The sequence below is a fragment of the Lutra lutra genome, chromosome 12 (assembly GCF_902655055.1).
Source record: "Lutra lutra chromosome 12, mLutLut1.2, whole genome shotgun sequence".
Taxonomy (NCBI): domain Eukaryota; kingdom Metazoa; phylum Chordata; class Mammalia; order Carnivora; family Mustelidae; genus Lutra; species Lutra lutra.
In genome coordinates this window covers 73,187,443-73,319,752 of record NC_062289.1, presented here as the reverse complement: position 1 = coordinate 73,319,752, position 132,310 = coordinate 73,187,443, and the positions used below count along the sequence as shown (strand labels likewise).

Sequence of the window (132,310 nt, the reverse complement as noted above, 5' to 3'; positions counted from 1 at the left end):
GAGTGACCTTGTCTCCCGGCTTGGAAGTCACATGATGGTCTCCTCTCCCCACTGGGCTGTGTGTGCCTGAAACTGCAGACAGTCTCTGGGACTCAGAACTGGGAAGCTTTTGTTCCTCCATGGCAGGGTCGGGTCCCCACGGGGGATTGTTTGTGCTTGGCTGAAAGGGACACTTTGGGGATAGAATATTTCAACCTCAAGAAGCAGCAACATTTGCTTGTAGCTGGAAGTCTTCATTTCTGGTCTCCAGCTGTCGTCTGGAGCTACCAGGCCCCAGCAGAATGGAACTCTGCCTGGCAACTAGGGGCAGGCGGCACCGGGCTGCGCTGGCCGAGGACCAGCCCGTGTCCAGGACAGCCGGTGTCCAGGACAGCCCGGCGGGCAGCAAGGACGCCGGCTGTCCTCCTCCCAGAGGCAGTCCCTGGGCTCCGGAATCAACCTGCTAGCGGCAGACTCCTGCGCCAGGGAAGGGCTTCACAGAGAAGCATTTTAGGGCGAAAACAGATCCAAGCTTCGTGTCCAGAGTAACTCCTCAGGGGAAGATCAGAAAGGACTGAAACAGCCAGGGCTTTCGCAACTGAGAAACTTCAGATTTCATGAATTTCACTCTCAGGAATGTTTACCATTGTCCCCATTCAAAGGAGGCCACCGAACTTTTGAAAAACTTAATAAGGGGCCTGCTATCTTGCACGCTGGTGGTGTGAATATGTCTAACGAACATGCCTTAGTTGCCAGCACCAAACATAAAGTCGGATCAAGAGCACTCAAGGGGCTTTCCAACCTCCTATTTGGCCCAATATGGGACAACTCTTTGATAGGCCTGGGGTGAGATGAGGAAAGAGCTTTTCAATATGCAAGGATAAGAATAATGATGACAGCGATGATCACCATAATAATAGCCAGACACTGTGCCTAGCACTCAGCAGACAAGATGGAATTCATCTTTGGGACAACCCCACCTGTGAACCAGAGGGGCTTGGTGCAGTGGACGGCAGAGCCAGGACTCGGCCCGCGTCTGCTGGCTCCAAAGCCAGGCCACCTCATTCCCGGTGGCCCTGCACACCTCTTCCACCCAGGCAGGGGCATGCGCTCTGAGGGAGACCCCACGGCCCCAGAGGATCTCTCCATTGTGAGTGTCTCCTCTGGACAGCCCAGGGATGGTACAGATCAATTTGTCTGGAGCGGGGAAGGCATCAGACCTACACTTCCTTACCTGTTTGAGGACAGACCCCCTTGAGAATCAGATGAATGTTACCAAACCCCGCTCCCCCCAAAGACTCACACCTACAAAATAATCTGCATAGAAATTCTGGAGATTCCAGGGACCACCACCCCCGACCCCCTACCACCTCCCCACGAAACCCTTCCATGAACTTTAGGTTCAGAATTTCTCCATGAAGCCATAAGCAAAGTTATCCAAAAACTAAACTTAGAGGGGCGCCTGGGTGGCTCAGTGAGTTAGAGCCTCTGCCTTCGGTTCAGGTCTTGATCAGGGTCCTGGGATCGAGCCCCGCATCAGGCTCTCTGCTCAGCAGGGAGCCTGCTTCCACCTCTCTCTCTGCCTGCTGCTCTGCCTACTTGTGATCTCTCTGTCAAATAAATAAATAAAATCTTTTAAAAAAATAAAATAAAATTAGGCCAAAAGAGGACACAACCAGAGTAATAATAACAACCATGGATACGCCTTCCTGATCTCTAAGTGTCCAGCAACTTTTTCTGCTAAGTAATCTACTAGTAGAAGTAGTAATCTACTACCTTAGGCTTTGCAGGCCACAGCGTCTCTGCTCTCTGACACAACTGCTCAACTCTGCATGCACCTGTGGGGAGGCATCTGCTTGCTAGAAGCCCAGCCCGTCTACTGGGATCCTTAAGGATCCCATCACGGTCCAGCCTGGAGCCGTCCACACAATCCCGAGACGGGTGGGGGATGGGTGGAAGAGTGGGAAAAGGTCACCAAGGCCCACCAGGAAGTAGCCTTGAGTTCTGATGAGACCTAATTTATGGACACAAAACTTGAATTGGTGACACTTTCACGTGTCACCAAATACTCTTTTAATTTTCCCCCCAAATTAAAAAACATAAAAGCCAGTCTTAGCTTGGGGTCCCTACAAAACAGATGGCGAGACCACAGGCAGTAGTTTTCTGCCCCCTGTGCTCTGCTGAGCCCTTCCCATGCATCTGATTTCATGCTCGCAACTGCACGGATTAGGCACTGTTATTACCCACCTTTGTCACGTGAGGCCATGGAGGCTCAGAGAGGTCATATAGCTCCTTGAAGAAGCACAGGAGGCGGGCCTTGAACCCATCCCCAAACTACTCGCTTGCCTGAGACGGCTGAGTTTAAATTGTGGAGAAAGGGAAGGGAAAGTGGCTAGTGGAGCACAAAGGGGGACCCTCGTGCATGGCCGCGCTCTGCGCCCTGGCAGTCTAAGGGAGGGCCGGAGAGGGGCTCTTCCGCCCGCCCAGTCTCTGTTTGAATGCTCTGCACCGCAGGGGACAGAGGCTGGTTTCCTGAGCTGCTCCTCCAGCGAAGGAGGCCTCAGACCCAGGGCAGCTGGTGGCTCTCACGTTGTTTTGCGCCTCCCAGGTTCTCTTAATTATAACCAATTTGCCACCCTCAGCAATTCCTTGTTCTCCTTTGCTAATACCCGTGAGTTGGAACCATCAGCCGGACTCACAGCCAAAAGCTTGGCTAAAATCACTTCCCCTTCCCATGCAGGGAGCCCTGGTCTCTTACAGGATTGCCTTTCTTCTCCATCCTGTGAGGCGGGCAAGGCCAGCCCTTCTGCCTGCCACCTTGCTTGGCTGGGATTTAACATCCAAATCTCTTAGCAAAGGGGGAAACAGAATTTGTTTAACTTTCTCTGTCTCCCTGCGTTCCCAGCTGACTGTCGGGCTCAGGGAGACTGACTGCCAAGGGCAGCCTTCTTTCCCTGGTCCTCGTCACTATTTCTCCACTCTAGCCTCAGTTATTTGCAACCTGGGCCCAAGGCTTTGGAACTCTCTGTTCCAGAAACACATGCTGGGGCGTGTGGGGGTGACAGGCACCCGAAGCTGGGGCTGAGGAAGGTGGCAGCAGCAGAGTGGGAAAAGGACATGAGCTTGATGCCACAGCTTGTGTAGGTAACCTTGGCCAAGAGATCTGGCTTCACTTTGGAAACCTTGATTCCTCGCTGGAGGAACACTGAGACCATGAGCTCCAGACCCAGTGGGTTCCATTTGGGCTCTGTGGTCACAAGTTACCACACCTCATGCAAGTTACTTTACTTTTCTAACCTCAGTTTACTCATCTGTAAAATAGGTATGACTGGTTTTTCGTAGGGTTTTATGAAGCGGTCATAAAATAATACAGGTAAAATATTCAGCTCTGCCACCGGCATTCTAATGATTAGGGTGATGGCCCTCCTACCCACAAAGGTCTGGCAAGGAGCTGACAGGTCAAGGGCCTGGCTTGTAGTCCTGACCCTGCAACTGGGAGCTCAATCACGTGGTTCTCACGGCATATCTCAAGGAGACCACCAAGAGCACTTGGGATGCACCCTGCCTTAGGAGTTGAGAACGCCCTTTATCAAACTCCAAACACACAATGCCCCCCAAGTAAGCCAGTTTTCTCTTCAGAAAATAATTCCTGACTTGTTTTAAGGAGCTAGTTTTTCCCCAATCCATTCAATAGGTGGCCCTGTTTTATAAAAGTATCTGACCTTCACCTTCTCAGGGACGTATCAGTGGGGGTGAAAATACTCTTCTCTGCTGGCTTCATGCCTGGAGTGGATTTCCTTATCTGTTGCTTCAGGTCAGGAACAAATACTGAATTTGGATGTACTCCTTTTTCCCTCCTGGCCCCAGGTGGGCAAACAGTCAGACTGAGCCCCCGGGCCCAGATCGCCAGAGGGTGGCCGGAGGCGCCCGCCCGCGCTTTCCCTGCGGGAGCCTGCCCAGCGCAGCCTTGCTCGCCAGCGCCGCCCCGTGGTAAGACCGGAGAGCTGCCGAAGAAGGTCGGCCCTGAACCGCGGCTTCCACGCAACCATCCTGATCATCAGCCCCGACTCTCACTCTTACCGTGACACCTAGAAGATCTGCGATTTGCTGACTGTGCCAGAAGGGGAGTCCTCTGGGCCTTGACCCCACAGAACCCACAACAGGAAGATCTTTATTTAAAAGCATTCCCCCCCCTTATAAAAGGAACCAATTACATCAGGCGGGAGTGAAGCCCAGAGACACCTGCTGGGGCAGGGGGCCTCCCAAAGCCTCCCCCCAACACCCACTCCAGGTCAGCAGGACGCTAGGCCCCCAAGCCAAAAGGTCCTTCTCTTTGTTAAGTACAAAATAAACACCCCCAACCCCCCTGGGCTACTTGCAGTACAAATGTTTGTGCCTTTGGAAAGAGAAAAAAGAAAGACTCTTGCAAGTTCTCCCTGAGCAGATGGGCGCCAAGGCAGTAATTAACCCTCAGCAATTGGGGTGTCTGATCTTCTGCCAATGGGTCTGCAGCAGGTTTGGGGGGTGGCTGATGTGGGCTTCTACTATAACTTTGTGTTTGATGGGCCTTTGAGGCCTTGAAATGCTCTCTGGAAAGGACTGGCTACATCTTTAAAACTGAATTAGGCACTAGGGACCCACCCCCAGAAAGCCCCTAGCTCCAGCTCTAGGTGAAGGGTTGTGAGCAACCACAGCGTTCCACAGGGCAAGACCCCTGGTGGTGAGTGTGCACACAGAGCCTGGAGGAGGGAGGGCCACCACCGGGTTAGCATTTGTTGAATTCACATCAGTGATGAGCGTTTATTAAATTAAGCCTAAGGATCAGGCCCCCTGCTAAACTTTACACACAGCATATTGTTTCATTATTTCATGTGATCTTCCCAACAACCTCGTGGATTGGGTATGGTCATATTCACATTTTACAGATGAGAAAATTAAGTCTCAGAGAAATAAAGTCTGTCACTGACATCATTTAATCCCAGCTGAATAGACTCTCTTCTTCGTAAAATGTGTCCTTTGCCCAAGGTCATCAAGCTTGTGAGTGGAGGCAAAGCTGGGACGGAAACTCCAGGCTTTATAACTTCAAAGTCACATCCACCCATCCTGTCCATTTGTGTCCACAAACACAAATGACAATGATCACTTTTCAGACTTCCAGAAGCAGTGCCCAGCTCAAAGGAGCTAACCTGTGATGGCTCGGTATAAAGATTATGGTCAGGGCTCCCCTCTGGTGTAGACAGAGAGAGTGAGGGGGCAGTTGTCAGACTCCCATGATGAGAGGCTAGGGAAACTGAGAGGATCGGCCCCCTCCACCTTTCCAATGAGGGAACTGTGGCCCACAGGGGAATTCATGCCCAAGATGACACTGTGACTTTGCCTCCACAGTCAGCATCCTTTCCATGACTTCATGGAGCTTCCTGGAAAAAATGGAGCAAGTAGCAAGAACCAGACTGGGAATATGGGTAGAAAGCTGATCTTCCCAGTATGTTTCCTAGGCCCTCAGTCTGAAGGGAGAACAAGGGTACCTTGGTGGCTCAGTTGGTTAAGCTACTGCCTTTGGCTCAGGTCATGATCCTGGAGCCCTAGGATCAAGTCCCACATCAGGCTCCCAGCTCCATGGGGAGTCTGCTTCTCCCTCTGACCTTCTCCCCTCTCATGCTCTCACTCTTTCTCTCAAATAAATAAATAAAATCTTTAAAAAAAAAAAACATGAAGGGAGGACAAGGTATAGTTTGTTTCTTGCTTGTGCAAAGTCATTCATGGACTGCTTCCATCTTTAGTTCCACCATCTTGTGGATTCAAGTCACCCTTGATTCATGAACAGGCAGGGGAGGGAATGGAGTATGGGTAGAGGCTCTCCTGGAAATTTTAGGGGTGAGACCTAGGAACGTACTCCTTTACCGTATTTTACTTCCTCCCACATCCCATTGGCCATATCCAGTCACATGGGCTTGCCCAGATGCAAAGGCCTCTGGGAAATGTAGTCTTCTTGGGTGAAGAGATATGGGAAATGATGTTAGTAGGTAAATCCATGGTATTGTCTCTGACACAGTTTTCAAACGTTCATAACCATCAGGGGCCTGGTTGGCTCAGTCAGTAGAGCAGGCAACTCTTGATCTCAGGGTTGTGAGTTCAAAGCTCACAGTGGGCCTGGAGCCTACTTTAAAAAAAAATGTTTATAGTTATGTCAGGGCCTGAAATACCTCAAGATCAGAGGGAAGTCCAGTGTGTATGCTGCTCAGCACGTGGAAGAAGCCACAGAAGGTGAGGCTGAGATGTTGGCTGGCCCAGTGTGAGAAACACCAGTGAAAGGGTGGAAGGGAAGAGGGTACTGATTTGCAGTCAAGCCCCCTGTGGCTCAAGTCCCTAAAATCAGTCCAGCCATGGCAAGAGAAGGACAAGATGGTGCCAGAACAAGACACAGGATCTTCCAGACCAGTGTGGAGGGAAACCTAATATCCCTGAAAACATTAATGGGAGGCCAAGCCAGGAGTCCTTACCAGCTCTTCAGAAAAGAAGAGGATGTAAACTGGGAAGCGCAAATAAAGAACAGAAGAGAAGCAAACAGGGGCACTGGGACATTCTAAGGCACAGGGACGGGTGCCAGCAGGGCCCCTTCACAGGGGCCCTGTGATCACAGAGAACCCTGCATGCACAAGGGGCCCATGCTTGGCTCTGCTGTCACCATCTTGCAATTCTTTTTTTTTTCTTTCCCAGAACAATCTCAAGTTATTTAACTTTTAATTCCAATACAGTACACATACAGTGCCACATTAGTTTCAGGCCTACAGTGTAGTGATTCTACAATTCTATACGTCACTCCGTGCTTGTCATGGTGAGCGTACTCTTAATCCCCATCACCTAGTCCACCCATCCCCCACCCCTCTCCCCTCTGGTAACCATCAGTTTGTTCTCTGTAGTTAAGAGTCTGGTTTCTGGTTTGTCTCTTTTTTCATTTTGTTTGTTTTGCTTCTTAAATTCCACATGTGAGTAAAATATGGTATTCGTCTTTCTCTGACTGACTTGTTTCACTTAGCATTATCCTCTCTAGACCCAGCCATGTTGTTGCAAATGGCAGACAGCAAGATTTCATTCTTTTTTTATGGATGAATAATATGCCATTATATGTATCACATCTTTATTCGTTTACCTACTGATGGACACTGGGGTTGCTTCTATATCTTGGCTATAGTAAATAATGCTGCGCCAAACATAAGGGTGCGTATATCTTTTCAAATTAGTGTTTTAATATTCTCTGGGTAAATAGTAGTATTGCTGGATCATAAGGTCGTTCTGTTTCTAAGTTTTTGAGGATCATCCCTACTGTTTTCCACGGTGGCTGCACCAGTTTGCATTCCCACCAATAGTGCACCAGGGTTCCTTTTTCTCCACATCCTCGCCAACATTTATTATTTCTTGTGGTGCAGATTTTAGCCATTGGGACAGGTGTGAGGTGATAGCTCATTGTAGTACCATCTTGAAATTCTTTTTTTTTTTTAAGATTTTATTTATTTATTTGACAGAGAGAGAGCACAAGTAAGCAGAGAAGCAGGCAGAGGGAGAGAGAGAAGCAGGCTCTCTGCTGAGCAGGGAGCCCGACGCGGGGCTCGATCCCAGGACCCTGGAATCATGACCTGAGCTGAAGGCAGCCACTTAACCAACTGAGCCACCATCTTGAAATTCTTAATAATTTCCAAGGAAGAAGCCCCACATTTTCATTTTGAACTGGGCACCGTAAGTTGCATAGGCAACCCTGTGTCCAGAGGTAACAGCACTGGTTCTAGGTGACTCTTTCTCCAAGGCATGAGATAACTGCTGACAGGGGCTGATTTCTAGCCTGATGGGACAGCAAGGCAGCAGGAACCGGATCTGAGGTAAGATGGGGGAGGGGGAGGCGCTGCTCCAGAGTGTCTTGCTCCTTAGTGTTCCCTGTTATAAGCATTCAGAAGGGACTAGTTTCAGATTCCACTTGCTCAAGAGCCAGATTGGGAGGAAACCGGTACTTGCTGGTAAGAGATTTGTCAAAACCAGAATGACGTGCTCTAAGGTGTCATGTTGAGAATGACAGATGAGTAGATGAGGTCCAGGAGCCCAAAAGGGAAAAATCAGATCAAAGTGAGAGGGAGGGGAAGACATGAGGTTTCTCCAAATCTTAGGAGTCTTTACTTTCCTATATAGACATTCAAGGAGGCCTATGCATTTTTTTTAAATAGTCCTGATGTTGGAGACATTATCAAAGCAGGAAATAAGATGGAAATGGCTAAGGATGGTGGTGGGGGGGAGCCTCTTCAAGTCAAAGGATTCAGGCAGAGCTGGCAAGCTGATGGGCGCAGCCCTCCATCGCATTAGCTAGAATAGGCCACACCTAAGGGAAGAAAGAAATGGGCAGAGTGAGCTGAACCTTGTTACAAGGAAGAGGAGTGATTGGTAATAACACCTGCTATCATTTGTTCAGCACATGCTGTGTTGGGCGTTGTGCCACACACATATGTGTTATCCCTGTGGCGTAACAAATTGTCCCAAAATTTAACGGCTTAAAACAATGATAATTTATTATCTACCATTTCTCTGGGTCAAGATTCAGGAACAGTTTAGCTAAGTGGTTCTGGCTTAGGGCCTCCCGTGAAGTTATAATCAAGATGTCACGCAGGGAGGCACTCATCCCAAGGCTTGACTGGGGCTAGATGAACAATGTCCAAGTTGGCTCACTCCCGTGGCTGGCAAGTTGATGCTGACTGCTGAGGCATCAGTTCCTCGCCACTTGAACCGCTCTGTGGGGCTCCTCAACACATGGTAGGTGGCTATCCCTGGACCAAGTGATGCAAGAGAGTGGAAGATGGAAGTTTCAATGTCTTTTATGATGGAGCCTCAGAAATCACACTCCATCATTTCCACCATATTCTATTGGCACAGAGGTCAGCTCTATCCGGTGTGGGAGGCAACTACGCGAGGGTATAAAAACCAGGAGGTGGCGATCATGGGTGGCCATGAGAGGAAGATTATGCCAGATGCCACAGCAGGTTACTTGCATGGTCTCATTTAATCATCACAACAGCATTCGTAATAATATTTTCCCTTACTCAGAGGGAAAAAGTATATTTACTATCAAACAACTAATAAATAGGAGAATTGGGATTTGAACCCAGTTGTCCCTGGGATATGTCTGAACTCTGTGGTGAGCAGCAGTGATGCAAGCAAGGATGGACAGAAAGGTTAACAAAACCCGGTTAGACATTGGACCCCAAGTAGGAAGATGTGTTTCTCTCCTCTGGAGAGTCCCAAGGTATCTTCTCCCCAAATGCCTCACAGGTCATGAGGAGCTTTGGTCTTGGGAGGACAAAAAGCAGGAGACAGAGAAAGGTGCTGCCTCACTCCAGTCCTTCTTCATTTCTCTCCATGAGGAAGGACTGCTACTCCAAATGAGTCTGATTCTAGAACAGTGACTGAGTTGAATTTACTAGTGGTCAGGGTCACTCTTAGATGATCTTTCATACACACACACACACACACACACACACACCACATGCATGCATAAACATGTGCACACACATACACTGTCATAAGCACATGCATACCACACACATGCACATACATGCACATGTGCACACACGTGCCACACACTCTCCTCTTAGGCTTTCTCCTCCTGAGTGACCAAATGATCCCTCTTTTTCCCTTAAATATTTAGTGAGCATCTACTGTATGCCTGGCATGGTGCTGGGTGCAAGAGATACAGTGGCATTAAAAATAGACACGATTGGGGCACCTGGGTGGCTCAGCAGGTTAAAATCTCTGCCTTTGGCTCGGGTCATGATCCCGGGGTCCTGGGATCGAGCCCCACATCGGACTCTCTGCTCTGCATGGAGCCTGCTTCCTCCTCTCTCTCTGCCTGCCTCTCTGCCTACTTGTGATCTCTGTCTGTCAAATAAATAAATAAACTCTTTAAAAAAAAATAGACATGATCTCTCCCAGCCAATGCAATAAGACAAGAAAAGGAAGTGTGTGCTTGGGTGGCTCAGTCAGTTAAGCATCTGCCTTTGACTCAGGCTATGATCTCAGGGTCCTAGGATCAAGCCCTGCATCAGGCTCTCTGTTTCTCCCACTGTCCCTCCCCCTCATTTATGCTCTCTCTCAAATTAGTAAATAATATCTCAAAAGAAAAAAAAAAACAAGAAAAGGAAATAAAAAGTATTCAGAGTAGGAGGGAAGAAATAAAACTGTCTTTGTTTACTGATGACATGACTATCTATGAAAAAAAAAAACCTCCCAGAAATAATAAGTGATTGTAAAAATTTGCAGGACAAGATTAATATACTAAAGTTAATCCTTTTCCTATGTACCAACAATAAACAAGTGGAATTTGAAATTTAAAAAATATATACCATTTATATTAACACCTCCTAAAATGAAATACTTAAATATAAATCTAAAAAAATAAATGTACAAGATCTGCATGAAGAAAACTACAAAAGTTGGATGAGTGAAATCAAAGAAAAACTAAATAAATGGAGAGCTATTCCATGTTCATGTACAGGAAGACTCAGTGTTGTCAATATGTTGATTCTTCCCAACTTGATCTATAGATCCAATGCAATCCCAACCAAAATCTTAGCAAGTTATTCTGTGGATATGGACAAACTGAGTCTTAAATTTACACGGAGAGGCAAAGAACCAGAATAGCCAACACAATATTGAAAAAGAAGAATAAAGTGGAGGACTGACACTATCCAATCTCAAGATTTATTATAAAACTATAGTAATCAAGACAGTGTGGTATTGGTAAAAGAATAGACAAATAGATCAATGGAACAGAATAGAAGGCCCAGAAATAGACACCCATAAATATAGCCAACTGATCTTTGACAAGGGAGTGAAGGCCCAATAGAGCAAAGATAGTCTTTTCAACAAATGGTGTTGGAACAACTGGACATCCATATTGTTTAAAAATATAGACCCAGATCTTACACCCTTCACAAAAATTAACTCAAAATGGATCACAGATCTAAATGTAAAATGGAAAACTATACTAAGAAAAACCTATAAAACTCCTAAAAGATAACTTAAGAGAAAACCTACATGGCCTTGTGTATGGAGATGATTGTTTTTGATACACCACCAACAAAGATAGAATGAAAGAAGTCATTGGTCGACCACAGTTCATTAAAATTAAAAACTTCTGCTCTGCAAAGACAATGTCAAGGGAATGAGAAGACAAGCTACAGACTGGGAAAAAAAAATATTTGCCAAAGATACATGTGATAAAGGACTATTATCAAAACTATACAAAGAACTCTTAAAACAACAAGCTTAAAAAGTAGCCCAAAGAGCTTAACATACAACTCACCAAGAAGATATGCAAATTGCAAATAAGCACTTGAGAAAATGCTCCACATCCTACGTCCTCAGAGAAATGCAAATTAAAACAACCTTGAGATACCACTACACACCTATTAGAATGACCCAAACCCAGAACACTGACAACACCAAATGCCAGTGAGGATGTGGAATAGGAACTTTGATTCATTGCTGGTGGGAACGCAAGATGGTACAACCACTTTGGAGATAGTTTGGTGGTTTCTTACAAAATTAAACATACTCTTACTATATAATCCAGCAATCATTCTCCTTGGTACTTACCAAAAGGAGTTGAAAATGTACGACCACATAAACCCCTGAACATGGATTTTTATAGTAGCTTTACTCATAAATTGTCAAATTTTGGACACAACCAAGATATCTTTCAGTAGGTGAATGGATAGATAAACTGTGGTATACCCAGACAGTGGAATATTATTCAGCACTAAAAAAGAAATAAGCTATCAAAGCATGAAAAGTAATTTAAATGCGCATTACTAAGTGAAAGAAGCCAATTTGAAAAGTCTACGTACTGTATGATTCCAAGGATATGACATTCTGAAGAAGGCAAAACTATGGAGATGGCAAAAGTCAGTGGTTGGCAGGAGATTAGGGGAAGGAGGAATGAATAGGCGGAGCAAAGAGGAAAGGAAAAATACTCTGTATGATACTATGATGGTGGATACATGTCATTACATGTTTGCCCAAACCCACAGAATGTACCACACCTAGAGTGAACCTTACTGTGAACCATGGACTTTGGGGAATAATGATGTGCCAATAGAGGTTCACTGATTGTAACAAATGTCTTGCTCTGAAGGATGGTGGTGATGGGGAAGGCTATTCATGTTGATGATGGGGCAGGGGATATATGGGAAATCTCTGTAGCTTCCTTTCAATTTTGCTATGAACTTGAAACCATACTTGAACTTCATCATGTGATCATGCACCCTGAGTAGAGCGGCCTTCTGGGTGTCCCTGCTCTTCTGACCGAATCCGCTGTACTCACTCACCCCTTCCATTCAGCGCCGGGCACAGGCATCGGGGAGGCCCCCTAGACCTAGAGCCTGAGCCTTGGACTCTGCCCAGTTTGCCAGAGGTCCACGTTATGGAATTGATCATTAGCTTAGATAATGATAACATGTATTGTAGATCCTGCCAAAGTTACAGATGCCATCCCTTCTTGACTCTTTGAGTCACAGTGAGATGGAACTTTCCAGAAATCAAGAGACCAAGATCAAGGGTTTTTTACTGTTCTTTCCTTCTCTGCCCAAGGCTGTGTTAAGCAGTTTATAGATATGGCTCGTTTCTGCTTCCTGCCTTCTGCTAGTGGTGGGATTTCTTTGCCCAGGCAATGCAGGACTCTGCAGTGGTGAAACTCAGCATGGCCTAGCTCTGTGGGCACAGTTCGTGGTGACTTCAAAGGACAGAGGGGACGTTTTCATGGTGCCTCCTCAGACAGAAACAGGGGGCTCAGCAGAACCCTCTGACTTGCTTGAGGCAGGTCACAACTCTCTTAGCTCATCTGGGACCCCCAGAGGTGAGTCCCCCTTTGCTCTCTCATCAAAACAGTTCACAGCAAGCCACAAATGCTGGGGCGGAATGGGGGATTTCCCACAGGAATTGAGCCCTGGTTGCAATATGTTTTATCATCTGGAAGGCCACATAAAGCCTTATGTGGCTTCCTCAGGATCAGTCGTCACAGTTCTTTAATCCCAAAGACGGCTTGTCACCCGGTGACGTCAAAGGGTAGTGCAGGCTTTTCTGAGAGTGTCCCAGAACCAAGTTGCATATTGATTTCCTTTTTGTCAGTGTCTGTGCATTTCACTAACTGGGGACCTCCCTGGAAGCAGGATCTGAGCGTTCCTGGGGCTCCCAGCCGGACACCCGGTCTGAGAACTACAATCCCATGATGACTTCAGCCAAACGTCTATGGGCAGCAGGGGCACCCAGCAGAAGGTGAGGGGGGTGGACGATGCCAGGTGGAGTGTGTATTTGGTGGGTGGGCCCATAAGGGCATGTGAGAGAGTCTTGGGGCCCTTAGATAGCACGCTGCTAGCATCCCATCTATAGACCAGGCCTACTAAGTTACCTCTGGTTCCAGATGTAAATATCGGGGCCAAGTAATTTAAAGCCCCAATCCAGAAAGTCTGCCCATCAGAGCTGGACCACAACCCTCTGTCCCAGGGCAGGCACCCCTGTAGCATCCTGGGCAAGTGGCCCTCTACCTTTTCTTGCATGTTCCTAGAGGATAAAACTCATACATCTCCAGGCAGCTGGTCCTGCATTCAACAGGTAGGACTTGTGTCTGTCCGGTCCTTTGACTCCTGTTGGCCCAGAAATATGGGCCTTGTCCTCACCAGTCTCCCAATCCCATCTATTACCCTTTATCCCTCCGCCACCACTGAGGTCAAGATGTAATCATCCCTTGCTACGTGGCCATAAGAGCACCCTCAGTGATTTTCCTCCTCCTACCCATTCTTCTCCCTCCCCCACAGGGGGTCCTTCCTAAACCTAGGGCTGACCAGCCCGCTCCTGCCTAAAGCTTTCCATGGCTCCCCAGGGCTCCCAGGATAAGAGGGCTTCCAGGGCTTTCATGAACTTGCCTCAACTGATCTCTCCAACCTCAGTGATACTACTACTACTAGTAATAATGATAATAATAAGATGATGATGATGATGATGATTGTCAACAGGTACACCGCACCTATCAAGCTCTAGGCACTGTTAAATGCCCTGAAGGCATCAACTCACTTCATCTTCTCAATAGCTAGAAGGATGGGCTCTCCTGCATCCCTAGCTCATGCCCAGCTTCAATCCTGTACAGCCCACACTCTCTCCTCTGTCCCTCAGACACTCTTCTCCCAGCCCCAAACACACCTCCGCCGCCTCTTTGCCAGGCTAAGACCATCCCTTCCTCTGTCCCCCATAAGGCCATCCCTGGGCATCTGTCTATCTCTATTGAAGCCCCAGGACCAGTTACATAATCTGCAAGGCTCAATATGAAATGAAAATAAGGGGTCCTTATTCAAAAATCATGAATAATTTCAAAACAGTGACAGCAGAGCATTAAACCAAGTGCAGGGCCCTTCTGAGCTCAGGGTCTTATGTGACTATGCAGGTCACACACCAATGACATCTGCCCATGGGTCCCTGCCACACTTTGATAATAGCTATGCATTATATCCTGTGCCATTGGCCCTTCTAAGAGCCTGGCCCTGACTGATAGCAGTGTCCTTTCTATGCTACCAAGGTCTCCTGGCTGAGCCACTAGATGGAGAGCGTTGCTGGCTTGACTCTCCAGGAGAGCAGTAGATTCCCATGCCTGTCCCAGGCCTCTACACATTAGAGGCCCCTTGGTACTGGTTGGGGGCATGAAGGAGTCCGCACAGCGACCTCAGGAATCATGAGCAGGTCCACTCTGGGTCCCTGCACTCGGCATGGTGTGCAATGCCTGTGGCAGAGGCCAGCTCTCCTGAGACGCCCCACTACCCTGCACCCTAGGCTCCTCAAGCCAACAGGGGAGACTGCCTGAGCTGGGTGGGGAGACTGGGTTTTCTGGCAAGAGTGGAAGGGAACAGGCCAGAAGAAGAGGCTCTTCCCAGAGGAGCGGTAGTGAGGGGTGAGGGAAAAGGAGTGGGCATAGGGGTGTGCAGAAATCTCAGAGGTCCAGGCAGCGGGAGCTTTAGAAACACACATGTATGTGACAGGCACATCCAATTTTCCAAGGAGGACCTTCTGAGGATACCCAGGACCCCAGGGAGTATTTTGCTAAGTCCGGAAGGAAGGACATAAGATTGACTACAAGAACCCACCCCAACCCTGTGGATGTGTCCCTAGATATGACCTCCTCAGGGTTGTGTCCCCTTGGCTGTATTCCTGTGGCTTTGTCATACAGCTGTGACTCTGTGACAGACAGCCTTCTAGAAACTGAGAAGCCAGGACACAAACATACAGTGCCTGTACCCCTCCTAAGTGGGCACAGAATCCAGTGTGACTCCGTGGCCAGAGGTTCATTAGTGGCCCAGTCACCATCTCAAAGCTCAGGACCCTCAGGAGGGTGGAAACTAACATTTGGGCACCAGCCCGGCCCAGTAGAGAGGACCTGTGATGAGAGCAATCAGGGAGGCAGCCACTGGCACCAAAATGTAGACAGGCCCAGGGCCAAAGTGACATTGAACCTGCACCTCCCTCTTGGACCTCTCCTTGCCATAACGAGGTGTTTGCTTACAGCCCCTGGACAGCCCATCCCTGCACAGCCTGAGCTTTCACCATGGCTGAGAAATGCTCCTGAAATCTCTCTAACAACCCCTGACCTTCTCTTCATTGCTTGGACTGGCTCAGGGTTTCTCCACATTCAACGTAATTTGTATTTATATAGCTCCCTACCCAACAGCAACAAAATGCACATCTTTGCAGGTGCACGTGGAACATTCACCCAGATAAGACTGTATGCTGGACCATAAAACAAATCTCAGTGAATTAAAAAAAAACAAAAACAAAAACCGAAGAGAGCTTCCACCTTAAACTAGAGGAAGAAGGAAGAGTAGGAGATTGGTGGGACCCAAAGTAAGTAGAAAAAAGGCGTGAAAATCAAATAAATGGAAGACAGAAAAACAGTAGAGAAAATCACCAAACCAAATCTGATTCTTGGAGAATAACAATAAATTGATTAACCTCTAGCCAGATTGACCAGTTAAAAAAAAAAGAAAGACACACTACAAAAGTGGTATCACTGTAGATTCTACACATGTTTAAAAGACAAAAAGGGAATATTTTGAACAACTTTATGCCAGTTAAATTGGCAATTTAGGTGAAATGGACAAGTTCCCAGAAAGACACGATTTACCAAAATAGATTCAAGAACCAAGAGAAACCAGAATACCTATCTATTAAAGACTTGGAATTTGTAGCCAAAAATCTTTCTACAAACAAAACTTTAAGTCTAAGTGGCTTCTGGGCCCGGAATTCTACCAAATATTTAAGGAAGAAATACTACCCATTCTATACAAACTTCCAGAAAATTGAATAGGAGGACATGTTTCCCAATTCATTCCATGAGGCCATTATTTCCCTGATACCAAACTGGACAAGAGTATTATAAGAATAGGAAATGTATAGTCCAATATCGCTCACGAACAGCAAAACAAAAACTCTTAACACAGTTTTAGCAAGTTGAATCCACTATATATAGCAAATTCTCTCCATTCTTATTTTTCTGGGACAGTCTTTATTCTACCTTCAGTTTTGAAAGATAGCTTTTGCTGGATATAAGATTCTTGGCTGGGGGGACCTGGGTGGCTCAGTGGTTAAAGCCTCTGCCTTCGGCTCAGGTCATGATCTCAGGGTCCTGGGATGGAGTCACGCATCGGGCTCTCTGCTCAGCAGGGACCCTGCCTCCTCCTGTCTCTCTCTGCCTGCCTCTCTGCCTACTTGTGATCTGTCAAAAAAAAAAAAAAAAGATTCTCGGCTGACTTATTTTTTCCTTGATTGCTTCGTCTTCCAGTGTTGTTTCTTTTTTTTAAAGATTTATTTATTTATTTGAGAGGGAGAGAGAGAGAGAGAGAGGGAGAGGGAGAGAGAGAATCCCAAACGGACTCCCCACCAAGAGCAGAACCTGATGCTGGGCTCAATCCCAGGACCCCAGAATCATGAGCTGAGCTGAAATCAAGAGTCAGACACTTAACTGAGCCACTCAGTCACCCCTCTAACATTGTTTCTGATAAGAAGTCAGTCTTACTGTGGCTGTCTTGTTGATGATGACTCATTTTTCTTTCTGCTGTCAAGAATTTGTCTTTGAACATTTTTACTCTAATGTGTTTGGGTGTGGATCTATTCACATTTTTCCTACTTGGAGTCCATTAAGCTTTTTGGATATGTAAATTAATGTTTTCATCAAATTTGGGGACATTTTCAGCTATTATTTCTCTAAATAGTTTTTCTCTCCTTTCCCCATCTCCTCTCCTCTGGGGCTCTCATTATGCATGTGTTGGTATGTTTAATGGTGTTTCACATTTCTCTAAGGCTCTGTTCATTTTTCTGCATTCTTTTCTCTCGGTGTTAATCAGATTGCATAATCTCCATCCGTCTCTCCAAAAGTTTGCCGATTCTTTCTGAGTTGAGGTGGGTAGGGTGGGAGAATGGGCCAGGGCTCAAATGCTACAGACTCTTGCTCTTCTGAGATTTAGTAGGTTTTCTTGAATAAACCTTTCTTTGTTTACTATATGCCCTTATGGGCATTTTTCAGAGATTTTAAATGGTTGGTTTTTTCAAATAGATTTTACCAATTATCGTTGTTTCTCTGGGGAGAGGGCCAACAGAGTTCCTCTCACTACTATTCCAGAAGCCATCTCTGAACATATAATCAATGTGTATAATGAATAAAAAGAATAATACATCAGGACGCCTGGGTGGCTCAGTCAGTTAAACGTCCACCTTTGGCTCAGGTCACGATCCCAGGGTCCTGGGATGGAGTCCTGCATTGGGCTCCTTGCTCAGCAAAAAGTCTGCTTCTCCTTCTTCCTGCTGCTCCCCCTGCTTGTGCTCTCTCTGTCTCTGGCAAATCAATCAATAAAATCTTCAAAAAATACTTTTGTTTTTTATTTATTTTTTTAAAGATTTTATTTATTTGTTTGACAGAGACACAGCGAGAGAGAGAACACAAGCGGGGGGGGGGGTTGGGAGAGGAAGAAGCAGGCTTCTGGTGGAGCAGGAAGCCCGGGGCAGGGCTTGATCCCAGGACCCCAGGATCATGACCTGAGCCAAATGCAAACGCTTAACGACTGAACCACCCAAGCACCCCTAAAAAATATTTTTAAATACTATTTACAATAGCATAAAATATGAAATATTTAGGGATAAAAACAATACAAAATGTTAAACATTGTACAGAACATTCTTGTAGGAAATTTTAAGAGTCTAAATAAGTGGAGAGGTATACCATGTCCATGGGTTGAAAGACTCACTATTCTCAAGATGTCAACTCCCCCTAAATTGTTCTATAGATTTCAACATAAACTTAGTCAAAATCCCAGCAGGCTTTTTGTGGAAATCAATGAGCTGATTCTAGAATTTATATGGAAATGCAAAGGACTTAGAATAGTCAAAATAACCTTTTTTTTTTTTTTTTTTAAGAACAGGGATGCCTGGGTGATTGAATCAGTTGGGCATCTGCCTTCAGCTCGGGTTATAATCCTGGGGTCCTGGGATTGAATCCTGCATTGGACTCCCTGCTCAGCAGGGAACCTGCTTCTCCCTCTGCCTGCCACTCCCCCTGCTTGTGCTCTCTCTGACAAATAGATAAAATCTCTTTTTAAAAAATTAAAATTAAAAATTAAAAAATAAAAAAGAACAAGGTTGGAGGACTTAAATTCCTGGTCTCAAGACTTAATTTAAAGCTATAGCAATTAAGACAGTGTAGTGTTGGTATAAAAATAGACAAGTAGCCTACTGGAACAGAACAAAGGGTACAGAAAAAGACCCATATATGCCTATGGTCCACTGATTTTTTTAAAAGGTACAGAGGCATTTTTGTAGAGAAAGGGTAGTATTTTCAACAAATAGGTGCTGAAACAATTACAGTGTGCTGAATGGTACTCCTTTTCAGAAGATATGTCCACATCTTAATTTCTGGAACCTGTGGATATTAACTTACCTGGGGAAAAAAACAAATAAGCTAATATGCAGATGTAATTAAGTTAAGGGTCTTGAAATGAGAAGATTTTTCTGGATTGTATATGTGGGCCCTACATCTGACAACAAGTGTTTTTATAAGAGGCACACTAAGGGAAGATGGTGTGAACTCGGAGGCACAGTTGGGAACAATGTGGCCACAAGCCAATGAATGGTGAGCAGCCACCAGTAGCTAGAAGACATGACCAACGGATCTTCCTATGAGTTCCCAGAAGGAGCATGACTCTGACAACACCTTGATTGCAGACTTCCCGCCTCCAGAATTGTTACACCGTAAGTTTCTACTGCTTTAAGCCACAAAGTATGTGGTCATTTGTCTTGGCATCCTGAAGAGATGAATACAAACATCCATATGCAATTTTTTATTTTATTTATTTTTAAGGGTTTTATTTATTTGACAGAGAGACATACAGCAAGAGAGGGAACAGAAGCAGGGGGAGTGGGAGAGGGAGAAGCAGGCTTCCCGCCTAGCAGGAAGCCCAATGTAGGGCTTGATCCCAGGACCCGGAGATGGTGACCTGAGCTGAAAGCAGATGCTTAATGATTGACCCACCCACGCCCCTCTTCATATGCAATTTTTTATTTTTATTTTTTTTTAAAGATTTTATTTATTTATTTGTCAGAGAGAGCAAGCGAGCACAGGCAGACAGAGTGCAGGCAGAGGCAGAGGGAGAAGCAGGCTCCCTGCTGAGCAAGGAGCCCAATGTGGGACTCGATTCCAGGACACTGGGATCATGACCTGAGCCGAAGGCAGCCGCTTAGCCAACTGAGCCACCCAGGTGTCCCTTCATATGCAATTTTTTAAAAAAGAGTTTTGGGGGGCGCCTGGGTGGCTCCGTGGGTTAAGTCTCTGCCTTCAGCTCCGGTCATGATCCCAGGGTCCTGGGATGGAGCCCTGCATCGGGCTCTCTGCTCAGCAGGGAGCCTGCTTCCCTCTCTCTCTCTCTGCCTGCCTCTCTGCCTACTTGTGATCTTTCTCTCTCTCTGTGTGTCAAATAAATAAATAAAATCTTTTAAAAAATAAATAAAAATAAAAAAGAGTTTTGATCCACACCATGCACTATCTATGAAAATTAACTCAACATAGATCATAAACCTAGATGTAAAACCTAAAACTATAAAACTTCTAAAGAAAACATCAGGGGGAAAATGTTTGCAACCTTGGGTTAGGGAAAGGTTTTTAAGATATGACACCAAAAACAAATCCACAAATCAAGTATCAATAAACTAAACTTCACCAAAATCTAGAACATCTGCTTCTTGAAAGGCAATGTCAAGAGAATGAAAAGACAAGTCACAGAATAAAAGAAAATATTTGAAAATCACAGATCTTATAAAAAACTTGTATCCAGAATATATAAAAACTCTCAAAATATGACAATATGAAAATAAACAACTCAGTTTAAAAACATGGGGGGAGAAGGCAAACAATGTGAACAAACATTTTACCAAAAAAAATCCATTTATGAATGGCAAATATGAAAAGGACCTCAATATTATCAGTCATTAGGAAAATGTAAATTAAAACCACATGAGGCCACTACACACATATTAGAATAGGCTAAAAATTTTTTTTAACTTTTATTTAAAGATTTTTATTTTTTTAAAAGATTTTATTTATTTATTAGAGTGAGAGAGAGCACAAATGGGGGGGGCGCAAGAGAAGGGCAGAGGGAGAAACAGGCTCCCCGCTGAGCAGGGAACCTGATGCAGGGCTCGATCCCAAGACCCTGAAATCATGACCTGAGCAGAAGACAGATGCTCAACCAACTGAGCTACCCAGATGCCCCTAAAGATTTTTTATTTTTGTATTTAGAAAATCTCTACACCCAACATGGGGCTCGAACCCACAACCTCGAGATCAAGGGTCATGTGCTCCACCAACTGAGGCAGCCAGGCGCCTCTAGAAGGGCTGAAATTAACGAATGGCTATACCAGCAGTTGGTGAGAATGAGGGGCAACTGTCGTTCTTGTACAGACTGTTTTATAACAGCTCTGGAAACCAGTTTGGCAGTTTCTTTACAAGTTCACATACTTCTTCTCTATGACCCAGCAATTCCCCTCCCAGGTCTCTCTGCCCAAGAGAAATGAAAATTCATGTCCACATAGACACTTGTATGCAAATGCTCCGAGCAGCTTTATTCATGAGAGCCCCAGTCTGGAAACCCCCATCTGGATCATCAACAGGTGAATAGATAAAAAAGCTGTGAAACAGTTTTATCAGTGGGAGGGAATGAACTATTGATCTACATTTCTTTTTTTTTTCTATAGTAGATATTTAATAATAGATTTTTTAAAAATTAACATATAATGGGGGCGCCTGGGTGGCTCAGTGGGTTAAGCCACTGCCTTCGGCTCGGGTCATGATCTCAGGGTCCTGGGATCGAGTCCCGCATCAGGCTCCCTGCTGAGCAGAGAGCCTGCTTCCCTCTCTCTCTCTGCCTGCAAAAGATTACTCTCTTTAAAAAAAAAAATAAATAAATAAATAAAAATAAAAAATAAAAATTAACATATAATGTATTATTTGCCTCAGGGGTACAGGTCTGTGAATCATCGGGCTTACACATTTCACAGCACTCACCATGGCACATACCCTCCCCCATGTCCATTACCATTGATGTACATTTCAGTGGAGGAACTTTATAATAATGATGTGGAGTGAAAGACTCTGGAAAAAAAAAAAGTAGATAATGCCAAATAATCTATAGTGACAGAAAGCAGATCAGTGGTTGCCTGGGGATCAGGGAAGGGTGGGGGAAGAAAGGGAATACAGAGAGCACTAGGTAGCTTTGGGGTTTCCTGGGAGACAAGTGGGCGGATGGTTAGGTTCATTATCTTGATTGTGAGGAAGGTTTTCCAGATTTAGACATATGTCACATCTGATCAAATTGTACACTTTAAGTGTGTACAGTTTATTGTAGTCAATTTTACCCTCATTAACACCGCTTAAAATAATGTCATATGATATATGACATAATATAATATAATTTTTTAAATAAAGAGGCTTCTGTGCTGAGGGTTGGAGGCCTCCTCTTCTCTCTTCAAAGGGGCATCAGGAGGCAAAGTCAGGTCATCTGACCCAGAGATTGTGCCCTTAACTGTCTCCTGCCTCTGGCTATTCACCAAGGATGGTCCTTTTGGGGGCCAAGAAGCCAGATTCCCCAGAATAGCACAGCATCCAGAGCACATAAGCCCACATGAAGCTTTTATAAGTCACTTTCATCTGTGATAATAATGATGGTGACAATCATGACTTTGCTTTTCTTGTCCCATGTTCCTCAGTCCCCATAAGCCCCTTGAAAATAGCTCCTAGTTCCTGGAACAGTATATTTCTACCTCAGGGCCTTTGCACAGGGTGTCTCCTCACCCAGTGGAACCAGTCTCTTTCCTCTCCACCAGTTAATTCTCCTCATCCTTCAGCTGTCAACTTACAAAGATTTTCTCTGACCTGCACCTGCACCCCCAAGCCCTGCCATCTAAACTAGGTCCTCGTTACTCGCTACACATACCTTGCCTTACTCCCTGCCATTCTTTCCTTATTGCCACGTAGAATTAGGCTTATCTGACTGGGGGTTTGCCTCTTGTCTGCTTTCTGGGCCTGTTGTGCCTGTTTCTGCATGTTTCTTTACAAGCTGAGCTTGGGCTCCGAGTGGGCGCTCAGCAAACGTGTGTGGGGCGAGTGAGGACATTCCCCACACAATGCCCGGTAGGCCCGGGCCACAGAGCCCGCATTGACTCTCCCGGGGATTCAGTCTGCCACGTTCCACCCAGCAGGCAGATTTCAGAGCTGACATTAATTCAGACCCCACATACATGATTCTTACTGAGTAAGACATCAAGACAATCTCGCCCTTTGTCAGAACTGTGGGAGTTGCTCGTACGCGCAGAGAGAAGCCAGTCTAAAATCAGTCACTTTTTGAAACCATCAGCTCAAGAAATTAAGGATTCTGTCAGCGTGCCCTGAATTTCTGGGCGCAGCAATTAATTCCTCTGAGATTAAAGGATTGTTGTGTTGCTGATACATTATTATGCGGAGTGGGCTTGCTGTGAATTTTAAAACTTTAACCACAATCCTCATTAACTGGGACCTTTTATCTGTGTGCAACTTCTAGAAGAGGCCAGTGGCCAGAAAGTGAACTGACACAACCAAAAAAAAAAAAGCAAAACCCACCATTCCAGGGGGGGTGTCCCCATGCACATTCAGTGTGGGCAGCTGTCGTCCCTCCTCCCGATGGTAACATTTATTCATAACACTCCAGGCCCGGGCTGTACACCATCCCACTGAATCCTCGGCCACCCTATAGGGAGGCCAGGTTATTACAATCTCCAGTTTACAGATGAGGAGGCTACAGCTGATGAAGGCGGTGGGATGCCCCGCTCAGGCCTGTGAGGGGCCCAGGCCTGTTTGACCTCCAGGCCCCATGCTCGGCCCCATCTTCCACTGCATCCCCTTCTCCCTGGACGCTGAGATCACGATACAGAAGGATGACTCCAAGACCTTTTGAGTATACTTTCCTTCCAAGAAGCACCCCATCTCACTTGTGTGCTGGGAAGAAGGCTCTGCTGAGCATTGGGACCTGGAAGGCTGGAGGGAGCAGTGGAAGCCTGGCCACGTGTGAGGCTGAGGGTGACCCAGGGGCCAGGAGCTCTATCCTATGTCTGGAAATTTGGGGCTTCTCTTCTCGGGCAGGGTCCAGCCTGCCTGCACTGATGGCAGAACTTGAACTCAGAGACATCCCTGGAGGGGAGATTTCTGGGACCTCAGTCAGATGCTGGCTGAGACACCCCAAATTAGACTGGGTCCCCCAGCATTCTAGCCACTCCCTCTTTTTAGTTCACACAAATTTATACACATAGCCTTCAAGCGCACACAGCCACGTCCTCACCACCCCCCATGCCAAGGCAGACTAGGAACCAGGGCCCCACCCCGACTCCCGCCCCGTGTGGCTTCCCAGAGCCCTAGGACCTCCCTTTAGAAACTCTAGAAACTCAAAAGGAAACAGGTAAGGAGCTCTGGCATCCCCAAGAATATGCCCCCTTCCAGCTCCCCAAACGAGACTTAGGGAGACTAGCGGCCCCAAGAGCAGACACCGTCCCAGGAAGCAAGCTTCTTCCAGAACAAGAGCACCCTCTTGTCCCTCAGCCACGTAAGCAGAGGCACTGCCCAGCGTCCCCACACAGCACAAAGCACTGATATTTTTCTCATTAAAAAAGAAAAAAAGAAAAAGGAAATTCTGACACACACTACAACATGGGTGAACCTTGAGGACATTCTAAGTGAAGTTAGTCACAAAAGGATTGTATGTTTACTGTAGGCTCTATGATCCCACTGATGCCTAGAATGGTCAAATCCACAGACAGGAGAATGACAGGTGCCAGGGGCTGGGGGGCGAGAGGGAATGGGGCGTTACCCTTTAATGGCGACACAGTTTCAATCTTGCAAAACGAAAAGCATTCTAGAGGCAGACGGCAGTGGCTGCACAATGGTAGAAGATTAGTAAATGCCACCAAACCACTCACAAATGGTTAAAATGGTAAATTTTATATTATGTATATTTACCCCATGTTGTTTTTAAAGAATAAAAAAAAAAATCTCAAATTTCCCCTCCTCAAGCATCTTACTGTTGGTATTACCCATTGAATCCTGGCAGCAACATCTGGAGATAAGTTCTACTATTGTCCTTATTCTACAGGCGAGAAAACCAAGACTGGGGAGGTGCCGTGAATGACCTGAGGTCACCCAGCAAGTAAGTGGCAGCCCGGGTTAATGCCCAGAATCTGATTGCAAGGCCTGTTGTCTCCCCACCCGGGGCCCTGGCCACAAAGGGAGCCACCCTCTCCCTGAACACGTTCCACAGTTCTGCTCAGATTCCCCTGCCAGGGGACAGCAAACAGGATCCAGATGGCAGATCCCCCGCTGACCGGGATGGGGCCGAACTTGAAACCCCTCTGCCAGGGTTTCCAAATGCATCCCAGACTTCTGTCCTGGAAACGTTTGGTGCCCTCCTGCTGGGGTGGCGGGGAGCAGAGGCAGCCAAGCCTGGCCACAGGCCTTGTCAGTGACTGTTGGGAGACAAGGGGCTGGCACTGGTATTTCCACAGGCCCTGGAATGCCCAGTTCTCCCCTGACAGTGAGACTCATCTTAGTCTCACCAGCATTTGTACCCTGGGGCGGCCATGACAAAGTACCACAGATTGGGTGCTTAAACAACATAATTCATGGTCTCACGAGTCTGGGACAGGAAGACTGAAACTGAGGTGTCAGCAGAGTTGGTTTCTTCTGAGGGCTGTGAGGGAGAATCGGCTCCAGGCCCTCTCCTGGCTTCGGGTGGCCTCAGGCTTTCCCCAGCCCCAAGGTGGCCTCCCTGTGTCTTCACATTATCTTCCCACCATGCACGCCTGTCTGTTTCCGAATTCCCCCTTTAATAAGGACGTGGTCATTATCATGGTGGTTAGGGCCACTCTAGTGACCTCATCTTTCGTCTTCTGCAAAGACTATTTCGACATCAGGTCCCATCCATAGGTTCCACGGAATTGGACTACAATGTCTTTTAATGGAGACACAATTCAACGCATAACTCCCTCCCCTGATGCCATTACTCCACTCGGTGCCCAGGAGGCCAGAAGGGAAGGTTCTGAGGCTCGGGGAAAACTGGCAAAGCCAAATACCATTTCACATACTCTCTAAGGTTTCAGAACTTTAGGCGGACGCTAGGCCTACGCACTCCTGGGTCCCCAGCAGCCAGGCGGCCGTTCCCAGCTATCTCATTTTGCAGGCGAGTGACGCAGCTCTCAGTTGGAGGAACGAGGCTCAAATCATGGCCTCCCTGGAGTCAAAGGCCATCCCGGGAGGTTCAGGAGAGGAGGTATGTGAAAGGCGGTCATTTCAACCTCCTAAAAATATCTCTAAATTCTGGTGACTTCTCTCTACCCCCCATTGTGACCTCCTGTATCAGGGTCCAGAGGCTGCTGAAACAAATTACCTCAAAGTGGGTGACTTGAGACATCAGAAATGTACCCCCTCACAGTTCTGGAGGCCAGAAGTCTGAAGTCAAGTGGTCGGCAGCGCCTCCCTCCCTCCCTAGGCTCTGGGTGGGATTGGGGCTGGGCCGTTGGGGACGGGGTGTCTCCTTGCCTCTTGCAGCTTCTGGTGGCTCAAGGCATTCATTACCCTCTGTCTTCTCAAGGTCTCCTCATCTCTGTCTCCCCTCTGGGTGTCTCTAATTAGGACATTTTTCATTGGATTTAGGATGAGCTGATCTCATAATCCTTAATTTAATTATATCTGCAAAAACACTCTGTCCCCAAAAGATCACATTCAGAGATTCTAGGATCTGGACATATCTTTTTTTTGGGGGGGGTCACCCTTCAACCCCCGTGTGTAGCTCCGGACACCATCATCCAAGCCAGGCCCGTCTCCTGGCCTCCAGCCCTTGCAGCCAGAGGGGTCTTACAACCAAGGGTCTTACAAAAGCAGAGGCCAGGCCCATATCCCTCCCAGCTTAAGTCTCACAGCAGCTCCCAGGGCGAGCAGCCCGGACCCAGGGCTTGGCCCCGCTGACCTCTCAGGCCTCCTTCCTTCTGCTCCCCTCCCCCAACCCCATTCCCACCATACTGCCCTGCTCGTGGTCCCCATGGGACATCTGAGCCATCTCTTGCCTTCAGGCCCCCTCCATGCTTCCACCACTGCTCCCACAACCTGGGACTCTTCCCTGGGTTCCACCTGGTTGACTCCCTCATCACTTGGCTCATTCAGCCAAGTCCCAGTTCCGATGCCCCTCCCTTGGCAACCTGGGCTGAGTCAGGGGCCTCCTCTGAGCTCCCACAGCCCCTGGGCTACAGCCGTCGTGAGCTACGGTGATGGTTTAGAGCATGGGCTCAGCCCTGCTCAGGGAGCTCGGCTGGAGAAGGCCCGCATCGCCCACACCCATCTTGCTCACTGCAGATGGTCGCTGTCCACCATCCAGCTGGTGTCCTGCCGTGTCCCAGGGGGGCATGAATGTCACCCTCGGCTGAACTTCTCCCTCCACCTCCCACCCCTGCTGGTCTTCCTTCCTCAGAGTCTTGAAGAAACACTTCTTTCTTGCCTTTAAAACATTAAGTTCCGTTTGAATGTGTGTATTTTATATAGAACAGCTTTATTGCAATATAATTTACATACACAATTCGGCTATTTAAAGTATACAAGTCCATGGTCTTTGGTATATTCAGAGTTGGGCCACCATCCCTGCAATCAAATTCAGAATATTTTCATTGTCCCCAAAAGAAATCTTATACATATTAACAGTCACTCCTCATTTCCTTCCAACTGATCCCCCTCCCCAGCCCTTGGCAACCACTCACCTGCTTTCTGTCTCTATAGATTTCCCTATTCTGGACATTCCATGGCAATGGAATCCTACAAACTGTGGCCTTTTGTGACTGGTTTCTTTCACTTGGTGTCCTGTCTTTGTAGCATGTGTCGGGACCTCATTCTTTTTGATCGTCTGACTAATATTCCATTGCAGGGATAAACCACTGTTAACCCAGACACCAGTGATGGGCACTGGGTTGTTTCCACTTTTTGATTATGAAAAAGGCTGCATCCAAGCTTTTGTGTGGTTGCTGTGTTTTCACTTCTCCTGAGTATATACCTAGGAGTGGTGAATGTGGTTTTTTTTTTCGTTTTTTCTTTTTCAAGTAGGCTACACAACCAACGTAGGGCTTGAACTCACAACCTTGAGACCAAGAGTTAGTTGCTTTACCAACTGAGCCAGGCAGATGCCCCTGGTTGTGTTTTTTTTTTAAAATTAAAAATAATTTTGTAAAGATTTTATTTATTTATTTGACAGAGAAACAGAGAGAGAGAGCACAAGCAGGAGGAGAGACAGGCAGAGGGGAGAGGGAGAAGCAGGCTCCTTGCCAAGCAGGGAGCCCAACATGGGGCTCGACCCCAGGACCCCGAGATCATGACCTGAGCCGAAGGCAGCCGCTTAACCCACTGAGCCACCCAGGCATCCTTAAAAATAATCTCTATTTTAAATTGCAAACACAGGGGCGCCTGGGTGGCTCAGTGGGTTAAGCCTCTGCCTTTGGCTCAGGTCATGATCTCAGGGTCCTGGGATCGAGCCCCGAATCGGGCTCTCTGCTCAGCGGGGAGCCTGCTTCCTCCTCTCTCTCTGCCTGTCTCTCTGCCTACTTGTGATCTCGTCAAGTAAATAAATAAAATCTTTAAAAAAATATATAAAATAAATTGCAAACACAATACATTAGGGATCACCCAAATGACCAATTAGAAATGAGAAAATATAGACACAGCCTATAATTCCCAAAAACAAAGATATTTGGTGTCCGGCCCTGCAGACACCGTCTTTGCTCCCATTCACTCACATAGTGCCTGAACAGGCCACCGTGTGTGTGGAAACCAACGACTCTGGCCCGTGCAGAAGACAGCCTCTGTCTGTCTCTGCCTGATCCTTCCTGTGACTCTCCGTAAAGAGCCATTCAGTACGATGAGAAATGAAACCAGATTTGACTTCAAAGGACAAACAGCTAGGAGAATGGAGGATTTTCAGCTGTCTAAAGACAGCTTTTCAGGGGGCTAAAACCTCTCTTTGGGGAAAAAGAAAAAAGGCCCTAAAAACAAAGGAGGCCAAATCCCAACAAAAACCTGGAGAATCATTTTATCAAGGTGGATGGATTACAAGCGATTTATTTTCTTTTAAGAAATGTTAATGATACGAGATTGCCATTATAATGTTTTACCACTAAAAAAGATTCTAAGAGCCTTTGAGGGTTTACTGATGAAAAAGAATGATTTTATAAAACTCAGCAATTCTTAAGAAGGGTGCAGCCAAAAAGACTTTCTTGATCCTTTATAATTTCTTCCAAGAACTGGCTCACAGAGACAGGAGCCGAGCTAGCAGACAGCCACAGACCTGTGGGAAGCTGTAAAGATCTCAGCTCCAAAACAGAGCTCCTTATGAGCATGGAGGAAAAAGCAAGTAAGAAGAGGCATTAAGGGGCGCCTGGGTGGCTCAGTGGGTTAAGCGGCTGCCTTCGGCTCAGGTCGTGATCTCGGGGTCCTGGGATCGAGTCCCGCATCGGGCTCTCTGCTCTGCGGGAAGCCTGCTTCCCTCTCTCTCTCTCTGCCTGCCTCTCTGTCTACTTGTGATCTCTCTCTGTCAAATAAATAAATAAAATCTTAAAAAAAAAAAAAAGAAGAGGCATTAAAACTTTCTCCCTTTAAAACTACCGTGGGGAAAAATTTGGAAATTCTTAGCCGTTCATGACGAGTAAGAAGGGCTGTACCTACATATTTGGGGTTTTTTTTAGAATACCTTGCTGTGTAAGTGTCCATTCCCAAACTGTATGTTCTTCACTATAAAAATGTTTATGAACATCCCTTCTTAAACCCTGATGAGCAATTGTAATATTTACACCCAAGTGTTTGAAAAAGAGTCCCACTTGGGTGCCAGGTGCCTCAGTGGGTTAAGCATCTGATTCTTGATTTCGACTCAGGTCACGATCTCCCGGTTGTGGGATCGAACCCCACGTTGGGTTCATGCACAGGTGTGGAGCCTGCTTAAGATTCTCTCTCTTCCTCTCCCTCTGCCTCTCTAAGTATACAAATTTATATATGTATATCTAAACATGCATGTATATATGTAAATATATATATGAATATAAATATATATATATATAAAATAAAGAGTCCCACTTATTCTAAAAAGCACCATTAAATAGAAAAACATGTTTATTCAATTGCACAATGTAGAGGTGGCAGGATGCCTGGCAGAGAAGCTACTACCTTCCCCACCTTCACCAAGGACACACATTGCTAAGTGATGACAGCACTCTTTCCCACAAATCTGGAGAAAGTCTCCCTAGCCCGGTCCAGTCTTCTCAAAAGGCGGCTTCTAGGAGTGGATGGGTGTGGGTGTAAACTCAGGACGCCACCTACTGGCAACGCTTCTTAATTGCAGGCAGAGTACCCAGCCAGGGCGGGTTCTGAGCCAGCAAAGCCAGGCAAAATGACAGGACATGAATTCTTCCGCCTACTCCTGCATCAATACGATAGCCCTCCTAGAGAAGAGCTTTGAATCTCAACACGAAGTTTCCTTGCTTTAGGAAAGCAAGAGATTGGCCAAGAGAAGCATTTCAAGCAACAATGAGTAGTAACAAAGAGCCTTTAGGAAACCCTAGATTTTTCCCTGAGGTTCTCTTTTCCAAAGGCTGACCCTTCTGTCTGTCCTAGGCATCAGGTCCCCAGGCTGCCCAGATGTTTCATTCTGCAAATTATATGTGTCACATGCTTCAGATTCAACGTGGATACTTCTTCCTGAGCAGGGGTGCCAGCCACCGGGCAAGGAGCCCGCTTAAAGCCTCCTCATAGCAATCCACCCGGAGAGGTTGCTGCTGCTATCCCCATCTTCCAAGCAAGAGCACTGAGGCTCGGGGAGGGGAAGCAACAGTGGCCAAGGTCACACGGTGAGGAAGACAGAGGCAGGACTGAAAATACCCTCCTGGTCAATGGGGGCTACAGACCTCACAACGTTAGCCCCATATTGGGCCCCTTCCTAATAACAGGCTGCCCTTTTTGCCGGAGGACTCGAAGGCAGGTAGCTGTGCCCCTGGGAATGTCCCACTGGGACAGGGCACAAGCAGCCCAGAGGGGCCAGCGGGCCCTTCTCAGGAGGGAGATGGCCACAGTGTAGGGTCCAGAGCTGATTCTGGACCTGGACAGCCCTGACCACGTGCTGTAGGGGTCTATAGCCAGACATTGCATCCCACTCTGCTACTGCTAGCTGTGCAGCTGATAACCCTCCCTGGCCTCATTTGCTTGGGCAGAACACCCCCGCATGGGCAGCTGTGATAATTCGTGCGGGGTGCAGTCACACAGATAATAGCCTGGGGTTGACCCAGGAGGAAGCAGGTCAATGCTGACTCTATTTCCCCACCCCCACGCTCCTCTCCATCACCCTGTCCTCTTTCCGACTCTCTGTTCTTTTCTCTCCCTGTCTCTGCCAGTGTGACTCTATGCTGATCTGCCCCGTCTCCATACCAGGCTCCGGTTCCTCTATGGGGACATGCTGGCTCAGTCTCTCTCCACCTCTGACCCTCCTCTTCTCTGTTTCCCTCTTCTCTCCCCCTCTCTCCTTCTTCCTCCCTCCCTGGGATCAGGGGGACGACACAGCCAATTTCAGGGCCTGCAGACATGGGGGCAGCCCTGGCTGTCCGACAACCCAATTCCAGGGACGGGCTTTTCCCTCTGGCCCTTCCCACTTCTTTGTTACCTCCCTGAACAACCTCCATTCGGGTGTGACCTGAGCAACCGGAAGTCCTGGGCCAGGCCTGCTGAGAACAGGAGCTTGGGGTCCTCCCAGGGAGAGCAGGACGGGGCCACGTCCCCGCTCAGAGGTACAATTCCTGATGCAGCCTTGATGCTAGTAGACCTCTGCCTGCCCAGAGGTACAAATGTGCAGAGAAACCTCACACCAGCACCCAAGGGCCCTCCCAGGCTGCAGGCAATAGCCACCAGGGCTGGAATCTTAAGAGCCGCCGTTTTACATGGCCCGCATGTGCGCACACACACATGTATTTCATTCTTCGGGCAGAGAAGGACTATGGCATGTGTACTTTGGGGTATTAATTTTTTTTTCAAACCATGTAAAGGGATTCACAATGAAAACAAACACCCTCAATCCCACAGTTCACTTCCCAAAGACAGATGGTTACCAGTTTCTCGTGAATCCTTCTTGAGAGGTGAGTGTGAAATCCAAGTGTTTATGGGTATATATTCCTGTAATTTCCCCCCAAATGGCAGCAGCCTTTACACACAACTGTACTTACTTTTTTCACTTCACAACTGGTCTTGGAAAGTGTTCCCTAATCTACCTCATCTCTATATATGTATTTCACATATCACAAAATTCATCTTTTAACGTGTTCAATTCAGTGGTTTCTAGTTTATTCAGAATTGTGGGGCCACTATTTCTATCTAATTCTAGAACATTTTCATCACCTAAAAAACCCCGCTGGCCAGGAGCAGCCCTTCCCCATCCCCTGTCCCTATCCCCTCTGCTTTCTGTCTCTACAGATTTGCCTATTCTGGGCATTACGTATGAATACAGTATGTGGTTTTTGCCTCTGGCTTCTTTAACCCAGCCTAATGTGTTTTGTTTTGGTTTTTTAAGATTTTATTTATTTATTTGACAGACAGAGATCACAAGTAGACAGAGAGGCAAGCAGAAAAGGCGGGGGAGCAGGCTCCCCGCTGAGCAGAGAGCCCCATGCGGGGCCTGATCCCAGGACCCTGGGATCATGACCTGAGCCAAAGGCAGAGGCTTTAACCCACCGAGCCACCCTGTTGCCCCCAGCCTAATGTTTTCAAGGTTTATCCATTATCCCAGCTGTGGCACATGTCAGGACTCTGTTTCTTTAATGCCTGACTAATATTCTACCCTAAGAGTGTACCACAGTTTGTTTCTGTCCTCATTCTGTCTAGTGTCAACGCAGCATTCTCCTGGTAGAGGTACCATAACCAGTCTCCTGCAATGGAGGTTTAGATTGTTTTCAGTCTTTTAGTACTACAAATAGCACTGTGGTCAATTCCTTGGGTTCTTTGTAAATATATGTGTAAGAGGCCTTCTCAGTGTGGAACTGCTAGATCAAAGGAGTATACTTTTTACCTTTTCTTACATATTATCAACTGCTCCAAAGAAGGCGTTGTGAAGTGACATTTTTCCCACACCCTTGCCAACCCATCTTATCAAAAGTGATTTTAAGTCTGCAGCATTAGTTTTGGAGGGTGCTACCTTATTGTAGTTTTCATTTGCACTGCTTTTCTTTTAAGTGAAGGTGAATGCCTTTTCACTCCGAGTTGTCTGTTCATACCTTTTGCTCATTACTGGGTCATTGATGTTATTGATTTGTAAGAGCTCTTTATATGTGGAGGAAATTAACCTTTTTTTTTCTGACTGATATGTTGCAAATTTTCCCACAGTTAATCACATTACTTTTTTCTATGAAGAAATTTTAAAGTACCTGAATGTATCTTTGATGGGGTCTGGGGTATGTATCTTTCCTAGAGCTCTTGGAAAAATTACAAAAAGGGCCCAGCATCTATGCCTATTTATGGATCTATCAAGGGAACCAAACAAATGAACAGATGGCTCCAGCACAGAATGCTGTGAGTGGGGAAGCCCAGTGGACACGTGACGAAGTCTTGACGGGTATAGGACATCTTCCTAGAGGCAAAGGATCTGATAGCTGAGCTGAGACTGAAGGGTGAGTGGACATTGGCAGGTCAAGGGGACAGGATAGGAAAGTTGTGTGGCTGGCTGGAGAACACAGGGTGGTTGGGACACCTGAGACACATTTAGTATCCCAGGGTCTGGGGCAAAGGGAGGATGAGCAGGCCAGACCATGTTCAGTTCTCAACCTGAGGACAGCAGGGAGGCTAAAGGTTTCCCCACATGGTGAACTGGCTTCATTTGCCCTTGGGAAGATCCTGAAGTACTAGAAGGTTCAGAGAGGAGGTAAGGTCACCAAGGAGACTGAGGTCACATCCCACAAAGGGGGAAGGCTGGATGGGACAAAGCCAAGGGGTGAGCAGATGAACAAGGGATCCAGGCTTAGTGCCATAGGGCTGGACCACAGGACAGGGCAGGAGTCCAAGGAACATACACCCCCCATGTGGCCTTCATCCCCCAAAGACTCTGCAGGTCAAGCAGGAGGTTAGGGAATCCATTTATCTTGAGCCCAAGGGCTCTGTTACACAGCTGATACCAGCCCAGGTCAACCAGGGCCAGGCATGGGGTAAGGGAGACTGGCTCCCACCCTTGGGGGCAGAGGGGCAGGGTGCTGAGGGAGGCCAAAGTCTGTGGGGTGCAGAGAAATGGATGAAGCTCCAGAATGGTGCTGGGCTGGCACACTGGTCCTGCCCCCCTCTGCCCAACTCCTGCGAACCTGGGGGCCTCTTCCCAAAGCACCCTTTCCTCTGTGCCTTTCTGTCTCTTTTTCTGCCTCTCTGTCCATCTACTTGCTACATCTCCCTGGCTCACCTGTCTTCTTCTATCACTGGCTGGCTGGCTCCCTCTCCCTCTCTCTGAGTACCTCTCTCTATCCCTCTGTCTCCCTCGGGCTCTTTCTCTCTCCCATCCCTCTCATTTTCCTCTTCCCCCTTTGCAGTACTTCTGCTGATGGAAATCATTCATGTCAGGGGTATCACATGCTCATGGCCCAGCAGGTGCCACCTAGGACTGGCAGGGTCCTGGGGCCTCTGCTCTGAGTGGCTCCTCTTGCCTGCCCTTGACACCTGCCACATGCATCTAACCACAGAGACTTATGGCCACCCCTCCACATGTATCCAGCGGTGGGGGGCTGGGGACCTGTCTTCACTGGGGCTGGCAGATAGATACCTTCCCACTCAGAAGTCCCTCTCACTTGGCAGACCTTGTTCCTAGACCATTGGTCACCAAACATCTCCCTTATTAGTCTAGAAGTTCCACCATCAGTGATTTAGGACTTAAGTGAGGAAGAATCTCTGTTTACTGCCCTCCAACATATAAAAACATTCAACATATTAGTAATTGACACTCTAGTGTGAAGGAGCACACAGCTCCCCCCTCTACCCGCCCCTCCCTCCCCCAGCTAGGTGGATGCTGCCTAAGGAGACTTCATTAACCCATTGTTGTAGGAGGACAGGTGTGAAAAGAGAAACAGAGTAAGGGACTCCATAGGAGGCAGATGGGACAGAGGTGGGAGGCAGAAAGGTGAAAGGAGAGAGGATTTGGGGGGAGGGACCAGAGGATGGGAAATGGGACAAATGTTAAGCAGAAGGCCTCTCATTTGTCCATCCCTTCACCGTCAACAGAGCACAGTCACAGGAGAGTCCCCAAGTCTTATATCACCCCCACTTTCCGGATGGGAGGCCTGAGGCCCAGAGAGAAGGGACCAGTTCTAGATCACACAGAACATCCCGGTCTCCTGACTCCAGATCCAGTACCCAGTTCTGTCATGCCAGCTTGTGCCCCATCCCTCTACTTTGTTATCTTCCTCCCACTCCCAAAGGTGCAGGCCTCTCCTCCCGAGGATTCCTGAGGACAGCAGAAGGCCCTCTTGCGGCCCTAATTTATGATTTTCTGACGGCTTCCTTCCTGCCGTTCCCTTCTAGCCTCAGACCCAGCTCTGTGAGGACGGAGTGAGCTGGGTGGGAACAGCAGCTCCATGGAGCATAAATAACTTGGCCAGGCAGCTGCAGGCTCTTGGGGGGTGGAGGGGGCGAGGGCAGCGCCCCCCACTCTGGCCCCATGGGATGTCCTAGGCTCTGGGACAGAGGGGCAACAGGGCCAGGCCTCCAGATCAAAGGCACAGAAAGCGGGCATTGTTCCCCAACCTGGAAACTCTTGGGGAAGGCCTAGCCCTCTGGGCCCGCCCTTTGTCTGGGCAGAAGCTTTGAAGGCCACTGACAAATTTCCCGGGCCCCTTCCCTTTCATGACACCCCAGGCAGTGCCGGGGCTGGAGGCCGGGGCCTCTCAGGGGCTGCTACACAGCTCTGTGGGCACCCCTTAGCCCCCAGCCCACTGGAGCTCCTTCCTCACCTCCAGAATTTGGACAAGGTGGGTACAGATCAGGTGGGGTTCCCGGTCTCAGCCCAGCTGGTATGCAAACGGAGCTGATAATCATGCCCACCCCCCACCCCGGAGCCAGGGAGGCTATCGTGTGAGACACCAGCAGAGGAAAGGGGCCCTCAGCACAGGCTCCAAGTGGGGGTTCACAGGGAAGGGAGCCTGCGGCCCAGGTTTATTTGCTATGAGAATAGCATTTCCTGTTTGGACCAGGCCGAGTGGACGTGTCGGTGAATCCACACCAGAAGGGCTGCGTTTCCCGGACCCCATGGCCTGCTGCTCCAAGAGGGGGTGTGTGTGTATGTCCCCGCGTCCCTGTGTGGTCCACAAGTGTGTGCCCACGTGTTTTCTCTCACCTCACCAGCTCCCAGACAGGCATCAAATCTGAGCCAAGTCCTGTTTTTCCCTAAAGCCCCGCTGTGGGGCTCGACTGGCATGAGCGCATGACCCGGCACCCCTAGCTCCCTGGCCCTCCTCAGGTGAGCCGCACACCTGGGGATACCAAGGCGGCCTCCCTGGGGACCGAGAGGAGGGCAGGAGACAATGCAGGCAAAATGCTTAGCACAGCACCTGGCACGCAGTCAGCACTCGGTAACGGAAGCCCTGCTCTTACGGGCGGTATGTCGTGACCGGGCCCTGAGGGAGGAGGCCCCGCCCACAGGGACAGCCAGCAGGCCCCTCTCCTCTGCCTCAGCAAACACTGAAACCTCAAATGACCAAACCCCAGGTCCCCGCAGCATTTCCTGCCCTCCCTGCGCAGGGAGGAAAGAGGACCAGAAAACAGGATGACATTTCCCAGGAAAGTGTGTGCTTAAAGCAGGGGCTTTCAGAAGGCCATGCCCCCAGGACCTCACATGGAGACCCAGATCTTTCACACTTGCCCAAGAAGCTAACTCCTGAGCCAGAGGGATCTCAAAAATCTCCAACAGCTTGTTCTTTCAGGCCGGGAAGTGAGATTCAGAGAGGGGAGGTGACTTATCCCAGGTCACACGGCTCCCAGTGGTTGCTCTGGAATTGGGCGGGGGGGGGGGGGGGTTGACACTAGGCAGGAACCCCCAGACAGCACCACCAGGAGCTTATAGGAGACCCCAGAAGATCCCAGCCTCAGCCAGGATAGGACCAAATGTGGATAACACCTTTTCCTGAAAGGATCCCTTGTTCAAAGTTCCCTTTTTAGAGAGGGTTCTCTTGCTGGAGAAGTCCTGTGGTGGCCTGCAGCTCCCATGAGCTTGGTGGCAGTGACCGAGGACTGTGTATGCCAGTAATCACCGGACCAAAACTGTGGCAGTCTCCTCTTCCTGTGGCACCCAGAGGGGGTCCCAGCCATCTCACACGCCCTCCCAGGCAATCTGTCGAACAGAAGCCAGTGCCCATCCCTTCTCCTTCCTTCAGAGCTGCCCTCCAAAGTGCCCTTTGGGGAGATGGTTTTTCATCCTTGGTGGGGCTGGGATCCTCTCAGGAGGTGGCCCCTTGGGAATGACCAGTCATCCGGGGGATGAAGTCACTGATCTCATAGCAAAACCAAGGGCTAACCGGGGAGGCACCAAGCTGTGTTTTGGGAGGTCAGACAGCCAGCATAAAGTAGGTGTCCCAAAATTGCACACGGAAGGGAGGGAGGCAGCTCCCCAAGGGAGCAAAGTTGATGCTGTGATGATGTCTTTGGAGGAAGTGGGGCACACTTGGAGGGCCATGTGAAGCAGGGGACAATGGATGCCCCGGCATGTCCATGACATCGAATGGCCACCACATGAGGAAGGTGCAGCTGTCCTTACAAAGAGAAACTGAGGCTGGAGAGGGGCAGGACTTGCCCAAGCTAACTGGGACAAAGACAGCAGAGCAGGGTTTGAACCTAGTTCTCACTACCTGTGCCCTTGGGTAGGGGGGGCAGCTCCCTCTATATTGTCACCACCCTGCTTAGGCACAGAATCTGGTGCTGCCCAGCCCTGGTGAGTCCCAGGGGGGCCGTCCCAGGGAGGCAGGGGCTAGCACATCCTTCCTGCTGGAGTGTTTGTAGTAGAGATCCTGGGTCTGGGTCTGGACAAGCCACGGCAGGATCCTGAAGGGCAGGCCCCTGGTGTGCTGCCAAGCTGGGCAGGGGGTTCCCCAGCCCGGGACTGCCGGCTGCATGTCAGTCCAGGCAGAAGAGAAGATTAGAGACTGTCCTGAGATTTTGGAGAGGTCACCTCTAATGATAGCTGTGGTTCCTCCCCAGAAGCACACACACCTACCACAGACCTCCATCGCACACGTGCACACAGGCATGACACACATACCAGAAACACCCATCAAACTAGCACATGCACACATCACACATGTACACACTCCTCCATCACACACGCACACATCGTGCACACACACACACTTGTATACACCTTTGAGGGATTCACACCTGTCTCCCCAGAAGCTCATCCATGTACCCCAGATAAAGAAACTCCACTCTAAGCCAGTCCTTATCTTGTTACAGATGGGGAACTGAGGCCCAGACTGACAAGCTACCTGCCCTCTTCCCTAATTGTCGTTAAGAGCTGACCCCGCTTTGGCACATCTGGTTGGTTCAGGTCATGATCTCAGGTTGATAAGATCAAATCCGGCTACGGGATCTGAGCTGGGTGTGGAGCCTGCTTAAGATTCTCTCTCTCTCTCCCTCTGCTCCCCGACCCTATCGCACCCCGGTCCAAAAAAAAGCTGACCTCTCTGAAGTCAGAATGTATGAGTTCAAACCCTGGCTCTTCCAACCACTGGCAGACTGAGCCTCTCTGTGCCTCAGTTTCATAAGAGTGGAGACACAGCAGGGGCTTCTCCTGGCAGGGGCAGCCACGAGCGCCTGGGCCTCAGTTTACTTCTCTGTGTAATGGGAATGATTGTGCCCACCGCGCCTTGAGTGGTTTGAAGATTAAACGGAGACAGGATGTGAAGCAGAGGCGAGGTGCCCTGCACACAGTGGCGCTCACTGCTCAGGAAGCCTTTGTTGCATGCACGGCTAGGGGATGAGGGCCCTGGCATCATTAGTCCAGGCGTGGCGGCTCTGGGTCCGGGCTCAGCTCCTCGGCCTGAAGCACGTGAGAGGGCACCTCGGAACTGGTCCCCTGGCCCCCAAACTGTCATGCGGCGAAGGGCGCCGGGCTCAGGTGGGCACCTGACGGGCCTCCCGGCGGGGGCGCCCGGCCCCTCGGGGCTCCTTCCGGGTTGGCAGCGGCCGTGCAGGGGGCGGGGGGCCGCGCCGCGGGGCCGGGCGAGGCCGGGAACGCGCGCCCCCGCCCCGCGCCCGCCTCCCGCCCGCCCTCCCGTCGCCGCGCTGGGAACCGGGCTCCGCGCTTCGGGGGAGGCTGGCGGCGCGGGCGGGCGGGGACGGCGGGCTGGGGGCGGCGACGGCGAGGGGCCGCGCGGAGAGGGCGCCGGGCGCAGCATGGGCGGCCCGCGGGCCTGGGCGCTGCTCTGCCTCGGGCTCCTGCTCCCGGGAGGCAGCGCCGCGTGGAGCGTCGGGGGAGCCCCGTTCTCCGGACGCAGGTAAGGGTCGCCTCCCACCACCTCTGTGCCCTGCCAGCCCCGGGGCCGGGACTCCACGCACCCCTCCCCACCCCCCGCAAACCTCTCTTCAACCTCCGTGCAAGCCAAGGATTGGGAAGGGGACCTGGTGCCAGCCGGATGGGAGTAGGGACCTGGGCCAGCCCCGCTATCTGGAGGAGGCTCCCGGCAGTGCGGGGGTCCCCGACTCCATGTGTCTGAGCCGGCATTCCCCTCCAGACTCCTCCACCGCCCCCACCACTTCACCTCCAGAGCCCCAGAGGTGGGGGAAGGGGAACAGCGAGGGAGAAGCCCGCCTCCTGGGACTTCCATAGCCCTAGCTCAAGGGCCCCCTTCCCTGCACGCAGGAAAAGCCCAGCACATCCCCCAGCTGACCCTTGGGGACCCCCCTCCCTTTTCCCTTCTCTCGGCTTTTTTTAGTACCCCGGCTATTTATTTCCCTCGGAGGAAGAAGACTGGGGTGGAATTTCACAGATCTGTGGGTCAGTGGCCACCCCAGGGACCTGGCATTTTAATCAGAGACTGGAGAGAGCATTCTGTATTCCTGCTGCTGTTTCTGGAGCTGGGAACATTCTCTCTGTTGGTGTTTGTGGAGCATCTCCCCAGGGAGGAGCCCCTTATTTGCGGAGTGGTCATGAATCCTTCAAGGATTGAGTAAAGTAGGAAGCACTGTCCCCATTTAGCAGATGAGCAAACTGAGACCCCAGAGAATTAGCATAATTGTCTGGGTTCATGGGCCATTAATGGAAGTGTTGGGATTCGAATCTGTGTCTTTCCGGCCATGATAACAGCGTTTGAACCTGTCCCCTGTCCTGGCTGCAGCCCCTACCCCTGCTGGGGTCCCTCTCGAAGGCCAGCCGTTTGTTTGAGGCAGACAATGCGGAGTAGCCAGACCGCTTCAGGCCTTTTCATCCCATTCAAAGGCCTTCCTGGGGCCCCCACCCCCTAGGGCCTCAATTCTTTAATTCTTTTCAGAAATTCCCTTTCCCAGTGGTCAGGGGCCAGCATGCCCTTGCTGGGCTAGCAAGAGCAGGTGACATGGCTAGGGCTGGAGGGCAGAGGTGGCCGAGGCATCAGAGGCCAGAATAGCAGGCATCTCAGACAGGAGCAGGCAGGTGGCCCATATCACAGCCACTCCCACCTACTGCATGCTGACCACAGCTGACCTGGGCTGGGCATAATTACCTGCACCCACCACCTCCAGAATCTTCCCAGCTGCCATGGGAGGCATGCATTTTGATGATCTCCCTTTCATGGAAGAGGAAGCTAAGGCTCAGAAGGAGGATAGGGCCTGCCCAGGGCATGAATGTGAACCCCCAGGATCCTAGGTGCTAAGATAACCAAGACCCTAAATTCGAATTCCCATTGTCGGGCTCAGGATGATGGTGGAGAGGGTTTAAGGTTCAGACTGCCCTCTAGGGGGTATAGCTCAGTGGTAGAGCATTTGACTGCAGACTGCCCTCCAACCAGTCCAGGGCAGGGCTTCCCAGCCTGGGCTTCTCACCCACCAGGGCTTCCTGTGTGGGAGCAAGATGGTGGCCCTGGGCAGGTAGCTGGTGGTCACTGGGAACTGTGACCGAACCCCATCTGTTCACAGAAGGCTCACAGTGGCCTAGCATCACCAAAGCCCTACGGGCAATGCCATTGTCCCCGTTTTACAGATCAGAATGGGACCCAGAGAGGGAAAGCGGAACCTCAGTCCCGGCCAGCCAGTTTCCCAATCCCATGTCCTTGGCACCCTAGGAGAAGGTGTCAGCTGGTGGGTCTGGGAAAGGTTTGCAGCTTGAGGTTAGGAGTCCCGGCTCTGGTCCTCACTCAATGTGTGACCCCAGACAGGTCACTTCATTGCCCCGGTTCTCCGTTTCCTCAGTGTTCCCCTTTCCTCCCCTTCTCCCCGGCCCACTGGCCTGTTCTGAGGGGGGATGGTCCACCACAAGAGGGATGAATAGTGGTTCCTGCTATCACGGACATGAGGTGGAAGAAGGGACCCGTAGCTGGAGGAATCCGTGGTCCTCAGCTGCCGGGACCTCCCCTTGTGGCCATGTCCCAGCATTGTTGGAGATAGCATGGGGACGTCACACGCCATCAGACCTCCCTCCACCCCCAGCCAAGCACCCCAGGAGCCCCTTGGCAGCCAAGGGATCAGGAGCAGAAAAGAGGCTTTGTGCCTGGGGAGGGGGAGGCCTGCGAAGGCATCCAAGGGGCTGCCCCAGCCCCAGGAATGTGGCAAGACTTTGAGACCCCCAGAACCAGGGTGCCTGGGGTCTGTGCAGAGCTGCCTTGGCTCACCCCTGCCCTCTGTATGTCCCCCAGTCCCTGCTGGGGCTGCTTCCTGACACACACCCCCCAGGTCCCTTCCCTCCTGAATCCCTGTTTCCTTTAACAACCCCTATCTCAGCACTGTGGTTCTCTAATAGAAGCCATCACCAGTGTCCCAGGCCACTTCCTCCTGCAGGGTGGGCTTCCTTGGGGCAAGTCCTAGAATCAAGGAGAGGGGAGAATTCTTTTCCCCAGCCCCTCTGCCGGGAGCTCAAATCCCAGCTCTGTGCCCACATGGGTGACCTGGGCATGTGACTTCTCTTGGAGCCTCAGGTGCCCCCCCTATTAAATGCAGAGCCTGGCAATATCTATCCCAAATTCAAGGCAAGGACCTTGGATGGAAGGTGCTGTGCTGAGGTCTCTCGGGGAAGCTGCTGGACCCCAGCTGTGGGCTGTGGGGTCCGAGCCCCAGTCCAAGAACAACAGCTCTTAGCGCCCGGCTATGTGGCTATGTGGTGTGTGTGAAATCTCTTCTGCCAAAGGAGGTCCTGCCGTCCCCATCTGCAGATGGATAAAGTGAGTCACTGAGAGAGACAGGGCCTTGCTGAGAGAGACAGGGCCTTGTCCAAGGTCACCGAGCTAGGAAGTAGCAGGGCCAGGACTAGAACTTTGCCTCCAGAGTGGGGTTCTGGCTCTAATCACCCCGCCCCCACTTCATACATCTCCTTTCTTTCCTCTTCTTTTCATAATGGCCCTTGGCCCCTGGCCCGCTTGGCTGCCTCCTGCAATTAGCCGCTATCACTGTTCCGGATCACAGCCCTGGGCCCCGAAGAGACAAAGTCCCCTGGGCCCCCGTGGCAGGGACTGGAGGGCAGGTGGGAGGGGGGCCCTCGTGGGAGCAGCCGGTGCCAGGCTGAGCTGGTCTGGCCTGTTTTCTCTCCTCCGGCAGCCTCTGGGGGCCTGGGAGGTGCTGAGTGGGCACGAGTGGCAAGCCCAGAAGGGAAGTGCCGCCTTCTCCCAGCCCCTGTCCTAGCTCTATCCCACAGACTCAGCACTGGGGGCTCCTGGGCACCTTCTCACTGACCACATCCCGTCCCAGGAGAGAGGGTCCCCAGGGGCGGCAGGATTGTAGGCCGGCTTCCAAGTACTGCATCCATCTCTGGGAACTTGGGTCATGGCTCCCCTGCCCAGGCCTACTCTCTGCTCTTGATCATTCGGTCATTCAGCAAACGTCCCTAAGCACCCTCAGGCTGAGCCCTGTCGTGGCTTGGCCCCTGCCAGTGCCCTCTGTCAGCATCCACAGGGAAGGGAAGAGCTCAGGGCTGCTGAAAGGGACCCCTGGAGGTGCCCACCCCTCCTTGCAGGAGCAGTCAGTCTGGGCTCACGGGGCAATGAGGAGCCATGGCGGACTGTGGACTCAGAGCAGGCAGTGGCCACATTAAGTCTGTGCTTTAGAAGGACCTCCTTCCTGCTGCCCGGGTGGAAAATTTACAGGGGGTCCGGGCTAGGGCTCTGCAGAACAACTTGGATTTATCCAGAGAACAGTGCAGGCTGGGGTCTTCAAGGTCGGGAAGGGGTGGGCTGTGGTTATTGGTGACTCCCCACACCCCAGGGAAGGGGCCAGGGCCTGACCTTGGACCCCACATATCCTGAGTATCCCCCTCTGGCTAGTCAGCCACCAGCTCCATATCTCCCAAGCAGGAGATTCAAGCAAACTCAAGGTCATGAGAAATAAACCAGGGAGCCAGGCAGTGACCCACCTGGGGGCGATTTTAATTAAGAAAGAAGAAGAAAATTGTTTTCTCTAGCTCCCACCCCCGGGAAAAAGGGGCAGATCAGGCAACTGTGGGCAGTCCCAGGCGCACCTCCCCAAACGCAGTCCGGGGTGTGGGCATGGAGGGAGGGGTGTGTGCTCATGTGTGGGTGAGGGCACATGGCCCTGTGTCTGTAGATACCCCTCAGGAAGCCCCCTTCCAAAACTTGCACTCTGAGTTTTATGCATTTTTCTGGAGAGGAGCTGCAACCGACATCACTTTCTCCAAGGGTCTTATGCCCCCACCCCTCGCCAAGCAAACAAAACTCCGGGTTCAAAAAGCACAGCTCCAGGGACCAGGGGGATCTAAAGGATGGAGGGCCTTTTTGAAATGTATTTTACTTTTAAAATCCCCACCTGCTCATTAGGAGAAAAGTTGCCAGCCAGAGGTTAAGAGGGCGGACTCTAGGATCAGATGGACCTCAGCTCAGCCATGACCATGGCTTAGAGGCCATGGGGCACATCCCAGACCCCAGAGCCTCTGTCTTCCAATCTGTAAAGTGGTGCTCATAATTGGCGTGTGAAAGGCCCTGGCCCCAGCTCCTGGTGTGCAGCAAGCATGATAACCCAAGGCTGCTGTTAGTGCAGGGGTCGGAGCAGATGGAGAGCCCCTCCCTGCCCCCAGAGGGGGCCATTTGCCGCAAGCCTGTGATTTTTCCTACCTTTGAGCACACATATCTATGAATGGGCGTATAGTCTTTGGGCTTCCTCATTTGAATAGAAACGCAATCGTTCTCCTCCTGATGCGTTTCTCACTTAAGCAGACACGGTGGTCTGCATGTGGAGAACTTGGGCTCTAGCTCAGCATCTGGTTTTCCAGGTCTAGGGGTCCCGCAGCTGTTTAGGCGGTTCCTGGTTTTGCATCTTTCCCAACAGCACTGTAACAAGCGCCTGTCACCTCTCACGTGGGGTGGCTGGCCACGGGCTGGATGGAGCTTCTGCCAGGTCACTGGTCTAAACAGAGCCATCCCTTTTCCCCCCTTTACCTTTGGCTGGGCTGTTCCTGCATCCCGGACTGATTCCAGGGTGACCAGACAGGGAGGGGACTTCCCCAGGGTCCCACAGTGGGTTAGATGGCAGGTACCAGCCAAGGACATTGTCCTCTGGGTGGGCCAGGGTGGGGGGTGGGACAGCAGCCAGGAGACTGATTTTGGTGGCAGCAGATGCCTCTGTGATGGCCGGAACATTCCAGGCGCTCAGCAGCCCTCAGCCTGCACAGGGTCATGGGCCCTGCATTTTTTGCTGGGGCTGGGAAAGGAGGCACTGTTTTAGGTGACCCTTTGCGGCCTGAGCCCGCCACTCCACCAGAGTTTTCCTTTGTGACCTCAAGCCTGGGGTCAGCAGGTTCCCAGGTTGGGGCCTTTACAGAACCACAGACCATGGCTTAGGAGATGGGGAGGAAACAGAAGCTGAGGTCTCTGGCATGGAGTTAGGATCCAGGGTGGGCCATCCACATTCCTGGGTGCAAATCTGCCTCTACCATGCGCCAGGTCTGGGACAGGAACAGTTGTCTTCCCCTCCCCTCTGTAAAATGTGGGGAGGTGCCAGCCTGGCTCACCAAGAAGGTGAATGTAAATACCCTTAGCATACAGTAGTGCTCAATATATGCGGTGCACTATGAAGCATACAGTAGTTGCTTGATATATGCAGCACAACTATGATTATTAATTGGCATTTGGAGAAGTCAGTCCTCCATGCTTGGGACATCTGGCTGTTCCACAGAGGGAACCCAAGGATAAGACAGACAGCCTCTCTTCTGTCATGTCAGGGGAGGGAGAGGGCAGACATGAATTGCCAGCTGCATTCAGCCTGATGGGGATACAGAGTGCTGCAGGATCTGAGCAGAGAACCATCATTCTGTTAGGGTAGGTGGAGATGGGAAAGGACAAGGGGAGAAGTGACAGCACAGTAGGGCTTTGAAGCTTGGAGGTAACAAGTGGGGAAGTAGAGGCAGGGTGCTCCAGGCAGTGGGCCCAGTGTGAGCAAAGGCGCAGAGGTGCAGGATCCCAGCAGGTGTGAGCACTGGAGTACTGAGCATGAAGGTGAGTGAGAGAAGGATAAGGCCAGGTTTCCATTTTAGGGCACTCCTTCTTGGGAGCCACTGAGGGGCAGGACGGAGGGGCTGCTGCTGTTATCCGGGTGGGCTGCAAGAGGTATTGGTGACCTGGATGGCCTGCGGGTAGAGAGAAGTGATATTGAGAAAGGAGAAGTTGGGCAAAGATAACTTGCTCCTGTCCTGTGCCCCACAGCTCATTCCCCAAGCCCTTCCAAGCGCCCCAACACAGCTGCCCCCTCCAGGGCTCTGGATTCACCCACAGCCACAGTGCCCCCAAGACTCCCACTGGGGCCCAAAGGACTCTGAGAGCTCAGGGGTCTCTCCACCTAGAGACTCAGGGGCTCCTGGAGAGAACCTGGACCTCCTCACTCACCCCCCACCCTGGGTCCTGGGCAGGGGCTGTGCACAGCGCCCGAGCTTGCTCGCTGTGGGTCTGTTTCAGGAACTGGTGCTCCTACGTGGTGACCCGGACCATCTCGTGCCATGTGCAAAATGGCACCTACCTTCAGCGAGTGTTGCAGAATTGCCCCTGGCCCATGAGCTGCCCGGGGAGCAGGTGAGCAAGACCCCAGTGACTCAGAAGCCAGTGGCATTCCAGGTGGGGGCACAGCGTGAACAGAGGCCTGGTCACAGTCCAGCATCAGAAGTGCAGGGCAAGGCTGGGACCCCAACGGCGGGTGGAGCAAAGGGAACATCAGCCCTATGCCCAATCTCAGCACCTCCCCTTCTGCTCCTGGGGCACCTGGAGGGCTTCCTAGAGGAAGGAGTCCACCAGTTACCCACATGCATTTGCTGGGTGAGACTTCACTTCTGGGGACAGGCCAGCTTGCAGGGACTCCCTGTCCAGTTAGGATCTGGATCCCACCCCCTGCAACCTGGGGAGTTAGGAGGGATTGGAGGGGTTGAATCCCAGAATATAGCCAGAGAGAGGCTCCAGAGGGGCCCAAAGGTGGCAGAGAACCCCGGACATTGTACTCATGGACATCCAGGTGAGCAGGAAAGGCAGCAGAAGACTCTGTCTGAGTTTGGCCCCCTGGGTCCTTCTTTCAGCTATAGAACCGTGGTGAGACCCTCGTACAAGGTGATGTACAAGACGGTGACCGCGCGTGAGTGGAGATGCTGCCCTGGGCACTCGGGGGTAAACTGCGAGGAAGGTAGGACCCCCTGAAGGACAGGCCAGGTGCCTTCCCTTGGGTGCGCAGGCGGGAGCTGTCAACCCTTGCTGAGTTGGGGGACACTGCACACTCAGCAGCATATCCTCTGGGGCCCACTGTTGAGGCACAGCTTGGACACAGCTGGGGCCGGCTGCCCCCCAGGTGTGGACCCGCCTCCCTCCTGGGGGACTCTCAGGAGCTCTGGAGAAATTCCATACATGCCCTGGAGCTCACATCTTGAGTCACTCCATCCCAGGTCTTTCCTCCAAACTCAGGGGAAAACCCATATGGACGTGTCCATTGGATACCCTCCCAGCTCTCGGAAGCGAAGCACTGCTGAGGTCCGGGCTGGCATGGTTGGGATGCTTGTATCCGTCCTACAGGCGAAGAAACCCGAGCTCCGGGAAGTGGTGGGTGTACATTTGTTAAGTGGCCGTCAGGGTCCGAGAGATGGGCATACCACGCACAGTGCATGTCCCAGGCACAGGAGGGGGGCTCTTTTACCCCGGGGCCCTCCTCTGCAGGCCATACGTGTCGCTCAGGGCTAAGCGCCCAGCACCCCAGTACACCCAGAGGACACGGCCCAGGCCTCCCCATGCTCTGGCCACATGCTTACCTGGAGAGCCCTCTCCAGGCCACCTGCCTCTCTGCTAAGCAGACCAGGTGGCTCCTGCCCTCAATGCCTACCTGAACTCAGAGGAAGACTTTGGTCACCAAGGGCTGTGTTCCCACAATGGCCCTCCAGAGGACAGACCAGCCTGGAACCAGCCCAAGAAGCAGTCCCGTAGGTACCTCAGTGAAAAGGGGCCATTTGGGGCCCCCAAAGCAGCCTCAGTCACAAGACCTATTCTGATTCCATGAACGCGTGAGACATGGCCTCTGGCTCAGGAGAACGTGATGCTAACAGAAATCACCAATCTTGAAAGATATACAAGCTCCACCTCCCCGGGACCCTATGAGAGCCCTGGCTGAGTCCTGGCTCACAGACCAGAGGCCCAGAGAGGTGGACTCCCATACCCAGAGTCCCCCAGGGTGTGGGGCAGAGCTCACCACAAAGTGGGGTGGGGAGGGGGCCTGGCAGGTTTCCTTGTGGGGCTGGGGGGTCCCCAGTTCTGGTGGGGTGGCTAGAGGAGCAGGGGAGCTGCCCGATGGCCAGTAGGAGTCCTGGACTGAGAGGAGACCACCAGGCCTGTGTGGGAGGGCAGACATGATGGGGAACCAGGTACGGGACCCTCCCCTCCATGCTTCGAGAAAGCAAGGCGGAAGGGCCCAGGGGGGCAGGAGGAGAGCCAGCCAGGAGGGCCTGCTGCCAAAGAGGCTACAGAGGAGCTTGGCGGGGGGGGCAGGGGGGGGTGAATCCCCAGAGTGTGGGGGCCACCTGGGCCTAGCAGGCCTGCCCAGACAAAGGCCGCTCTGTCCCTGGCTTCCCTCTCAAGGGCAGACCTTCACAGGTCCGCGGGGCCATTGTGGAGCTGGTGAGGGTGGGGGACAGGTGGGGGCAGAGCCCGCGCCCTTTACTCCTACAGTTGGAGGCGGTTCGTCCAGAAGCCACGATCAGGGCTGAAGGCTCTGATAATGGCATGGTGGGTGTGCAAGACAGGCAGGGCTGGGCCACCCCTGACATCTACCATCTCCCTCACAGTGTCTCCAGGTCCCAGCCTGGGGCTGGGAGTATCCAGGGCTTCATGGGCCAGGCCAGATCTGCTACACCCCAGCTGTGTGGCCTTGGGCCGGGGACTCCCCATGCATTGTGCAAGTCATTGTGCAAGGGCTGGGGAATGGGGAGGCTGCAGAGCCAGTGGCCCTGGTGTCATGCCCACTCAGAGGGAGGGGCACCCTCTCTAAAGAGCACCACGCGGCCGTGCGCTCTTGCAGAGCCTAGGACTCCCGCACAATAAGCCTCAGTGTTCTCACCTGTGGAATGGGCATGATACTAGAGTCTGCCTCCCAGGGATGTCTTGAGGATGAAATACAACAGTAAAGATCTTGCTGGTGGCCTGACTGCCGGGGGTAGGCATAATGTGATGATGGATGGGACAGGAGGGGCCTCTCCCAAACCCATACAGTGAGAGCTGAGTAAAGGGATGCTCGGGCCTGGATATTCTGGAAAACTGCTCTGCTAGCAGCCCTGGGAATGGGGGTGGGGAAGTGTGGGGACATTGCAGGCCCATCCCAGGCCCTGCCCTTCCTCTGACAGCTGGGCTGAGCTCCCCACCTGTTTCCTCTGCTGGTGACTGACCTTGTAGTCTGCCCAGCACTGGGACATGGACCTGGGGCCACAGAGCTGTGTCACCAGAGCAGCCTGGGTGGCCTGAAGAAGGAGAGAGAGGACCCCTCATTCCAGAATCCAGACCTAGATCAGCTGTGCTTTGCTGTGTGACCTGGGGCAAGTCACTCCACCTCTCTGAATCTTGTCTCTATCTGGAAGTCACCTGGTATTGAAAAATGCCCACGTTTAATACACGCACCAGAGACTCAGGCCTTGAACCTTTGGCACCTGTGCTGGGGATTCTGTGATGGCTCTCTGGGACTGTCCTGCTTCCGACCTCTGAGACCATGCTTCTCGTCAGCTGCTCAGTGGGCAGGCCTCTGCGTGCTTCCCCACCCCCATTCCCAGGGCCTTAGTCTCCAGAATCTTTGTTCCTTCACAGCTCTTAGCCCTGGCTTTCCCATCTGCGGAATGGGAATGTTCACTCTGATGATGAGCAGGGATGTTCTCTGATGTTCATGACAACCTGGGAGGAAAAGACTGGAATGGGCCCCATTTTGCAGATGGGGAAACCAAGGCTCAGAAAGGTGAAGGGACTGACCTGCAGTCACTCAGCACGGGAAGAGCCAGGATCAGGACCTGCCTAGCCAAGCCTCTATTAGTGTCTCCAGGCCTTGGGAAGTGGGGACTAGATGGCGGGGAGGGAGCCAGGCTGAGGTCTCACCTAGCTGCCCGCTCCCACTAGAGCACAGTTGAGGAAGGGCCAAGGCCAGGATGTATTAAATCTGCTGGTCCTGACCCCCTGGTGGGCTCTGCTGAGGACAGGGCTGCTGTGGCCTCCCTGTGATCCTGCCTCTGGGACGAGTCCCAGCAAACAGATCAGCCCCAATGTCCAGATGATGAAAGTGAGGCTCAGAGAGGGCATAGGTCTCAGCCAAGGTCACACTTGCTAGTAAGCTCCGTAGCTGGGATTCTCAGAGCAGAGCCAGGGCTCTGACTTGAGGTCTGCAGTATACCAACCCCCTACCTGACCCTCCCACTATCAAATTGACGAGGGGAAGGAAAGCGTTCCCTGTCTGCCATGCCCAGCACCGTGACTCATACTCACCGGCGTCATGCTATCGTGTCTCGGTGCAGAAGGTCCAAATGTAGAAATTGAGGCTGGGACACGGAAACGCTGTGCTCAGGGTCACATCCAGATTCAAAGTCCATCCGTACGACCGGAGCCAGGAGTTTTCCTGTGCAGCAGCCCCAGCCAGGGACTCCCAGGGCAGGGCACTCAGGCTGTTGGCGCAACCCTGAGACTGGCGGAAGCCCACCCAGACAGAAAGATAGAGGAGCTCCCTCCCCCTCCTCTCCCATGGGATCCCTTGGAGTTAGACAACCCTCTCTCGGCTCCTCAATGTCCCACTGTCCTTAGCACACATGTCCCTTCCCCATCCAGGGACCCCCGCAACTCTTGTCGTCTGTGGTGGGGAACCAGAGAAGGAAGAAGTTTGCCTGAGGTCACACAGCACAAAACCTTAAGAATAGATGGGAGGTTGTGGCCCATCCCTTTCCTGGGTCCCGGGCCTGTCCGCATCTCCAACCCTAACAAGATGCTGGTTACAAGGTCAGGTTTATGCTTCACTCTGAGGATTCGGGATCCCGGGGGCTCAGTGCTGCATGAACCTGCCCATGTCTGCCACCCCTCTGCTCCATTCACATCTGGAAGACCTGGCGGCCCCCATTCCTGACTCCCTGCCAGCCCATCCTCCACCCCCAGCTGGTGCTACCCTTTCCGTCCTCCTGGGCGCGCCAGTGATGTGCTTCAGCCCTGCCCTCCCTCCATCTCAGCCCCTGCCCACACTGGCCCTCTCTCCCACCCTACAGCCCAGGTAGCAGCTGTCCCCTTTGCCTGTGACCTCCTTGGAGCCACCACCTGGCTACGATGTCCCCCATCCTGCTGCACTGCTCTTGTCTCTCCAGCACCTAATCTGCTAATGGGAACCTCATTTTCACTGAAGAGAGGGCCAGGCCAGAGACAGACTGAGGCTTCCCAGAGACCGTTGGAGGGTACTCGGAGCTCCCGGCCCCTCCATCCCAACCCCAGCCTTGGTTCAGGCCAACAGCAGCAAATATTTATATTTGCAAAGTAAATTCCCAGGAAGACACCTGGCCTGGGGCTGGGGAGGCAGCCTCCCTGTGGCTGTGGTCACTGGACCCAGCAGACCCGTGGGTGGCTTTTGAATGAGGTAGGACCTCTCCCAGCCCCTGCCCTGAGAGAAAAAGTCAGAGATGCTGCCCAGGGACACTCTTCAACTTCTCAAATCTGCATTCTCAGCTTAGCATGGGTTTGAATCCCCACAGCCCCACCTCACTGTGCAGACAGGCAGCCTCTCCACTCAGGGCCTCATGTTCTCATGAGGACCCAATGAGAAAGGGCTTCTTAGCTTAACCCTGGTCGTGGGCAGAGGGAAGGGGAGCTGCTTGTGGGGGCAGAGGGCTCAAAACTATCCCTGATGCCACCCTTGTGCAGATCAAGACGGAGTGATGGAGCGATGAGAGCTTCAAGGGGAAGCTTTGGGAAGCTTCCTGGGGGAAGACTTCCTGGGGGAGGTGACATAGGATTGACTGCTTCAGGGAAGGGGGTAGGGAAGCAGTGTGTGTGTGTGTGTGTGTGTGTGTGTGTGTGCGTGCACACACACACAATACTGATAGAGACCTCCCTGGTGGTGGGAAGTAGCTCACAGTCAGGCTTCTAGAATGGAGCTGGAGTTTGTGATCCTAGACACAACCTGGAGCCCCTGAGAGGGTGACTATAGGGCTGAGGGGCAGCCCTTTAGGACAGACCACCAGGCTGGGGTGAGGGGAGCTTTTAGCCCACTGGGGTCTGCTTTAAGGGCCCTAGCCCAACACCAATGGGAAGTATGTGATATTTTTGGGTAACAGGAGACCTCTCGCCAACCCTCAGCCTTTTCCCTACTGGGATTTGCTGTGCTCAAGGGCCATTTAACAACCTGGTTTTCCCTTAAAGTAGTTCTGTCCATTTATCAGAATTTGGAGGAGTTTGGGGGATCGTTTTTGTGAACCCTGAAACCAAAACCAACATATTCTGTGATATTTTTTTGGACAGTTTTGTTATTTTTTTAGCCTTTCTTCCTTCCTTTTCTCTTTCCTTCCTTCCTTTTAAAATTTTAACTTGCCCTTGACTTTTAGCCAGTTACATCTATGTGATGGTCAAACTGTATTTCATTGGTTTTTCTAGTCTCCTCCGGGCTCCCCAGAGAAATGCCTGAAAGCAAACTGGATGAAAAAGAATTTCCAACCACAAGTGCACAAATTAATGACTCAGGGAAACCCCTCGTGTGGTGTTAGAAGATTTATGCTCATTTTTAAGAGCGTGGTGTCTGCCGTCCACAGTATTTTGCTTTTTATTTTGTTTTGCATTCGTTTTTCAGCCGGCGAGTCATGCCTTCATGAACAGAAGGTTTACTGAGGCCTCTGAGGTCCTACTATGCACCGGGCACTTTTCCAGGCCTTGCACAGGGCCCCCCCCGCCTGGTGGGGCTCATGTTCTGGCAGGGGAGGGGGGCGCATGATGGGCGGCGGACTCAGGAACTGACATAGTTACAGGACGCGTTGGAGAAATGCCATGGAGAAACAGGGGAACAATAGCAGGGTAGCGGGGAGGGCGGGCTGGGCAGATGGTCTGCCCAGTTTCATCCCAGAAAAAGCCCAAACTTCCATGGGCTTGGAGAGACAGCAGCTTCCTTTGGCAGGCGTCTTGCAAAAGGAACTAAAATGGCCTTTTACATCTTCACCTGGGAGCAAAGAGGGTGAGGAGGGCTCAGGGAGCCCATTCCCCTCTGGAGCCTGCATTCCTGCCGGTGCCAGGCCTCCCTGCCTTGGTGCGGCCTGCTGACTCCAGGAGCCAGCTGGCCCAGGGAAAGGAGCTCAGGCCCTGGAGTTAGTCCAGCCGGGGTTCAAGTCCAGGCTCCAGCTTTCTTGCTTTCTCCCAGGAGAGAGATTCCCATTCACTCATCCATTTGTCTGAGCCCAGGGGACAGAGGAGCTCTGTGCCTCAGTTTCCCCATCTGTAAAGTGGAGATGGTACTAGCACCCATTTGGAGGATTGGGGGAGAATAATGAGTTAAGACATGGACGTGTTTACTAGAATGTGCCAGGCCCGGGGTTAAGTGCTAACTGTTAAGTGTCAGCTGTTATTACCTACTCTAGGGTTGGGCTGGGATAGATACAGCACTTAGCACTGGCCATGGCTCACAGTGGCATTCCGCCCCCCTCACCTGTCCCCAGTCCCTAACCCAGTCTTGGGGTGCCAACACACCTCTTCCTCTGTCCTGGGGGAGAGTCACTCCCTGCACTGGGGCAAGTCACAGGTCCCTAGGGAGGGCATGCTGGGGATGCAGGCCCAGTCTGAACGAAGGCCCTGTAGTGCAGCGGGGTCTGGCAGCCTCCCTACTGAGGGCTAGCCAGAGGCACCCGTCTGGTTTGAGTTCCCGGCGCCTCACTCCCTGCACTAACCCACAGCCTGGCTCTAAGCCGCCAGGCCTGTGCCTTATTTGGGTCTTCTCTCCACCTCCCCACCCCTGGACAGACGGCACTTTGTGGCCTTAAAAGGCAGGCCTAGGGGGCGGGGGGGGGCTGTTGCTACTGCTGGTTCCAGAGCCCCTCCAGCTGTGCCCCCCGCCTCTGGCTTGGCCAGCCCATCCCTCTGGCTGTGGAGAAAACCAGGCCCCCGAAGCCAGGCAGGCCAGGGCAGCTGGCTCTCCATAGGGGTGGTGGCAGGGGTGGGCTCCTGGAACACAGCCCCCCTTGCCCTCCCAGGCAGCCAGCCTCCCCTCTGGTTTTCATTTAAACCAGGGCTGGATCCACTTCTGTGACTTTTTACCATTTGGGGCAAGGAGAGGGTGGATGGCGTTGTCCCTGCTGCCCACTGTGTGCCAGGCCCTGCGTGTGCCCAGTGGGCCTCTTGGCACACATCGCCTTCCTCGGGCCTCCCAGCAGCCTGGGAGATGTAGTGACCTGAGGACCCCATTTTATGGTTGGGAAATAGGTGGGTCCAAAGATAACAAGTCTTAAAGGCAGAGAGTAGCAGGGCTGAGACTTGACCTTGCACCTGTTAGCTCTAAGCTCTTAACCCAGGCAGCCGGGGTTGGGGGCGGGGGAGGAAAGTGGGAGTGCCTCACTGTCACCCCCACCCATTGTGAGCCCCTCTCCCCAACACCATCAGGTTGGCTGTCTTGTTCCAGTTCAGCCCAGCTCACGCTGTGTGATCCCGGGAAACTGTCCCACTTCTCTGGGCCTCTGTCTCCCTCTGCACTAGGGGAAGTAGGGATCCCCGCTGGGGCAACAGCAGCAGGCGGGCAGGGTGGGGTCCGAAACAAGGACGGTGCAGGGCGACGGGTCCCTCACCCCCGTTGTCCCTTAGTTGCAGGCTCCTCTGGCTTCGTGGAGCCCAGGTGGTCGGGCAACACCATGCGACGGATGGCGCTTCGGCCCACAGCCTTCTCAGGTAGGTGCCAGGGCAGCTGCTTAGGGTCCCTCTGGCTTAAGGGAGGCCTGGTGGGGGCCCAGGCAATGTGGTGATGGTCCTAAGATCGGCTGGGTCTAGCAGTGGAGGGTTGGGGGGAGTGCCCACCCCTGTCCACCCCAGGGCTCTAGAGGGAGTCTGACCTGGGCCCAGTACCCCAAGACCCATGACCCCCGGACTCTGGCAGACAGAGCCCAAGCCCCCCGCTTCTGCTTTTTATTGAATGATGCTTTTCTTTTTTTTTTTTTTTTTTTTAAGATTTTATTTATTTATTTGACAGAGAGAAATCACAAGTAGGCAGAGAGGCAGGCAGAGAGAGAGGAGGAAGCAGGCTCCCCGCTGAACAGAAAGCCCGATGTGGGGCTCGAACCCAGGACCTGGGATCATGGCCTGAGCCGAAGGCAGCGGCTTAACCCACTGAGCCACCCAGGCGCCCCAAAATGATGCCTTTCTAATAAGCGTCTGCAATGAGTGAGGCACTGTGCCAGGTGCTTTCCATTGTCAGCTCCTTTAAATCTTCCAGCCCCAGGAAGGCATCATTGTCCCCATGTTAAAGAGGAGGAAGCCGAGGGTCAGAGAGGAGACATGCTCTGCCCAGGACCCCACAGCCAGGAAGAGGCAGAGCTGGGACTTGACCCCAGATTTTGTGCTCATTAGGGACTCCCCTATCCTTGCTCTGAGCTCAGTTTCCTCAGATGTGAACTGGGGTAACACTTGTCCCAACACCCAGGATCTTGGAGAGACGAGCCTGTAAACACTAGTCTCTGTATGCAGCCGCTGGGAGGTTGCATAATGGGCCGGAAAGGCTACGGATCACTTAGGGGTATTGCTGGGGAGACCGGAGGACCTGGCCAGAGGTTGTGGAGGGAGGATCAGAGGGGTAGCGCCCCTGAGGCCAGCACCATCCAGGCTGTGATGTATCGGTCCCCAAAGCCAGCAAGCCCCAGGCCAGCCCCACCCAGGGGGAAGCAGCAGGATTTCTGTCCTGGCTTCCAGGGAAGGAGGCATCTTGGAAGCTGAGGCTGCAGGACGTGGGTCTCTGGTTCTGCTCTAGGGGCTCTGGAGCCGGAGGAAAACCCTCAGGGGCATTGCCCCACCCTGACCAGGTTGTAGCTCCTTCCCTGCACTGCACATGGGTTGGGGTCATTAGGAGTCTGTCCCCTTGCCTCTATTCTGCGTCCCCCTGGGGGCTAAGGTGTGCTACGGGGAACCTGGGACACCTGGCCCAGCCTCGTCCCTCCCTGCAGGTTGCCTCAACTGCAGCAAAGTGTCAGAGCTGACCGAGCGGCTGAAGGCGCTGGAGGCCAAGGTGCGTGAGCAGCTGCCCCTCCCCTGGGCCCCCCCAACCTCGTCCCCACCCACCCCCCATGCCCCATCAGCTCATCATTCCCACAGGGCAGCTCTGAGCTGAGCTTCAACACCCTGGAGCAGGTGGCCTTCCCAGCAGGCGCCCGCCACCCTCTGGAAACCAGCTGGCCTCCCTTACGTGCCCGTCCCCAGGAAGCCTGCTCAGAGTCATATGCCTGGCCGGCTCCTTCCCCCACGAAGGTCCCCTGTGCTCCCCCATCCCCAATGCAGACAGAGAATTGTACACATTGCCCAGAGCCCGTGGCTACGTCCCCTCCTTGCCCTGTCACCTTTGCCTTTTACCCCCCCACACCCACACCACCATAAAACACTATCTTCCCAGTTTCTGAAGCAAAACGTCTGTTGAGCATCTCAAATGATTTCAAGATAAAAGGGTTTTAGCAATTAAAAAGTAAGACATTCCAGGGGCATCTCGGTGGCTCAGCGCGGTCAGCGGCCGACTCTTCATTTCGGCTCAGGTCACGATCTGAGGGTTGTGAGATGGGTTGTGAGTTGGTCTCCGCACCCCATAGGGACTCTGCTTGAGATTCTCTCTCTCCCTCTGCCCCTCCCCTGCCTCCTGCGCACGCGTGCTCTCTCTAAAATAAATAAATCTTTAAAAAAAAAAAAAAAGTAAGACATTCTAAATTTAGAAACATGAAAAACTCAGAATGATAAAAAACCTACCAGGAAATCATCTGCAACAGTCACTTGTACCCCCAGAGAGAGCGATGGTCAACATTTAAGCATCTTCTCTTCCAGATTTTTCTAAGCACACGCAGAGACGTACATACTTTGTCCGCGTATCCTTTCTTCTGTCACTCTGGGAATTTATCTTAAGGAGAGTCGATGTGAAGATGTTTACCAAAACGTTAATAATGGATAGAGAAATTTGAAATCCAGACGGCTGAAGGGATGGTTGCGGAGTTAGCATGCGTGGCTCTGCAGAAAACCAGCCATTCACAACATCTCCATTTTGTCCCATGAAAGGATGCCCCCGATGTGTGCCAGAACCCTCGCTATGAAGTTGGGGAGCTCTGGGAAGCCCACACTGCTCCCGGACTTCCTCCTGGGAGAGGCCAGTATGAGGGGCTCAGTCTCAGATCTGGGGCGTGGTTCTCCATTTTGGGTCTGCCCAAGAGTTTCAACTTTTCTCTGGACCCCCACCCCTGGTCAATGGGCATTCTGTCCCCCCTTTTTAAAGGTTTTATTTATTTATTTTTGAGAGAGAGAGTGTGTATGTGTGTGTGTGTGTGTCTGTGTGCACGTGAGCGGGAGGAGGGGCAGAGGGGAAGGAGAGAGAATCCCAACCAGACTCTGGGCTGAGTGCAGAGCCCAAAGTGGGGCTCGATCTCACAACCCTGAGATCACCACCTGCACTGAAATCAAGAATCAGACGTGTAACTGACTGAACCACCTGGGTGCCCCCTCTGGCCCCTTTTTAATCCTCGGTCAGTGGCTCAGGAGGCACCCCTGACCTTTCAGAGGCTCCCCCACACTGGGTCCCAGAGTGGTTTTGTATACACCCCGCGGCCTTTAGTTCATTTCCTACCCTCCCAAACTTCCTTCCAAATTTCGTAAAAATCCTTCAAGCTTGTGGTGCTTTAAGAGACCAAGAGAAGTTTCAAATTATCGATGCAGGTCAGCAGAGGAAAAACTTCACGACCCAGCAAACACACAGCGACCCAGAACTCCCCTGGGGTGGTGGAAACAGTGTGTAATGGCTTTCCTAAGGATGAATTGTGCAGTTTGAAAATGACAGTCACTTCTGGGCCCTGGGTCTCCAATCCAACCTGGGTTCTGCTGGCTGCGCAGGCCTCCTGTGACCAAGCCGGGGGCCCCCTCAGCTAGCCTGTCCCTCTTGAGACCCTGGACCTACCCTGTCTTCCTCTTCCTCCACAGGTGGCCGTGCTCACTGTCACTGAGCGGGCAGTGCTCCCAACCCCAGTTGCTCCTGGGGACCTCGTCCCACTCTGGGGTTCCCCAGCAGCCCAGGGCAGCCCTGGGGATGGAGGCCTCCGAGGTGAGTGTGTCATGGTGGGGGAGGGGTGCTCCCACATGGGAATGAATCAAGGGAGTGATTCCAGTCCCCACCCCAGCTTGACCCTCTTCTGGGCCTTGGTCTTCTCAGTTCTCCAGTGGGCCGGAGGGGATGGGCCTGGCCGCCCCACCGCCCCTTCCCCACACGGTGGAGCTGGGGGCAGGGACCCTGGATGACACTGACCCCTGCCTACCTCCTTGCCCCAGGGCTACCCGGAGCCAGAGAGAACATGAGGGCCCCACTGCTCCCTCAAGATGGTAGGTGCTGGCTAGGGTGCTGGGGCCAGGGTCAGGGCAAGAGGAAAGCCAGAGCTGCCAAGCTGATGAACTTTCTCCCCCAGATCGAGTTGGCGCCCAGGGACTTCCTGGGCCCACCGGTCCCAAGGGAGACACTGGCAGCCGAGGCCCAATGGGGATGAGAGGCCCGCCAGGTGAGTGCCCACAGCACTGACCCCCCCCCCCTCAGCTACCCAGCTTAGCCCTGTCAGTGAACCCTTTGTTGGCCAAAGGTAGCCTGGGCCCCTTCTATCCACTTGTGTCTCAACTCACTCACCTCCACTTGCGCCATGGCTCCCTGAAGCCCTCTCTTGCCTTCACTGGACCCATGCTTCCTAGGCACCTACCCTAGCAGGCTCTGAGCTGGGCACTGGGGTGGGCTCAGACCAGTTCATGCCTCCCGGAGCTCCCAGACCAGGGGGAGGGGGGCACCTAGGCAGAGGAGGAACAGCAATGCCCCCCGCCATGGGACCAGTGTTCTTCTGGGGGACGTTGCAGGTACGGAAGGCCCAAGGAAGTAAGCGGAGACCCAGCCTGGATGGGGTAGGGGTGGGAAGGGCTTCCTGGTAGGATTGACATCTTAGCTGAAGCCTAAAGGATGACTTGAAGGGAACACCAGGCAGAGCAAAGACTGGTAGAGCGAACAACTCATTCAAAAGCCTGGAAGGGAAAGGAGAGAACATCCTGGAAATCAACATTTCCTAAGAATCTACTAAGTACCAAGTGTCCATTGTCCTAAAGCCCCTGAAGAGGGCTGTCCATCCCTCTGATAGATGGCCAAGGAGGTCAGAGCCAGGACAGTCCTGGGCCTGTGGCCTCTGGAGCCCCCTTATACTCTGCTCCCCCAGGCTGCCTTCTCCTGCCTCCTTGCAACCACCCTTGGGCTTCCCTGCCTCCTAGATACCCACCAACTCCCTGGTTCCATTGTAGGTCCTCAGGGCCCCCCAGGAAGCCCTGGCCAGGCCGGAGCTATGGGCACTCCTGGAGAGAGGGGACCTCCAGGCCCACCAGGGCCTCCTGGGCCCCCTGGGCCCCCAGCCCCTGTCGGACCACCCCACACCTGGAACCCCCAGTATGGTAAGTCCTCTGGGGTCACGTCAGATAATGGTGGGGGTGGGGACAAGGCCGGCATAACCATTACCCCAATACCACTGCTATCTACCTTCTGTTTACCAGGCTTGCCTTTGGTCAGCTACGTGTTACCTAGTCTTCTGACAGATGCCATTGTCCTGCTCTGTTCTCAGATGAGGAAAACTGAGGGCAAGGGAGGGGTGATCACATAGCCAGGACATGGGGGAGGGGGGCCAGCTCAACCCAGGCATCCTCTAGAGCCTGTGCTTGGAAACCGCCGGCATCAGGCCCTCCTGCCAAGCCTTGGAGCTGGCCAGGGTCCAGTCCTCAGAGTACCGAAAGCTCCAGGCCTGGCAGCAGGAAATGAGCTCTGCGCTCCCTGGTCCTGTGCTCAGAGCCCCTTCCGCCCAGGAGGGCCCTGATGTGTATCCTTCGCCTCGTCCCCAGCCTGACCTCCATGCGTGCTGCCAGTGGTCAGACCTTGGAGTGCCCCGTTCACCCCCTACCTGTGCCTTTTCTTTGATGTATGGCTGGGCACCATTCATTTATTCCTCCATCCAGCCATTCATTCCATCTCACCACTCCTTCTCCTTCCCCAAGCCTCAGTTTCCTCATCTGTACAATGGAGAGAGCGACTATAGAGTTCTCCCAGAGCTCCATGACCCCCACACACAGAAGCCCAGCGCAAAGTAGGTTGTCAGTAAACAGTAGCTTTTATTAGTGTCCCCATCTGACATGTGCAGTACGGGCTCAGCAAGCTGGATTGTTGCTAGATGTCACGAGTTAGACTGTGGTAGGGTTAGTACCCAGGTCTCCCTGCCTCCTGGTCCCTGTGTGACCAATACTCTCCACCCTCCCCATCCCTAGAGCAGCTGTCCAGGAGCCCCAGCCACACGGCAGGCTATCCCACAGGGCAGTCACAGTCGGCTTGGCAGAGGGGGCAGGTACAGACTGACGGTCATGCTGAAGCTCAGCCTGCTCACTCACCATCTTTCCCTCCCCTCCAGGGGACCCCTTACTGTCCAACACCTTCACTGAGACTAGCAGCCACTGGCCCCAGGGACCATCTGGACTCCCAGGCCCCCCAGGGCCCATGGTAAGTTGAGTCCAGGTCCAGGGTAAAGGGTGGGGCTGGGAAATGGCAGAGGGGCCTTAGGCTGTGGCTCTCAGGAGGGTAGTGAATGGTGGACTCCTGGCATTGTACTCTGTTTCGGTCCTGAGGACATCCGTCTTATTCCAGGTCCCTGGACTTCCTGGTCCATGGGCATCCCTGGGAGTCTGGACACATGGTGAGGTAAATCTCGGTGCTCCCAAATCTGTTCCATCCATTCATCCACACACCCGCTTATCAGTCCACGTATCTGTCCATCCATCCAGGCATCATCCATCATTCATTCATTCAAGCATTTATGGAGCACTTAATACGCAAACTACTTTCCATAAATCTTTTCATTCAGTCCAATAAGGAGAAGCAAGCATTGTCCACACTTGCGGCCCAAGAAAGATAGAGGTCTTGACCTAGGGCTGCTGCCAGCACATGGCAACTTCCAGGTCAGGGACAAACTCTCTGACTCCGGGCCATAATTCTGAACCTGAGCTGTACAAAGTCACTGCTGTGTGCCAGGCCCTGGGAGTGTGGGAAAGAACCAGATGCCAAGCCAAACTGAGGCGCCCTCCTCTACCCCTCTGCCCCTACAAATCCCTGCCTACCCCATCTGCCTCAGCACAAGACTGAGGCCCTGTCTTATTGCTCAGGACCCCCAGGCCCCATTGGACCCAAAGGAATCTCCGGCCACCCAGGAGAGAAGGGAGAGAGAGTGAGTACTGAGGCAGCCCCCTGGTGGAGGATTCTGGGAAGTCCTGGGTCATACCCCCCAATAGCTGACTTCATACCTCTCCTCCCTCCCACACAGGGGACTGCGTGGGGAGCCTGGCCCCCAAGGCTCCACGGGGCAGCGGGTGAGTGATGTTGCCCACCCTACAGCACCCCCCTCCAGGATCCCACAGGTCCAGACCCCTGCTCTGGCTCCACGTGCCACAACCAGAGCTCCCAACCCTCCCTCCGTCCAGGACATGGGGCATCTCTCTCTTTCCTTGTCCCTTGTCTTCTGGGTCCTGTTAGGATCAGGTCACATCCCTCTCCCTCACTTGGCTCTTTGTCTCTGTACTGTTTCTCTCTCTTTCCTCCTTGTCTCTGTCTCTCTGACCCTCTATTTTTCTCTCTTTTCACTCCCGTCTTTCCAACTATGCATGTAGATTTGTCTATTTCTCCCTTAGTTTGGTCAGTTTTTGCTTAGGTGTTTTGAGCTTGTTTTTAGGTGCATAATGTTCAGGATTCTAATGTCAATCTTATGAAATTAATATCTTTCTCTCTAGTGATTACTCCTTGCTCTGCATTCTGCTTTGATACTAAATTAAACATACCAGCTTTCTTATACTCAGCATTTGCATTGGTATATCTTTTTCAGTCCTTTTCCTTTCAACCCTGTCTTTCTATTCAAAGTCTATCTCTGGGGGCGCCTGGGTGGCTCAGTGGGTTAAGCCGCTGCCTTCGGCTCAGGTCATGATCTCAGAGTCCTGGGATCGAGCCCCGCATCGGGCTCTCTGCTCAGCAGGGAGCCTGCTTCCTCCTCTCTCTCTGCCTGCCTCTCTGCCTGCTTGTGATCTCTCTGTCAAATAAATAAATAAAATCTTTAAAAAAAAAAAAAAAAAAAAAAAAAAGTCTATCTCTGGTTAACAGCATATACTTGGGACTTATTTTTTAAACAGTCTTGACTGTTGAGTACATTTACCTTTAATGATATGTAGAGTTATTGATACGGTTCCATTTAAGTCAACCATCCCACCATCTTGCGATTTGGCCTCTCTTGACCCCATCTTTTAATTTTTTTCCCTTTTTCCTGTCTTCTTTTAGACTGAATACTGTCTACAGCCCCATTTTATCTCTATGACTTTGTGTTATTTTTTCACAGTTGCTCTAAGGATAACGATAGGCATCCTTGACTTATCACAATTTGCTTGAATTAATATTATACCACTTCATGTATAAATAGGAATGTTTCAACTGTATAATTTGCCCCCTTCTCACCTTGCTCTATCACTGTCATTCATTTCACTTTTGCATTTGTTATAATCCCCACAATACATTGTTGTTACTGCTTTAAACAATTGACTTTGAAAGAAGTTGGGAAAATAGTCGTTCATATCTACTGATACAGTTATCATTTCTAACGATTTCCTATAGCTCCAGATTCCATCTGGTATCATTTGTCTTCAGCCTAAAGAACGTCCTTTAGCTCTGCCTGTATGGGTCTACTGGCAACGAATCCTCCCACTTTTGTCTAAAACTGTCTTCTGAGGCTCCTGGGTGGCTCAGTGAGTTAAAGCCTCTGCCTTTGGCTCAGGTCGTGATCCCAAGGTCCTGGGATCAAGCCCTGCATCGGGCTCTCTGCTCAACGGGGAGCCTGCCTCCTCCTCTCTCTCTGCCTGCCTCTGTGCCTACTTGTGATCACTGTCTGTCAAATAAATAAATAAAATCTTAAAAAAAAAAGATAATTTCAGTTGAATATATAATGAGAGTTTGGCAGTTTTCCTCCCTTTTAGCACTTTAAAGATATTGTTCCATGGTCTTCTGGCTGATGTAGGAAATGACAACTTCTCATGAGAAATTGGCTGTGGTTCTTGTTCTGCTGTACGTACTACGTCTTTTTTCCTTTGGCTTTTAAGATTTTCTCTTTACTCTTGGTTTTCAACAGGTTGATCATGATGTAGTTGGGTATGATTTTGTGTTTACCCTTCTTTGGGTTTGCTAGGATTCCTAGATCAGCAAGGTTGCTGAGATTTTTGTTTTGGTTGGTTGTTTTTTTATCTAATTGATAAAATTATCTCTACAGCATTTTGGGGGGGTTCACAGAAAAATTGAGCAGAAAGTACAGAGGATTCGCGTATCCTCCCTGTCCTCACATACGCACAGCCTCTCCCACTATCAACATCTCACGTACAATGGCACATTTGGTACAATTGAATCCACAATGACACATTGTCACCCGAAGTCCATAGTTTACACAACAGTTCCCTCTTGGTGTTGAACATTCTGTGGTATTGGTAGATGAATGTATTCACCATTGTCATGTCATACAGAGTGGTTCCGCAGACCTAAAAATCCTTGGTGTTCCGCCCAATCATCCCTCTCCCCTCACTAATATGCATTTAAGTTTCTTCCGTGTCTTTTCATGGTTCGATAACTCATTTCTTTTTGGCTGTAAATAATATTCCATCATATGTCCCACAATTTATCCATTCGCCTACTCAAAGACACCTTGGTTGCTTCCAAGTTTGGGCAGTTCTGAAGAAACATCCACGTGCAGATTTTTGTATGGACATGTTTTCAGTTCATTTGGGTAAATGCCAGTGTGTGCAATTGCTGGATCTTAGAGTATATTTAGTTTCATAAGAATCTTTTCTGTAAGAAACACACTGTGTGTGTGTGTGTGTGTGTGTGTGTTCATATGTGGTAAGAACACTTAAGATTTACCCTCTTAGCAAATTTCATTTACACAATACACTATCATCAACTACAGTCACCATACTCTATCTTAAATCTTCAGAACTTCGTCATGTTATAACTGAAAGTTGGTATTTCTTTATCAACCTTTCCCCATTCCTCATCCCCTGCCCCAGGCCCTGGCAATCTACTGTGTTTCTGTTTCTATCTGTTCAATCTTTCTTTCTTCCTTCCTTCCTTCCTTCCTTTCTTCTTTTTTTTTTAAGATTCCACATAGAAGTAATACCACACAGTATTTGTCTTTCTCTGTCTGGTTTATTTCACTTAGAATAATGCCCTCCAGGGTCATCCATGTTGTTGCAAATGGGAAAATTTCCTTCTTTTTTAAAGGATATATAATGTTCCATTATATATACACACATATATGGGGTGCCTGGGTGGCTCAGTGGGTTAAAGCCTCTGCCTTCAGCTCAGGTCATAATCCCAGGGTCCTGGGATTGAGCCCTACATCAGGCTCTCTGCCCAATGGGGAGCCTGCCTCCCCCTCTCTCTCTGCCTGCCTCTCTGCCTACTTGTGATCCCTGTCTGTCAAATAAATAAATAAAATATTTAAAATACACACACACACATATATATATACATACATACATACTGTAATAAATCCCTCTTCGTCATGGTATATAATTCTTCTTATACATCTTAGATTCCATTTGCTAAATTTTGTTGAAGAATTTTGCATCTATGAGATGATATTGATCTTTCAATATCTCTTTTCCTTTCTTGTACTTTTGTCTAGTCTTGGTATTAGGGTAGCACTAGCCTCATAGAATGAGTTAGGGTGTGTTCTCCCATTTCTATCCTCTGAAAGAAATTGTAAAGAATTGGTATAATTTCTTCATTTTTTTGTTTTACATGTGAGTGTCCAGTTGTTCCAGCATTATTTGTGAAAAAGATTATCTTTGCTTTATTGCATTATCTTGCTTCTTTATCAAAGATCAGTTTAATTTGATTTCTATTTCTGGTCTCTCTGTTCTGTTCTGTTGATCTATTTTTCTCTTTTTTCTCTTTTAATTATCCTGGCTAGGAGATTGTCAGTTTTATTGATTTTTTTCTCAAAGAACTAGCTTTTGGTATTGTTGGTTTTCCTTATTGATTTCCTGTTTTCAATTTCATTGACTTCTCTAATTTCTATTATTTCTTTTCTTTTACTTGCTTTGGATTTAATTTACTCTCCTTTTTTTCTACTTTTCTAAGGTCAAACTTAGATTATTGATTTTAGATCTTTCTTCTTTCCTAACATATGCATTCAGTGCAATAAATTTCCATCGACTCATTGCTTTTGATAATTTCCACAAATTTTGATAAGTTGCCATTTTATTTTTATGTCGTTCAAAATATTTAAAAATGTCTCCTGAGACTTCTTATTTGACCCATGTGTTACTTAGAAGTCTATTGTTTAATTTCCAAGTATTTGGGGGAGTTTCCAGTTACCTTTCTGTTATTAATTTCTAGTTTAATTCCATTATGGTCTAAGAACATGCATGGTATGATTTTTAGTTCTTTGAAATTCATTGAGATATATTTTATGGCCCAGAATGTTCCATGTAAGCTTGAGAAGAATGTGTAATCTGTTGTTGGATGAAATGGTCTATAGACATCAATTGTATCCAGTTGATTGATGGTGTTGCTGATTTCAACTATGTTCTTTCTCATTTTCTGCCTAACTGTATGTGTCCATTTCTGGCAGAGGATGTCAGAGTTTCCAACTGTAACAGCGGATTCCTGTATTTCTCCTTGCAGTTCTATCAGTTTGGGGCTTGTATATTTCGAGGCCCTGTTGTTAGGCATATACACATTAAGGATAGTTGTGCCTTCATGGAGTACTGATCCTTTCATCATTTTGTATTGCCCCCCCCTTTATCCATGATAATTTTACTTTCTCCGAAGTCTGCTCTGTCTGCTCTGGTAGTGCTAGTATGGTATATCTTTTTCCATCCCTTGGCTTTATATGTGTCTTTTTTTTTTTAAGATTTTATTTATTTGACACAGAGAGAGAAAGAGAGATCACAAGCAGGTAGAGAGGCAGGCAGAGAGAGAGGGGGAAGCAGGCTCCCCGCCGAGCAGGGAGTCCAATGCGGGGCTCAACCCCAGGACCCTGAGACCATGACCTGAGCCAAAGCCACCCAGGTGCCCTGTGTCCTTATATTTAAAGTGGGCTTCTTCTAGACAACATACAGTTGGGTCTTGGTTTTTTTACCCACTCTGACAATCCTTGACTTTTAATTGGTGTATTTAAGCCATTGACATTTAGGGGCGCCTGGCTGGCTCATTCGGTGGAGCGTGCAACTCTTGATCTCAGGGTTGTGAGTTCGAGCCCCATGTTGGCTGTAGAGACTACTGAAAAATAAGTTTTTTAAAAAAAAATTTTTAAAAATAAAGAAATTATTGAAATTTAAAGGGATTATTAAATTAATATTTACCCTACTTTTTACTGTCTTCTATTTGTTGCCCTTAATCTTTGTTCCTATTTTTCTTCTACAGTTTTTCAGCCTTTTGCAGTTTTAATTCATTTGATATAATTCCACTTTCTCTCCTTTCTTAGCATTATCAATTGTACTTCCTTTTTCACTTTTTTTTTTTTTTAGATTTTATTTATTTATTAAAAAGAGAGAGTGAGAGCATGAGAGGGGAGGATGTCAGAGGGAGAAGCGGACTCCCCGTGGAGCTGGGGGGGCCAATGCAGGACTTGATCCCGGGACTCTGGGATCATGACCTGAGCCAAAGGCAGTGAGTGGCTTAACCAACTGAGCCACCCTGGTGCCCTCACTTTTTTTTTTTTTTTTTTTAAGATTTTTTTTTTTTTAATTTGAGAGAGAAAGTAGAGAGAGAGCATGAGCAGGGGAAGGGGCAGAGGGAGAAGCAGGCTCCCGGCTGAGCAAGGAGCCCGACATGGGACTTGATCCCAGGACTCTGGGATCATGACCTGAGCCAAAGGCAGACGCTTGACCGACTGACCCACCCAGGCATCTCCCTTTTTCAGTTTTTGTAGTGGTTTCCCCAAAGTCTGCAATATACATTTACAACTAACCCACCTCTACTTGCAAATACCTTATGATAAAATATTCTCCATGTTTCCCTCCTTTTCCTTATATCATTGCTGTCATTCATTTCACTCATATATAGTTACATGTAAGTATATCTATATATACACATACACACATATGCGTAAGCATACATAATTAAATACATAGTTGGTATTATCATTTTGAGCAAAGCATTTTCTGTCAGATCAGTTAAGAATACAAGAAACAAATGTTGCATTTTGCCTTCATTTATTACTTCTCTGATGCTCTTCCTTTCATTATGTAGATCCCGAGTTCTGACTTATGGCTTCCTTCTCTTTGAAGAATTCCTTTTAACATCTTTGCAAGGCAGATCTACTGGCAACAAATTCTGTCAGTTTTTGTTTTTCTGAGTAAGTCTTTCTTTCTCCTTCACTTTTGAAGGATGATTTTACAGGGTACACAATTCTAGGTCAATGGTTTTAGTCTCTCAACACTTTAAATATTTCACTCTGCTCTCTTCTTGTTGGAATGGTTTCTGAGGAGAAGTTGGATGGAAGTCTTATCTTTGCTCTTCTAAAGAAGTTGACTTTTCATCTGGCTTCTTTCAAGACACTTTTTTTTTTTTAAGTAATCTCTACATCCAACATGGGCTCAAACTCACAACCCTGAGATCAAGAGTCATATGCTCTACTGACCGAGCCAACAAGGCGCCCCTTTCAAGACGCTTTTTTATCTTTGATTTTCTGAAGTTTATTTTTTTTTAAGATTTTATTTATTTATTTGACAGACAGAGATCACAAGTAGGCAGAGAGGTAGGCAGAGAGAGATGGGGGTGGGGAGCAGGCTCCCTGCTGAACAGAGAGTCCGATAAGGGGCTCGATCCCAGGACCCTAGGATCATGACCTGAGCCGAAGGCAGAGGCTTTAACCCACTGAGCCACCCAGGTACCCCTGATTTTCTGAAGTTTAAATATGATCTGCCCAGGGTGTAGTATTTTGGGGGACATTTATCCTGCTTGGCGTTCTCTGAACTTCCTGGGTCTGTGGCTTGGTGTCTGACAATTTGGGAAAATCCTGTCATTATTCCTTCGAATATTGCTTCTGGTCCTTTCTTTTTCTTCTCCTTCTGGTCTTCCCATTACATGTGTTGTACTTTTTGTACTTGTCCCATCATTTTTGGATATTCTGTTCTGCTTTTTCAGTCTTTTTTTCTCATTGCTTTCCAGTTTTGAAAGTTTCTAATTATCATATTCTCAAGTTCACAGATTCCTTCCTCTGCCACACCCAGTCAAATGAGCCCTTCAAAGGCATTCCTCATTTCTGTTTCGAATGTTTGATCTCCAGCATTTTTTTCAAATATACACGCGAAGAATTTTTAACCTGAAAAATCTAAATGATATCAAATCATATATTCATGTGCCCAATACCAAGCTTAAGAAATACAACCTTATCAGTGACTTTGAAGTCCCCCATGTGCCCCTCCTGTCTCACTTTCTCCTTGAAAGGTATCTCTAAGGGAATATGAAATCTTGGCAGGAAACTGAAGGACTTGTGACTGCAGGTAACGTTTTCAGTATTTTTTCCTGCTCTAGGTAGAACGTCAGGAAGGGGACAGTCTGGGAGATAAATGGCTGATATTCTGTTGAATTTGTATTTCTAGACCGTGGCTCCCGATACTAGAAAGCAGGGCCTCTGCTAGAACTGAAGTGTTTCTTCAGAAGCCTGGGAAGAATGGGATGACCCTTAGCTAATGGACTCTATGAAGAGCACCTCCAACAAAAATCTAGCAGTTTCTTTTTGATTCTTAGAATTTCCATCTCTCTGCTCAGATTATCCATTTGTCCTTGCATGTTATCAATTTCTTCCATTAAAGCCTTTAGCATATTAATCATAGTTGTATTTTTTTTTAAGGATTTTATTTATTTATTTGACAGAGAGAGATCACAAGTAGATGGAGAGGCAGGCAGAGAGAGAGAGAGGGAAGCAGGATCTCTGCCGAGCAGAGAACCCGATGTGGGACTCGATCCCAGGACGCTGAGATCATGACCTGAGCCGAAGGCAGCGGCTTAACCCACTGAGCCACCCAGGCGCCCCATAGTTGTATTTTTTAAAAGATTATTTATTTAGTTGAGAGAGAGAGAGGAAAGAGCACAAGCAGTGGGGAGGAGCAGAGGGAGAGGAAGAAGCAGACTCCCCACTGAGCAGGGAGCCTGATGTGGGGCTCAATTGTAGGACTGTATCCCAGGACCCCAAGATCATGACCTGAGCCGAAGGCAGACGCTTAACTAACTGAGCCATCCAGGTGCCCCATAGAGTTGTTTTTTTAAATTCCTGGTCTGATCATTCCAACATCTCTGCTATGTCTGACTCTGGTCCTATTATTTGCTCAGTCTCTAAAACTGTGTCTTTTGCCTGCTAGTATGCCTTGTCATTTTTAAAAATTTTTAATTTACTTTCAATTTAATTAACATATAGAGGATTCGTTTCAGAGGTAGAAGACAATGATTCATCAGTTGCATACAACACCCCGCACTCATTCTGTCACGTGCCCTCCTTAATGCCCATCCCCCAGTTATCCCATTTCCCCCCCAACCATCTCCCCTCCAGCAACCCTCACGTGGTTTCCTATAGTTAAGAGTCTCTTGGGCACCTGGGTGGCTCCGTCAGTTAAGCGACTGCCTTCAGCTCAGGTCATGATCCCGGAGTCCTGGCATCGAGTCCTGTATCTGGCTCCCAACTCCTTGGGGAGTCTGCTTCTCCCTCTAACCTTCTTCTCACTCATACTCTCTCTCACTGTCTCTCTCTCAAATAAATTAAAAAAAAAAAAAAAGTCTCTTATGGTTTGGCCTCCTTCTCTGTTTATAGTTTCTATTTCCCTCCCTTCCCCTATGTTCATCTGTTTTGTTTCTTAAATTCCACATACGAGTTCAAAATAGGTAGAAGACCTAAATGTGAGACAGGAATCCATCAAAATCTTAGAGGGGAACACAGGCAGCAACCTCTGTGACCTCAGCTGCAGCGACTTCTTGCCAGACACGTCTTCAAAGGCAAAGAAAACAAAAAAATAAACTATTGGGACTTCATCAAGATAAAAAGATTTTGCACAGGGACGCCTGGGTGGCTCAGTCAGTTAAGCATCTGCCTTCGGCTCAGGTCATGATCTCAGGGTCCTGGGATCGAGCCCTGAGTCAGGCTCCCTGCTCAGTAGAAAGTCTGCTTCTCCCATTGCCCCTCCCTCCTCTCACCCCCCGCACCTCTCACCACCGCCCACTTGAGTTCTCTTGTGCTCGCTCTCTCTCCCAAATAAATAAAAAATCTTGAAATGCCATTTAAAAAAAAAAAAAGTGTTAAAAAAAATTAAAAAAGCTTTTGCACAGCAAAGGAAACTATCAACAAAACCCAAAGGCAGCGTACAGAATACCTTGTTATTTTTTGTCGGAAGGTAAACATGATGTACTTGGTGAAAGGAACGGCAGTAGAGAGACTTTAGTGATGTAGTGGTTAGGTGTGCAGGGGGAGGAAGCATCCTGGAGTCCTGTTGTTAGGTCTCAGTCTTTCCCTAAGCCTGTGCCCCTGGACTGTGAACTTCAGCAGCACTGCTTAGTTTTGTTTTGTTTTTTTTTTGTTTTGTTTTGTTTTGTTTTTTAGTGTTTTTTGTTTTGTTCCCACCCCCCAGCCCCTCACACCCCGTTAGGTGGGACAAGATGCTTAAATGGGAGCTGAGCTGGGCTATTTCTGTTCCCACACATGGAAGGCTAAAGCTAGCTATACTCGGGTATTTCCTTCCCCCAGGTCAATGAGGCTCTGATAAGACCCCAACAGTTGGGGCACCTGGGTGGCTCAGTGGGTTGGGCCTCTGCCTTCGGCTCAGGTTATGGTCCTGGGGTCCTGGGATCAAGCCCCACAACGGGCTCTCTGCTCAGCAGGGAGCCTGCTTCCCCCTCTCTCTCTGCCTGCCTCTCTGCCTACTTATGATCTCTGTCTGTCAAATAAATAAATAAAATCTTTAGAAAAAAAAAAAAAGACCCCAACAGGTTAGGCTCGCATAAAAAAAAGTTTCTCCTGAGAGCAGGCCCTGCTGAGAACAATAGAATGCTCTGGAGTGTTTCAAAATGGTTCCTTTCACCCTCCTCCTGCTGAAAGCGCCAGGAGATTTTTCTACACAGGGCTCCTGTGTAAAACTCACACAGATGTGGGGATTCCCCCCAAAACCAGGTCCCCCTGGAATGTTGAACTCTCAGAGTTGGCCACACCGAGAGTTGGCCTCCAGCAACTTGTCAGTTGTGTTTACGTTTTTCTACCCGGCACTGGTTCCCAGGGAGGCTTCTGCTCAGTAAATCACAATCCGCCCCTTTCTCCAGTTTCAGGGGGGCAGTGGTTTGTCCTGGGACCTCACTGCTTTGATGGCTCTAAGAAGAGTTGTTGATTTTCCATTTGTTCAGCATTTTCCTTGTTATTAGGACAGAATGGCAACTTCTGAGCTCCTCATGCGCCATGCCAGAAATGAAAAGTCTGGTTTGTTTCGTTTTTATATCAGATTTAGAGACGAAATTGGTTAATATTTCCTCAACTTATTTTTTCTGTTCCTATGCTACCTTCTCTCCTTCCGGGACTTCAGTTCTACCTAACACCCTCTCTTGAGTTACCGAGGCTCTGTTAATTTTTTTTAAGTATTTTTTATTCAAATAATCACTCATGACCCCCAAAATCCAAAGTCCTGTGCTCCTCCACCTGAGCCAGCCAGGTGCCCCAGGCTCCCATTATTTTTTCTTTTTTCTTTTTTTAAAAAATATTTTATTTATTTGGCAGAGAGAGAGAAAGAGAGATCACAAATAGGCAGAGAGAGAGGGGGAAGCAGGCTCCCCGCCGAGCAGAGAGCCCGACGCGGGACTCAATCCCAGGACCCTGAGATCATGACCTGAGCCGAAGGCAGAGGCTTAACCCGCTGAGCCACCCAGGCGCCCCCCATAATTTTTTCTTCAAATCTTTTTTCCTCTTCGTGCTTCAGTTCGAGTTGTTGCATTGACCTATCTTCAAGTTAAGCGCTTCTTTATTCTGTCCTGGCCAATTTTCTGCTAATCCCTGCTAACAAAGTCTTTATTTCAAGTATGATCCTTTTCATTTGCAGGATTTCCGTCTGATGCTCTTCTAAAATTTCCGCAGATCTGAAAAGCCCCATCTCATCACCCATTATGTCAATTCCACTACATCCGCTAACACATTTATCACAGATTTTTTTTTTTTAAGATTATTTATTTATTTATTTAACAGACAGAGATCACAAGTAGGCAGAGAGGCAGGCAGAGAGAGAGGGGGAAGCAGGCTCCCTGCTGAGCAGAGAGCCCGATGCGGGGCTCGATCCCAGGACCCCGAGATCATGACCTGAGCCGAAGACAGAGGCTTTAACCCACTGAGCCACCCAGGTGCCCCTGCTCCTTTATTTCTTAAGTTCCATATATGAGTGAAATCACATGGTGTTTTTCTTTCTCTGACTTACTTCACTTAATACTCTCTAGCTCCATCCATGTCATGGCAAATGGCAAGATTTCATTCTTTTTTTTTGGCTGGGTAATATTTCATTTTATATATATATATATATATATATATACACACACACACACACACACACACACACACACACATATATATATATATGCTCTATCTTCTTTTTTTTCAACTTTTTTTCTTTTTAGATATTTTATTTATTCATTTGAGAGAGAGAGCGCACAAGCAGGGGGAGAGGCAGAGGGAGAGGGAGAAGCAGAATCTCCGCCAAGCAGGGATCCCGATGTGGGACTCGATCTCAGGACCCTGGGACCATGACCTGAGTCAAAGGCAGATGCTTAACCGTCTGAGACACCCAGATGTCCCAATACTCTATCTTCTTTATCCATTCATCAGTTGAAAGACATTTGGGCTGTTTCCATAATGTGGCTATTTCGATGGTGCTGCTATAAATATTGGGGTGCATGTATCCCTTTGAATTAGAATTTTGTATCCTTTGGGTAAATAGTCAGTCCAATTGCTGGGTCATAGGGTAGCTCTATTTTTAACTTTTTGAGGAGCCTCCGTACTGTTTTCCGAGTGGCTGTACCAGTTTGCACTCCTACCAACAGTGCACTGAAGGTTCCCATTTCTCTTCATCCTCGCCAACACCTGTTCTTTCTTGTGTTGTTGATTTTAGCCATTCTGACAGGTGTGAGGTGATCTCATTGTGATTTTGATTTGGGGCATTTCCTTGATGACAAATATGACAGATATTTTCAACTTTGAGCCTACTAATTTCAATAACTGGGTTGGCTATGGATCTGCTTCTACGGACTTATTTTTCTCTTCATTGTGGATCACATTTTCCTATTTCTTTACATACCTAGTAACTGTCCATACTGGACAATATAGATAATAAAGAGAATCTGGATTCTATTATCTTCCTCTGAAGAATGTTGATTTTTGGTCTAGAGCAAGGGTTGGACTCAGCTTTGTGACTTTAGGATGGGTAATTCATGGACTGTCCAAGGATTGTGGGGGGGGTATTTATGTAGATTTCACTCCCCTAAGTGGCTCCCTGCTTTCTAGGATTTCCTTTCAATTTCCTCCTCTGGCAGTCTCAACTCCAACCTGTGATTCTTCAGCCCTGTAAGACTAAAGCTTCCTTTTTGAGCTATTTGCCAGGCTGAAGGGCGGGGTGGGCCCTCAGGAGAAAAACCACAAGTATGTAGTGTGTGTGTGTGTGTGTGTGTGTGTGTGTGTGTGTGTGCGTTTACCGAGGGCAGTTCAATTCTTTCAAAGGTCAAAGAGCCTCCAGTTTCTGGCTGTTCTTTTATTATGTTTCATTGCCTTTAAATCATTATGTTAGTCCAATACAAACCACAGTCTCTCCCAGTCTTTTAGTGTCTCCTTCCCTCTTTCTCCCTCTCCTTCCCTCCCCAGCCTCCCTTCCTCCTTCCCTCTCTTATTACCTCTACCTCGGTCTCTCCTTGCAGGGAGAACCTGGCCCCAAAGGAGACCCTGGGGAGAAGAGCCACTGGGTAAGCTCCAGCCAAGCCCAGACCTCCTACTGCCCCTCCCTGCCCTGGGCACTCAGGAGATCAATAGGGATAGGGGCACCTCCTCTAAATCCCCACTGCCACCCGGGCTCCCAGGAGGGAGTCTTGACAGATCTCCACTCTGGCCCGGTCCCCATTGTGTCCCTCTCAGCCAGGCAGGGCCAGCCTTATCAGCAGGCCCCACGCTCTCTGTCTCTGTCTTCGTCCCTGTCTCCGCCTTCTTTCTGTGGCCTTGCCAAGCCAGGGTGACCCTGCCCATTCCTCCTGGGTGGTTTGGGCTGACCCAGTCCAGACTGCACCCTCCGCCTCCATGGCCGCTTCCCAGCAAGGGCTTCGGCTTCGGCTCTGCCTGCAGAAGAAAGGGAAGCATGAATACCATGTCCACATGTAACAATGGGACAGGGGGCCTTGAGAAAGCTGTGAAGCGTCGGGAGGGAGGCATTGACACAGTGAGGTACACTGGGACCCTGTTGGAAAAAGGATAAAGAACCTAGATACCACTGTACACCTAGGAAATCCATGGATCATGGGAAGGGAGGCCCACAAACCATTATGATTACATTGTACATGGTAAATGAGGTCAGGAGACCTAGACTCCACTATTCTCAAAAGAGCTATAATTAATACAAGGTCCCAGACACCATCATATACATAGGAGAGCCATGGGGAGAGGGAGGAGAGGCCTAGAAACTAACATTGCATAGAAGAACCACTGAAAGTGAGATGAGGAGATCTAGAAACCACAATACACAATAGGAAACCCATGAAGGTTGAGAAGGCAGGCCTAGAAACTCACATAGGAGACATAGCATATATGAGAAAGGGGACAGAGAAACCACATGTGGGGTCCTAGAAACCTTTACAATCATTGGAGATAGTTGCAGTGAATGAGTTCCCAGGCCTAGAAATCTGCCCACCCAAGAGATACATGGGGGGAGGTCCGAAAGTCCCACAGTGCAGGACTTGGAAACCATTGTGACCTAGACATTTGGAAAATGGGTGGGGTAGGGCAGCCCCCCGACAGGAGAGAAAGCTGGGAAGCTATTCAGAAGGCTGGTATCAGGCCTTTCCCCTGCCCCCTCCCTGGTGCAGTCTGGCTGGGGTGCCCTACTTACCAGCAAGTACTTGTAACTGAGGACATGGGATGCACCCAGAGCCTGCCTTGCCCTCTCTGCTCCTGATTGTGGGGTCAGTGATGGATACAGCCGTGGGAGCCCCTCACCCTGCATGAGCCCTTCCCTGTGTCTTCCATGACTTCGGGGGCCCTGCTACCTCTCTGGCAAGCCTCTCCCAGCCCCCCACACTCACTCTACTCCCCACACCCCCTTTCAGCCCCTCGTGGTTCCAGAACCTCTTAAGCACACTGCTAGTATGGGCACAAGCTGGGCTGAGGTCAGGCAGACCCATGTGAGCCCAGCCCTGTCCCTCCCCTAGGTCCCTTCACTGGCCATTCCCAGCCTGGGAACTTGTTTCCCTACTCAGCCCAGGAGAGGTAGGAAAGATGACATGAGGTTGAGTTAGACTATGCAGCTCCATTCCTGCATGGGATTCCAAGAGGAGAACAGATGCCTGAACTGTCCCAACCCAGGCCTTGAACTCAGGACCACCTTGTGGGACAGGCTGCCCAAGAGGTAGCAGGGCCCTTGCCCATCCTCCTGCCTCCCCGTTGCCCACCTGTACTTCTGTCCCTGCTTGCCACATGCCTGAGGGGGGCCTGCTGGGCTGGGGTCAGCATGAGGCTTTGGGGACTGGGGGACCAGCTCTGTTGGGGGTAGGTGGGCATGAGGTCCAATGTGGGGAAGGGCCCTAAGGGGGCTTCTCTCCACCTACCAACCCCCAGGAAGACCTGAACCACTGGCCCGACTGTGGCTCAGCAGTGACACCCAGTGGTCATAAGTATGAACTGCAGGTTCTGCCCCCAGAGTGACTGAGATGAACCAGCCAATCTAGACCAAAGTTCGTATCCCTCATTTAGACAGGAAAAACTGAGGCCCAACTCCGCAGAGCAAATTGTTGGCAGAGCTGGAACTGAAGCCCAGGATGTTCAGATCCCAGGACCGGGGAAACCCTCCCCTCCTCGGTGGGTGCCAGGCATATAGACATGATTTGGACACAGTCCCCACTCTTAAGGTGGTCGCAGTGGGAGGGAGAACAGACCAGTAACCAGCAGCAACAGGACTGAGGGAGCTCAGCTGTGATGGGGAAGGATCTGGCATCCTCTTGGAGGAGGAGATGGGGGCTAAGGCCTGAAGGGCGTGTCAACCAAACAAAGGTATTCAGGCTGAGCAGAGAGAACATCATGTTCAAAGGCCTTAGGGCTGGCGTAATCCTGGGGTATTTGAGGAGCTGCTGATACTTGGCATGGTACAGTGTGACAGTCAGGGGTGAAACAGAAGTCAAACAGGCTTTCAGGACTTAGGCGGCCATATTGAGGAATTTGAACTTGGTTCTGTGGACAGTGGGGAGTTATTGAACTATTTAACAGCAGGGAAGGGACACAGTCACATTTTCATTTGCAAACAGTTCATCTGACTGCCTTGTGAAGGATGGATGGGAGAAGGGGGGCAACACGGGAGAAGCAGAAAGAGAGATGCCAGAACGGAGTCTGTTGTGGTCATTCTGGCAAGTGACCGTGGGGGCTGGAACCGGCAAGGGGGATGGTGAGGACGGATGGCTGTCCATGGACTAAGCGATCTGTGGTGCTGGTTTGACTGTGAGGGGGAGCAAGCAGTTCAGGCAACCTTTACAGTAGAGAGCCCAGAGAAGCAGTGCCACTGGGTTCTGTCCAGGGAAAATGGGAGCTATATTAAAGCTGAGTGGAGCTGCCGGGTGGGGGGTTGTGCCCAGCAGGCCCTGGACACTCAGACCAGGCCGGGAGGGGACTGCGACGTTATCAGTGCAAACAATAGGCCACCCATCTTGGAAAGGATCCAAATAACGGAACTTTGACGTTTTCCTTTAATTTTCTTTTTTTTTTAAGATTTTATTTGAGAGAGGGGGAGAGAGTACTAGCAGTAGGGAGGGGTAGGAGGAGAAGCAGACTCCCCGTTGAGCAGAGAGCCCAACACAGGGCTCAATCCCAGAACCCTGGGATAATGACCTGAGCCAAAGGCAGAACCTTAACCGACTGAGCCACCCAGGTGCCCCTTAGCTGTTTGTTTGTTTTTAATTTAATCTAAGATTTAATCAACACTCATGCATTGCACTTGATTGTTACATCTCTAGTGCCTTGTAATGTAGAACAGTTCCTGTCCTTTTCTTCTTCCTCTTGACTTTGTCTTTTTGTGAGTACCCTGCCATCTAGATTTGTCTGGTTGTTTCCTGGTGATGAGAGGCAGTTAAATGCTCTTGGCAGGAGCACTAGCGGACGCACTCTTATTACACTTTCCTGGACGTTCATGGTGTCAGCTTGTCCCCACCATTCATGCCCGGAGTGGCTTAGTGTAATTTTTGAAGGTCATCCATTTTTAGATCCTGCTCCTGTAATACTTGAAGAGGGATTACTTTGGTGTGGCCCGTGGTGACCCTGTGACCCTTAGGCTGCAGTGGCCAGTTAGTGGCCTGAGGGCAGCCCTAAACTGGTGATGTGGACAGGACAGCTGAGTTGTAATGGACAGTCCCAGCAACGCCACAGGAGGCTCATGGACACATTAGGCGGACTCTCGGTTGTTAGATGTTTTGGTGAACCCTAAAGGGTGGGTTTCTGCTATAGCATAGTCTGCCCCAATCCCTTCAATTAGTCTGTACTAAGTAAAGGACGCTGAGAGAGACTCCCAGATATGTCAGGACTGGAATAGTTCTATTTGCTGTCCTGGTGCTCTGTTGGAATTCAGATATCGACATTCCAGAAATAGCTTTAGTCTGGGCTAGGAAAGAGGAAGAGGTGAGGGAGTTTGGAAGTTCAGCCAGACCGTGGACCCCGTTCTGGGGAAGGAAAGGACAGGCCGACAAATTGGAAGTCAAGGTGAAGGCTGGTCGGAGTGCCAGCTGACACTGCTGCGGGAAGTGGGGGTGGGGGGCACTGCCACATCCCTGGGCCTGGGGACTGCAGACCCCAAAATACTGCTTAGAAGGGAGGGTGGGGCTGGGGGCCTGATCCCAAGACATGCCGAATATGGATTTGAAATAGGCAGAGCCCAGGTAGGGAGGAGGCCAAAGTGAGAAGGGCTGGGGAGTGGACACCTGGGCCTGAGCCTCAGCTTTTCCATTTTTGAGCCCAACTTCCCAAAAGTGATGCCACTCAAATGTTTTCTCATTTTACTTGTACGTATTCATTTTGATGTGAATGGAAAGGACATCCATGAGTAGCCTGTTCGCACTGATGGAATTCATTAGAGATTAATGTAGTATTAAGGCAAAAAGGGACTCCATTGAAAGACTGTTAAATGAGAATGCAGGTGGCCCAGGGATGGGGCAGGAACCATGCAGGTGTGAGGCAACAGAGATTCAGGGGTACCCAGTGACAGCCCCCAGGGCAGGCTCTGGGACAGCAGCGCAGCCCCTGTGGATCTGCAACCCCCGGCCGCCAGTGCAGGGGTGTGGGCAGAGAGCAGCCAGCTGGAACCCATCAGAACTTACCAGAGGGGGCTGCTTCCACCTGTCTTGCCCCGCCCCCACGCCCCCCCACCCCGTTCCCTCCTGGTCTTGTCCTGCCTGTCCGTGGGCCCTGGGGCTGTGGCCGGTGGTGTGGGCTGCAGGTGCATGTCCAGGGTGGGGCATGGGCCACCAACAAGCTTTGCAGGGCCCCTCCCTTGCCCCCTTCACGGCTGCATCTGTCTCTTTCCTCCGCAGGGGGAGGGGTTGCACCAACTACGCGAGGCTTTGAAGATTTTAGCTGAGAGGGTTTTAATCTTGGAAACAATGATTGGGCTCTATGGTGAGTAGAGACAGACAGACGGACAGACAGCCCAGCCCCCACCCACTAGCCTTCCCCAGGCCCTCTTGGGGTGGAGCTGCCTGGACCCAGCCGTGAGGCTGGAGAAGGTGCCTGCCCCAGGCTGGGGAGGACCTGAGAGAGCAAGACCACCCTTCCCTTGATGGCTGGTCCCTCCTCCACAGGTGAAAAGGGGGCCCCAGAGACCTGGCCCCCCCACCTCTGTGGCCAGACCTGGGCCTCCGAGCATTGTGGGTAATGTGTTTTCCAGGCCTACAGGGAAAGCAGAGGTGATAGATTTTGAGTTTGGAAGAAATTAGGGGTAATGGAGCCAAACTCCAGACCAGCAGGGGATTGTGGGTAACCGGGCCAGACTGCAGCAGAGCAGGGGGTCATGGGTCACAAAGTAAGGCTTCATTCAGCTCTCCATAAATCGTGGGTAACAGAGCAAGCCAGTCTCCCAAGTCCACAGAACAACAGGTCACGGAGCTAGGCTCCAGAAGCACAGGGAACTGTGGGTGACGAAGCCAGGCTTCCCCACTAGTTCCAACCTCCCCTCCCCCAGAAGCCCCCAGAGGCTCTCACAGGGCAGTCTTCCTGGCCCCAAGTATCTCCCTTACAGCTGCAGGTCGCCTTCTGCTCCTCCTAACCCATCCTGCAGGTCCCTTTAGGGGTCGGAAAGAGCCAGACCCCCACCCCAGGCCCTTACCCACCACTGTCGCCACTCATCTGCTCACTTGAGGAGCCAGTCAGAGGAGGAGCCCTGCCCCCACTCACAAGGGGAGACTGAGGTCTCAGTAGAGACTCACACCCAGGCTCCTGCCTCGAAGCCGGCTGGTGCCTGTCTCCTACACCGCCCCCCTCGGCTCCCCGGCCCAGCCCTCGGAGGCCGGACTCGCACCGTCGCTCTTCTTGATCTCCCATCAGGCTCCTAGCTTACAGAGCTTCCTGCAGCAGCAGGCTCAGCTGGAGCTCCTGGCCAGACGAGTCACCCTGCTGGAAGCCATCATCTGGCCAGGTAACGGCAGGGCGGGCAGGTAGGGGTGGCCCCTTCCAGGAAGGGCCCGGGGACACATAAGTCACCTCCTACTGGTGGCCCCAGACCAGCAGAACTCCTCTAGTCCTTCCAGCCAGCCAGCAGACAATCAGACAGTGCCTGACACCTTGCTGGCACAGGCTCCCAGATCAGACAGACCTGTTCCTATTCTCAGGGAGTGTAGGGTGCAGGGGCACAGGGGTCACCCTGGAACTGTTAAACCCAGAGTGAGGAACATCACGGTGTGGAGCAAGTGCTGAGAGCACAGAAGAACCCCGGCCCCGGGCTGGGGTGTGTGGGGGAGGGCTTCCTGGAGGAGGTATCCTCTAAATGAATCTGAAGAGCAAGGATGATCATTGGTAAACAGGCAGAGGAACAGCGCAAGCCAAAGCCAAGAGGCTAGGCTGTTCTGTGAGGTTGCTAGGGAGTGACAGCTGAGGCTAGAGAATCTGGCAGGCCCCGGTTTGAGAAGGCTTTTGAAGGGAGGTAGAAGGCACAGAAGGAGGGAAGACGCCAAGTACGCAGCACCCCTCCCCGTGCCTGGCTTTCACAGTGGGGCTAAGGTTCTCCCCATTAAACCGGAGCCCGTGGATGGTCGTGGAGAGAGGCAGAGATTGTCCGCCCTCAGGGCTGAGCTCCGGTCCTCACCTACCCGCTAAGAGGCCCCCACGGCCGTACTCCTTCCACCTCCAGCTACCCCATCTCACAGCCCAATCCTAGTACATCAGCGCACAAAGGCCTGGGACATCATGTCCAACTTCGCATCTGTTTTACAGATGAGAAAACTGAGTCCCCAAGCAGAAAGGAGGGCAAGGATGACAGCCAAGCCGACTTCATTCAGCAAAACTGTAGGGCACACCTGCTGAGGAGTGCCAGGTCAGGGGGGACACTCTGGGCCCATCAAGTGAAGGGGAATCCTCAGGGTCTACAGAGATGAGGGCCATGGGCGACAGGAGCACCAGAGGATGTGAGTGAGCGGCCATTGCCTCCAGCTGTGGCAGGGGGAAGTCTTCCCAGCAGACAGGACCCTGGGACTGGGTCACGGAAGATCCTTAAGAGTGTGTGAGCAGAAGATAGAAAGGGCAGCCCCGACAGAGGCCTGTGTGGACAAAGCCCTAGAGGCTAGAAGGAGTATGGGGTCTGCTTCCCAAGTTCCTCCCACCTTGCCACGGGGTGTTCTTTATCTTTTCCAAAACATCAGTGACCACCTCCCAGACCTCCTCCCCCTCTCACAGATCAGGGCCCAAGGACCAAATCCCAGGCTTTTTCAGGTGTCCCTCACCTCCTCTCAGGACTGGGAGAGGAGCCGGAAGGGACTGTAGCCTTGGACCCGTAGCCTGTCTTCTCTTTAGTCGCCTCTATCCAGCAGCCCAGGGAGGGAGTGGTGGTCACCTGAGGTGGTCACGCCCACTCACTGTGGCCACCAGCCTGGGAGAGTGACCCCACAAGCCAGCTTGAGTCTTGACCTGGAAGGGGAGGTGAGGGGAGAAGGGAGCAGAGAAGAAGGAACTTTCCCCATTGTCCATCATACACAGCAGGCACTAACTAAATATCCAGATTGGGCTCATGTTTAGGTTACAATCAATAATGAGGCAGTAGCAGCCGTCACACATCCGGCCCACTGGGCTGGGGGATTTAAATCCAGCCCTTTTAACAAGCTTTCTGGGTGGGTGATACCATTTCACAGATGAAGAAAACAGAAGTGCAGAGAGCTCACGTGATTTCCTCAAGAGTCGTAGCAATAGCAGTAGTGAGGCCATAGATCCACTGTAGATCTGTCCTTTAAAGCACTGGCCCAGGGAAACCTAGGGCCCTGAATAGCATAGGGTCAGAATAGCATCTCATGAATAGCACTCATGACCACAGTGACCAGGCCTGCAGGAGACCTGGGTCAAAAACACACCTAGTGACCATTAATCATCCAGCATTTACTGTGAAAACCACCTTCCACTCCTGGTCACCTTAAACACTTAAAGGGTATGACACGGTATTGTCCCCATGTTCCATACGAGGCTCAAAGATTCTCATGACTTGCCCAAGACCACATCATTGATACATGGTGGGACCAGGGTTTGGCCATAGCTGATTGTTGGAGCCTGAGCTCCGTGCTACTCTCCTCCTATGCTCCCTGATTTAGGGGATGAAATACCTTTGACTATGACCACACACACCTGTTTGTCCCAGGGGGCCCAAATATCAGCCTAGAGGTGTATGGATGGCTGGGGCACCCAGGGTCAGAGTGCTAAACAGCTAGGATTATGAGGGCATGGCCTCTGGCAGTGCCCCAGTGGAAAGCTCGTGCTCACCAGAGTCCAAGTGTCTGTCCCTTTGAACAGGACTTTGGAGGCTCAGCCAAGTCCCCCATCCTGGGGCTCTGCTTGAGGGTTCATCTCCCCCCTGGAAATATGGCCCATCCTGATCTACCTGATCCACTTACTTAATGTAGAGAGGGACCGAAGTGTTAGTAGCAGAAGACTTGCTGGAGGAGGTAGGCCTTGCTTGGGTGTTGAAGGATGAGTAGGAACTTTCCGGGTGGCGAGAATGCCCGTTTCTCAGTTTCACTCTTGCAGGACAGCTCATTTCCAGCTCAGGGCCTATTTCACCACAGCCAAATTAGAACTGATTTCCATAATTATTGGAGTTGGCCAGGACCTCAGAGTACACCTGGAACTATCCCTCCTGGTTTTAGAGATGAGACAACTGAGACCCTGGCAGAGATTAGACTTACCCAAAGCTGTACAGTAGGTCCGTGCCAGAGCCTGGCCTTCCTAAACTCTTCCGCACCACAGGTGGCCTAACCCCCAGAGAGGTGGAAAGCAAGTCTATTTCCTGACCTTAGCTTACGCAGCTATGAAGCGGGGATGATTCAGGGCACACCTCTATCCCAAAGTGTGGGAAGGAACTATACTTTTATGGAGCATTCACTCCGTGCTAAGCATTTCAGAAACACGACAGGTTGATTGATTCTCACTTGACAGAGAAAATCAGAGGCCCAGAGTGTTCTCATTGGGTGGGGAGCGGATAATTCCGGGGGAGGGGGGAGGCACTAACCAGTTTGCAAGCATCCTTCTTTCTCACAGCTCCGCCTCCCAGACGCCAGGGCAGAGCATGCCTGGCCGGAGTACCCAGCGCTCCAGCCCCCAGAGGGCTGAAGGGAGAGGGGCACCTCACACAGACCTCACTAACCCTGTCTCTCTTCTTTCCCTCCGGCAGAACCAGAGGGGTCGGGGGCAGGCCCTGCCAGCACAGACACCCCCAGCCTCCTGCGGGACAAGAGGGGAGGACTCGCAGCCAACTACCGGATCGTGGCCCCCAGGAGCCGCAACGAGAGAGGCTGAGGGCAGGGGCGGCCCTAGGGGCAGACCAGGCCAGGCTTCCCTTCCCAGCCTGGACTTGGCCAACTGCCTCCGGGGACCGCCCAGCCATATTTATTCACGTCCTCAGGGTCCCTTCTGCCACCTAGGCCTTCAGGATGGGCAAGTCTTGGTCCCAACTCCCTGGCTCCCTGTGCAAGCCTAATATGAAGCTGAGAAAGGACAGGGGCCTGAGAGAGGGGGGCAGCCCAGGCAAGAGGGGAGGCCTCACTCAGGGCCCTGGGCCTCTGTCCCCCTCCGGGAAGTAGGACAGGAAGAGGTGGCTGGTTCGAGGCTTCTGTCTTCTCATCAGCTGCCCAGGCATCTGGGGCTGAAGGGAGCTGGGAGCTAGAGTTCTCCTGGGCCCTTGGTACACGCAGGGCTTGTCACCCCCTCCTCCCCAGCCAAACCTCGGAGAGCCCACCGCACCCCTCCTCTCCTTGATTTCTGGTGCTGGGTCCCCACCCTGAGCTCAGCTGGCAGGATGCTGGGGGATTCCTTGTATAGGCCCTGCCCCATGAGCCCCCAGCCCCTCCCATGTCCCAGGTGGGGGTTGAGGCATGGAGAGGGAGGGACCCCCTGGAGGTAGAGGTGTCCAGCCAATAAAGGCCCCCAGTCTGATGTCCCACTGGCCTGGTCTCAGTGTGTGCTTAGACGGGGAGCAGCTGGGCGGGGCAGGGAGCCCCTTCCCTCTTCTCGGCCGCCATTCCTGCCCACACGCAATGTGGGGGGCTGAGCAGGCAGGGGGGCCAGTGCATCTCCACACCTCAAGGAGCTGTTCTCTTGTGATGGGTCCTTCCTTCACTGCTTGTTCATTCATTCATCCCCCCTGCAGCCAATACAGAAGAGTCCGACACAACGGCTGCATCCAGAGGTCCAGCTTGAAAAATGAACTGGTTTTTATTCTAAACAGTACCGGGGTGGGGAGCCGGAGGGGCCTCTTCCGAACCACACTGCAACCCTTGGCAGACAGGGCTGGGCTCAGGCTACCCACCAACGGGCCAAGCCTCTTGTCACCCATGGGCCTGCATGGGCTAGGGAGGCCCAGGACCCTCAGGGTGAGCGGGCCCGCCCCTCCCTTGAGTCACCAGGGCCTCAGTGCCCACCTCCCCCCCAACCAGCAGCGACACGGCACCCTCCACTCGGCCTGTGGCTGCCAGGGCCACCACTGCCTGTTCTGTGGGGAAGCCCATGCGCTCCAGCTGCTGCAGCCTGTGGGATGGGGGTAGGGGTGGGGAGGGGGACAGGGAGGGGACGTCAGAGCCACCTCCTGCCCCTGCACCAGGGGACCCTCCATCCCCCCACCCCCGCCTTACCGCAGAGAGGAGACAGACGACTTGGGCAGCCGGAGTGGGCTCTCGGGACGCGGCCCCTCGAGGAGTGAGGCCTCAATCCCCTCCTGCAGCAGCTGCTCATCCAGGGCTGCCCACAGTGGGGTCCCTGGGGGGAAGCTGGGCCCAGCCCAGGCCAGGCCCACCTCTGAGGAGCCCTCCCAGGCTGGTTGCACAGGCCCCAGGCCTGGCGGGAGCAGGGCTGAGCCTTCACTGAGGGCCCAGAGGCTAGGGGAGGCCATGTAAGGAGGTCCGGGGGTGGGAGGCCTGGAGGGGCAGAAGCAGAAGAGGGCCTGACTGCCAGCCCCTGCCACAGCTGCCACGAGGGGTGTCTTCAGCACTGTGCTCACCTCGCTCCGGCAGGATGGGTGAGTGGCAGCTCTGCTGGGATGCCTGGGGTAGGAAGGAGTCGGAGCGGCCAGCCCCCAGCCAGTGCCCTGCACAAGACGCCCTCCTGCAGTGCTTGCAGCCGCCGCTCTGACAGCTCCAGCCACCGGAAGGCCCCTGCTGCATCTGTCTGCCCAGGGCAGGGCGGCTGGTCAAGGAGAACCCAAGCCAGCTGGGGTAGGGGGTGCGGGGGAGCCCACACTGCATGCCGGGGCCCGGGCTGTGTGTGCCAGCCATTCCCTGGTCTCTCCTCACTGCAGCCTGGCAAGGGATGTCTCCTCAATGTCTCCTCACCCTAATCAGTGCTTGGGGAAAAGCAGAGGCCCTCGGGAAAGGAACCTGCCAGAAGCTACTCAGCCAGTAAGAGGTGGAGCCAGGTGTGTGTCTCCCCCGTCCCCTGCCCCAATGCCTGCTCTGTTCCCAGAGCCCCATGAGACTGCTCAGGGCTGACTCAAGGTCCACCCTGGGGCCCACTGACACTCCCCGGTAGCCCTCAGCCACAGCAGCATACTCCCTATGCCAGGATTCTGCCAGGCCAGGCAGCTGGTGTCCCCAGGCCTAAAAAAACCCCCAGGGGGAGGTCGGCCTGTGCCCACTCTTCAAAGGCACCGTTTCCCCCAAGAGGCATCAAGCATCTTTGGAGCAAAAGTCTATATTTGATGCACCACCAGGCATAGGTGTTCCCCATTTCAGCGCTGACCCCCAGGCTCACTCCCATCCTAGCCTCACACTTCCTGCCCGGCCAACTCTCTTTTTCACTTCTCTTCCCCTGAACCCCTCATCCCACACATCACATCATCACATCGTAGTTCAGATGCCTCCCTCACTGGGTAGAGCCAGGTTGGGTGCCTGCTTGGGTCACCTCGGCCCTCCTTTAAATCGTAGTTGGCAGTTGGCACCTCCCCCTGGCCATTGGCCCTAAGGCCACCCCACACCCCCGCCCCAGAGCCTGGCTAGAGAAGCCGGGGATGCTCCCAGAATGTGTCCACGCACGCTGTCCGGCATCATTGGGTCCGACCCTCTTGCACCATTTCCCTCCCAGGCATCCTTGGGGGTGGGAGGGCCCAGCCACAGAACCCACATGTCCACATGGGCCCTGAGCCCCGGCAAAGGATACAGGCCAGGCCGGCAAGAAGGCCGCAGAAGAGCTGCAGGAAGGGCGGCTCGGAGCTAAGCAGTGGTGTCAAGGCCAGTAGGAGCCAGGGCAGGAGCCATGGTGGCAGGACCCCCTGGGGCTGGCGAGGGTGGTGACCCTGCCCTGCCAGCATGGCCAGGTGGACGGGCATGTATCCGCAGCCGCCAGCTGCACTGGACACCCCAAGGCCCGCCAGCAGCACCCCCGTGAGCCCAGCAGCCAGGGCGAGCAGGGCAGAGGCATGCAGGAACCGCAGAGTTCCCAGGTGGCACTCCTGCCACCAGCCCAGAGTGGGCAGGAGCAGCAGGCTCAGGAGCAGGCCGGGTAGGGCTGTGTGGCCCAAGGCATGGGTCAGCAGCCGGTGTGCTGGGAGAGAGAAGGAGCTTACATGCGGGTCCCAGTGCTGGCCCAGGGTGGTGATCACACCGCTGCAGGACACTGCTAAGCCAGCCTCCTCACCCCGGGAGCCACTGTCTGCCCACTGCCAGCACTTCAATCACCCATGAAGGGGAGCGAGGGCTTCCACATGCTGTGGCTGCTCCCCTGCTGTGTTAACCAGAGCAGGTCGGGCCCACCACTCAGTCTTCTCAAGAGCAACCCAACTATGGGCAACTCACTTAATGTCTTCTAGGAAACAACCACGCAGCTGGGGTCACTCCTTAAACTCCCAGGACCACCTCAACATTCTCATACTAAGCTGAAAGCCTGAGTTCTTATTTTAAGGGAAAGCCACCAAGAAGGGAAGCTGTCTGAAAAGAATTCCTACTTACACGCTCCCACCCCTCACTGGCCCCTCTGCCTGGGTGCTCCGCCCTCCCTCCCGGGCTCCAGATGAGCTGGGCACGCTCCTGTCCAAGGCCAAGCTTCCCCCCAGGCCCTGGATCCTATCCCTGCTTGACCAGTGCAGGACCCATGGTGCTCCTGCGAACTGGTCTCAGGCCCTAGAGCAAGTCTCCTGCCTCCTCAAAGGCCCAAGGGTCCAGCCCTCACCCTGCCAAGGGTCCAGCAGCAGCTCAGGGGCCAGGGTAAGGCTGGGCCCAGCCCCCACCAGCCACAGGCTGCCCAGCAGCAGCATCAGGACGGAGGAGGCAAGAGGCAGCGTCAGGGATGGTAGGCTGAGGGGACCTTGGGCACGCATAACGTGGCTGACGGTGTCAAGGGTGGTCTTGAGTCCGTGTGCTAGGAGTGAAGGAAAATAACACAGTTATTACTGCAATTTTTATCCAACTCCTTTCAACTACCCTCCTGATGGCCCCATTTTACAGTAGAAACAAGCTGGAGAGGCAGGCCCAGCAACTCCACCATAGAGGAGCTCAGATCCTAACCACGTGCTTAGCCATCCTGCCATCTTGCCATCCCGGCTGCCTGTGCATGTGAGGATGGGGAGAGGCCAAGCCAAAAAGGGCTCTGAAGAAAAGCCTGGGGTGGGAGGTGCAAGGCCAACGAAGATGAACTAGGGCTCCGGACTCCCAGAAGGAGGGGTACAACACCCCAGGGCAAACTTAGGGCCATCTCCAGCTTTCCTCTGCCTCTCTCTTCCCTTGGGCTGGAGACCAGGCACCTTCCTCTTTCCTCCCAGCCTTAGAGCTCTAGGTGGGCTCCACTGCCCCTGATAGAGGGGGTGAGGCCAGCCAACAGGCAGGCATATTAGAAAGGGAGTGAGGCAGAAGGGCTGGAAGGGGGCAGGAATCCCACACTCTGAAGGCATACAAAGTGACACTGGACAGAGTCATCCCCTTCCTCTAGCTCTGAACACAACCCCTCTGGCCCTAGCCCCCCCTTTCGCAGGAAGGCTCCACTATCCCCTCCACTTCTTCCTGCTGTGCCTCCCTGGACAAGTTTTCCACCCTCTGAGCCTCTCCTTCCTCATCTATAAAATGGGGATTAAGAAAATCCTCTCCCCATAGGATGAGAAAAAGGAATGGACTAAGGCAGGGCCCAGCCCACAGCTTCTGTTCAATAAACTGTAGCCATCCCACTAACTGTGGGAGGCAGAGGAGCCACCAGATAGCCCTACCAGGGGACGCCTCAACATGGAAGCAGCTGCTCCAGGCTAGCTGGGTCAAGCTCTGGCCCACAGGGCACAGGACTTGCTGAAACCCCCTCAGCTGTGGCCAGGCCTGTGTCAAGACTCCCAGTGACCAGATTTCATGATGCAAGAGGTAGGCTCTCAGAGAGACAAGACTTCTCATCTGCTCCCTTGCCATGGGCAACCTCAGCATCAAAACCCACCTGTCAGTTTCCTGCTGGAAAAATGTAGAAAGCTCCTCCGCCTGCAATGTCCCTCCGTCCATCTCTCCAATAGGCAAGCTCCTACTCACCCCCCCTGAAGCCCAGTTCAAATGCCCCATCTCCTGCTTTGTGGATGTTATCCTATCTAGTAAGCACAGCCTGTCTTTCTTCCCAGGCAGGTAGTCTAGGCAGATGGCAGGTGGGAGCACCCTCCTCTTACTCATCCCCAAATTCTCTGTTATGTGTTCACTGAAAGAGAGACTCTAGCTTGGCTCCAGGTATAAGGAACATTTTTGACTTCATACATTTGTGAAAGATTTGGGTGAGCCCTGCCCTTCCTTGGGCCTGGGCACCTGCCTGGGGAGGCTAGATTGTGTCCGGGAAGGCAGACAGGTGCCAGCCAAGCCCAAAGCCAAGACACCCACTGAAAGCCTCCTCTTACACCCTCAAAACCGCCCGCCCATAGGCACTTTCCAAAGCTGAAGGACTTGCCCATGGACAAACAGAACTGGAACTGGAACCCTCTGGGCCTCAGTCTCTTCAACAATAAAATGGGGCTGTGCACCATCAGGCCCGCCTACCTTACTGGGAAGCTCAGAGGATAGAATGAGAAGACAAGGATGGGGTAGATTCTTCTGAGAGAGAGTGGAGATCCGACGGTACGGGTCGAACTCAGCTTTATGACTTTAGGAAAAGTACCCCAATTCCTTGGGCCTCAGTTTCTCCTTCTGTAAAAACAAGGGTATTGGATGGGGGATTAAGATTAAAGGGCCTTCTCAACCTTGACCGTTAATGGGGGGGGGGGGGGGGGAGGGGCTCTCGGGATCCGGAGCTACGTTAGGGGCCTCCCATCTACCCCACCCGCCTCGGCCCCCTCCCCCTCCGGCCCAGGCCACGTGTCCGGGGTACTCACTGCAGAGCGTGCCCCCCGCCCCCCGAATGCCATGTGGGGCCCCTGGCTGGGAGTCAGGACTCCAGCTTCCCGGCGAGGCCCGAAAGCCCAGACCCCATTCTGCCTGCACTCGGGCGCGTGACCCCGGCGGAGCCGGCGCGCCACCCCACCCATCCCCCCTTCCTCGCCGCCCGCCGCCCGCCGCCCGCCGATTAGTCAGCAGTTGTTCTAGGCCCGGGTCCCTTCCCCCAGCCCTCCCGCCGGCCTCCGTGTCCCTTCAAGGCAGACTCTTCAGAGACGGTCCCTAGAGCCAGCGGACGAAACCATTACGGAGAGCTTAGCTTTGTACGGAGAATCTCCCCGGCTTGAAATCAATACCCGCTCACCCGCCGCTCCGGACCCTTTGGTGCTATTTTGGCCCGCACGTCATGTCCAGCGCTCTTTAGAGAGCATTAGGACAAGAAAGCTGTGGTTCATCCCTCCTTCCCTCACCCCCGTGGCCTGCCCCGGTGGTAGCGCCCGAGGTTGCGGGTTTCGCGCCTGCGCAGTGCGGCGCCTAGAGGGAAAGCGAGAGGGAGACGGACGTTGAGAGAACGAGAAGGAAGGAGAGAAAATGGCGTCCACGGGTGAGTGTGGTGGAATCGCTGTCGCGCCGGCGACAGCCGGGACACCCAAATCAGGGGCCGCTCGTCTCTAGGGGTGGCCGGGACGACTGAATGGAGCTGCCGAGAAGGGTGTGAGGTACCCTCCGCGGCCCGACGAGCTCGAGGGCCCGCTTTCTTTTCCCCTCCCCCCACCGGGAAGGCCGGTTCTGGAACCTTCCGGCGCCCCCGGCGCGCGAGGTGCATGCGGCGGCGGGGGCGCGCGGAGCCTGCAGTGGTCTCCATTGTGTGGCAGCCGTCTGGCCCCGCGCACCCGGGCACCCGCCACGTGGGCGGGGCCTGAGACCTCCCGGGCCCCGCGTGGGGGTTGGGGGAGGGCTCGGCAAGGCCTGGAGCCCGACACCCCTAAACCGGAGGTGGGGGGGGTCGATGGCTGCTGGAGAAGCCGCAGCAACGCCGCTTCAACAACCCCCCCCCCCATTTCCAGGGATGCGGCTCAAGCCGGAGGGCTACTGTTTGGTGGAGAAACTGCGGAGAAAAGCAAATAAAAAAGGCATCGCGGGTTTGTGAGCCGAGGGGTGCCGACCTATGAGCGGGCGCCCCGTAATGGGTCTGGTCGGCTGGGGCGTCCGGTGCAGCCGAGCTGCTCTCTCGGCGGGTTCCAGCCCAAAACCGAACTTCTGCCTGACTGGGTTTTGGGTGGAATGTGCTTCCCCAATCGGCGCCCCCCCCCCGCCGGCTTCTTCGTTATTACTCTTATTAATCCCACCTACTTTCTTCCCCAAAAAGCAATTAAGTGGTTCCCAGGGCCATTTTTCAGCAAACGCCGAGGGAGATCAGTTTTATAATAAGACCAGCCCGGATAGCGAGGCCCAAATACCTACCGCGAGAAAATTCTGGCCTCTTTGACCTAGGAGAAACAAAAGGCCCGAGTCGGCATTTGAATTAACGCTTAAGCAATCGTCTCGCAAGTTTATTGTCCTAGGTTAAGCCGGCAGCCTTGTTTATTTCGTGGATTGATAGGAGACAGAAAGGAGACGCATGCTGTACTTTGAAAGAAGGCCCGGGATGGGAGCTCAAACGTGATAATTTAGGGTGGTCTCGTTTACGCGAGTTGTTTAACCTTGTAGCGTAGACATCACTTGTAGTGTAGACATCACTTGTAGTTCGCAGCTTGTTTGTGCACTAACCTGCGGATATTGGTAGGGTGGGGCTTTTTTTTTTTTTTTTTTTTTCTTCTTCTTTTTTGGCCTCTGGGGGTATTCTTAGGCAACCTACCTGGACTTAGAAGCGTTGGGAGAAGTCGAGGGAAGACAGAAAAGCTCTGGGTCCTTCAGAGATTTGATTTGAAACGGGTCGAGAATCCAGCAACTTAATTAAAGACAATTTAAGGCTCCCTGAGCTGTGTGATCAGTAAAACAGGCAGGTAAATGGCTGGCTGTTAGTGCTAGGGTTCAGAATGCCCCTGGAAGAGAGGACTCTGAAATACCACAATCCAATCCAAGACACATCCTGGTGGGAAGTGTTTTCTACAGAGCCTTTTGCACCTTCCTCTTCCTTGCAGTGTTTGAATTTTTGTAAGGGGGAATGTTACTCTCCTTTCCTGTTGAAGCGTGGGGAGTCAGAATGTGTACAGTGAAATTTTTGCGTGGCTGGACATGCCAGTTTCTTGGTTTACTTCGCTCAAATTGTTTACTGGAAACCTCCATATATTATAGTAGAATTACAGTTGTGTTTTACATAGACACACAGTACTGTGTCGGCTGGAGGCTTATACTTATCTGGACTTTGGTTTCTTTTCCTTCAAAATGAAGGCATGAGGCTAGATCTTTTAAGAGCTTTTTGAGCCCTTAACCTCTTGACCTTACAGCAAAGCTTTTGGTTTCCACAAATTGCCCCATACTGATTTTAACTCCCTAGGTAGCTCGAAGTTCTAAATCTCTACTGTTTTTAAAGCATCTAAAAGCCACTATTTTAGGTCAAGATAGATGGTTTTTCTTCTCATGCATATTATGTATAGGAGAGTAGAATATTTGTCCAGTCTAACAAAGAATTACAATGCAAATTCCCAAGTCACCACCAAGAAGAGAATGTTGCCAGCATTTTAGAGGCCCCCTGGATTACAGCCCTTGCTTCTCCATCTGTCCTGTATTTTTAGTGAAGTCTTCAGCTGCACAGATAGGGGTTAAAAACAAAGCATAACTGCTAAAAAATCTGACCATTGTGTAACGAACATTTGTGACTCCATACATTTCTGAGTGGTAGGTAGATAACGTAAGTTTTCAGGAAACAGGTTTGCTCCCTCCTTTAGCCCACCATGGGACTAAATGGGTTGCTTTCTCACTGATCTGAGATCATTCGTTGTTCCATATCAGCTTTGCCAGTTTTCTGTTTTACATAACTCTTCTCGTGTAAAAGTCCTCTCGCAAAGTCGAACTTCCATGTCAGCAATTTAGAATCACTTCTCACATGAGACACCTCAGCAAAACGTAGGTTGAAATATTTTATTTTTGATGCATCATTTGTTTTGTAAATGCCACATGGAAGAAGTGATTTGCATTTATTTTTTATGTGCTGCATAGAAAGCATGAGTTGTGCTACTGAAAATGCCTTATGGTTTAACCTTAAACTGCCGTAAGATTGTCTTGAATCAATGTGTTCATTACACAAAACCTTTAGGCAGTTGATTTGATGTTGATGAATCAGGGTTCTGAGTTAAGGATGTACAGAGGAAGTAAAGTAGTTAAGGTAAAGAGGTAGAAAGGTGATCCTACTTTGAAAGATGGATTCACCACAATGCTCTCAGGTCAGGTGGACTGTGAGAAAGGCTTTGGATAGTGTGGGGGTAGGAACTTCTCCGTGAAGAGCTGAGGCGTCCATTGTTGCTTTCAAATGAGGGGCTTTCTGATTGGAAAAGAAAGGACCCTTTTCTTCAGTACTAATAGCAGTACTCTTTTCTAGCATAGAATAAGATATGTATTTCTTGTGGAGAGCAAAGCATTGGGCAGAACTTTTAAAAATACTTGTTTAAAGGGGCGCCTGGGTGGCTCAGTGGGTTAAAGCCTCTGCCTTCGGCTCAGGTCATGATCCCAGGGTCCTGGGATCGAGCTCCACATAGGGCTCTCTGCTCAGCGGGAAGCCCGCTTCCTCCTCTCTCTCTGCCTGCCTCTCTGCCTACTTGTGATCTCTGTCTGTCAAATAAATAAATAAAATCTTTTTTAAAAAAATACTGATTTAAAATATGTATTTAGTTTGGAAGTGCTGTGAAAACTTCTTAATCATTTTATTTTCTATTTGTTTTCACTACTTTTATAGACCCCTCAGCGGACCAGTTTTTTGTCCCTTTTTGTGTGTTTGTACATTTCATATGAAAAGAGAAAGGAAAGATTATGTAGAGAGAAGCGAAGTAAAGTTGTGGGATTTTTTTTTTTCTTGAGTTGAAATCATTGTGAGTTTTTAAAAGTTGATGTTACCTAAAACCATATTACTCCCAGAAAGATTACATGCTTTCTTCTCTGCCAGTTATCAGGATTCTGTCTTAACTCTGCTGTGATTTTTATCGTGTCTAGCTCTTGACTTACTGTAGAAATTTAGCCCTGATACAGTCAGGAAAGCCTTTGAAATACTGAATTGAGATGATGTCTTTTGCCCCTCCATGTCACAGCTCTGCTGTGGAATTATGGTTAGTGAGGGAGTGATAGAAAAACTAGGTTTTGGGGAGATGCAGCTGCTATTGTAACCAGTCTGATGTTAAACACTGTAATATTGTGGCATGCCTCGTTTTTATATGAAGGTAAAACTTCTGTTCATGTTGGTTCATCTTGTTTTCTGTTGTTAGTCTCAGGATGATGATCATGTATTTGAAATGACAGCCTGCAGTTAAGGTGGGGGGCGGTTGTGGTCATGGGAACCTTTAAAGTATCTGCCAAATCAGCTGATCTTGACCTCATTAGCTGGCACTGTATTTCAAACTTTCTGAGTTTAACTGGCTTAGATTCATATTTTGGTTTGGTGTTAAGGGAGAAGAGATACTCATTTGGATCTGTGTTGGCCTGTACTTCCTCTCTGTGAACAGTTTAAAGAATGTATCTTCCTCCACCTGAATTCCTCCTCCCCCTATTTTTTCCTTCTCCTTGTCTCTGCTGACTTCACATTATTTTCTCTTCTCATTTTCTCTAGATTACAGTACATACAGCCAAGCTGCAGCCCAGCAGGGGTAAGTCAGTCTTTTGTAACAGTACTTTGGGTATGATTGATTATAATGTTTTTAGAGTACCAAGCCTCTTGGAGTTGTAGAGGACTTTTTAATGGAATCTGAATGCTCTGTATTCAGTTCTTGCATTTAATTTCTTTTACAGCTACAGTGCATACACCGCCCAACCCACTCAAGGATATGCACAGACCACCCAGGTAATCTTTAAGATATTTGGATGTGGTTATATCCCAAAACAAAGTATTTCTGTTATCCATTAAAACAACAGCTAGTACAGCTCTTTTTTAAAAAATCAGGTACTAGGAAAGTATGATGTGCTTATAATCATTAAAGTACTCAGGTGTTTTATACTTTCACAATGGGAATGCTATTATAAATGACACCATACCCAAACTGGGAGTTGCTAGCTCTCCACACCTTTCTAGTATCATTTCTCAAGTTAAGTGCCCTGCTCAGTAGTTAGTTGGTCCTTTACATATTATATTATGTTTAAATTAACTTAATTTAGTTTTATAGTAGTTCTGCAGAAGAAGTTGTTATTAGGACATCTTGCAAACGAAAAAAATCGCAGCACAAAGAGAGGTAATTTGCCAGTGGCCACATAGTAAATGACAGGGTCAGCTCTATATGGCTGCCTAGCTACAGAGCTTCTGAGCCCTTTCCAGTACATGAGTTTGTGTTTAAAAGCCTAGGCCAACAGATTCTAGAAATTAGCATCCTAATGTTCTCAAGACCACTTCGAATTCTGAAATGGTCAGTGACATAAAATGGATACTAATAACTGCCATTGAAATATTCTAGGACAGACAGATGTGTGATGCCTCTGACAAGTCTTACATAACTGGTCATTCAAATCTAGAACGTGATCATGCTAATAGCTGGAAGAATACCTCATTCCTTGCCAGATTACTGATGTCCAAGTTCAAAAGACAGTTTTTGATATGTTAACCTTAAGGAGACTTGCAGTGTTCTGGTTCATTTTCTTCGAAGTGGTGTAAATTTTTAAATATTTAGGTCAAGCTGAAAATCTGGTTTTCAAGCTAATAGATTTTAATCCCATTTTCCTTTTCTTTCTCTTGGTTCATTTTGTCTTCCTAACACTTGTCTCCGGTTGCTAAAAACGGTGCTACGCTAAGTGCTGGCAATTACACACCTGTTCCGTTATTGCCCATCCCTTGAGAGTGTCTTGTTAATCTCCTGTATAGTTAACTGAGAGTTTGCCTCATTATCTCAGGAACTTTTTTGTAGTTTATAAAAATACAAGTGGATTAGGTAAGGGAAAGCAAGCATTCATGATATTGTGATCACTTGCCTGTTTTTTATGATGTTTACTAGAAAGCAGTAGTTCTGGCTTTGATTCTTCCAATTTAGAGACTTAGAAATAAGTTGATCTGTTTTATTTATTTATTTATTTTTACTAAAATACAAGGTTTATATATGAATTTGCATCCATTTTCTTTGAGCAGGCATATGGGCAACAAAGTTATGGAACCTATGGACAGCCCACTGATGTCAGCTATACCCAGGCTCAGACCACTGCTACCTATGGGCAGACCGCCTATGCAACTTCTTATGGACAGCCTCCTGCTGGTAAGGCCTGCCTTGGAGAGACTTTTAGATCATAGCCACTGGGGTGTTTGCTAAGAATCTTGTTATGTATGCCCTCAGGTGTATATTCTTTTCCATACCTTGGCATCTGAGGATCCTTTATTCTTAGATGGAGCTATCCCCACCACCACCACCCCATTCCCTTATAGTCTTCTGGAGGATTTCTGAAAGAATGTGGGTGGGATAATTTCCTTTTAACTATTTCAGTCAGTGTATCGAATAATCTTAAAACAAAATGGAGAATATGTAAAAGATTGTACTAATGGTAATACTGGGTAAGAATGAGCCTTCTTAAAGTGAGCTGCTTAAAATCAAACTGATTTTCACATCTGTTTGCTTCATCTGATAGTGTACCCTCTACTTTTTGTTTTGTGCTTTCCACAGTAGAAGGGACCAGTACAGGTTTGACTATCCTGCTCATTCTTGCATGGGAAATGCTTTCCATCTTGTCTAACCTTGTAATGTTGACCCTTTAGGTGTTTTCATCTGTTTAACCCTCAAACTTTCTAACATCACACACAACAAGGTGCTAATGGGAAATTGCTTCAGGTGCCATTCACAGATCCATGTTCTTTTCTTTTTGTGATTTTGGGAGAGGTTTTGCTTTATTTTACATTATTTTGTGTCAGGCCTTAATAATAGTTGTTCACTTTCCCAAAGGTATTTCAGATGACTATTCCCCAGCTGATTCCCCCCATTCCCTGAAGGATAGATTGCATGAGTAGATTTATTTAGAGGAACAGACCGCCACCCTGCATGTAATGTTTGTCTCTTGGTTGGTTTCCAGTCCAGATACATTTTATTTTTTGTTTTAAATGTTAATGAATTATTTTAATTCATAGTGTGTGTTAAAGAACAGCATTCCGGGGAGCTAAAAAATAAACTATTCTGAGAATTAGAATAAATTGTATCTTAATACTAGGATTGAGTGGAGTATGTGAAAAACTTACAAGAATTTTTATGTTTAGTGCTGCTGTGTAACCTTTTAGAAACCCTACCTTCTTCCTATCCACCCATTCTTGTCTTTATTATTAGAAGGGAATATTGAATACAAAAGTCTTAAAAACATAAAAACTCTTATTTTCAAACTATTTTCAATTTCCTAAGTTACACGTCAATTTATCTCAGAGTCTTTAGTAGGGGAAAAATCTGTATCTGTAATTTATGTCCTTGAGTGACAGTGTCCTGGATTTGATGGGCAGTATTTCTTAATCTGTGTAACTAATGCATATCTCAAATAGGATGGGAACTATTTACACTTCTGCTAGTGTTAGCTGCAACTGAAGGAAAAGCTGGAGCTAGACCTACACAGTTTGGATTTTTAGCACAGAATTTTGAAATTGTGAGACTGAACTTTACATGTTCAAACTATTTTAATTTTTTATAGATTATGATTGATACATAATAGGAGGTTTAGGTATACAACCTAATGATCCCATATTTGTTTATGTTGTGAAATGATTACCACAGAAAATCTAGTTAACATCCATTGGCACACACAGTTAACAAACTTTTTTTCTTGCAGTGAGAACATCCGAGGTCTATTCTCTTATCAACTTTAAAATACACGATACAGTTTATTAACTATAATCACCATGCTGTAGGTTACATACCTGAATATTATTTTGGAACCAGAAGTTTGTAGTTTCCGACCACCTTCCCTCATTTTTTTTTTTAAGGTTTTATTTCTTTATTTTGACAGAGTATGCACAAGCAGGGGGAGTGGCAGGCAGAGGGAGAGGGAGAAGCAGGCTCTCTGCTGAGCAGAGAACTTGATGTGGGGCTGGATCCCAGACCCTGGGATCATGACCTGAGCCAAAGGCAGACACTTAACTGACTGAGCCACCAAGGCACCCCAGCTTTCCCTCATTTTTAAAAATAAGTATCATTTGAAGATAAGTAATACAGCTTAGATTAAGCTTTGGCATTTCTAGATCATTTTATAGAAATATGATAAAGTCATTTATAGGAAACACGGGGTCTTCTAGGTTCTTTAGAGTCCCGTGTTCTCATTGTCATTAATTGAACAAGTCCCACTGTGAGCACACAAACGTAGGACATTCTGATACAGAAACCAGTGGCTTTGATGAGCAAGAGGCTGCACTTAATAAGGACTGTTTTATGGATTTTCTAGTTTATGGAGAACCATACATACCTCCCTTAATGCTCCCATCAACCTTTGGAGTGTAGAGACCGGAATTAAACCGGATGGGCAAATTGAGGCTAAACCAAAGTAAGTTAGGACTCTCACAGTTAGTAAGTGGCTTCAAGCACACATTTTTCCTACTTCATGCAGTCTTTACACATAAAAGTCATTGGATAATTATTGAGCAGAATGTAGAAAAAGACCCTTTTCTCCTAATAGAATTTTTAAAATTAGGCTTTAAAAGAAAGTGGCCATATAAATTCTCATTTCATTAGTTAGAATAGAAACTTTAGTTTTTACTGTTCAAGTTAAACAAAAATTTTGATTTGTGTAATGTTTACTACCTTTTTTCTTAAAGTCGTCAGCACAGAGTAGATGTGTTGTCTTTTGCCATTGGTCTTTTTTATTGTCATTAAGTCATTTTGCTCTGTTAATTTTTGCTCATTTGCCTGGCCGTGTGTGTGGGTACTAGAGATTAATCAAAGATTATTAATTAACCCAGTGTCTATTATCGTAATCTTTAGCACTCCAAGGCTCTAACAGTTACTGTACAGTTTTATAATATTGGTTATTTCCCTGATCAGTCTTTGTTGTTGTTGCTGTTGTTGTTTTTAATTGCCTTTGTGAATCCTATAGATGGTCTTGTCATCATGTAGGGGGAAAAAAATCTGTGTAGGAGTAATGGGGTAGGTGGAATTAGATTCCAGTTAAATTTAAATAAATGAGTGCTTTATATGGTTGACATTAGGACTCTGCAAAGCACTTCTATTTATTTATTTATTTATTTATTTATTTTTTAAGATTTTATTTATTTGACAGAGATCACAAGTAGGCAGAGAGATGTCAGGGGAAGCAGGCTCCCTGTCAAGCAGAGAGCCTGATGCGGGGCTTGATCCTCGGACCCTGAGATCATGACCTGAGCCGAGGGCAGGGCAGGGCAGAGGCTTAACCCATTGAGCCACCCAGGAGCCCCTGCAAAGCACTTTTAAATTAAATAAACAGATGGATGACTTGCCAACTCAAAAAACTTCATTGCTTGAGGTTCTCTGTTTTGTGCGTTACGCTTTCTTACATATTTCAGCCTAGCAATTTGAGAAGGAAATTACTGTCTTTGTGTATAATTAATTTCAGAATTTCCCTAAAATGTTTGGAATGGAGAAAAAAAGTATTACACTCTGTGCTACAGGAGGTGACACTTAATGTAAAAAGAGAACTTGGTGTTTGTTGTTGACTAGTAAGTTGTATGTATAATGAGGACACTTAATTCTAACTAAAGTTTAAGGCCTAAATTTTAACTAAAATGAGCGTTCTTAATTCAAGATTTGCTCTAAGTACTGAAACTCTTATACTTTAGTGAGATGTAGACTACTTTTTGGTGGATGTAAATGCTGAGAACTAGACCCAACTTTTTTATTGCATGGCTAGTTTGTTGTGCTCACTGACCATTAGAAGGAGTCAGAAGAGCCCAGCACCAGAAAGGTTATGACACATCTCACAGGATGAGAACTCAGGTTAGGAGGTGCAGATGGGGGGGGGGGGGGGGCTTTTGTCACAGTGCAAGCCCAAGTTCCAGATGAAAGGGTTTGCATCCCTGCCTGGTCTGGTAGAGGCAGGAAGGAACCTACCTTGGTTTGCCTCATACCTCTGAACGCAGCAGGTCTTTGGGATACCTAGTTAGGGGACCAGCATGGCTAGCTCTAGGGTCTACTTTCAATATTTCCAACAGGAAAAAGACTTTTTTGCTTGCGATGGGTAAATAAGAAAGGAATGGAGGGTGGGTAATTTGATGACAAGCCTAGAATCTTAATGGTTTCATCATGTGAAAAACATTTACATTTTAAAGGTTTATTTGGGGGGTATTAAGTTTAATTAAAATCATTTATCAGAAAGGTCAAGTAAGATAAATCTGTCTTGGTTGTTCTTTTTTTTTTTTTTTTTTAAGATTTTATTTATTTATTTGACAGACAGAGATCACAAGTAGGCTAAGAGGCAGGCAGAGAGAGAGAGGTGGAAGCAGGCTCCCCACTGAGCAGAGAGCCCGATGCGGGGCTCGATCCCAGGACCCTGGGATCATGACCTGAGCCGAAGGCAGAGGCTTTAACCCACTGAGCCACCCAGGCGCCCCTGTCTTGGTTATTCTTAAACAAGTGTAATTTGTAGTGTCTTATTCAAGTGCCATTTCAAAATTTACTGCTGGCAGCAAGCATCTTTTTAGTTGTTACCTGGAACAAAAGTAGTTCTTGAACATCTCCCATGGAAAATTAAACACCTGTTTGCTGGGATTTCAGCTTCCTTTAATTAAACATGAACTGCCCATGTCGGAATGCTTGGGACTGAATGAAAAATAATTCCAAATTACAGGTTTTAATGCTAGAACTATTAACTGGATCATCATTTTTAGCTATTTTAGCAATGTATCATTGCTTTTTCCTTTCTGGGACAGTCTTTTGGGGTACTTAACTAGTTGAAATTGTTCAGAAGACCTGCTAGCAAGACCAGTATAGGATCCCCAAAAGCAGACTTTTCTCCTATTGAATCCAGAGGGGAAGGTGCAACAAGGTGCAACTTGTTTTCTGTACTGACACTTTCTGTAGTATACCCTGTTTCCTCCTTTCTGTTAGGTATGATTTTAGAGCTGAAGAGAGTGCTATGCTGAAAACTGGGTACTTTCAAACAATTTAAGCTTTAAATATTGGTTGGTTGCTACTCATAGTGGAGGAGGAAGTATTTAAAGGGGCTAAATATTTTGATGGTTTAAAGTAGGTGGTTTACAAATTGTTTTGTTAACAAGTGTTTAGGCAGCTCTCTGAGGAGCCAGAAATCTAATGTAGTTCTCTTTTGTTCTAGGTTATACTACTCCAACTGCCCCCCAGGCATACAGCCAGCCTGTCCAGGGGTATGGCACTGGTGCTTATGATACCACCACTGCTACGGTCACTACCACCCAGGCCTCCTATGCAGCTCAGTCTGCTTATGGCACTCAACCTGCTTACCCAGCCTATGGGCAGCAGCCGGCAGCCACCGCACCTGCAAGGTAAGGCCACACTCCCCTAGTTTCTACACTAGGGCACAGCAGGCTGTTTCGGGAAAGAGCAATTATGCACAGTTAGAGATTCCAGGACTTCTTTCCTTTAATGGTCACTCTTAACATACCTTTAGAGGTTCACTGTGTGCTTACAGTCATCACAGTAATGCTTTAGGAAGCATCACAAACACATTGTTCTCCATTTAGTAGAGAAATGGTGCCATCCAGGGGCCACGATGAGGAATGTCACTGGCCAGATGTCTAGTTTCTACACATCCACTTTGAGAAGAGTGACCTTTTAGGGTAGGAGGAGACTACTGTATTTACTTTACCAAACCCAGAAGAAAAACAAATGGAGTGTGTGTTTTCCTTCACAACAGAACAACTGATAGAATTGTACTTTTGGTTTTATTGACTTTGCAAATGGATAACAGCTTTCTCTTTGGGAAAAACATGGCAGTTCACAGTACAGGGGAGGTGGGAAGTTATACACTTGTGTCTTGGAAAGAATTGACATTTTTTTTCTGTATTATGTAGTGGCTTGCTCATCCAAATATCGTAGCAAGTATATATTCTTAAGTGGGTACCTTGCTTTGGGGTGACTTTTTGGGCAAACAGTTTCATACTCCATGACTAATGAGCAGGTAAATAGTATTGATTATTACTTAACAGAAGATTTCAGGTCTTTGCTTTAGGCAATGCACATAGGTGGCTTCTGCATACAGTCTTGAAGGAACATTGAATTCTGATTTGAAAGAAGACTTTTTAGGGAATAAACAAGAGATCAACTTGTAACCTAGACTTTTTGCCTACTGTAGAGGTAAGAACTTAGCTCTGGCAAACACTCATGAAATTACTTCTAAAGTGCACAGTGAGTAATCAGAGCTACTTAGTAGTTTACATCTACTAGAGATCCTGTGCAGTAGCTAGATTAAACTAACTGATTCCTGTAGGGTTCCCTTTCAGTTGACCTAGGCATTTCAGAATGTTACCAGCTGTTTGAAGTCCCATTTGATGATCCATTGCAACAGCATATCCAAGCCATAGCTGGAGTGGGGAGTTATATATCAATTGTTTTTGTTTTTTATTATTGGAGGGGGGCTCCTTTTTTTCCTTGATTTTCAGTCCTTACCACTTTAAAACCATCTCGTGATCAGTGTCAACTACTCCCTTTTCCACTGGAAAGAGGGGGCTTGTGACCCTTTTCAGCTCTGGAGCAACCAGTACTTCCACATCCTTATCTGGTTTGCCTGCTTCTTGGGGGTGTGCTTACTATAGCTGAAGCTCACTTTGCTACAGTCTTGTTGCAGACTGTTAGGGCTAAAAGGTAATAAAAAACCCTGGGGATTTTGTTTTGTTTTTTTCCTTTGGGACTGGGATTGCTCTTTATTATTTAATATTTCCCAATTCATCCAAGCATTGCTGGGAGCTGGGGCTTGAGGGGGTGATTCCCTCCCCTATTCTGGTATTTCCATATGGAGCCTTTCAGGCAAAGTTAGATTTATTTATGGCAGTCCAAGTTAGGACATGTATTTTCAGGTCTGTTCCTAATGAGAAACTTAAACTCACAATAATCCAAATTTATAAATGCTGTGAACTTATATAAATGTTACTTTAACATGACAGTTTGCGTTATTGTCAATTTCTTGTCTGTCTTCAGTAGTCCCTTTTGGAAAAAAAGCATTTTCTTCCCTAACAAATCACCTCCCCTCCCAGATCACTGAAATTGGCAATAGAAAATACTGTAACTGCCTTTGATAGCAGTGGAACGAGTGGAACATGTTGGTATCTCATCTGTGGGTGTGATTAATTCTCCCCCTTTCTTAGTGTTCTCTTCCAGCAAATACAGTTGGACCAAGACTGGGTTTGATGGAATTCAGTTGACAATTGTATTTACTTCCAAGCTCAGTCCTTAACATTGCATGTTGCTCAGAGGTTATAGAGTTCTCACCCACTTCTATGGCTGAGGGGGAAAAAGTCTTACTTTTTTATTTCTCCTTCTAGACCGCAGGATGGTAACAAACCCGCTGAGACTAGTCAACCTCAATCTAGCACAGGGGGTTACAACCAGCCCAGCCTAGGATATGGACAGAGTAACTACAGTTATCCCCAGGTACCTGGGAGCTACCCCATGCAGCCAGTCACGGCACCACCATCTTATCCTCCTACCAGGTCAGTATCTTTGTTCACACAGCCAGTGAGCTAGTAGAGTAACAGTTTGACCAGCTTGCTTCTTCCTCGGGTGAAATATGTTATCTGACTCTCCCAGTGATGAGCCTGACCACAGATTGTTATATTAAAACCTCAGTCTTAGGTTGGCAGTCAGTAACTCCCTTCTCTAAACACAAAAACATTTTTACCACTCTACGTTCTTTTAATTTCGCTCTTTTAGTTAATTCAGATGGATGAGAAACAAGTATATGAAAGCAGGTAAACCCAGCCGTAGAAGCCACCTCCAGTGCAGTTAGGATGGGTAAAGTGGAAGACATGAAAAGAAAGAAACTTCATTTTAATCATTTTATGTTTAACCTCACTTGAGGTCCATTCACACACAACTCTTTTTTTAATATTTTATTTCTTCGACAGAGAGCACAAGCAGGGGGAGAGGGAGAGGGCAGGCTTCTTGCTGAGCAGGGAGCCCAGTGTAGAGCTCCATCCCAGGACCCTGGGATCATGACCTGAGCCAAAGGCAGATGCTTAACCCACTGAGCCACCCAGGCGCCCCCAAGCACAAGTCTTTTAATGATTGGGCCAGGACCTTTCATCTACAGATTTATTCTGTACTCTCTGTCCTAAGTTAGCCACCCTAACAGCTACAGAATCTCATTTGGGTTTCTTGTAAAGTAGGGGAAGAACTTCAAGTTTTCTCACTTATGTTTAATTAGAAGCAAGATTTCAAATGAACTGTCTGAATTGTTTCCTAAAGTGTTAACTTAGTTTTGCTAGAGGTAGCACTTCCCTTTTTGCACTCAGTGTCATTGATTTACACATGAAAGTGCGGCAGGTGTGAACAGGTTTGGGAACAAAATACAGCTGACTCGGTAAGTATACAGCGTGGAGCATCCGTGGGCAGGGCTTACAGCTGTTCTTCCGCAGAGCCCACCTGTGCCTGTGCTGCTGAGGGTGGTTGATCTGGCCCATTGAATAAACACTACACTCAGTGAAGAGAAGCTTTTGAGTCCCTACAGCCATGTTGGGAGATAGGATAGCGGCTTAGTGAAGTCGTACTTTTAAATAAAGTGTCTTTATTTTCATTTCCGTAGTTCATCTAAAGTTTAATAGCAGTTCTTTCGAGCTTTATTTCTACGTAAGAGGGTACCCTTGGCTAGTTCCCTGCCATGTGGTTATCATGTCAAAAGATGAAGACCCACATAATACTCTTGTCTAGTGCCTTGATTCTGAAATTTCCTTATCCATCTTTTCTTAAGATTTTGTAGATGATCAGGCATGTCTGAAAGTTTAAAACTGTATACAATGTATAGCGAAACAATTCGAAACTTGGACAGATGTCAGGAGAAGATTGCCGTATTTGTGTGGCCACACACACATCGGGCAGCCTGTACCTTCAGAACAGTCACTGTCGCGACTGAAGAATTGTTGGGGGCAGACTTGGTCCTCCGTGGCTTTTCCACTGCGTGCACGTGCACACATTCTTCCCTGAAAGCAGGAAACACCATATTCCCGAGTGTGCCTTGAATTTACTTGAAAACTATGGTTTTAAGGAGGTGGGAGGTAAAAGAGGAGACTCTTAAGGGTTATATAATGATATAGATTCGTTTTTAATAGTTTTCCCTTGTTTTGCATTTAAAACTTCCTTCTGAATACCAAAATATTCACTTATTTTAAATTGAAACTGTTGATTTGTAGAAAGTGTGTTTTTAAGGGTTTCTATGTCACGTGCTATGAACATCTTTTATATTTAGGGGGCTTGAAGAAATAATGACCCTCTCCTTCCTAAAAACCTTTTTTTCTTTCTTTCAGCTACTCCTCTACACAGCCGACTAGTTATGATCAGAGCAGTTACTCTCAGCAGAACACCTATGGGCAGCCGAGCAGCTATGGACAGCAGAGTAGCTATGGTCAACAAAGCAGCTATGGGCAGCAGCCGCCCACTAGTTATCCCCCCCAAACTGGATCCTACAGCCAGGCTCCAAGTCAATATAGCCAACAGAGCAGCAGCTACGGGCAGCAGAGTGAGTTGCTAAGAGAGAAAACCAAATAAGAATGATTATGTTTGGAGTTTCTGAACATGGGGAAATGGTCTTTACCGTTGTTTACTTTTGGACTCCAGGGCATCTTTAGGACATAACATCCTGGCTAACTGCTTGGATGTCCCATTAAAGACCTGAGTGCTTTTCTCCAATTTAATTGGTAGTAGGCCTTGCAGAGAAAGAAAGAGAGCTTGTAACTAACCAGAGAAAACATTTTAAGATGCCAGCCTTGCTCTTTGAGGAGGTGTTATATACAGTGAGTGAAGCTGGCATTCCTGTGGCCTGCCCACCCCAACTCATTAAAAGGACGTGAACAGATAGCTCTGAAGACTAGTGCAGTTTTTTGTGTGGTTTTTTCTTTCTTTTTTTTTTTTTTTAAACTGCAGTTTTGATGGTCAAGTAAATGTTGTATTTTGGGTTTGGTTTTTTTACATCTATGAAGCAAAAAAGCGGGGGAGGGGTTCTTCTCATAGAACACTTAGTTTTACATGGAGAAGTAACCAAAAACTCAAAACTGTCTTCATAATTTAATTTTTACCTGGATAGTTGTTTTTTTAATGAAACTCCCATCCAAGGGCATGCTTCATTCCGGCTACGAGATGAGTAGTGCTTCTTGATGGAGCCCAAGCTTCAGCAACATACTAAAGCCCTAAGAAACCTGCCTCCTGTTTTTGTTTCTTGAGAGTAGTTTAAAGAAGCAGCTTTTAGAGGCATCATATGATACAAAACCCTGTAAACTGTTGACCAGAGGGCTTTTTCTTATTTGGGTGGTTTTTTTCCCAGGCTAACTATGTAAGGTTACCTCAGCTCTGATGAACCTGCAGTTTTGGTTAAAGTTAAAAGATCCTACATGATTAGAGGTGCTTTGTTAGGTTTAAAGAAGATGGTGCCTTGGTTAGTGCCTTGCAATTGAGCATTCTGTGATTCCAGGAGAAAGTACGACAGGCAGTGGTTCAAATGCTGGTCCATGGCTTACAGATGTGACTCTTTCCTCAGGTTCATTCCGACAGGACCACCCCAGTAGCATGGGTGTTTATGGGCAGGAGTCTGGAGGATTTTCCGGACCAGGAGAAAACCGGAGCATGAGTGGCCCTGATAACCGGGGCAGGGGAAGAGGGGGATTTGATCGTGGAGGCATGAGCAGAGGTGGGCGGGGAGGAGGACGCGGTGGAATGGGGTAAGAGCAAACCTTTTCTCCTTTTACCTAATTTTGTTTCATCCATAGGATTTTCAATGGAAAGAAGGGACTGAAAGACATAAGAAATTTATTTCTGCATTTCCATGGACAATCAGTTGAGCCCAGGCCATCTTCTAAAACATGGAAATGTCATCTTTGTGGCATAGATTAAGTGGCAGTTCGCTTTTTTCCCTGCCAGTCTACTTCGTTGGGTTGGGGAGAACAAAGAATGGTTTTGAAACAAGAGCTTTCAGTTCCCTTCATGGTTTCCAGAGGTCAAAAGCCTCTGTGGGTAATAGATTTGGGATGGAACACACACAACCCTTCTAACACCCCTAGGTTTTTAACTAATTACCTCTGAATGGTTGTCTTGAAATACCTGGTGTATATATACTGCAGTAAAGGAATGGAGCTGTTTTCCACAGTGTTTTTCCCCAACTTCTGTTTGTACTTGGAATTGTTGAAAGTAATGATGAAGATCTTGGTCCCGTAACCCCTGAACTATGGCCTGAAGTGCAGCTGGTACACAGAAAAGTCTAATAGCTTTTTGCAGAGTAATGTATATAGTTACAGGATCACTCCCCATTGGAGATTTTGGAAAGTCTAAATCGGTTTGACCATTTTGATTGATGGCACAATCTGGTTTAGAAAACTTTGTTTAGATCAATAACATAACCCTGCTATCTGTGCCTGCCCCTCCCCTCCCTTGTCCTACCCCTTCTTCCCTTTCTGGTGTCTGTACTTGAATGAAGGTGAGGTATACTGTTGGTGGTTAACATAATCCAGAAGGTTTAGTTCTGTGTGTGTTCTGTCCCTATATAAACTAGTAAAAAAAAAAAAGTTATGCAGAATGTTACATATTAAGTATAAATTGGATTTGGTGCCACCATTGGTTCAAGAAAAAAATTGGGTAGGGTTTCTTTTTATAGATGTGGACTTCAAAATTAGATAAAAAGTTAATCTTTAATTTTTGTGTTCTCATATCTGTATCCTATTGAAAGATAACCGATTGAAAATATGGTTCTGCATATTCTGCATAACTTAAAAGTCTGGTGAAATCTTTATTGGAAGAAACAGTTACTTGACAACATACAAAAATTGATGAACAATTTGGTATTAAGTAAAATCAGATTGATTTGGAGAATGTCATTCCATTATAAAGGTTTCACTTCTTTATGGATGTTTTGAAATAGACATAGACACTTGAAATTACTATCATCACGTCTCTTCCAATCACCTAGAATTCTTAGTATTTTCCAATTGCAAAACCAATTTTGAGTTCATTCATTTTAATACTCCAGAAGTGATAATTCTACTAATTTTGCTAGTAGAGGGATCCCCTCTTTCTGGACGAGAAGTCTCTCCTGGAGCCATAGAAAAAAGTCATGGCTTTCCCCACAGGTTTTTCAACTGACTGTGAAGCAGTCGGTTGGATCCCTTGGGGACAGGACGCGGCATTCTCCCCTCCCCTCTTTTTTTTTTTACTCTGGTGTGGTGATGGTTTTCAGTGTCTTCTGCAGGTAAGGCACTCAATGTTGTTAACATGCCCTTTTTCATTGCCTCAGTATTTTGATATTTTCATTGGCTGTTAAACGTGGAAACTTTTTAACATGCTTTGTCGCATTTATATGCTACAGGTTACAAAGTGAGAGCCTTGTATACACTTCAATACTTAAAAAGTACCCGTACTCAGTACTCAGCCGGCAGCATAATGAAAAGTGGGACTAGACACGGTGTCCATATGGAGAGGAAAAATATACATAGAATATTTTTAACAAAATGTATTCATTGTATAAATGGAATCCTTCTGTAACTTTGGTAACTGCATACTTGTTATTTGGTAATGAACCAGAGGAGGTAATACTCTAGAATTGTGTAACATTAAAGTGTAAACGTTTGTGTTTTAAAGAGAGAGAACATTTTAATGGTGTGTACTTTTAAAAAGGAAACAAAGCTGGCATGCAACAGCTTGAAATTGTAATATTCAGGTATTAAAGGTGCAATACTGGTTAGAAAAAGCTGCAGGGGCCTCCACTGAGGAGCTGCCTTTATTTAAATCTTAAAGGAAAAATAAGAAAGACCCATCATGTTCCCTTCCCCAATTTACAGTATGTAAGGCGGATCATATTATCCTGCTCTCATCACTGTCCTCAACTGATGTGTCTATAAAGTTCACCCCCAGTCTATTGAGCCTTGATATTGTTGGTAAATCCTCCTTTCAACAGCTATTGTTAAACCCATTAGTTTCCCTGAATTGTATGGCTTTATGCTGAAGAATTGGCTGTATGCGTCCTCTGATGTGTGTTGTAGGCGTTTAATGTGGTTGTCTTTCTGCTTTATTACATTCCTGTGACTTGTTAGGAAGCCTCACTTGGCTCTCCCCTAAGAGAGGTGAGGGTGCACCTTTATGAACATGGAAAGCAGTTGCCCCCGCTTGCTACTACTCCTCTCTGCAACCAAACTCTCCCTGTTTTTCAGCTGATGGGGTGGGTGTTTGGGATTGATTCTTTTCGCCCCTATTTGCCAAGTATTGCACTATTAATACCAGCCCCCGAAATGAAAGGAACAACCACACTGGTGTGTACAATCAGACAAGCAAGGTTGTATATAAAGGAAATTTGAGCAAGCTGCCCTGAAGAAAGGCATAGTGACGAGATGAGAGAGATGCATTGTTTGGAGATGTGTTTAGCCAGTGCCCTTCTTCCCCACGAGCCCCCCCAAGGCTCAGAGAGCGGTACTGGCTTTTAAAAGGGAAAGGCCTTCATTTCTTCTTCGTTATCCCCCAGCAGCGCTGGAGAGCGAGGTGGCTTCAATAAGCCTGGTGGTAAGTTTTTGAGTATTACCATGGATAGTGTTTAAAAAAAAAATACAGTCAGTTTTTAGAAAACTATAATTTTTTATTAGTTTCATAAGCGGTTTAAAAATGATCTATACAAAGAGAATAATGGGTACTGCCGCATTGTCTTAGGGGTAATAAGGTTAACCTATGGTTACAAAACAAGGGTAACTTGAAGTATTGAGCAACTGCTTCTGTAATGTGGGGGAGAATACGTTTTTAAATTGGTACATGTGGAGGAAAAATTTTTGACTTAATTTAACACTAATTCGGCACATAAGCTTTGAGAGTGTATTTGGTTAATGGTTTAAAGCAAACCAGAAAAAAAAAAAAAAAAGCAAAAGCAAAACCCTAGCAAAATATTTCACAAATGTTTAAAGGGGCAAACTATGCTCCATTTTAGCAGTGCGGCTCATTTTGAGTTTAATGAAGCCCCATCAAATGGTGGGTATAGTAGATAGCTATAGTGTGTTTGTAAGGTTTATTAGCTTGCAAGACGTGCACTAATAATATTTATATGTATCTTTCCTGGTTGGCAGGACCCATGGATGAAGGACCAGATCTTGATCTAGGTAATTTGAATTCCTGAATTTTGCTATCATGCCTTTATAAATGAACGGCACAGAAGTAAGTTCCTGCTAGAGCTCAGCAGCCTGGGAGATCGGTGTGATATTCTTGAGCTGTCAAAGGCAGTTTAGGGCTCCTTTTATCATGAGCAGCTACTCACAATAGCCTTCGACAAAGGAGACCACAAGTTCCATGGCGTTCTTGTTAGTGTAGCTGGTAGTTCTCTTAGCTTTGTGGTAATTACCAGTGAGCAGTAGAGACTAGTGGGTTAATCAGTCTCTATAGATACAGGACAATAATTCCCTTCTGTCTTTTTTTCTCTGTAAGGCCCACCTGTAGATCCAGATGAAGACTCTGACAACAGTGCAATTTATGTGCAAGGCTTAAATGACAATGTGACTTTAGATGATCTGGCTGAACTTTTTTAAGCAGTGTGGAGTTGTTAAGGTAAGTAAAAGTGTAACTGTGAGCAGGAAGATCTTCCAAATCAGCAGGAGTTTTAAAGAGGATGAATGTTGAAAATTGCTTGATATCTGTACTGCTTCTGAGGTGCCTGACTTTTCTTTCTTGTGTATTGTGTATTGTGGTTGTTACTTAAAGTACCAAAGGGAAAAAAAAACAACAACAAAAAGAAACCTTTCTTTTTTGTAGAAAAATGCTAAACATGCGTGGGCATACTTAACAATTCCGTCCTTTTGGGGCGCCTGGGTAGCTCAGTCGATAAAGCGTCTGCCATTCAGTTCAGGTCATGATCCCAGGGTCCTGGGATCAAGTCCCGATCAGGCTCTCTGCTCAGCATGGAGTCTCTCCTTCGTCCTCTCCCTTTTTGCTCTTCTCTGCCTGCTTGTGCTCGCTCTTTGTTCTCTCTCGAATAATACTTTTTAAAAAAAAACGAAAAATGAGGTTGCTTTAAAAAAAAACAATTCCAGGGGGCGCCTGGGTGCTCAGTGGGTTAAGCCGCTGCCTTCGGCTCGGGTCATGATCTCAAGAGTCCTGGGATCGAGCCCCGCGTCGGGCTCTCTGCTCAGTGGGGAGCCTGCTTCCTCCTCTCTCCTCTGCCTGCCTCTCTGCCTGCTTGTGATCTCTCTGTCAAATAAATAAATAAAATCTTTAAAAAAAACAAACAAACAATTCCATCCTTTATCATTGTCAGCTAATTATAAGAATACTTACAGGGGGGCGCCTGGGTGGCTCAGTGGGTTTAAGCCGCTGCCTTCGGCTCAGGTCATGATCCCAGAGTCCTGGGATCGAGTCCCGCATCGGGCTCGCTGCTCAGCGGGAAGCCTGCTTCCCTTCCTCTCTCTCTGCCTGCCTCTCTGCCTACTTGTGATCTCTCTCTCTGTCAAATAAATAAATAAAATCTTTAAAAAAAAAAAAAAAATACTTACAGGGACACTTTTTGTGAAGTACAGATTACAACAAACGGGTTTTGTTTTAAGATTTTATTTATATATTGACAGAGATCATAAGTAGGCAGAGAGGCAGACAGAGGGGTGGCAGGGAAGCAGGCTCCCTGCCGAGCAGAGAGCCCGATGCAGGGCTCGATCCCAGGACCCTGGATCGTGACCTGAGCCGAAGCAGAGGCTTTAACCCACTGAGCCCCCCAGGTACTCCTTGGAGAATGTTTATTAAACACTACTATGAGGAACGCTATTTTGGAGATACACTAGGAGCGAACAGGTATGAACTGTTGAAGTTCACGTACAGTGGGAAACGTGGGTTCTTATTAGGATAACTAAGAGAAACTGAGCTCTTGGAAGGGGGATCAGGGGTCCCTCAGGTCAGAAACTCAAAGTTGGGGCACCTGGATGGCTCAGTGAGTTAAAGCCTCTGCCTTCGGCTCAGGTCACGATCCCGGGGTCCTGGGATCAAACCCCGCATCAGGCTCTCTGCTCAGTGGGGAGCCTGCTTCCCTTTCTCTCTCTCTCTCTGCCTATGTGTGATCTCTGTCAAATAAAAATCTTAAAAAAAAAAAAAAAAAGTTTGGGAATTCTGTATTTTGTTTATAAGTACGTCATAAGTAACTCATATATTCTGCAATAGACATTTGGGTTATTCTAAGTTTGTGGTGTGTAGCCTGTGCTGCAGTGAACACTCTTATATAGCGTTTCCTGGGGCACAGGGCAGTAGTGTCTCTAGTGTGTGTACAGTTGGTTCTTTTCTTCTTCTTCTTCTTCTTTTCTTCTTCTTCTTCTTTTTCTTTTACGCAATAGAGGGAAACACAAGTAGGGGGAGTGGAAGAGGGGGAGGCAGGCTTCCTGCAGAGCAGGGAGCCCAAGTTGGGGCTCAGTCCTAAGCCCTAGGATCATGTCCTGAGCCAAAGGCAGACACTTAACCAACTGAGCCACCCAGGCCCCACTGTACAGTTGGTTCATGTTATTTGGAGTAGTTCTGTCAAGTCACTACAAAGAGCTGAATTAATGGATGCAAGTGTGTGCAGATACATACACATATCTCACATTATAACCCTAAATTTTAAAAACACTCTATATGTTTTCTCTTAGAAAGAGAAAATGAGGTTCTGAAGTGTCCAGTGATTTGCATGAGTTGACATACACATCCATCCACCCCCAGGGCCAGAACTTCTTGCACCACTGCCCTGTCCCCAGTCTCTATCCCCTGGTCATCTCTAGAGGGAGCTGGACTGGGGAGGTGGGGGAGGGAGTAGGTATGTCATTTGAACTCCACCTGGACCAGGTGCGTCAGACAACTTAAATGTTTGGCGCTCTATACATGTCCATGAGTATACAGGCATTGATTTTGAAGTTACAAATTTTAATGAGTTAGGCAGATTTGCAAATACTGAATCCACAAATAATGAGGATCGACTGTACCCAGTATAGAATTGCTGGTTCTAAAGCTGTGTGCATGTTTGATTTCATAAGCTGATGGTATGGCTGAGCAACTTAGTAGATGCCACTAGCATTCCTGAGACCACATTCACCACATCTTCACTGCTACTGGGAATCACCTGAAATTTTATCTTAATGCCAGTCTGCTGGAAGAAAATGGAAATGTGGTGGGGGTTTTTGTTCGTAAGATTTCATTTATTTGACCAAGAACATGAGCACAACCAGGGGGAGGGGACAAAGGGAGAGGGACAAGCATACTCCTGCTGAGCATGTAGCCCGATGCAACACTCCATCCCTGGACCCTAAGATCGTGACCTGAGCTTAACTGACTGAGCCACCCACGTGCCTAGGAAATGTTTTAATTTCCTTTTTCCCTAGTTCCTGATGATGTTTGGTGTTTTTTTGTTTTTTTGTTTTTTGTTTTTTTTGTTGTTGTTGTTGGTTTTTTTTTTTAAAGATTTTATTTATTTATTTAACAGACAGAGATTACAAGTAGGCAGAGAGGCAGCAGAGAGAGAGGAGGAAGCAGGCTCCCCGCTGAGCAGAGAGCCCGATGTGGGGCTCGATCCCAGGACTCTGAGATCGTGACCTGAGCCGAAGGCAGAGGTTTTTAACCCACTGAGCCACCCAGGCACCCCCAAAAAAATTGCCTATATATCAATACTCTTAGGTGTCACTAGGTGTTATATAAACAAACATGTATAGATTAGACTTTGATCATAGGCACTTATAATGCAGAAAACAGATGAAACCATATTATTCTATACTATTTTGCTCCTGAATTCAAGCAAGTTACATCTGGTGTTCGGCTGCAAAGCTAATGAGTAGTGTGTTCTACCTCTGGAGGAAAAATTGGCTGTGTTAGACTTAAGAATGCTTCTAGCACACTCACAACCCTGTATCAGTACTTAGTGATTTAAGGGTGATTTTTACTTTATGCAAGACATGGATTGTGTGCTGACATCAAAGCCTGACTGCCTCTTAAGAGGTGGCTGTTGTCACTGGGTGCCTTTTAGCGAGGGCACAGAAAATGTTGGGTCAGGTACAAGGACACCAGGAGATGACAACTAGGGAAGCAGTGGGAAGCACACTGTTCACTTACGCACTTTGGAACTTCAGGTCTGTTTTGGTTTTCATGAAACCTACACCTAAGAGGAAAAAAATCACTTACATGTATATTTGTTGTTGCAATTAGGAAATAATTCCACTACTTGGAGATAAACTAACATCCTACTGAATGTGTATCTGGAAAATTACTGCTTTCGACACTTTTGACAATTCAGGGAACTTCTCTGAATTTCTCCCAAAAAGCAGTGTGTTTCTGGTCACAGCCTAACTCTGCTATTTTATGCCTAGATGAACAAGAGAACCGGACAACCCATGATCCATATCTACTTGGACAAGGAAACAGGAAAGCCCAAAGGTGACGCTACAGTATCCTATGAAGACCCACCAACTGCCAAGGCCGCTGTGGAGTGGTTTGATGGTAGGAGCCCTAGAGTCAACAGGGGGTGCTCACTGGCGTTCTTAACTCACTTAAGTTCTTAACTTCACATCCTGGGGCGCAAATGCTGCCCTTGTCAACCTGCAGGTGAAACAAGGGTCTTGCTGGCTGGTGTTTGTCATTCTGTTAGAATAGCGTTCTCAGAAGTGGTTTTGGAGATGGGCAGATACACATAGCCGAAAGGAGGAACCTGAGAGCCAGAGGAGCAGGAAGACCCTCTCTCTCTACTGGGGAAGCACTGGCTGGCTGTTGGGCAGCGGTGTGCCTGGCTCCCTTCTGCAGTGGGAGAGCCTTGTTGCTGGCTGTGGGTTAGGAGATCCCTTGTTTTGAGTCATGATTACAGATCCACCTTGAAAATTGTAAATGCTTCTCTAAGGACAAGTATCAGAAGGTACAAATCACTCCAAAAAAATCCAGTATACATTTGAGTTTAAATATATCCGTATTTGGCCTTGGCATTGATTCCGGAAATCCTGTGCAGACAAAACCAACTTGAAAATGTCATTGGAAAGGGGCGCCTGGGTGGCTTAGTGGATTGAGCTTCTGCCTTTGGCTCAGGTAGTGATCTCAGGGTCCTGGGATCGGGCCCCACATCGGGCTCTCTACTAAGAGAGCCTGCTCCCCCCACCCACCCACCCACTCTCTGCCTACTTGTGATTGCTCTCTCTCTCTGTCAAATAAATAAATAAAATTTAAAAAAAAAATAAAGGCTTTAAAAAAAGAAAAAGAAAAGGAAAATGTCATTGGACAGGTCCTGGCTCTCATCTCTTGGCCGCTTTATACTCTTGTCCCTACTTCTCATCCTTTGTGGGGCTAGGGTGCCGGTGCACTCGGCCTTCCCCTGGCTTGCTTTCCCCCCTAGGGTATAGGAGTTTTGTTTTGTTTTGGTTTTGTTGGGGTTTTTTTTGTTGTTTTTTGTTTGTTTTGTTTTTTGTTTTTTTTTGTTTGTTTTGTTTTTTTAAGATTGTATTTATTTATTTGACAGACAGAAATCACAGTAGGCAGAGAGGCAGGCAGAGAGAGAGGGGGAAGCAGGCTCCCTGCGGAGCAGAGAGCCCGATGCGGGGCTCGATCCCAGGACCCTGAGATCATGACCTGAGCCGAAGGCAGAGGCTTCAACCCCACTGAGCCACCCAGGCGCCCTGTTGTTTTTATTGGAGAGAGAGAGAAAGGGAGAGAGCATGAGAGGGGTAAGGGTCAGAGGGAGAAGGCAGACTCCCTGCTGAGCAGGGAGCCCGATGTGGGACTCGATCGTGGACGCCAGGATCATGACCCAAGCCAAAGCCAGATGCTCAACCAACTGAGCCACCCAGGTGCCCCTAGGGTACAGGAGTTTTGACGTATCTTGAAAATGTTTTGTGGCCTTAGCAAAGATGGAGAAGGTTGTGGGCGGGGCACATGCTATATGGGGTTGGGGGGTGTTGAGGGTGACAGTGTGGTGGAGCTGGGGAACGAGGAGTGGCCCAGCCTTACCCAGTCCCTCGAGGGAAGAGTTACAGGTTGAGAGTAATTGGTGTTCTGTTCTCTGGTTCCAGGGAAAGATTTTCAAGGGAGCAAACTTAAGGTGTCTCTTGCTCGGAAGAAGCCTCCAATGAACAGCCTCCGGGGTGGCATGCCGCCCCGTGAGGGCAGAGGGATGCCGCCGCCCCTCCGTGCAGGTATTTACCACACGCCCTCCCCCGGCCGCTGCTCTGTTGCTCTGGTTTTTTTACACTTGTCTTCGAGAAACTTGATTTCCAGAGTGTAGACAAGCCCCTTAGAAATACTAAAAAGTCAATGTAGAATCAATACTGAACCGCTAAAGGCTGACAGTTAAAAGTGCAGGAATGAAAGGAAGAGAAGAACAGGGATTTCTTGCTTAAGGGGGGCTGGAATGCCTGGGAACCGCTCTGCCTTGCTGTCATCAGGTGCCATTTATTTATTCTGCTTGGGTCTCTCTGCATGAGAATGCCTGTCCCTCACAGGTTGTGGGAGCTAGCTAAAGTGATGTGCACAGAAGGCTCGAAGCTGGGTCCTTGGGCCTGCAGAAAAGTCTGAGGCAAATGAAGGGACAGTGACAGCTGTGATCTATGTGAATTCCCTTAAAAGCTGTCCCCGCAGCAAATCTGGTGCTATGCAGAAGTGACTGGCTCTTTCTTATTGCAGGTCCGGGGGGCCCAGGAGGTCCTGGGGGCCCCATGGGTCGCATGGGAGGCCGTGGAGGAGACAGAGGTGGCTTTCCCCCAAGAGGGCCCCGGGGTTCCCGAGGGAACCCATCTGGAGGAGGAAATGTCCAGCACCGAGCTGGAGACTGGCAGTGCCCCAATCCGTATGTACTTCTCTTAACAAATTGATACCCTGTGCTCGTGAAGTCACTCTGTGTCCCACCCATTCCCATTCTGGAGAGGAGGACGGTTGGATTCTCTGTCTCGAGTTGTTTAGGGATGACTCTCACCTGATTGCTCGGTCGTGGGGTGGGTGGGTGGCCTAATCAGTCCCATCTTCAGAGCCTTCTGAAGGAAGTCACGGTTCTGCTGGACTCCTGAGGTCCCTGTGTACATGGTTGTGCAAACATTTTCTGGATCATACACCAGTCTTTGGGGTTTGTTGCTGTCTGAGGCTGTGGCTCTAAAGCCTTTTCTGTCAGCAGATCCTCTCAGTGGTGTTTGACCAGGCTTCAGTGTTCGTGCTGGTGGATACGGTGTGTGCCTGCTCACGTTTGCTTTGCTTCACGGCTTTCGTTAGTGATTTCTGTTGTGATACAATTTTATGCAGGGGTTGTGGAAACCAGAACTTTGCCTGGAGAACAGAATGCAACCAGTGTAAGGCCCCGAAGCCTGAAGGCTTCCTTCCACCACCCTTTCCACCTCCTGGTAAGTACAAGTTTTGGGAGCATCCCCTCAGCATCTTGGTTCCAAACCTCATGTGTTACCGTGATGGGCTCACAGCTAGGTTGGGGTCTCCAGAAGTGTAGTCTTGGCGCTGGAGCCCCTGAGGCTCCATCGTCCCTTCTGAAGTGCCCCAGACCCTCAGATGGAGTAAAGCATCTGGTCTCTGCTCTGGGAGAAGATGGCAGATCTGAGCAGCCTCTGAGGCACATCCATAGCAGCCCCCGTCCTCCCTGTCCTGCTACTGATCTGTCCTCCTCCTCCAGGCGGTGACCGTGGCAGAGGTGGCCCTGGTGGAATGCGGGGCGGAAGAGGCGGCCTCATGGACCGTGGTGGTCCTGGTGGGATGTTTAGAGGTGGCCGTGGTGGAGACAGAGGGGGCTTCCGTGGTGGCCGGGGCATGGACCGAGGCGGCTTTGGTGGAGGAAGACGGGGTGGCCCCGGCGGACCCCCTGGACCTTTGATGGAACAGATGGGAGGAAGAAGAGGCGGGCGTGGAGGACCTGGAAAAATGGATAAGTACGTGCTGGTGTGAACCAGCTGCGGACTCCAGGGCGCGTGGAGGCGGGCAGGCCCTACCCAGCTGACCTGGAACAGGCTGGGCTCCAGTGGGAGGTGGCGGGAAGCGCCCTCTCCTTTCCCCCTTTTCACCCTCACCCCTTTGGACTTACAGAGGCGAGCACCGTCAGGAACGCAGAGACCGGCCCTACTAGACGCAGAGACCCCGCAGAGCTGCATTGACTACCAGATTTATTTTTTAAACCAGAAAATGTTTTAAATTTATAATTCCATATTTATAATGTTGGTCACAACATTATGATTATTCCTTGTCTGTACTTTAGTATTTTTCACCATTTGTGAAGAAACATTAAAACAAGTTAAATGGTAGTGTGCCGAGTTTTTTTTTTTTCCTTCTTTTAAAGATGGTTGTTAACTAAGACTAAATAATGGGAACCCCTTGTGAGCATGCTCAGTATCATTGTGGAGAACCAAGAGGGCCTCTAACTGTAACAATGTTCATGGTTGTGATGTTTTTTTTTTTTTTTTTTTTTTTTTTAAATAAAATTCCAAATGTTTATAAACAGTCATCCTTCTCAGCCTCTGTTGCGCAGTCGCTGCAAGTCGTGGAGTGGGCCCCGAGCTGTCATGTAACTGGTCCTTCCACTGTCCTGGGAGGGGAAACCCAAAATGGTCAGGATGGCACCATGTCGGGTGTGGTGCTGCTAGCACGTGGGTGTTCCAAATCAGGCTCCACACGCTTCAGAACGAAGTCTGCTTCAGTGACCACTAATAGGAACTGTTTTCACTTACCACTCCGTGATGTGACATTTTCTTGATGTTCCAGGGTCAGCATTTGTGAACGTGGTTGAATAGAGGCCACTGTTCAGCCATCCCTGGCTGCCTTGTGTGAGGTCAGAAGCCAGGGCTTTTCTCCATGAGGGTGTTTCTGAAATTATGGAGAAGATGAGAAGAGCCTCAGACCCTAAAACATATGGGCCTTTTTGATCAGTCTTGCCTTTCCCTAGACTTGTGTGAAGACTCTTTAGGTCCAGGCCAGTAGATTTAAAGGTGATTCCCAGCATCCAGAGTTTGAGGCCCCAACATGCCTTCCTGGGAAAAGCTGTATGTAACCCAGTCTGCAAATAAAATCAGTTGATGACCAGATGCTCAGCAAAGAAATGCAGGCCTTAACATACCCCATCAGCAAAGACCAGCTAGGGCAGGGCTGCACACAAAGTCCTGAATGGCAGCCGGGACAGGGAAATCAGATGTTGGCAGCTAGGACTCCTGGCTTGGAAGTGGAGAGGCTCAAGCTGTGGGGTGAGTCCCGTGGAACCGCTGCCTCCTAAAGTCGCAGCCGCAGCCCTCAGCATAACTTGATACTAGTCCGTATTTCAAAAGTCCACATGTATGAAATTGTATCTTATTCTGGCTTTTTAAAGCTTAAAGAATGATAAAAAGTGAAACCAGCTAATGTCTGAAGATTCAAGGAGAGATGGTCACCTTTGCCAGGGGACGGCACAAGAAGAATTTGGAATAATGATTTCCTCTCCATCCCGTCCATGAGAGCAAGGCCTTGGGAAGGCTCCGAGGAGCCCGTGTACCTCTCCCTGCTCACAGCCGCCCTGCTTCCATTCCTGAGGCAGACCGGGACAGGTCCTGGGCACTCTCCCAGCCCTCCTCGGCAAATGTGTGACATCTCTGTGGCTTCGTCTTTTACATTGACAAGTCATTTCTCAAGAACGGCATTGCTCTCCCACCTTTGGGAAACCCTTCATCAGCTCCTCTAGATACCAAGCCATTTTTCAGTCTTTTGCTTCTACTGATAGTTCTCAAAGTCCCCAGTGACCGTGTTGCCAAATCAGTGGTCCCTCCTGGGCCCTCTGGTGGCTACTGCGCCCCCTCCCTGACCTCGAAAGGTAGGAAGGCCTCCTCTGACCCTCAGTGCCTGGCTGACCTCCTAGACACCAGCTCCTTTCGAGGGTCTGACGGGCTTGCAGAAGGGCTAGAGCCAGCGCCTTCCTCCAGCCCAGCTCAACAAATGGGGGACGCCTGGAGCCTCACCATCGTCCTGGCCTCCTGGTTCTCTCGTGTTGCCCCAGCCCCCGACCCAACCCAGCAGGCTCTATCAAAACCCTGTACAGTGTTAAGTCACCAGCACCTCCCAGCTCTCGTCTGCCGCCCCACGCGGGGCTGCCCGCTTCCCCTCCAGCCCTTGCCTCACAGAGCCCAAATGACTTCTTGACACTTCAAGTCACTGCAATTCTTAGAACTCACCAAGGCCTTCTAGCACACTCGCCATGACCCACGAGGCCCCTGTGACCTCAGCTGCCCCGCTCAGCCTTGGTGGCTGGACTCTGGCCACACAGGCCAGTGCTGCTGCTCCAAGGGGCCCGGGAGGCTCCCGCCTCAGCCTTGGCAGGCATCGGAGTGTTGGAGCCCAGGTGCACACCCTGAGGCCCAAATCCAACCACAACATCCCTGGGCTCTCGTGTGGTGCCAAGCACCACCTCACAGCACTGAGTTCCCGAGAAGTCTTTGAGGTAGGAGTCCACCCCTGTCTCCTGGATGAGGTGGTGGAACTGGCCAGTGGAGGCTGAGGCGGCCAGGCCTGTGCTCCCGGCATGCAGGCGTCCCGTGTCTGAGAAGCTGGGGGCTCTGGCAGCTCTGGGTAGGGATCAGCCACCACCCGGCCCACAGCCCATGCTAAGGGATGACAAGGCGGCCCTCTGTGGGAGCCGCGGCACAACCATCACACGTGGCCAGCATTACCTGCCCCCTGCCTGGACCTTGAGGCTGCCCCAGAGTGTCTCGCGGCCCTGCCTCGAGAGGGGCTTGTCAGCAGCACTAAATAGTCCTGCGAGAGGCGTTTATGTCAGAAGGACTGATTTCTCTCAGCCAAAAGAAATGTCTGGACTGCACTGGCCTCAGAGGACCTCAGGTAGCCTGAGTTCCAAGCCCTGTCTCAAAGGGTTGCGCAAAGTTGGTTAGTGCCCCTGGAGCTGGAGAAGGAGGAAAAGCAGGGGTGTGGCCACCAGGAGCAGGACAGGGAGCAGGGAGAAGTCAGAGAAGTCCTGCTTACGTTCCACACCCTGCTCCGAACTCTCCAGGAGCTCTTGGTCGAGCACACCCAGAATAAACATTTCCATCCCGGCCTCATGGCCCCGCGAGGCTACACTCCACAGTCCCGGGCAAAAGGTTGAGGAGTCAGTGGGGAGATGGGTCTATGCCCCGCACATACACAGACCGCAACGAGTGGCTCAACTGCCCCATGGGAAGGAGCGTGGGGCTCCAAGGTTGTGGCAGCTGTGGGGCCAAGGACAGGACAGTGACCAAGGCAAGTGGCCGATGCAACTGGGAGCCAAGCACCCAGACACCAGGACCTCAGGGCGAGTGGCTGGCTCTGGAGCTGACCCTTCCCGTCCCACGCAGACGGAGCTGCCGGCCACAGGGCAAGCAATGAGCAGTGTATCAGGCAGGTTGGAAAGTGGGCCCTCTTGGGCTTTCCGGCCCTGATTTTTCTCCTGGAGGGCACAGGAGGGAGCTCAGGGAAGCTTAGGGTCCCACAGCCGGAGCAGGAGCAAGCAGCTGTCATGGTTGGACCCACATGGGAACATAGGAGCCTAAAGCCCCCCGTGGGTCACTCCCTCAACCAGGGCTCAGCTCACCAGCTCAATCTAACCTGGAGAGCTTGGAGGGGACCCAACCAGCACCTGAGCTGACCGGCCCCAGGGCTGAATCCCACCAGGGAGGGCTTTACCTGAAGACTCCGTGGCCGTCATCTGACCTCCATTGCAACCAAGGCCAAGCACGCAGTTCCCTGGCACCCAGCAGCAGGGGCAAGAAATCTGGCCACGTGTCCACTGGCCATGGGCAAGACCATGAGCGCATTAGAGGCACGCCTTCTGTATACCAGGGTGGTCCCTGGGGTCTGTGGAAATGGGTTCAAAACAACTGTAGCCCAAACCTCCTGTCCCCTCAGCAGTTTTTGTGACTTTCCTTGGTCCTGCAAGGAACAGGACAGGTCATCACACAACAGAAGTGGTCAAAGCTGAGGCCCTCCACGGCCTGGGCCAGGAGTCTGGCTATGCCAGTCAGCCCTACACCTGCCACCTGTCCTATAATCAGAATGTTGGAGTCTGTGCTCTAGAGTGGGCATCTGTGATGGCAGGTCACAGCTGGGGGGATGGGAGATAGGGAGTAGCAAGCCCCCACCCCCCTATCCCCACTTCCTCAGAGGAATAGTAGACATTTGTCCTGAATGCTAACTAATAATACCATTTTCACAACACTATGATGTGACTACTACCGTTGTCCCATTTTACACATAGTACAACTGAGGCTCAGAGAGCTTAACCATCTCACCCAAAAACCAAGAGCAGGGCCTGGGTTCAATCTGACCTCTCTTATGCCTAGAGCCCTGTTGTTCAGCAAGGTAGACATAAGCAGGAATCAAATTCCTGCACAGCTGCTGACCACACTACATCCCTTGCCCTCTCTAGGCCTTAGTGTCCCCACATGGTAAAATGAGAACACATAAAATCATCACACCTCATAAGATTTTTTTTAGGAAAAAAAAAAAAAGATTATTTTGAGGACTAAATTACTTAAGTTTCCACACCTTGCCCTTTCCCCCGAAACCTGAGTTCCCTTGTCCCCATCTCCAGCAGCCCTCTCTCCCCAAGTATCAGCAGTCCCAGATCTGGGAGCCATTCTGGACTCTGTCCAATTCACCAGCTTATCCCATCAGGTCTCCCCTCAGGTACAGCCAGAATCCACCACTCTCCACCATCCCTGCACAGCAACCACAGGGAACCTGTAAAGACCTAAGTCAGGTCACACCCCTGCCCTGCAATAAATCTCTCCATGACTCCCATGTCCCTCCAAAGAGGCATGGCCCACAAAGCCCTACTTGCTCTGCTCCCAATATCTCTGTTCTCATCCCATCCTCCATCCCAGCCTCACAGGCCTCCTTATTCTTTCTTGAACACACCAACCACCTGCCCACCTCAGGGCCTTTACACTGGCTGTCCCCTCTGTATGAAATACTCTGCTTCTAGCCATCTACATGGTTCCTTCCCTTAACTCCTTTCCTGAACACTGATTTAAAACTGCAGCCTCATCCCACCCCACACTCCCAGGCCCTCAGCTGGTTCCATCGCTCTCTCTTCCCTGGTGCCTCATCCCTGTTTCAGTCCAAGGGCTGCCTTCCTACCACACTGTGAACCCTGAGAGCTGGCTCTGTCTGCCTCCCACCTTTTGCTCTTAGTTCCCAGTGCCAGAAGAGACCCAGCACACAGTAGGTGCCACTTAACTGTCAGCCATTATTGTTACTAGTTACCCCCCCTTCCTCACTCTTTGTGGGTAGGGGTGCTGAAGGAGAGGGTAGATCAGAACCTGTACCCCTTGGATATCTAGGACACTGGGCTGTTTGCCCACTGAGTCATGAGGACTCGGTGGGATGACATACGTGCAGCCTGGCACCACAAGGTCTAGCACATAGTAGGTACTCAACAAATGCCCCTGACACTTGAATGAGGATACTCCCATAATAGCCATGTTCAAACCCCAGACTCCACCAGCTGCTCTCTTGAGCTCCAGTTTGGGCAAAAGAAAGTGTCTCATAGAGGTGACTTGACTGGTTTAGGTCAAGGGCACAGAGCAAGCCTGGTGCACAGTAGGAGCTTTATGAAAGCTCTGAGACTTGGCTATGGATGGTGGTGCCTCCCCCCAGGCTGGCCCCGCCTGGCCAGCAGGGCTGCAGCCCAGCCAGGCCTGGCCTCCCCGCCCAGCCTCCCCGCCCAGGCAGCAGCAGGGGGCAGGATTTCCCGCAGGTCCCAGCCAGGGCCCTCCTCTGCAGTTTGAAAAGAAACCAGCAGCGATTAACCCTCCTGAGCCAAACCGACCCAGGCCACTTCATATCCTCCTTTCCTCTTAATTCTATGCCTGACCCCCGCAGCCACAGGTGATTAGGGATGGGCCTCTCCCCAAAGGGCAGGGGCCAAGGTGTGAGATCCCCAGGCCTTAGCCCCCTGCCTACTCCTCTGAGCCTGTGTCCTTATCAGAGAAACGGGTTCCCCCAACCTCAAGGTTACAAATGAGTTTTCAGTAAGGAGTGGCACGACGGGTGGGCAGAACAGGCCATCTTCCCCCTCCACGAGGCCCGCCCTGCTGGTAGGAAGCTCACACCCGAGTCACACTGGCTTCATTTATCTGAACTAGGATGGTTCACTCCAGGCGGAGGTGACTTTGCAGCCCCGGCCCCTATCGCTTCCTGAGTTCGTCTTGGGAACAGGCCGTGCGGCCCTCCCGAGGAGGCAGCTATCCGGGAAAGGAGTGCAGTTAAAATCGCCCAAACCTCCCCACAGGAGACCAAGCAGTTTTGAAAGGTACAATAGGGACTAGGCTGAGCTGGGACAGGAGGTCCGGCATGGTGGGGTCGCCTGGGGGCCCTGGTGCCGCCCCCACCCCAGTCAGGAGACTCCAGCTCCTCCCTCGGTCCGCCCTGCCAGCCCGGGAACAGCGCTGCCCCTTTAAGAGCGCGCGGCCCCGCCCGCCCCCTCGGGCCGGATCCGAATTCCAGGGAGGCGGGGCGGAGACGACGGGCGGGAGGGTGCGGAGGCCTCCGCGGCGAGACCGGATCGCTGTGGCTCGGGCGGCGCCTCCCTGCGGCGGCCCGGCCCCGCTCGGCCCCGCCGGGGCGATGCTCCCCGAGGCCGCAGGATGAGCCAGGTGAGCGCGGGGACCCCCAGTACCCCCTGCCTGGCGCGCACTCACGGGGACCTGGCAGCTGCGGCCTCCGTTGCCCGGGGCTGTGTGACCTTGGGCGGCCCCGCACCTTCTCTGGGCCGAAGCCGGAAGGCCAGCGGGGCTGTCCGAGGCTCCTCCGAGTCCCGGCCGGCACGGACCCGGCCTGCGGCGCTAGGGAGGCTCGGAGGAGGAGGCGGGGCCTGGCTCCGGCCCCCGGGCTGCCGGTGGCGCTTGGGAGCATAAGCGCGGCTCAGGTCGGCCTGGCTTTGCCACCCACTGCTCTGCGACCTTGAGCGAGCCCTTATCCTCTCTGCACCTCAGTTTCCTCATCTGTAAAATGGAGATAAAATCACTGACACTCAGCCCTGGGCAGGGGCATTGCGGTTACTGTTACTGTTGTTATGTCGTTGTTATAATGAGAGTCCTTAGGGAAGGAGAGCTGTGGGAGTACCTGGGACCTTCCCAGAGGTGGGGGGCCGGGTACCAGCCCTCAGCGATGGAGCTAATCATTCCTGCGGTTGGGACCTGAATTCCTGGACATGTCCTGCCTGTCCATTGTGGGCGCATGCCTGTGGGCTACATCTTTAGGGCTCTGCTTTTCACCTACCTTGTGGGGCAATAAGGATGCGTGGGGACCTGCGAGGGAGGGAGGATTCAGTCAAGTATCCTCTTACCCACCTCCCAGAGGGAAATAGCAAACATTTTCGATACTAAGTCATTCATACAAATTATCTCATTAGGTCCTGCAAGGAGGGTGCTATTACTGTACCCATTTCACAGACAAGGAAACCGAGGTACAGTGAAGTTTCTCACAGCCAGCTCACAAAACCAAGCGTCTGGCCTGAGATGACAGGCAAGTTACAGGTGGTCAGCGGCTTAGTCTGTACCGAGGGCTTCCTGGGTCCTCACAGCAGCCCTGTGTCCCTGCCCACCCACCGTGACTCGGCCGGCCCCAGGCATGGCGGACCCGGTGGCGGGCATCGCGGGCTCAGCAGCCAAGAGCGTGCGGCCGTTCCGCTCGAGTGAGGCCTACGTGGAGGCCATGAAGGAGGACCTGGCCGAGTGGCTCAACGCCTTGTATGGCCTGGGTCTGCCCAGTGGTGGCGATGGCTTCCTGACGGGGCTGGCCACGGGCACCACCCTGTGCCAACATGCCAATGCTGTCACCGATGCTGCCCGCGCTTTGGCTGTTGCCCGCCCAGCCCGCGGGGTGGCCTTCCAGGCACACAGTGTGGTGCCCGGCTCTTTCATGGCCCGCGACAATGTGGCCACGTTCATCGGCTGGTGCCGAACAGAGCTGGGTGTGCCCGAAGTGCTCATGTTTGAGACGGAGGACCTGGTGCTTCGAAAGAATGAGAAGAGCGTGGTGCTGTGCCTGCTGGAGGTGGCACGGCGTGGGGCACGCCTTGGCCTGCTCGCCCCTCGCCTTGTGCAATTTGAACAGGAGATTGAGCAGGAGCTCCGTGCTGCCCCCCCGGCCCCCCACGCCCGCACAGCCGAGGAGGACGCCCCCGAAATGGCCACCACAGCAGGGGCTCCCACCCGCGGGCCCCGCATGACACCCAGCGACCTGCGCAACCTCGACGAGCTGGTGAGTCTGCCCATGAGGGCGCACATCCCCACCGCGTGCCCAGGATGGGACAGCCTGCCCCATGGGGTAGTGCACAGGTTGAGCATCAACTAGATACCTGGCCCCAAGGAGCGGGCACAGCCGCTGGGAGGGAGAAGTGCTTGGTGAGGTCGCATGGCCCTGTTGGGCGGTGGATGAAATCTGAGCTCCACTGTGTGATCTCCCCACTTCAAGGGCTCCCCATCCACCAGAGAAGGGCCGTATACCCCTCATCTGGGCGCTGTGTGATTTGACCCCTTCTGTATGTACTTCAGGACTAGACACTTGGAACCACATCACAGAGCTCGAGGTTGAGTGGGTGCCTGTGATGCTTGGCTCTGAGCGAGGTGCCCGGCACACAATAGGCTCACTGAGGGCCTAGGGAAGCTTCCCAGGGCTCTGCAGCCCCCCTGCCAACCCCCCATGGCCCAGCGCACATCACTGGTGGGGAAGCCAGGCCCAGAGCTGCTGTTAGGAACATGGGAGCTGCCAGACTGTACCCCCAGCTCCCTCCTGCTCGTCTTAGGACGTAGGTATCCCTAACGCCCCCGCAGCCTGGCCAAGAGTGAGTGTCCTTCTTATCAGAAGGTTAGGACTATGCTGTGCCTTACCCCTGAGGGAGTTAGCCTGATGGCCTTGGGCAGAGGCTGCCAACCCCAATCCTATCTTGGGCCAGGGTCACCAGAGGCTCCACCTGCTCATTTCCTCTGGCCCCATTGTCGGCTGGGAGGTGGGCCGCCCACATAGCCAGCCTGGCAGCTCCTGACCTGGGCTGGGGCGGGGGTGGGGTGCAAATGTGTGCTTGCTGGGCATGTGGCCTAGGTGTGCATGTTGGGGTGTGTGTCTGTGTCTTACATGTCTGTGGCACTGATGTGGCGTGGGTTCCCTACACTCATGTCCCACGGTCCTCCTCCTCCAATGGACCCAGTCTCCCTGTGGGGCCTCAGCCTCTCTCTGTGAAGTAGGTGGAGGGGGAGTGAGGACGGCTCCCAGGACAGCCCCAGGATCAGGGGCTGGAGGGAGGCACCTCACTGGAGTCCCAAGCCCTGGCCTGACCACAGGGCCACCATCCTTTCCTGGTCAGCTCCCTGACCTCCAACAGCCAAAGGGGAAGGGCAGCTGGTGAAAGGTCAAGTGTAGAGCCTGCACCCAAGTCTGGAGCCACACCATCCGTGCCCCCTTTCTCCGGAAGGACCTGCTTCCTCCTGACCCTGGAGCTGCTGACATCAGGCCCCAGGAGGAGGGACTGAATCCCTGACCTCCCGCTTCTCCTCTCTGGCCTCAGGTGAGGGAGATCTTGGGCTACTGCACCTGTCCAGACCAGTTTCCCATGATCAAAGTCTCGGAGGGCAAGTACCGCGTGGGAGACTCCAGTCTCCTCATCTTTGTGCGGGTAAGAGCCCGGGGCTGCCCTGCAGGCAGCAGCCTAAGGTGGGCTGTCATGCCCCCCACCCCCACTGACAGGCCATGACCTGCCCACGCTGGGCTCCCACAGGTGCTGAGGAGCCACGTGATGGTGCGCGTGGGTGGCGGCTGGGACACTCTGGAGCACTATCTGGACAAGCATGACCCTTGCCGCTGCTCGTCCTCGGGTCAGTGCCTGTGGCGGGGCCATAGCGGGGATGGGCAGGCCGGGCTCTGTCTGTGGCACGGCCCTTCACAGGCCACCTGTTTTCTCACCCCCGCAGCCCACCGCCCGCCCCAGCCCAGGGCTCGCACCTTCTCCCCACAGAGGGTGTCGCCCACCCCCAGCCCACGGGCTGGCAGCCCAGCGCCTGGGGGTGAGCGCCGGAGCTCCCGGCCAGAAGTGACGCCCATTAGCCTACGGGCCTCAAAGGAGGGATCAGAGACCACCCTCAGGTGAGAGGCAGGAGGACCTGAGGGTGAGGGGTCCGGGGGTTGGGGGTGTCCGCCTTGGCCTGGATGACAAACGAGCCTGTGCTCCAGGGTGACTCACGCCCTGGGAAAAGTTCCCGTGGGTGGGGGCAGGCCTGGCTTCCTATCTCCATGGCAACCCAAGCAACTGAACAACACAGCTGGGGCAGGCCCTGGGGGCTGGGCGGCGGCCAGTCCTACCCGCTTCCCTCTGGCCTGCCCAGGAAGCTGGAGGCCTGGGGAGGGGGAACTCGGAACCTGGCTTCTTCTGCTGCCTTGGGGTGGGGGGTGGCCCCGGCTGCCGGAAGCTGCTTGGAGTCCCTCACTTCTCTCTGGAACTCCCCAAGAGGACCGAAGCCCTTGACAGCCCCAGCCCCACCCCCACCCACCACCACCACCACAGGTGTCTTCCCCACCCCCAACTACTTGGCTGCTTGTCCTTTCCTCTCTGGGCCGTTTCTGCATGCCAGTCCTGTCTCTGTATGCCCCATCTCTCGCTATCTCTTGTTCCGCTGCCCCAGGGCCCGGGACCAGCTGCCCCCCCATCCCCGCTCCCGCCGCTACTCCGGGGACAGTGACTCCTCAGCGTCCTCAGCCCAGAGTGGCCCCCTTGGTGTCCGCAGTGAAGACTCAGGCACTGGCTCCCGGAAGGAGCGAACCAGCCGGCGGCTGACCACGGGCACCCCAGCCTCCCCGAGACGGCCTCCTGCCCCACGCAGCCAGTCCAGAGACCGACTGGATCGGGGGCGGCCCCGTGGGGCCCCAGGAGGCCGGGGAGCCCTGCTGTCAGCCGCCAGCCCTGCCCGGCGGGCCCGGAGCCAGAGCCGGGAGGAGCAGACCATGCTGGTGGTGCGCAGGGACCGAGATGGGCAGCACTCGTGGTTGCCCCGGGGCAGGGTCAGTGGGGGCTCAGGCAGGAGCAGCCCCCAGACTCCCCGGGCTCGCAGCCCTGCAGCGCCCCGGCCTCTCCGGGTCTCCAGCCCCAGTCCAGAGTTGGGCGCCACACCGGCCAGTGTCTTCCGCACCCCTCTACAGATGGACCCGAAGCAGGAGCAGCAGCTATTCCGGCGCTTGGAAGAGGAGTTCCTGGCCAATGCGCGAGCCCTTGAGGCTGCTGCTGGCGGGACCCCCGCCGGACCAGCCTCTGACCCAGCTCGGGCCCCAGACCCTCCAGCTCCTGACTCGGCCTACTGTTCCTCCAGCTCCTCCTCTTCATCCCTCAGTGTCCTGGGTGGCAAGTGTGGCCAACCTGGGGACTCTGGCCGGATGGCCAATGGGCTGCCCGGGCCCCGAGGCCCAGTCCTGTCCAGCTCTTCCGATGAAGGCAGCCCCTGCCCCGGTGTGGGGGGCCCACCAGATGCACCTGGGAGCCCCTTGGCTGGCCTGGAGCTCCCAAGGACCTGGGCACGGGGCCGGATGGACACACAGCCAGACCGAAAACCTTCACGCATCCCCACGCCTCGGGGCCCTCGCCGCCCGTCTGGATCTACAGAGCCTGGGGCCTGGCATGCCCTGCACTCTGTGAGCCCAAGGGCAGAGCCGGATTCCTGGATGTGATGAACCAGCCCAGCTGCCCCCCAGGCCCCCACTCCTTCTCATCCTATTCCTTCGTGGCCTTAACCCCTCTGCATCAGGGAGCCCCCCCTCCACCCCTGCCTCTCGGGTACCAGACCTCATGGGACCAGACCCCTTGGGACCACATGGCACAATGGGACCTCTGTTGTACATTCCGGTTGGGGGATGAGCGTTGCTATTTAATTACTAATATTATTGATTGCCTTAGAGGAGGTCAGTGAGGACCCGTCCTGCGGTCCTGTGGCCCTGCAGAGCCTGACAGTAAAGTATTGTTCCAGCCACTTGTGTCTGCTTCTTGGGGTCGGCCTTGGGGCCATCACACCTTTTGGGTACCCTTCTTACATGTTGGGGTTCTGGTATTAGGTGCCAGGGAGCAATGACCTCTAAGCTTAAGACCATGCAGCCCACCCAAGAAATGCAAGCTGCGCTTCCATCGTTTTACCCTTTATTACCTCCTGAGAGGTGTGATTTTAGAGTCTGTCCAGAGGAGCCGCAGGAGCAACCTGAGCGCTTCCAATCAGATCCACAGCCAAGTCCCTTCTACCCAATGGGACTGTAACCCAATGAGGTCCCAGAAAAGACTGCTGGAGCCCAGTGTGGCTTGGGGGCCTGGCAGGGTCCAATGCAGCTCAAAGAAAGTCCTGTCGCCCCGAGACTGAGTGGGAGGTTTCCTCATCCAATCAGGGAGGAGACTTTGTCCTGTCCAATCCGAGAGAAGTTGGGCAATTTCGTCCGGGTACCCGGTGGTTCCGATCAAACCACCCTCACCCCCCCACCTTCGGCGTCGACGTCCAGTTCAATCACATGAGGCTGCAACGCGCTGGATGCAGCGCCCCCTGCAGGCGCAGGGCTGGGTGCGCAGGGCGTGCACGCACCAAAGCGCAACGCAGCAGCTCGCGGAAAAGACGCAGCACGTGCCAATTGTACTTGGCGGAGCACTCGAGGTAGCCGCAGCGCCAGCCCCTGCGCACCAGGGCGGCCAGCGCGCGCCGAGGCCCGAAGCGCAGCCGCTGCCGGTCCCGCTTGTTGCCTACCACGAGGATGGGAGCCTCGGGTGCGCCCGCCGGCCTGTGGGCCAGATGGGGACGAGAGCTGCTGTGCCGGATGCCCCACGCCAGAGACCCCTCCCTCCGCAGTGGGTATATATATTCCTGTGGCCAGAGACAGCCCCCCCCCCCCCCAAGGGAATACCAGACCTGAGTGGCCCAAAGACAGCATGGCTGGCAGACCCGAGACCCAGCCAGGACCGGGGAAGAACCCACCCATTCCCCTTGGGCAAAGGCCCAGGCGGTCTGGCAAAAGTACCCCTCCTCCACCCATACACACCTGTGGCGGCATCCCCACCTGGTCTCCGAGATGCGTTGCCGTAGCGCCTTCACGTAATCGAAACTGTCTGGGCTGCAGATATCATAGACGAGCACAAAGGCGTCCGTGTCCTGCAAGCTCCAGTCCTTGGAGTCTGGCCACTCCTGGGGCGGGAGGCCGGAGTTTGCCAGAGACCCTTTCTCACTCTCCAACAGCCAGACCTTCTGAAGGGTCTTGATGCTAAACCCACAGTTCATCCTCAGGCCTCGGCCGTCCCCACCATCTCTCTCCAAGCTCCCTAGGCCCTACTGTCCTCAGGGTTGCCAGGATAAAAATTTCTAACCCGTGCCTGAAGCCAGTCAGCTGCTTACCAGCCCTCCTTCACTCTCGGCCTCCTCTCTGCCCACCCCCTAGCTTCCTCCTTCCAGCTTTTCAAAGCTCATCTCGGAGCTGGCCTCTTAGGCCCTCCCTCCCTGTTTACCACAGCTGCCTCTAAGCCCAGGCTCCTGTTCCCCAGGACCTCGGACACTATTGATGATGGACACCTGTACACATTCAGGCCTGGGGGGGCTAAGCACATGCTGTCCTTTCCACCTGGCAGGCTTCTGACACTTCTTTTAACCAAAACTTCATTCATTCTTCCAGGGTCAGCCCAAACGTAAACCCCTCCAGGAAGCCCTGCTTAATTCTGTGTGCTCCTTCCTCTTTATCCCTCGGAGGCATCCAGCTCCAAGAATTCAAAATCTGCCCTGGGCTTCGCACAAATTGCTAAACTCTTTGCTCCAAGTCACAGGAATAAGGGAGCAGAGAATAACTGCCCTAGAAAGTTCACCTGTGTCTGGCCCCATCCTCCCCCAACTGAGAGTCTGCTTAATTCCCCAAGCATAAAATGCTCACCCGCAGGGAGGCACGACCATAGTCTGCCATACACTGATCCAGAACCACCCTCGGAGGCAGGCAAATAATACAGGCACTTTAGGCGAATGAGAAAAACCCTCTTTTCAAATTCGCCGGGCCTGGGGCCTGATCTTGGACAGCAGCAGGCTGTCAGGGAGAGACACACACACAAACCTCCCAGGACACGTTCATCCTTTAATCCATGAACACAGTTGGGCACCCCAGGGCTGTCCAGGCAGACACGCACGTGTGCACCAAGCACCCGCCACACATACACGCTGTCACACGCCCCCGCCCGGGCCGCCCGGCCCCCAGTCGCTACCTCTGGACCCCCGGGGTTCTGACCGGGAGGAGCGCCGTCGCCGTCGCGGATGCTCAGGTCGTAGACCGCGCCGTCGAGCAGCACCGCGGGCCGGTAGAGGCGTGGCCCGTCCGTGGGCCGGTGGCGTTCCGGGTAATCACCGAACAGGAACTGGCGGATGATGGCCGTCTTGCCCACGCCCGGGGCACCCAGCACAGCCACCCGCAGGCTGCCCCCCATGGCCCGCGCGCCCAGCCGCGCCCAGCGCTGTAAACCCTCATGGGCCAGCGCTGCGCCGTGCGCCCCGCGTGCCCTGCCCGGTGCGCCCTGGCCCCGCGCTTCTCATCGCCCCCCACCCCTCCGCCCCCGGAGCACCCTGGGCCAGGAGAGGCCGGGCCAGAGGACGAAGCGGGTGGCCGGAGGGCAGACAGCCGAGCAGGCCGACGGAGGACGAACGAGCAGCTCCGGCAGGTGCCGAAGCTCGGGAGAGAACAGACCCCGCGCGCGGTGCAGACACCGCCTCCGCCCCGCAGCGCAAGCTGGAGGCGCCGCCGGCAGCGCGAGCACCGGGGTCGCACCTCCTGGCCGCGCGGGTCTCGCAGCGCGTCCCGCAGCGGGTCCGGGCGCGGGGACGGCGCTGCCTCTCGGTGCCTCAGTCCCGTTGTCCTTCGGTCGCTCCGGCGCCCTGAGTCGCCACCCCAGCCAGGGGCGCGAGCAAGCGAGGAGCGAGCGGGCGAGCAGAGCTTCCCGGAGGCGGCGATGAGGTAACCGCCGGCCCGCCCCTCCCCAGCTCCCCACTACCCGCCCGGGATGCTCCTCCCGGGAAGGGTCGCAGGAAGGTGACTGGGGCGCAGGAAGCCGGAGGGAGGGATCCAGCCCCCTCGGTGTCCCGCGCTCCTCTCACCCGCTCCAAAATAGAAGTCCCTTCCCGCCCACGCCCGCGTCCGCTCTTGCAAACACCGCTCCCGCAAGCTGGCTCCAGACAAATCCAGCCCGCGGGAGTCGGGCCTCCCGGGTCGGATCTACAGCCCCAGCTGTGTGACCTTGGGCGAGTCTCCGCACTGTGGGGCCTCTGGGCTCCGCATCCATCAAACGCAGACACCTTGCTTGAGACCCTAC

General features: G+C 50.6%; 5 protein-coding genes across 9 annotated transcripts; 3 read left to right on the top strand and 2 right to left on the bottom strand.

The window, feature by feature from the left end:
* The first annotated feature begins 38,932 nt into the window (after positions 1-38,932).
* EMID1 (EMI domain containing 1) lies at positions 38,933-82,778 on the top strand. The gene is made up of 14 exons (XM_047696506.1): positions 38,933-39,141; positions 45,730-45,843; positions 46,338-46,441; positions 54,082-54,165; positions 55,431-55,492; positions 57,433-57,553; positions 57,912-58,001; positions 58,777-58,923; positions 59,925-60,013; positions 60,642-60,734; positions 60,832-60,876; positions 73,469-73,513; positions 78,323-78,407; positions 82,654-82,778. Exons 1-14 carry the CDS (start codon positions 39,041-39,043, stop codon positions 82,776-82,778), a joined length of 1,305 nt encoding a protein of 434 aa, XP_047552462.1. The 5' UTR covers positions 38,933-39,040.
* An 878-nt stretch (positions 82,779-83,656) lies between these two features.
* Positions 83,657-89,310, bottom strand: RHBDD3 (rhomboid domain containing 3). Of its 5 annotated transcripts, XM_047698204.1 has the most exons (7): positions 88,792-89,007; positions 88,460-88,606; positions 86,637-86,825; positions 85,629-86,012; positions 84,475-84,637; positions 84,110-84,391; positions 83,657-84,005 (listed from the first exon to the last, which is right to left on the bottom strand). In XM_047698204.1, exons 3-7 carry the CDS (start codon positions 86,782-86,784, stop codon positions 83,828-83,830), a joined length of 1,155 nt encoding a protein of 384 aa, XP_047554160.1. In that variant the 5' UTR covers positions 86,785-86,825; positions 88,460-88,606; positions 88,792-89,007; the 3' UTR covers positions 83,657-83,827. The 5 variants fall into 5 exon arrangements, with proteins under 5 accessions (XP_047554160.1, XP_047554158.1, XP_047554157.1 ...); XM_047698202.1 differs by lacking the exon at positions 88,792-89,007 and adding an exon at positions 89,263-89,310 and having other exon boundaries at positions 84,110-84,641; XM_047698201.1 differs by lacking the exon at positions 88,792-89,007 and adding an exon at positions 89,157-89,271 and having other exon boundaries at positions 84,110-84,641.
* On the top strand, positions 89,283-117,266 carry EWSR1 (EWS RNA binding protein 1). The gene is given in 18 exon segments (XM_053447788.1): positions 89,283-89,396; positions 93,552-93,588; positions 93,731-93,782; positions 95,052-95,175; positions 100,187-100,373; positions 102,369-102,536; positions 104,346-104,557; positions 105,572-105,752; positions 108,539-108,576; positions 109,128-109,160; positions 109,483-109,574; positions 109,576-109,602; positions 113,364-113,493; positions 115,047-115,169; positions 115,657-115,819; positions 116,266-116,363; positions 116,645-116,897; positions 117,052-117,266. Coding segments are annotated over 18 exon segments (1,971 nt in total). The 5' UTR covers positions 89,283-89,383; the 3' UTR covers positions 117,092-117,266.
* Positions 117,267-123,455: 6,189 nt separating this feature from the next.
* GAS2L1 (growth arrest specific 2 like 1) lies at positions 123,456-128,969 on the top strand. Its single transcript, XM_047698199.1, has 6 exons — positions 123,456-123,611; positions 124,370-125,220; positions 126,524-126,631; positions 126,734-126,830; positions 126,927-127,098; positions 127,635-128,969. Exons 2-6 carry the CDS (start codon positions 124,588-124,590, stop codon positions 128,668-128,670), a joined length of 2,046 nt encoding a protein of 681 aa, XP_047554155.1. The 5' UTR covers positions 123,456-123,611; positions 124,370-124,587; the 3' UTR covers positions 128,671-128,969.
* A 153-nt stretch (positions 128,970-129,122) lies between these two features.
* RASL10A (RAS like family 10 member A) lies at positions 129,123-131,582 on the bottom strand. The gene is made up of 3 exons (XM_047698205.1): positions 131,213-131,582; positions 130,033-130,157; positions 129,123-129,756 (listed from the first exon to the last, which is right to left on the bottom strand). The coding sequence occupies exons 1-3, from the start codon at positions 131,429-131,431 to the stop codon at positions 129,489-129,491; spliced, it is 612 nt and encodes a 203-aa protein (XP_047554161.1). The 5' UTR covers positions 131,432-131,582; the 3' UTR covers positions 129,123-129,488.
* Positions 131,583-132,310: the final 728 nt, after the last annotated feature.

Bases quoted from the DNA above. Each gene is read 5' to 3' on its own strand.
- EMID1 (XM_047696506.1), top strand. From the start codon at position 39,041: ATGGGCGGCCCGCGGGCCTGGGCGCTGCTCTGCCTCGGGCTCCTGCTC. The intron at 46,442-54,081 runs GTAGGACCCCCT...GTTGTCCCTTAG, and splicing joins GGGGGTAAACTGCGAGGAAG to TTGCAGGCTCCTCTGGCTTC. The intron at 60,014-60,641 runs GTAAGTTGAGTC...CATCTGCCTCAG, and splicing joins CAGGCCCCCCAGGGCCCATG to CACAAGACTGAGGCCCTGTC.
- RHBDD3 (XM_047698202.1), bottom strand. From the start codon at position 86,784: ATGCGTGCCCAAGGTCCCCTCAGCCTACCATCCCTGACGCTGCCTCTT. The intron at 86,013-86,636 runs GTGAGGGCTGGA...TCTCTCTCCCAG, and splicing joins GCTGCTGGACCCTTGGCAGG to CACACCGGCTGCTGACCCAT. The intron at 84,006-84,109 runs GTAAGGCGGGGG...CCCATCCCACAG, and splicing joins TCGTCTGTCTCCTCTCTGCG to GCTGCAGCAGCTGGAGCGCA.
- GAS2L1 (XM_047698199.1), top strand. From the start codon at position 124,588: ATGGCGGACCCGGTGGCGGGCATCGCGGGCTCAGCAGCCAAGAGCGTG. The intron at 125,221-126,523 runs GTGAGTCTGCCC...CTCTGGCCTCAG, and splicing joins TGCGCAACCTCGACGAGCTG to GTGAGGGAGATCTTGGGCTA. The intron at 126,831-126,926 runs GTCAGTGCCTGT...TCACCCCCGCAG, and splicing joins TTGCCGCTGCTCGTCCTCGG to CCCACCGCCCGCCCCAGCCC.
- RASL10A (XM_047698205.1), bottom strand. From the start codon at position 131,431: ATGGGGGGCAGCCTGCGGGTGGCTGTGCTGGGTGCCCCGGGCGTGGGC. The intron at 130,158-131,212 runs GTAGCGACTGGG...CTCCCGCCCCAG, and splicing joins AGAACCCCGGGGGTCCAGAG to GAGTGGCCAGACTCCAAGGA. The intron at 129,757-130,032 runs GTGGGGATGCCG...TCTGGCCCACAG, and splicing joins CAACGCATCTCGGAGACCAG to GCCGGCGGGCGCACCCGAGG.